The sequence below is a fragment of the Capricornis sumatraensis genome, chromosome 6 (assembly GCF_032405125.1).
Source record: "Capricornis sumatraensis isolate serow.1 chromosome 6, serow.2, whole genome shotgun sequence".
Classification (NCBI taxonomy): Eukaryota; Metazoa; Chordata; class Mammalia; order Artiodactyla; family Bovidae; genus Capricornis; species Capricornis sumatraensis.
Genome location: NC_091074.1, coordinates 70,540,103 through 70,661,998, shown reverse-complemented (window position 1 = coordinate 70,661,998; position 121,896 = coordinate 70,540,103). Strand labels below are relative to the sequence as shown.

The window sequence follows — 121,896 nt, the reverse complement described above, 5'->3', positions numbered from 1 at the left end:
TTGGTAGTTCTTTTAATTTTTTTGAGGAACCTCTACCATTTTCCATAGTAGTTGCATCAATTTACATTGCTACTAACACTGTACTCGGCTTCCCTTTTCTCCACATCCTCAACAACTTATTTCTTGTCTTTTTGAAAATAACCATTCTGACATGTGTAACAGCTCATTGAGGTTTTGATTTGTATTTCGCTGATTAGTAATGTTGAACATCTTTTTATATGCTTATTGGTCATCTATGTCTTCTTTGGAAAAACACTTATTCAGACTTTCTGCCCATTTTTAAAACTGGATTAAAAAATTGTTCATTGTATGAGTTCTTTGTATATTTTGGGTTTAGTTCAGTTCAGTCGCTCAGTCGTGTCTGACTCTTTGTGACCCCATGAACCGCAGAACACCAGGCCTCCATCACCAACTCCCAGAGTTTATCCAAACTCATGTCCATTGAGTCAGTGATGCCATCTAACCATCTCATCCTCTGTCATCCCCTTCTCCTCCTGCCTTCAATCTTTCTCAACATCAGGGTCTTTTCAAATGAGTCAGCTCTTCGCATCAGATGGCCAAAACATTGGAGTTTCCGCTTCAACGTCAGTCCTTCCAATGAACACCCAGGACTGATTTCCTTTAGGAAGGACTGGTTGGATCTCCTTGCAGTCCAAGGGACTCTCAAAAGTCTTCTCCAACACCACAGTTCAAAAGCATCAATTCTTCAGCACTCAGCTTTCTTTATAGTCCAACTCTCACCTCCATACATGACTACTGGAAAAACCATAGCCTTGACTAGATGGACCTTTGTTGGCAAAGTAATGTCTCTGCTTTTGAATATGCTGTCTAGGTTGGTCATAACTTTCCTTCCAAGGAGTAAACATCTTTTAATTTCATGGCTGCAGTCACCATCTGCAGTGATTTTGGAGCCCCAAAATAAAGTCAGCCACTGTTTCCCCATCTATTTGCCGTGAAGTGATGGGACCAGATGCCATGATCTTCGTTTTCTGAATGCTGAGCTTTAAGCCAACTTTTTTCACTCTCCTCTTTCACTTTCATCAAGAGGCTTTTTAGTTCCTCTTCGCTTTCTGCCATAAAGGTGGAGTCATCTGCATATCTGAGGTTATTGATATTTCTCCCGGCAAACTTGATTCCAGCTTGTGCTTCCTCCAGCCCATCATTTCTCATGATGTGCTCTGCATATAAGTTAAATAAGCAGGGTGACAATATACAGCCTTGATGTACTCCTTTTCCTATTTGGAACCAGTCTGTTGTTCCATGTCCAGTTCTAACTGTTGCTTCCTGACCTGCATATAGCTTTCTCAAGAGGCAGGTCAGGTGGGCTGGTATTCCCATCTGTTTCAGAATTTTCCACAGTTTATTGTGATCCACACAGTCAAAGGCTTTGGCATAGTCAATGAAGCAGAAATAGATGTTTTTCTGGAACTCTCTTGCTTTTTTGATGATCCATCGGATGTTGGCAATTTGATCTCCGGTTCCTCTGCCTTTTTTAAAACCAGCTTGAACATCTGGAAGTTCATACTTCACGTATTGCTGAAGCCTGGCTTGGAGAATTTTGAGCATTACTTTACTAGTGTGTGAGATGAGTGCAACTGTGCAGTAGTTTGAGCATTCTTTGGCATTGCCTTTCTTTGGGATTGGAATGAAAACTGACCTTTTCCAGTCCTGTGGCTACTGCTGAGTTTTCCAAATTTGCTGGCATGTTGAGTGCAGCACTTTCACAGCATCATCCTTTAGGATTTGAAATAGCTGAACTGGAATTCCATCACCTCCACTTTGTTCGTAGTGATGCTTCCTAAGGCCCACTTGACTTCACATTCCAGGATGTCTGGCTCTAGGTGTGTGATCACACCATCTTGATTATCTGGGTCGTGATCTTTTTTGTACAGTTCTTCTGTGTATTCTTGCCACCTCGTCTTAATATCTTCTGCTTCTGTTAGGTCCATACCATTTGTGTCCTTTATAGAGCCCATCTTTGCATGAAATGTTCCTTTGGTATCTCTTTCTTAAAGAGATCTCTAGTCTTTCCTATTCTATTGCTTTCCTCTATTTCTTTGCACTGATTGCTGAGGAAGGCTTTCTTATCTCTCCTTGCTATTCTTTGGAACTGTGCATTCAAATGGGTATATCTTTCCTTTCCTCTTTGCTTTTCGCTTCTCTTTTTTTCACAGCTATTTGTAAGGCCTCCTCAACCCATAATTGCATATATCATTTGCAAATATTTTCTCCCATTCAGTAAGTGGCCTTTTGTTTTGTTGATGAATTTCCTTTACTGGGAAAAAACTTTTTAGTTTGATGCTGGAATCAAGATTGCCGGAAGAAATATCAATAACCTCAGATATGCAGATGACACCACCCTTATGGCAGAAAGTGAAGAGGAACTAAAAAGCCTCTTGATGAGAGTGAAAAAGTTGGCTTAAAGCTCAACATTCAAAAAATGAAGACTGTGACATCTGGTCCCGTCACTTCATGGGAAATAGATGGGGAAACAGTTTGAGCTCCAAAGTCACTGCTGATGGTGACTGCAGCCATGAAATTAAAACACACTTACTCCTTGGAAGAAAAGTCATGACCAACCTAGATAGCATGTTGAAAAGCAGAGACATTACTTTGCCAACAAAGGTCCGTCTAGTCAAGGCTATGGTTTTTCCAGTGCTCATGTATGGATGTGAGAGTTGGGACTGTGAAGAAGGCTGAGCGCTGAAGAATTGACGCTTTTGAACTGTGGTGTTGGAGAAGACTCTTGAGAGTCCCTTGCACTGCAAGATCAGACCTGGGATTTCTTTGGAAGGAATGGTGCTAAAGCTGAAACTCCAGTACTTTGGCCACCTCATGCGAAGAGTTGACTCATTGGAAAAGACCCTGATGCTGGGAGGAATTGGGGGCAGGAGGAGAAGGGGACGACAGAGGATGAGATGGCTGGATGGCATCACTGACTTGATGGACGTGAGTCTGAGTGAACTCTGGGAGTTTGTGATGGACAGGGAGGCCTGGTGTGCTGCGATTCATGGGGTTGCAAGGAGTCGGACACGACTGAGCAACTGAACTGAGTCCCATTTGTTTGTTTTTACTTTTGTGTTCAAAAGGCTTACCTTCTTAAAAGCCAAATGTGTTTTCCAGAACAAACCATTTAACAAGAAACTTAAAGTGTTTTAATTTTAAACATGGCTCATAAAAAGGAGTTTGTGTAGATGGAATTATCTTTGGATTATCATAGCAAAGTTTCTGGTGGGGTAGAGCCTGTTAATATAAACTTTTTAATATTGGTGTACAGATCACTAATGAGAAACACTTTTGAACACTCTTGCTTCCACGAAATGTATTCCTACATTGCAAAACCCTCAAGGCTATAAGAAAATACTCTTGTCAAGGGGCACATACCCTATATTTTCAAATAATGCAATGCTTTAATATTTCAGATTTAAAATTTTAAATCCTTTTGTTGTGGAATCAAACATTTGAGAAAAGGGCATACAATGTAAGTGTGCTGGTTCAAATTTTTATTTTTCTTGGCTGCACTGGGTCTTTGTTGCTTCACGCAGGCTTTCTCTAGTTGCAGTGGGCAGGGGCAACTCTAGTTGGGGTGTGTGGGCTTCTCCTTGCATGGTTTCTCTTGTTGTGGTGCACAGGCCCTACAGTGGGCAGGCTTCAGTAGTTGCAGCACACGGGTTTAGTTGCCCCATGGCATGTGGGATCTTTCCATACCAGGGATCACACCCATTTCCCCTGCACTGGCAGGTGGATTCTTAACCACAGACCACAAAGAAAGTCCAAAATTTTTATCATTCAAACACCTGTTGCAGGCAACACTGCCAGCAAAAGTCAACCTGTGCTTTTCTGGGTCACAACACCCTCCTAAAGTTCCCACTTTTCTCTACTCGTGTGGTAATCACTCCCTTACTTGCCTCTTTCCCCCCCAGTTTATATTCATTTGCTCAACTCTGTATTTTAACATTAATCCGTGTTGGTTCACATGACTGTAGTTTGTTTACTCTCATTGCTGCAGAGGTTTCCATTGGATGAATATATCAGTTTTTAAAAAGATCCATTTTACTATTAATGGACATGTAGGTTATTTCTGGGTTTTAGATATTACAGATGTTTAGCTGTGAACTTTCTTTACCAGCATCTTCCTGCACAAGTGCACACATCTTCAACACACTTGGAATTAACAGAAATAGAAACATTTTCCCCATTCTGGCACTTGAGCAGTGGTATCTCATTGAGGTTTGAATTTGCATTTCCCTGTGTCCTATGGGTTGAGCATCTTTCAAGTTTACGGCCCAGCTGGAGTTCCTCTTCTGTGAAGTGTTTGTTCAGATGTATTGCCCATTTTGCTTCTGGATAATTTACTGAATATATGTCATCTATTTTTCTTGTGTGTATGTGTATGTATATATCCTCCAATCTGTGCTTTGCTTTTTCACCTTCATAATAATGTGTTCAATGCACAGATGTTCTTCATTTTAACGTTGTCTAGTACAGCTGACCCTTGAACAACACAGGTTTGACCGTGCAAGCCCATATACAGATGGACTTTCTTCAACAGAAAATACTATAGTACTACTGCACCATCTCTGGACAGTTGACCCTGAAGATGTGGAACCACAGACATGGAGGAACCACATATATGAGGACGTCCAACTGTGAAGCTACACAGGAATTTCCCAGAGCAGGGAGGGTTGGCACCAGTAAACGCCCTCCCCTCAGCATGTTCAAGGGTCAACCTTTTCCTTTATTGTTAGCACTTTGTGCATCCAGTTTAAGGTATCCCTTCTGCTCCTGGATTATAAAGGTAGCTTCCTGTGTTATCTTCCTACAGTAGCCTTTCACTTTCAGGCTTTCAGTCTACCTGGAATTGACTTCTGAATATGGTATGAGGTAGGGGGCAAGTCTCATTTGTCTGTCAAACTGTTTCAGCACTAGATTAACTTTTCACTTATATCAACAATTAATTGTTTTATTTTTAAAAGTAACAGAAACATTCCTGAAGTTAGTAAAGTAGTAGAAACCACCTATTTCTTACCTGTAGACAATTTGAAGATACTTGTGGGTTTTTCTTTGGTTGTTGTTAGGGAAAGAAACCATTATTTTAAAAAAAGTTTATACTACTTTATTTTACTTAAATATTTATGTATTTGAATGTTTTTATTTTATCATAGTGATTATTTAAATCACTGGGATAATCATTCCTGAATTTTGAATCACTTTAATTATAAATGCTAAATGTAAATTTTAAAAAGCTAGAAAGGTAATTTCAACACATTTTACATGAAAAATTTAAAACATCTGGTACTTTCTTTCTGTTCTTACCTCCTCAATGTTCACAAATAAAAATAAGCAAAAGAATTTAAGAATTTTTATCTCTGGCCCTGAAATCCACTCTATATTTCTAATTATTTATGCATATCTTCACACAGAGGTCAACTAGCCTAAACTCAGTATATGTTCAAAATCAAAATTTTAAGCTTCCCAGTCAAACTGAGCTCACCATCCTAGAATTCACAAGAGCCACTTGGGTGCATCTTTTCCTAACTCACATTGTTACCTGGAACTCAACAACTGTAGGAATATTTATAACACGGGGGTCATCAGATACTACAAATCAAGGCTCACTGGCCCCATCCCCCACACATACCCACTAGAACCAGTTGTCAAATATTTACCAGGATATGACTGGACAGATGACTAAGATACCTCCTTCCCTCCCTCCCTCCCTCAAGGTGCTCACAATCTATTTGGAGTGATTGGTGCAGACAACTATTGATATGGAAGCCAGGGAGGTCTGGGCACTATGAGAGGCAGAGCTGGAAGTACAATGCAGTAGGAGGGGAATCGGGAGTGGAACCAGATAAGCCTGGGAAGTCAGGGAGGATACCGACAGACAAGAATGGTGGAGACAAAATGAGTTGCAGGCTGAGGGAAGACAGCAGCAGTGGTCTGGAGGGGAGGAAGACTTATTTTAGAACATCAGCAGTTCTGGATGAGCATGCTTGGGGTTTGGGAACCAGATGAAGGTTCAGTGTGACTGGTGCAGGGAGAAGCAGTGGATAGTGAGGTTGGGCAGGGAGATGGTAGAAGGCCTGGGTTCTTGGTCCACACTCTCTGGGCAATGAGAAGTTACTCGAGATTTGGGGTGGTCTGGGGTGAGGGATGTGCTGGTTTGCCTGGGCTGTTCTTCCAGCAGCACCACTAGTAGTAATGCTGATGTGCTGAAGACTTGGGAGAGACTTCACATGGTGTGGTGACCACCGGCTTTGGGACCCACCACCAGACTAGGGCAGGGTTAAACCATGAAATTCTCAAGCTAACTGGAGAAGAACTGAGCACAACAAGGAAGAAAACATGAACAGGAAAAGAAAAGGGGCCTTTAAGATCAGAAAGCTGAGAAATTATAAGATAATCAGTTTTTGTATTGATAAACATTTTAATTCTAATATTATAGTAGTAATTCAAGTGCAATTCTCTTTGAAAGTCAACTCCATTAAGACAAAACTTGTTAAATATCTTTCATCAAACGTAAGCTTAAAATAAAAAATAAGCATATTCTTTTCAACTTCCCACAGCAGTCAAAGCCATATAGCAGAGGTAATTTTTTTTTAAAAGCCTACTACATTTTTGTTATTGCTAAAAAATCTGAATTAGTTGTCAAGGTCTCAGAATCAGTGATTAATTGACCTTTGAAAGCTCTACCAGATACTCTGACATAAAATCATGAATCCAGATATCGGTGTCCGGCAACGATGTGTCCACTAAATAGACCACTACTTTCCGGTCCCAAGGGTTAGTGTTTTCTATAACTGTCTGCACCAGTGCCACCAGAGGTTTCTTCTCCACATGATTTCGAAACACCATCGAAGCCTCCTCAGACCACTGGTTACACTTCACTCCTAAGAGAAAGACAAGGATTCGAAGATCAATGAAGGGTCAAACGAGTCTTTCTTTGATCTGTTATAATGGAAAACTATTTAGTCAGTTGCAAAGTAGCTTTAGCATACCAGGTTAGACTTGCCTAACTGAAAACAGAGATGCCAAGCAATCTCAAAATAGTCTTGCTTACAGTTTTTCTATTCCGAATGGGGTTACTCCTGTAAACCTTCAATTACAGACACAAATTTCATTTGAATGCTATAAAATGAAGTTATAATAAAGACTGCCCATTTTCCTTAAGTATATGTAGATAACAGATTGATGATGAGAAAAATATATCAATGACATTTCTCTTAGTCACATATTTTTTTCTGATGAACCAGATAGAGTTAAAAAAAAAAAAGAAGAAGAATCAATACACTTCCAGTGTTTAAAGTCACATACATCATCATGGTAAAAGCACTGGAATGAAAGTCTAGAGATTCAGTTACTATTCCTAGCCCTTCCTCTATGCAATGATATGATCTTAGGGAAACCAGCTAATCCTTCAGGCCTCAGTTTACTTCTCACAAAATAAAGTGGTTGGACCAGATGAATTTAAAATCTCATGCATATCTATTAATAAATCCTCATGACTTTTAAACTTGAGAGCTCAAGTTAGAGAATTCTGAATTAGGTTTTAAAACAAAACTGAGACTAGAATTATGTATTTTTCAAGAAATACTATTAAGCCAATAAAAATTAAGTTCACTTATGCTAGATTAGATAAACTATAAATTATGCCCCATAGTGATGAAGGTATGGGAGTTTCATACATAATTTTAAAGACCTATCAGTGAGTGGGCTAATCTCTTGGATTATATTATTAAGAACTTCTGATGAGGGAAGCCTAGAATAGTCTGTAAATCATTGCTTCAGTGATGGTAACAGAGCCTAAACCTCCCAGCATGGTTCGAATTCAGTGACAAGAAGTGGCTGTAGAGTCCCCTGCACAAGCAGCACCAGTGACTGTGACCACAAAGCTGGGGGTGGGGATGACGGTGCCATGCACCCCTCACTCACAGAGACACGCTCACTGGAAGGTTTGACTGTCATGTTTAACAACAGGTGTTGACAGCAAAACCTGAACATTAGAAAGCAAAAATGAAAAATGCAACCATTAGTTATTTAGAACTTTGAGTTCAGAGCAGATCAATGGTAGCCATGCCATGCATAAGATGCCAGTTTTGGTTCGCATCTGCCCACCATGAGAGTTTTGTTTGAAGTCTAGGAGGAGACAAAGAAACTGGCAAATAAGACCATCTCTGTCTATCTATCCCTATCTCTTTTATAAAAGCTGTCAATAAGAATTTATATACACAATTGCTCTCATTTCTGAGATCAAGTTAGTTCTGCCACTACTAAGCATATGGGGTGAGTCGGGGGCAAAGAGTGAGGGTGGCACATGTGGTCATCACTCCCCCCCACTCCCAGCGCAGCAGGACACACAGCCCAGATGCTTGGAGATGTTGGCACCCCTCAGCTCTCTTGACCTCTAGACCCTCTGCTAATGCTGCCAGCTGTCTGGGTACAGCTTCAGCTAGGCACCCATGTTAACTGCTAGTAGAGGGCACATGGAGGGGCCACCGACACTTGCACTGCTTTCATAGAAGATAAAACGAATCTCATCAGACACTATCATAAAGAAGTACCACTCTATGCCTATTAGTTTAGCTCCTCAGATTTTATGAGAGTCAATGGGCTGGTGTGAATGTGCTAAAATCACACACTTCTGTGCTGTTAGCTGCAATGCAAATATTGGCCATGAAAATGGTCATATTCTACAAGCCAGGAATGTTTCATAATTCTGAAAGTCCATTTTGTAAATGCATTATAATTTATGTAATAAATTATGAAATATTAATCATGCAATGTTCTCCTCCTGTTGGTTGTTTCATTGTTTCCATTTGTTTACTTTGGCTAGTATATGTAGCTGTGGGCTTTTTCTTAACTCTACAGTAAAAGCATAAACAACCCAAATGTTCAACAATCCACTGGAAAACAATGATGTTCAGACTCCCCAGAACTTACCTGCTAATTGAGCAGTGACTGCTTGGAACGGCAGCTTGCGGAACATGTCCGCCAGGGGCTGCACTTTTCTCATGTTGACTAACTCATGTTTGCCGTAGTCCAGCTCGTACACGGACACCAGTCCATTGGTCAGGATTCCTTTTAAAAGCACCCTGTGCCACCTAGATGTGCATTGGATTAAAAGAGAAGAAAAACAAAGTCAACACTTGCTTTAAGGGCAACATTTTTTTTTTTATAAAAAGAAAAATTAATATAAATGTTGTTCATCAAAATATAAAACTGTATTGTTATAGAAGTTTTTAGGAGACTGCTTCTTCTTTTTCCAGAGGTTACCATTCTCTGTTTTGCCACTGGCTCATTTGATGGAATTTGTTCACTCAATACCCTTTTACAAGCCTCATGGAGCTGATAAAGGAGAACCACCTCTAAGCAGGAGGAAAACAGTGGCATGGGGGACAACCAGGACAAGGATAATGGATCCCTTCACTCCGATGGGGAGACAGGAGATGGCCACACATTTGGAACAAGGTCCATGTGTGGTGGGCTTTCCAGGTGGCTCAGTGGTAGAGAACCCACCTGCCAGTACAGGAGACACTGGAGACGCGGGTTCAATCCCTGGATGGGGAAGATCCCCTGGAGGAGGAAATGGCAACCCACTCCAGTATTCTTGCTTGAAACATCCCACGCACAGACGAGTCTGGTGGGCTACAGTTCATAGGTTGCAAAGAGTTGGACGCAACTTAGTGATGCCATGTGTGAAAGATAGAAAGAGGAAAGCAAGAAAGAGGAAAGCAGGCCAGGGCTGGCTGAGGACACGAGGAGGAAAAAAACAAAAACATAGAAGACTGTGCAGAGCAGGGTGGAGCAGTGAGGTGGCTACTGTGCAGCTGGGAAGTGGAGTGTGGAGGAATGGAAGAGACAGTCAGACTGGGAAGCCAGGCTGGGAAAAGAGGACAAGAAGTTTTGAACACTGATTGATCATTTTAATTTCGCCAAGTAAGGACTTACAAACCCGAGATAACACGAAACACAAAATTTAATCCCCCTAAAATAAAGAATCTATAAAGGATAGGAAAGCACAGAGTGTGTGGGGGCAGGGGGAGGGAGGAAGAAGAGTATGATTTCAGACCTCAAGTTCAAGATGTGAGAAAGAAATTCACATGAATATACGTTCCTCCTCTGGACCTACATCATCTCAATCAAAATGAGAAAAACCTAGACTTCAAAGTTTAGGTATGAAGGATCATTTTAAAGTCCTATGTCTTGATTACATGATTAAAGAATATTATTATACTAAGAAAAGGATGATTGTCGATAATGTCTAAAACGTAAGTGTCTCTGCTCCTGAAAGGTGTGGGTCAGGCTCTGCCTTGGGCAGCAGACCCAGCCACTCCCAAAACAAGATCATCAGCCACAAGCCCAGTGGAACAGCAGCCTCATCACTGCAACACACGCTGGGCGGGGGCTGGCTGGAGCAGCCGATTCTCCAGCCAGAGCACACTGGGCGAAAACAGGTACAGGAACCCACACACAGATGCTGTAGCATGAACGCCAGAAGAAAGCTACACAGACTGACTTCAAACATTCTATGTGATTGAGTTTCTGGGATGAACTCCAGAAGCCTTCAGATAAGCCCAAAGTGCAGCAAGCAATAATCCATGAACCACAGAGACAATAGGGACACAAAAAGGTATCATAAAAAGTACATGAGCTTTGGGGGCCAAACAGACCTGAGCTGGTGTCCCATCTGGGCCATTTTCCCATCATGTCACTCTAGGCTTTTCATTTAACCTCTCTGTGCCTCAGTCACCTCATGCGTAATGTTTAGTTTTAATTTACTTGAAGAAATAATACATTTTAAGTACCTAACACATTCATTTGGCATATAACAGGCACTTGGCAAATGGTAGCCATTATCATAAGTATTATTCAAATGAAGATAAGCTGTGCAAATAAGACTTAGATTAATCTGAAGAGAAATTTCCATTTGTGGAAATGCCAGTTTGGTGCAGGCTGCTGATTTGTGTAAGTATAAAAGGAGACAAAAACATTTGGCTTCCACCAATATCACTGTCTTTAAGCTGTACCAGGCAAATGACTGACAGTGGTCTGTGCTTTCAGTCTATAAAAAGAGGTACAGAGCAGTGAGGAGAGAACCATCAGAAAAACCTACATATTGCATTTCTATTTAGCTTTCAACTTTCAAAACTAACAGCTTAAATAAGGCTTCAGTTTTGACTACATTACCAATTTTAATACAAGGCTGCATGTGGATCACCTGGAGAGTTTACTTAAAACAGATTCTGGGGTTCCACTGTCAAGAGATTCTGACTCAGCAGTCCAGGGGCGAGGAAGGGGAGCCTGCATTTTTAATAAGTTGTCTAGGTTATTCCTATATTGTGGTAACTGTGGAAACCACTGTAATCGAAAGTATACGTGAAATTCCTAAGTCTTAACTTGCCAGAACTGAGAGCAAAATTTAATAAATAGTCCTGGGTTGTAAGCAAGATAGAAGCTCTAAGCACTTTAAATGGATTCAGTTTGTAAAGTTTCAAAAAATATTAGACAATCTCTTCGTACAGATAAGGCATCCCTTGGTTATCTAAGACAAGTTAACTGATCTAACCCTAGAGTCCTGACTCAGCAGAGCTGTCAGACCCAAGGAGGTGTCGGGGTGGAGTCTGAAGTCCTGAATACAGTCTCCAGTGTTTGGGTTTTCTTCACAGGACCCTTCGCTCCAGTGGGACCTACTCACCACCAGTCACCATTAATCTGCTCCTCAGATAAGAGTTAGCATCAGTTTAGCTTTAACTGTGACTAAACTATCCAACAGCAATTCTGAAGGGTAAATTTATACTATGTTCCTGTATTGAAACCCATTTATGCTTATGACTGTAAATAACATGACATAGTAAAAATATTTTTTTAAAGATGAAAAGCTGTGACATATAACTTGAACGCTCTTCAGAATGAGACTATTATACTTTTCAATTTTGAGTTAAAAATTTTTTTCCTCCCACAAAAATAACAAAATTCTATAAATGCCTATGGTTAAGGTATTTATTGTAAGAATGAATGAAAGTACTTTCTAGAAAAAATAAGCAGTTGATCTTTTTTAAACTGAGTTTAGGGGTATGTGCCTGTGTGTATGCTGGGTCAGGAAGGGTAGGGGGAGAGACAGTTCTTTGTGTGGATCCAAATGTGCAAACATGAGAAAACAGACTGAAAGTATTAAACAAAGCCTCACTGTCCAATGGCTAAGAAAGAAAGTGAAGTTGCTCAGTCATGTCCAACTCTATGTGACCCCATGGACTGTAGCCTACCAGGGTCCTCCATCCATGGGATTTTCCAAGCAAGGATACTGGGATGGGTTCCCATTTCCTTCTCCAGGGGATCTTTCCGACCCAGGGACTGAACCTGGGTCTCCCACTTTGTAGGTAGACCCTTTACCATCTGAGCCACCAGGGAAATACAACGGCTAAAGAGCAGTGAAATATGCATTGCTGTCTGTACCTTATAAAGGTGGCAAAAGCTCTCTAGGAAGCAACCAACTGCCTATATCAAAAATCCTGTAATCTTTAAACAAGGGATTTCTCTTCTAGGAATCTATCCCATAAATAATCAGAGAGTTGAACAAAGATTTCAGTTCAACATTATTTACAACAGTGAAAAGTCTGGGAGGAAAAAAAACCTATAAAAAAGAAAATGGTAAGTAAATTGTGATTTCTCTTTATGATAGAATATTTAGCCATTAAAAATGTTTATGAAGAAATGGTATCACATGAAAAACGGTTCACAGAATTATATTAAAATGAAAAAAGTAGGTATGAAATTACATATAGTAATATACTGATTGTAGAAATACGTACATGAAAAAAACCTAGAAGAAATACATAAGTAGTTTAATAGGGGTTATGCTGGTTGGCTGATCTTGTTTTCTTATACTTTTTTGGATTTTCTAAATTTTCTCCAGTAAATATCTTATTTTTAAAATTTAAAAGTCATCCATAAAAAACACTATTTCCTAAAGAGTAAATATAAATACTAAATATTTTTTCTCACAGGAAAGTAGAAAAAATGTTTAAACCTTCACTTCTGATATAATTAGGTTTTAACAGGAACATGATCATTCAATTTTCAGCTAAACAACATCATTTTAAATATTAGAAAATCACATAATTCACTGATCTTGTTTCACATTCAGAATACCCATTTGTGTAGTTCCAAATGGCACTCCAGTATGCTTGCCTGGAAAATCCCATGGAGTGAGGAGCTGGGTGGGCTGCAGTCCACGGGATCCCAAAGAGTCGGGCATGAATGGGGAACTAATACAAGTCCCCCTGCAGGGATTAAGGACTCTTGGTATCATTCTACAGATTTTTCTTAGGAGGAGAATAGAAGGCTCTGTCTAAGGACCTACTTATTTTCCACTTTGGCAGCATACACTTGGTCTTTCTCCACTGCCACGTGGCGCTCCTCAGACACACTGTAATAGAGAATCATCTCTTCCATCAGAACTTCCAGCTTGTGTATCTCCTGCCATGGCTGGATGACAAAGTAGCCGGGGTGACAGGCCACAGGCACATACACATCCATGTGTTCTCCTGGCTTGGATAAGTGGACAGGAGGTGGCAGTTCCTTTGTAAAGAAAGAGCTGGGGTGGTTGACCACAGACTTCTTGAGGATATCCGTCAGGCTCTTTCTGAAATTCTCTCCAGTGTTGCCCAAAATGGGGGTGTTTGCACTTTTGGTGTTGGGGGAGCTGGCTCCACTGGATATGGCACTCAGAAACACATCCTTCTGATGTTTCCATAAGTCTGCGTTTGTAATCTGGCGATTGATACTGCGGTGAGGATCGGGGAAGTTCTTGGGGGTGAATAAATAAATATGTGCTATACCTCTGGTTTCATCCACTTTTGTAACCTTTGGAAAACACAAAACACCAATTTAAGAAATCCAAGTTCATGCTGGATTCCTAGAGGTCATTATGTTAACTTTAAATATTAAAAAACAGCACTCTGCAAAAAACCCAACTTGCTAAAAATCAGTTTATTTAAGGTCAGATGAGTTGTCTATCACAGCTGGAGCAAAGAATAAGCTTGTAGGTCCAAGCAGTCTAGAAACCAGCAGCACCTTGTAGAAACGGAAAATTTACTAACCTCTAAAAACTGAAAATACCTAAGACTTACTAAAGGTCTGAGTCCAATTACCATGACTAATTTTTTAAAATTAGTGATATGTTAAAACACTCCAGGTAGAAAGAATATCATGGTGAATCCCCATGTGTTCATCATCCAACTTCAACAATAAAAACAACACAAATAGCAAAACATCCTATAAGCATTCTGCTTAGTGCTGGTGCACCCTCAGACAGGGAGGGGAAGGAAAAAGCTTTGCCTTTCACCATATCTTTTGGGACCCTGGGTCCAAATTCCTTATTTGGTCCTAATATCTGTTCTCACCCCTCTTCCTCTTCCCTAGTTACATAAGAGGAGAGGGGCCTTGGGAGAAAAAAGAGGAAGAAAGCTCCATTGAATAGGCCAAAATTAGTCGCCATTTTGCACCTTTTGCCCAGGAGACCTCCGACGACCTGTCTACATTCTTCTGTTGGCAGTGGGAGAGTCTGTACAGAAGCCCCACACGCTGGTAACTGGGACTAGGCTGCTGTGTGCCCCCGAGAGCTGGGTGTCTGTTAATTCTTCTCACCAGCTCCTCTGGTTTATCTTAGGAACAACAAAAATGAGATACTTCTATCTTTTATCAAACTGGGCTAAGAAATGAAAGGCAGGAACACAGACATGAAGACAAGGAAACACCAACATGGCAATCCTTCTAAAGTCATTTACTTTAAAAGTTTTCCTTGTAGCAAGAGGAGTCAATTTAAATTCATCTTTTGGAGGGTTAATGAAGTACTGTTAATTCATTTTGATATTAATGGTACAGAAACACTATTTCAACCATCAACCTCTAAAAACATTTTTATTGACCAATACCCTGGCTTTAGGAACTGAAAATGTAGCTGAGAAAACAATATTCATGTGGCAACTGAAGAATACAAAATGGTGCATAACTGTGTGACTGTCTATGATAAGCCCTAGAGGAGAATGAAGACAGGAAAATCAGTGTGGGCTAGAATAACTGAAATCTCATGAAGAGATTTCTCAAGGACATTTCACTGTTAACTCTTACATGCTTGTATAAAATTGTAACACTATTTACATTAGTTAAAATAGAGAAATACTATCTTACATTTCTTTTTTTTAATGTTATATTTCTATTCTTGGAAATATGAACAGTGTTTTTGATATAAAGATTGAAGAGTATGAAAAAGAAACACATTAGTGAAAGAAAGAAAGCAGTTTATATAAGTTTAATGGCACCCCACTCCAGTACTCTTGCCTGGAAAATCCCATGGATAGAGGAGCCTGGTAGGCTGCAGTCCATGGGGTCACTAAGAGTCGGACACGACTGAGCGACTTGACTTTCACTTTTCACTTTCATGCATTGGAGAAGGAAATGGCAACCCACTCCAATATTCTTGCCTAGAGAATCCCAGGGATGGGGGAGCCTGGTGGGCTGCCGTCTATGGGGTTGCACAGTCAGACACAACTGAAGCGACTTAGCAGCAGCAGCAGGAAAGAGACAAAAAACCAAGATTATAAGCAAAATTTGTTTATAATTCATTTTACTTTAGGAAAAAAAAGACACACAGGACTTACTTAAACGGCCTTTAAAGAAACATTTATCAAGAAATATATGGTCCAGGGCTTCTCTAGTGGTCCCGTGATTAAGAATCCACCTTGTAATGCAAGGGACATCAGTTCAATCCCTGGTCTGGGAAGATCCCATCTGCTGTAGAGCAACTATGTTCATGTGCCTCAACTGCTGAACCAGTGCACTAGAGTCCTCGCTCCGCAACAAGAAAGTAGCCCCTGCTCTCCACAACTACAGAAAAGCTCATGTAGCATGAAGACCCAACACAGCCAAAAAAATAAACATAAGTAAATAAATCTTAACGAAAAAAGAGAGAGATTGTGGTCCTTTGTTGGGTACTTAATTCCTTATCATGGAGCAAATTTAAGAGCTGAAAACTATCTGCTACTTTATTAATAATCAAAAAATTATATAAAAGGTTTAAACATAATACTGCAGATACAGGATAAATTCTTAAATAAAAATTAAACCATGAAATGTCTCATAGCTACACATGTAATCAATCTCCTAACTACAAAAGTGTGTCAGATGTGAAAGCATCAATTTACAGAAAGATAAAATTCTTTCACAAAAACCAAATGAGTCCTTTTGGCTGACAAGCTCCCGTTTATCAAGACTACTAAGATAACTAACCTTAATGCTACAGTCTGAGCAATTCAAAACAGAATCTCTTAGCCAAAGCACAGCATCAGGGGTCCACATGCCAATAGACTGTGGAAGATCTGCTAGACAGCACTTGATAGCCTGAAAATAAAACACAATGGAAAAGAGGGCACACCATCTTAAAATAGGTACTTGAGAGTAATGTCAATATTATTTTCATACAAGTCAAATGTTACCAAGATAGAAAGCAAGCAACAGCTAATAGTGACAATCACAGCTCTTGGGCTGGAGCGTCTATGTTCCTATTTATATTACTACCATTATCTTTATTCCTATGAGCCAGGGTTATAAAGGCATGGTACGGACTTCTCACCTTACAATACAATACTATAATACTGGCCGGCTAGTGTTGCCATCTGATTTCACAGATGGTGAAACAGACTCAGACATACTAACCTGTGTAAGTAAGGTCACAAGGTCATGAAAACAAGATTAGGACTTATATTGAAATCCTTCCTCTAAGTCCAACTTAAAAAAAAAAAAATGAAGTGTCATTTGGAGGAAATCTGACTCACTGTTGAACTCTTTGTGGAGATTTACTGCTGAATAAAGCATTTCTAGAGTACCCCAGGCACTCGTGCTCACTTTTTTGAAGGAGGGCTTCCCTTGTGGCTCAGCTGGTAGAGAATCCACCTGCAATGTGGGAGACCTAGGTTCTATCCCTGGGTTGGGAAGATTCCCCTGGAGAAGGGAAAGGCTACCCACTCCAGTATTCCGGCCTGGAGAATTCCATGGCCTATAGCCCACAGGGTCGCAAAGAGTCAGTCGGACAAGACTGAGCCACTTTCACTTTTGAACGAGGTTGTTACGAGAATTAAGAAGGCTAAGAAAAACTGAAACCTGTCGATACCTAAAAGCCTCATTTTCCCTGATGCTTTCTAGCTCCTACCATCACTGCACAAGCTTCTGGAGAATGTCTACCTCAGGTAGGAAAAGATAACCCCAGGGACTCCCTCCAGTCTCATGGGAGCCTTTGAATTGATGGAGGCAATTTTGTGAAGGAGATCAAATTTACTTCCAGGATTCTTACATTCCTCTTTTCCTTTCTGAGCCCCACGCTCACTGTCACACCTTTCTTCACCCTTGAGGGCCCCCAGTCTCCCACTGTGCCCCTTGGATGAGGCTCCTTTTTGTGTGGGGTGGTCACTGAGAGCAGACGCTACCTAGTAGGCATGAGGGAGTGAGGCAGGCTGTCTGGGGCCTGGGCACTGGAGAGCTTGCACCCTCCCCTACAGAGAACAGCACTCCCAAGCTCCCTTAGAGTGCTGTCCTATAAAAGGGACTGCTCAGTAGAGTCACATTTTCTAGTTTCAGAAGATAGAAGCAAACGACTAACTCACATTTTAAAACACCATACAAGCCAACAGCTCAGATTCAATATTCATGGATCAGCCTTGGCCAAAGGCCATCTGTTTGCTACTCTCAACCTCTTCGGGAGATGCTGTTAGCCAGAGGCTTGGCCTAGCTGGTTATAAAGGTTCTCCCAACTTCACAATTATCAAACAACAAATCCAGTAAGGTTAATAGAAAAACTTATAGTGGCTTTTACCAAGAAGGTACACTTTGCATAACCTTCAGACACTCAGAAGCAGTAGGACAGATCCCCCTTGCCCTCCAGCCCTGGGAACCTTTTCTAGGTAAGGCTGGCCCTGGATGGGTGTTCTAACAAGGGGTACAGAGGTCAGAGGTGTTCAAACTTCTTCTCATCTGGATTTCTATCAAGAGAGGAATGATAGACTATAGTTAATCTTCTCACTGAAATCTATGGAAGTGAAGTGAAGGTCGCTCGGTAATGTCCGACCCTTTGCGACCCTGTGGACTATACGGTCAGTGGAATTCTCCAGGCCAGAATACTTCTCCAGGGAATCTTCCCAACCCAGGGATAAAACCCAGGTCTTCTGCATTGCAGGTGGATTCTTTACCAGCAGAGCCACAAGGGAAGCCCAAGAATACTGGCGTGAGTAGCCTATCCCTTCTCCAGTGGATCTTCCCAACCCAGGAATCGAACCAGGGTCTCCCGCATTGCAGGTGGAATCTTTATCAACTGAGCTATCAGGCAAGCCCCCGAAATCTATGCGGAAAAGGTTAAATATAAACATATCCAAGACAGGTTACTTAATTAAGAACTCTGGAAGTAAATATTGACATATAATATCCTGAAACTGTGTAGAAGGCCAGCACAGTCATCTAATTATTAAAACAGAATCTCTAACTGGACAATATAGCCTGATGACTCAACATGCTTGAAAAAACATTTATCAAACAACATTTTCTAAGTCTGACTGGCGGCCTTGTCTAAGCAAAATTTTACATCTGAAATCCAGCTGGCCACTCCAAATTTGGATTATTTCCAGTTTTGCTGTAAGCTCAATCATTATCAAAACCTGAGAGAGCATCTCACAATGTGATTATGAATGCGTTCAAATTCCCTCCAGTTAGTCTCCCAGGCTGTACATACAGTACCTGAGGTGGCACTGAGATCATTTCTTGGAGAAACCGAGGGGGGATTTCCCTGAGCTCGGACACTTTCACAGACGTCACAGTGCCAGCGTCCAGGAACTGAACATCAAGGGCCCGGCTGCTGTGCACATTTGTGATCTGTGGAGAGACAAGTGTTGGCTGATTTATTAGCATATCCAACAGGCCAAAATGGTTCTGTTCAATTTCATTCCATACAACTCTAAAATGCATTATAAAAAACAACAAAGACTATATGCTGGTTAAATTTTCTCTTATTTTAAAATGTACTTGTTTCCCAAACAGATATTCTTTTACAGTAGAATTGACATCTTGCTGTTAATTCATAAATATAGTAATAATTACTATGTTTGCAACTCTAGGACACCAATGATTATAAAACAATTTGGTATATCATTATATGATGTTGAGTATAAGATGCAGTTCTCCAAAATATTAGCACATGAGGGACAGAAAAACTACTGTGTCTCAGTAATTAGGAAATTAATAGAATTCAGAGACAGAATTTCACTTGTAGTAGGTAAATACTATATATTTTTAAAACATATTTTGCTATTTTGTAGCCTAGTCAGAAAGCCCAATGATAATTTGTATCATTTGGCATAACTAAAAATTGGAACCAAGAAAGTCAGGTCTCCCACATTGCAGGTGGATTCTTTACTATCTAGCCACTAGGGAAGTCCCAGAATACTGCAGTGAGTAGCCTATCCTTTCTCCAGGGGATCTTCCCCATCCAGGAACTGAACCAAGGTCTCCTACATTGCAGATGGGTTCTTTACCAGCTGAGCTACCAGGGAAGCCCAAGAATACTAGAGTGGGTTGCCATGTCCTCCTCCAGGGGATCTTCCCAACCCAGGGATCAAACCCAGGTCTCTCTCATTGCAGGCAGATTCTTTACCATCTGAGCCAACAGGGAAGCCCAAGAATACTGAATAATTACCAACCTGTGGTCAAATGGCAACATCACAATATGAGATTCTGGATGTATCTTTAAATGCCCAGTTTCCCCTAAAGTGAAGTTGCTCAGTTGTGTCTGACTCTTTGTGACCCCATTGACTGTAGCCTACCAGGCTTGTCCATCCACGGGATTTTCCAGGCAAGAATGCTGGAGTGGGGTTGCCATTTCCTTCTCCAGGAGATCTTCCCGGTCCAGGGATTGAACTTGGGTCTCCCGTGTTGTAGGCAGACACTTTACTGTCTGAGCCACCAGGGAAGCCCAGTTTCCCCTAAGACGCCCCTAAAATACCACTGTGGTATTTGCCATTGTTAAATATTTGTGTGTGTTTGTGCTTAGTTGCTCAGCTGTCCAACTCTTTACGATTCTTGGGACTGGAGCCTGCCAGGCTCCTCAGTCCATGGGATTCTCTAGGCAAGAATACTGGAGTAGGTTGTCATGCCCATCTCCAGGGGATCTTCCTGAACCAGGGATTGAAACTGTGTCTGCTGTGTCTCTTGCGTTGCAGGTGGATTCTTTACCTGCTGAAAGACTTTCTCTTCACCATCAGAAAAGCCTGGTAAATATTTACATTGGCCAAATACAACCCCACTGGGGTGGTTATCTGGGCTAAGATTTCACATCTACAACCGCACTAACTGCTACCCAAGCGTGGTGGTGGTGCTTTCAATACGATGACTGTCAAGTACTGGGTCACTCTCAGCTTGAAGTCAGATTCACCAAAAGTGAAGCCTTTTTCTACTGCCCCAGGTAATGCCTGATTAATAGCATAAATTTCTAAACCTCTTAAGATATGATAAACACAAACAGTCCCATGGAACAGTATTTTTAAATCTATTCATTTATTCATGCTCACATACCAAATATATAGATTGGTATGGATGCTTCCCATATCCAGGCATAACTGGGCTACAGAGATATACCACCCCTTCTCAAAAAGCTCCTAGTGCTGTGAGAGAGGAGACAAATACATGCCATACTATACTGCACTAAGGGTGATAATGAAGATATGCATGGGGTATTATGAGAACACACAGGGTGGTTAACTGACCCAGCAGGAGATAGGTATTAGATCTAGCTTTCAGGAGGAAGGAAAGCCTAGAATTGGTACTTTTTTCACCAAAATTTACTTTTCTTATTTTAGTAAAATGCCTACACTACAGAACATTTAGATACTTAAAAAGAATGATATAAAAATCACTCTTCATCTACTATAGGTTACAGTTATCTGTCTAGTCTTTTATCTGTGATTCACAATAATTAGATTTACAAAAATTACAACATGTTTGTACATACTATTTCATAGTTGACAGCCTTCCACACAATGTCTCATAAAAATATTTCATGTCATTTGTCTTCTATGTAATTTTACCTAAGTCTATCCATTGTGACTTATCTAACAAATCACTTTGGATAATTTAAGTTGTGTAAATTTTTGTCACTTTAAGAAATAATCACATTTATTAGTCATGTGTATTTCCTTTTTCACAAACTGAAGTTTTGTAAATTTCACAAATTTATGTCCTTTCAGAGCTGGACCTTAAATGATGAATGGGAGTAAACTAGATTGATTGGTAGGAGTCTAGTTAGAGGCTAATTGTGACATTTCAAATAGAGGGGAGAGGATGGGCAAAGGCACACACATATTTCTCACATGTAGTGACTACAAACATTGTGGTTACATTAGCGCATCAAGTGAGAGGCCAGCCAAGGCAAGAGGTGAGGCTGGGAGACAGGCAAACGGAAGATCAGCAGAGCCAGACATGTCTTCAAGAACTGAGACTTTACCCTGCAGACTAGAAGCCAATGTCACGCCTTAAGTAGAAGAATGACGTGGTCAACTTTATAAAATTGCTAATGAGGGCTTTGGGATCTGATAGATTTGGTTTTGGGCTTCCCTGGTGGCTCAGACAGTTACATGTCAATCACCCTGCTTATTAGCTGAGTTACTTTCCTCATCAGTACAAACAGGAATAATAGGGTTTTGCAAACATTAAATGAGATCAGTCATGTTTAACAAACAACAAGTAGTCCTGTGGAAACAATAAATCTCATCATAAACTGGATGTGTTACTATTTGCATTTTGGGTTGCTCAATCTTAGTGGTACAGAGCTTGACTTGAGGAAGACAACGGTGAAGGCAGAGGAAAACAGTTGGCGTGGTACTGCAGTGATCTGGGCAAGAATTGACAAAGATGTAAAATCAGCAGCATTTGGTGATAAGTTACACTGCGGGGCTGAGGAAGATGTAGGATTCAAAGATAGCTCTTAAGACACAGCCTGAATGGCTGCACAAAGGGAGGTACCACTAAAACAGAGACATGGGAAAAAGGTAACGATGGGGAGAAAGTATTTTGGTTTCAGACACAGAGAACTTAAAGTCTGTGAAATGAACAATTAGGCTGGCTTTTTGCTTAAATCTACAGTTCACCAGGGGCTGGAAAATGAATTTGGAAGTCATTAGGGCTGAAATGGTACCTGAAACTACGAGACAGGATTACCCAGAAGGATAAAGAGGCCAAGAAGACTGATAAGCCAAGACAGGACTTGGGGGCACTGACAGTGACATTTCAGAAGTGGGGATGGAGGGAGGTTTTGGGTGAAAAATAAGAGAAAGAATCATTAGACTATCACAAGGAAGATTAGCATTTGATAATATGGTACTTTAGTGAGAAGAGAATTTCAAGTTTCACCACTATTTGATACAAGGAGGTTTGGAAAGATAAGACCTGGAAGATACTAATTTGACTGCATAATAAAGATGCTTTTACAAGAACAGGCTCTCTGATGGAGTGTGGGCAGAAGTCAAGCGTCAGTGACTGAAGATTGACTGGAAGATGGTGCAGAGTGAAGGCTGATCACTTCTACAGGGAAATGGGGAGTAATGGCCTCTGCATTGAATAAAGTTGGCTGGATGTATGGAATAAGTTCAGAATATGTATGTGCTAAAGTTAGACAAGTTGAAATGTCAAGAGCAAATACATCACTTAAACACAGGATCTGCTTTTCATTAATCATCTTTCTTTCCCTAACTTTCTATGCATCATTAAGAGAATGAATACCTCTGCTACCTGAAAGGTAGATAATCACAATTTGATAGCAATAAAAATAATACTAGATATTTATCTAAAGTATTTGAGCATGCAATGAGAAAGTATTTGAGCATGCAATGAGAAAGTATTTGTCAAAAAGGTATAACCTGATTATCAGTTCAGTTGCTCAGTTGTGTCCAACTCTTTGAGACCCCATGGATCAGCACGCCAGGCCTCCCTGTCCATCACCAACTCCCGGAGTTCACCCAAACTCATGTCCATCAAGTCGGTGATGCCATCCAGCCATCTCATCCTCTGTCGTCCCCTTCTCCTCCTGCCCTCAATGCCTTCCAGAATCAGGGTCTTTACCAATGAGTCAACTCTTCGCATGAGGTGGCCAAAGTACTGGAGTTTCAGCTTTAGCATCATTCCTTCCAAAGAACACCCAGGACTGATCTCCTTTAGAATGGACTGGTTGGATCTCCTTGCAGTCCAAGGGACTCTCAAGGGTCTTCTCCAACACCACAGTTCAAAAGCATCAATTCTTAAGTGCTCAGCTTTCCTCACAGTCGAACTCTCACATCCATACATGACCACTGGAAAAACCATAGCCTTGACTAGAGGGACCTTTGTTGGCAAAGTAATGCCTCTGCTTTTCAATACGCTATCTAGGTTGGTCATAACTTTCCTTCCAAGGAGTAAATGTCTTTTAATTTCATGGCTGCAATCACCGTCTGCAGTGATTTTGGAGCCCCCAGAAATAAAGTCTGACACTCTTTCCACTGTTTCCCCATCTATTTCCCATGAAGTGATGGGACCAGATGCCATGATCTTAGTTTTCTGAACGTTGAGCTTTAAGCCAACTTTTTCACTCTCCTCTTTCACTTTCATCGTGAGGCTTTTTAGTTCCTCTTCACTTTCTGCCATAAGGGTGGTGTCACATGCATATCTGAGGTTATTGATATTTCTCCTGGCAATCTTGATTCCAGCTTGTGCTTCTTCCAGCCCAGCGTTTCTCATGATGTACTCTGCATATAAGTTAAATAAGCAGGGTGACAATATACAGCCTTGACGTACTCCTTTTCCTATGTGGAACCAGTCTGTTGTTCCATGTCCAGTTCTAACTGACATGGAGAAACTAAAGTTGAGAGATACTTTACAAAATATTGCTATTCTTCAAAAGGCCACAAACAACAATGACTGAGCAACTGTCAGGTTAGAGGAAACTAAGATAGGACAACTAAATACAACTTGGAGGACCAGAAAAAGGACATTTGGAGGACAATGTGGGAACGTCAGTATGTTCTGCAGATTAGTTAATAATATTGTCTCAGTGTTAATTTCCTGGTTTTGATAATGGTTATACAAGATGTTATCAATTGGCGATGGTGGGTAAAAGGTAAAGGTATATGGGAACTCTGAAATATTTTTGCAACTTTTTAAGTCTGAAATTATTTCAAAATAAAAGGCTTAAAAATTAAGCATTTATATATTATACACTAGACAGCACAGAGCCTTAAAATTCAAATAATGTTGTGTTCTTTTTAACAAGTCATGCTTTGAAGTTTATACTAAGCACATAACTTTTAGTCATATACCCAGATCTCGACTTTCTAAGACACATTCACATTAATGACAATAATTATTTCAAAACTGATGCTTTTATTGAAGTGGTCATGATTAAGATTTACTAAAAGGGAAAATCAGTACAATTAAGTTATCAAAATGTTGCTATGTTGTATTAAAACTCGATAAAGCAATGATTCTTACCTTCTTAGGGTTGGTTTCTTTCAGAATCTTACGAAAATTACGAATACTTTCCCTCCAAAATATATCATGCACATATATACACACACACACACCCAATATGGATATGATTATGGTAGATGGATTCAGGCACTCCCTGTAAGTAGAGGTCTTTGCACCTAGGTTAAGAACCACTATAACAAAGGAAAGGCAGGAAAAATGAAATTTAGCCCAGATTTGCAAATTAGTAACTGGGAAAACTAGGTATCAAAAAAAAAAAAAAAAAAAAAAAAAGCAGCAGCAGCTGAAAAGAAAGAAACAGCAACCACAAAAATCCAAAACCTGCCTCTGAAAAACAAAGAAATATATGATAAAATATAACAAATCCCTTAAAATTTTTGATGAAGTAGCCTGCATTTTCATATTCTGCTCACTATCCAGTGTATTGTTAACTCTTAGTAATTTTGAAAATGAGAGGGTTTTACCTGCACTTCATATTGAACCTTGAAGTGCTTAAAAGTACTTGAAGCAAAAAAAATTAAGGTGGCAGTTTTTTGGGATCTTGTTTAGACAAAGCTATAAATGAAAAATTGAAGCTACCAAATTGTGCCTTCCTAAATAGCATTGTAAAAGCATTTTAACATCAGTTTACAGATACAAACTATATTGAAGCCAGAATCTGATTCTTTTGCAATTTTTTTTCCGTTTAAAATTTGGTTTTGATTTCGTTTCAAACAAACATATTGACAGACTTTGACAGTTAGCTGAGAAAACAAAAAGCTGAGAAACAGAAAGTGTAATATGACGTCCTCATGCCCATGAGAAAAACATACAAGTCCTGTATTATTAATAACACTACAGCTAGCTATATTGAACTCTGGTCACAAAAATTCTATATACTTGTTAAACATCCACATCCTGATTCTTCAGAATTGGTGTTTGCTGACTAGACAATGATCACACGGGCTTTTCAGAATATTAGAATATTTAGTAGTATTTTGAAGTGCCACATACTCTGGTCAAACCTCTAGCCTACAGCCACGTTCATACAGTTAGTCCAAAGTTATGCTGCCACTGTAGTGTCCCACTCTGACCCCCATGGACGGTAGCCCACCAGGCTCCGCTGTCCATGGAATTTTCCAGGCACAAACACTGGATTGGATTGCCATTTCCTTTTCCAGGGTGTTTTCCTGGCCCAGGGATTAAACCTGCATCTCCTTCATTGGCAGGTGGATTCTTTACCACTGTGCCACCTGGGAAGCCCAAAGTTAGGGAACACTAAGAAAACTGTGGCTCAGACAGTAAAGTGTCTGCCTACAATGCGGGAGACCCGGTTTCAATCCCTGGGTGGGGAAGATCCCCTGGAGAAGGAAATGGTACCCCACTCCAGTACTCTTGCCTGGAAAATCCCATGGACGGAGAAGCCTGGTAGGCTACAGTCCATGGGGTCGCAAAGAGTCGGACACGACAGAGCGACTTCACTTTCACTTTCACTTAAAATTCATAACTGAGCTTGCAAGAAAAATAAAACAATTATTAGGCACTGGAACAGTATGTGAAAACTGAAACCCAAGCAATCTTAGGCAAGGGGGAGGGAGGGCATGAGACTCCCCCAAGAAGTCAGAACTTTCAAAGGGCTACAACATTAAGGGAGGGTGACTCTGGAGAGTAACTCCCTACACCCAGAAATCCAACTCCTATATATGCACCCTGTGAGATGTGCATGGGAAGTTTCAGGGTAGCACTGTTTATAATAAAAAATTTGATACAAGCTAAATATCACTGTCAGGTGAAGGGAGTGATAATGTTGGCATATTCATACACTGTTATATCATATAGCAGGGAAAACAGATTACATCACAAACATAAGGAATGAAAAAGCATGTTTCCGAAGAATCAATACATTTTCAGTTCAGTTCAGTTGCTCAGTAATGTCCAACTCTTTGCAACCCCATGAACCGCAGCACACCAGGCCTCCCTGTCCATCACCAACTCCCAGAGTTCACCCAAACTCATGTCCATCGAGTCAATGATGCCATCCAACCATCTCATCCTCTGTTGTCCCCTTCTCCTCCTGCCCTCAATCTTTTCCAGCATCAGGGTCTTTTCAAATGAGTCAGCTCTTCACATGAGGCAGCCAAAGTATTGGAATTTCAGCTTCAATATCAGACCTTTCAATGAACACCCAGGACTGATCTCCTTTAAGATGGATGGGTTGGATCTCCTTGCAGTCCAAGGGACTCTCAAGGGTCTTCTCCAACACCATAGTTCAAAAGCATCAATTCTTTGGTGCTCAGCTTTCTTCACAGTCCAACTCTCACATCCATACATGTCCACTGCAAAAACCACAGCCTTGACTAGACGGACCTTTCTTGGCACAGTAATGTCTCTGCTTTTTAATATACTGTCTACGTTGCTCATAACTTTCCTTCCAAGGAGTAAGCGTCTTTTATTTCATGGCTGCAATCACCATCTGCAGTGATTTCGGAGCCCCCCAAAAAAAGGTCTCACACTGTTTCCACTGTTTCCCCATCTATTTCCCATGAAGTGATGGGACCAGATGCCATGATCTTTGTTTTCTGAATGTTGAGCTTTAAGCCAACTTTTTCACTCTCCTCTTTCACTTTCATCAAGAGGCTTTTCAGTTCCTCTTCACTTTCTGCCATAAGGGTGGTATCATATGCATATCTGAGGTTATTGATATCCTGGCAATCTTGATTCCAGCTTGTGCTTCTTCCAGCCCAGCATTTCTCATGATGTACTCTGCATATAAGTTAAATCAGCAGGGTGACAATATACAGCCTTGAGGTACTCCTTTTCCTATTTGGAACCAGTCTGTTGTTCCATGTCCAGTTCTAACTGTTGCTTCCTGACCTGCGTACAGGTTTCCCAAGAGGCAGGTCAGGTGGTCTGGTATGCCCATCTCTTTCAGAATTTTCCACAGTTTATTGTGATCCACACAGTCAAAGGCTTTGACACAGTCAATAAAACAGCAATAGATGTTTTTCTGGAACTCTCTTGCTTTTTTGATGATCCATCGGATGTTGGCAATTTGATCTCTGGTTCCTCTGCCTTTTCTAAAACCAGCTTGAACATCTGGAAGTTCATGTTTCACGGACTGCTGAAGCTTGGCTTGGAGAATTTTGAGCATTACTTTACTAGCGTGTGAGATGAGTGCAACTGTGTGGTAGTTTGAGCATTCTTTGGCATTGCCTTTCTTTGGGACTGGAATGAAAACTGACCTTTTCCAGTCCGGTGGCTGCTGCTGCGTTTTCTATATTTGCTGGCATGTTGAGTGCAGCACGTTCACAGAATCATCTTTCAGGATTTGAAATAGCTCAACTGGAATTCCATTGCTTCCACTCGCTTTGTTCGTAGTGACGCTTCCTAAAGCCCACTTGACTTCACATTCCAGGATGTCTGGCTCTAGGTGTGTGATCACACCATTGTGATTATCTGGGTCATGAAGCTCCTTTTTTTGTACAGTTCTTCTGTGTATTTTTGCCACCTCTTCTTAATATATTCTGCTTCTGTTAGGTCCCCACCATTTCTGTCCTTTATCGAGCCCATCATTGCATGAAATGTTTCCTTGGTACATCTAATTTTCTTGAAGAGATCTCTAGTCTTTCCCATTCTATTGTTTTCCTCTATTTCTTTGCACTGATCACCGAGGAAGGCTTTCTTACCTCTCCTTGCTATTCTTTGGAACTCTGCATTCAAATGGCTATGTCTTTCCTTTTTCTCCTTTGCTTTTCACTTCTCTTCTTTTCACAGCTATTTGTAAGGCCTCCTCAGACAGCCATTGTGCTTTTTTGCATTTCTTTTGTTTTTCGTAAAATACATTTTACGATTTATATAAATTTTTAAAACATTCATTCAGTTATACTTTATTCACGTTTTTACTATAAGTATTACTTTAAGTATTTATGTTTTTACTTTAAGTATTACTGTAAGTATGAGGGCGTCAGAGGAGGAGATGGCTGGATGGCGTCACCGATGTAATAGACATGAACTTGGGCAAACTTTGGGAGATACTGAGGGACAGGGAGGCTGGCATGCTGCAGTCCATGGGTTTGCAAGGAGTCAGATATGACTGGGCAACTGAACGACTTTATACATACTATTCATTTCTGTATTTTGATTATTTCTATTTTTAAATATACAGATAGTAAAAGTGTGTTTGTATAGACACAAATATAGTAAAAGTATAAAGCAGTGAAGAGGAATGAGAAATACCAAATTCAGCTGGTATCCCCAGAGGAGGAAGTAAAAAACAAGGGCTGCCGACAGGCAGGGTCAACTGTAATAGTCATGTTTCATTTGTTAAACTGGTGATTTTTTTTTAAACAAACAAACAAAAATGTTGTTTGTGCATGTGAAATATTTCATCTTAAATTTAAAAAATAGTCAATTGACTAATTTTACCTCTACTCGTAGCCATTTTCCTTTGCAGTGGAAGAGGCAGACTTTCCCACAGAAGGGTAATGAAACGAAGTACTCAGAAGTCATGTGCTGCAAAACACAAACACATGACACACTCATTACTCACAGCAAAGAGCACGTTGCCACATGCCTGCTGTGGTGCAGGTCGACTGCTTCCCTGTCCATGATCAGACTTCCAGTGAGGCCTGCACTGCAGCGGACACAGCATGCGTACTGGGCTTGTAGGGCTTCGGTCTTTTTTCTCCTGTGCTTGTTGGTGGCAGCCGTCTACTCTTTCCTTTAGAGTGAATGTTTCTATTCTCCTTCCTTGCACATGGATCATAAATCAGCCCTGTTAACATGTCTAAAAATGATAGCATAGAGGTCAGGATGATTCATCAAGGCTCTGGCACCATTAGTGAAATACAGAGGAGGAGGATGAATCTGATAAAAAGAACAGCCTGGATGAGAGGGAGGTGGTTAGGTTAACTGTCCATTAGGCCTCCTCTTCTCTTCTGTTAACATTCAGATTCAAAGAAAAGATTTAATTCCAAAACAAAAGAAATGTTATCAATACAAATGTGGATATCAGTGCCAGTTCAGTATCTTCATCCTCCTCCTCTCTGTAGCTTGAAGCTGGGGACCTGCCATTGCTTCTTTCCTTCAGGGTAAATGTTTCTACTCTCCCCAAAGGCAATATCTCCCTCCACTTGAGTTCCCAGGGCACTAAGAACTATCAAGGGTGCTTTTCATCACTATAGATAATAAGCACATACATGTAAATGAATAACTATAGTCCACCCTCTGGGTGTCTCAGATTTCTCTAGGATAGATTAGCAAATCAAACTTAAGTAATGCTCCTGAGATACCTCCAAGATATCTGCAATGGAGAAAGAGGTAAAGTTACAGATCTAACGTCTTGATTCTAGGCTGTAGTCTGAACACCAGTTTATTCCGATTCAGCAAATATTTTGGAATACTGATTTTATGTAAGACACTAGATAACATACTACAGTACCTAAATGAATTAGGTACTTACCAGAACCTGGGGAGGCTCAGTCTCTGCCCTCAGGAAGCCTACACTCTAGTAAAGCAAACAAACGTCCAAACAGCTGAAACAATCCTGCGTACAAGTGCTGTGAGGCCCTTGAGGTGCTCTGTAGGTTAGAGAGAAGCGTTCACTTCTAGGGTAAGGGGGTCATAGTTGAAGGGGCACAGGAGTTTAGTCATTTGGAAACCACAGCATATTGTGGATTACGACCACAATGTCCTAATGGAGGTAAGGAAATTCCTTTAGGAACTTAAAAGAAAACCTCCACAGATCTTGATTCAGAGAAAATGATACTAGAATTAAAGGGTAAACTAAGAGTGAAAGTGAAAGTAGCTCAGTCATGTACGACTCTTTGCGACCCCATGGACTATACAGTCCATGGAATTCTCTAGGCCAGAATACTGGAGCAGGTAGCCTTTCCCTTCTCCAGGGGATCTTCCCAACCCAGGGATCGAACCCAGGTCTCCTGCATTATAGGCGGTAAGAGATTATTAATAAGTATAACTGTAGAACCACATTTACCAGGGTACAGGTTTTCTCAGGGACCATGAAGAGCTTGGGGAATGATGCCTTGTAAGTTTTATTCTCCCTGTAAATTCCATGGTTCTGTCTTTGTCCAGGCAGAGGAGCCAGCTGCACAAGACGACAGTCACAGGCAGCTGCACTGTAGGCTCCTCAACTGCACCTTGACCCATCATTGAGCACTTTCTATAAGCCAGGCCCTGTGGATACTCACTATTATTATCCTCATTCTACCCTGCAGAAAGCATGGAGGGGTTCTGTTTCAAATTCTGAAGTCTGGGGATCTTACATTTTTAGAGATTCTATCTTAAACTGTTCAAAACTTAGTGCAAGAATACAATTTAGTGACGCCTCTTGTTTGCAATGCTAGGACTCATCTTGGAAATAGATGCTGCTCAGACATACCTTACAGTGGAAGTATTCCTCTATCTTATGCAGAAGGTCGTTGAGCTTGTTCAGACCCTTACAAGGCACTTGGCAGTAGAGTGTGCCATCGGAGCAAATGTTAGTCACTCTGACATTAGTGTACATGGCATCAACCTGGAACAAAGGACACACCAAGGATGCTTGAGGAGAGTGCAGCTCTTATCTACCTAAGGGGATAGACCTAGTTCACTGAAAGTCTCTGCATTTTACAATTTTCGAAGCAAGCCGGAAGACAGATAGGATAGAATGAAATTCATAATGCAAATGTGAAAAACTAGTTTGCCTATCTCTCTTTCAAAAGGAGTATCTGCTCTCAGTTGTATCAGGCACAGAGTAGATATTCTGCATATATTATATTATTACCACTTTCCCCTAATAGGCTAAGAATATCTTTAACTCTGGTTTATCTTCTTCCCATTAATTTTGTTGTTGTTCATCTGCTAAGTCATATCTGACTCTTTGTGACCCCACGCACTGCAGCATGCTAAGCTTCCCTGTACTTCACATCTCCTGGAGTTTGGTCAAACTCATGTCCACTGAGTTAATGATGCCATCCAACTATCTCATCCCCTGTAATCCCTTTCTCCTCCTGCCCACAATCTTTCCTAGCATCAGGGTCTTTTCCAATGAGTCAGCTCTTTGCAGCAGGTGGCCAAAGTATTGGAGTTTCAGCATCAGTCCTTCCAGTGAATATTCAGAGTTGATTTCCTTTATGATTGATTGGTCTGAACTCCTTACTGTCCAAGGGACTCTTAAGAGTCTTCTCTGGCACCACAATTCAAAAGCATCAGTTCTTTGGCACTCAGCCTTATTTGGGCCTCCCTTGTGGCTCAGCTGGTAAAGAATCTGCCTGCAATGTGGAAGACCTGGGTTTGATCCCTAAGTTGGGAAGACCCCCTGGAGAAGGGAAAGGTTACCCACTCCAGTATTCTGGCCCAGAGACTTCCATGGACTGTATAGTCCATGGGGTTGCAAAGAGTCAGACACGACTGAACGATTTTCACTTTCAGTTTCAGCTTTCTTTATGGTCCAACTCTCACATCTGTACGTGATTACTGGAAAATACCACAGCTTTGACTATACGGAGCTTTGTCAGCAAAGCGATGTCTGTTTTTCAACACACTGTCTAAGGTTTGAGACTACCCTTGTGGCTCAGACGGTAAAGTATCTGCCTGCAATGAGGGAGACCCAGGTTCAATCTCTAGGTCAGGAAGATCCCTGGAGAAAGGAATGGCAACCCACTCCAGTATTCTTGCCTGGAGAACCGCGTGGACAGAGGAGCCTGGCAGGCTACAGTCCTTGAGGTCGCACAGAGTCAGACATGACTGAGCAACTAACACTAGGTTTGTCATGGCTTTTCTTCCATGGAGCAAGCGTCTTTTAGTTTTGTGGCTGCAGTCGCCATTTGCAGTGATTTTGGAGCTCAGGAAAATAATGTCTGTCACTGTTTTCACTTTTTCCCCATCTATTTGCCATGGAAGGGACCGGATGCCAAGATCTTAGTCCCATTAATTTAGAAAAAGAATTATTATATAAATATTTTTGCAATATTAACAGAAGTGAAAACAAACAACTCTCAAAAGATCAATCCCATTATTAGTCTACTTTCTAATCCTTGCCAATGGCCCACGTGAATTTTAGTAACTTTAAAAAAACAGAAAAGGTTTAATTTTAGCCACTTTTAGTCAAATCATAATATGAAGTATGAAGGCAATTCACTGTTGTTCTATTGATAATTATTAAAACAATATTTTTCCAATGTTGTTATGAAGTTTCTAAAATAATCATTTTTAACACCTAATCCTATTCTTTACAGTGGCTGCTCCACAATTTATTTAAAGGTGTCCTTTCCTGCAGACATCTATGTTCTTCACATTTTAAAAATGTTAAAGCTAGCAATTCAATGAACATCTTCACTGATCTAATTTTCCCTTCTTTTGAATTATCTTCCCTTATATTTGCAAAATAATTTCATATAAAATTAATATATGCTCTTTGTAGGAACTCAGAAATAAAAAATCCAATTCTTAATGCTCTTTGTAGGAACTTGAAAATAAAATAAAAATCCAATTTTTTTTTTTTTAAATCCAATTCTTAACAATTACTATTTATGTTTTGGCATTTCCCCCCACTTTTAACTCCCCTCTATCTTTTTTCTCAATACATACGTATTCTGTCTCTATCTAACGTTAGCCTAAAATGTACCGCATTCTATTCTGGTGAATTTATTTCCTGTGCTATGTGTGAACAGACAACAGGGGTCATGGTGGTACCTGAAGGTGAACTTCTAGTGACTTGTCACATATGGCCTTTAAGCAGGTGGCATTGATGTTGATGTCATCTTCTCCTGAGGTATCATACAGAACAACCAGTGGAATGTCAGTTTTTTCAAGTATTTCCACTGCAAAGATCTTCCCACAAGTTAAAGATTCCACCACTTTCACTAAGTCAGGATCATCACTTAGAACTTCCAACCCTGAAAAATATTGAATATTTAAATTTCTATTTAATTAGAAGAAACATTTTAAGAAACATTGATTGTATTCATTCTGGCTACTTACTACAATCATGAATCTACTACAAAATTCTTAAATTTTATAGGGAAGCTTTGTTTTACAAACTTCTTTGTAGTATCTAGCCTTAGGTTTAAAAATATTCATTATAATGTGAAAGTCTTTTTGAATGATTACACTGCTGCTGCTGCTAAGCTGCTTCAGTCATGTCTGACTCTGTGTGACCCCACAGACGGCAGCCCACTAGGCTCCTCTGTCCCTGGGATTCTCCAGGCAAAAACACTGGAGTGGGTTGCCATTTCCTTCTCCAATGCATGAAAGTGAAAAGTGAAAGTGAAGTCGCTCAGTCGTGCCCGATTCTCAGCGACTCCATGGACTGCAGCCTACCAGGCTCCTCCGTCTAGCTGCAGGCAATCTTACAACAAGAAGAGAAGTTGATGATCAATCTGAGTTTCTACCTTAGGAGAAACAGCCTTCACTTTATATACAAGCACATATTTAAAACAAAGAGACTAATGCATATAAAAAATTAGCAACCAATTATGTCTTATAGTCATGGATTTGTAACATTCTTCCTAAAAGTATAACCTTGGTGGTTTTTTTTTTTTTCAGTTTCTAAGTAAGTATACACAATTATTTCTTTCACAAACATGCATTTATTGAAAATTTAGATAGCCTCCCCCCGCCCTTTCTTTTCAAGTACACCGTGATGGCACTGAGAATACCGAAGAATTTTCTGATTTATGAAAGAAAGATTAAATACTGCTTAATGTAATATGGGTACTAGGTGAATTTTATCATAGTCTAATTATTCTTTATTCTTAGAAAACTGTAATACTGGAGTGAGTTGCTATTTCCTTCTGCAGGAGATCTTCCCAACCCAGGAATTGAACCTGGGTCTTCTGCATTGCAGGCAGATTCTTCACCAACTGAGCTATGAGGGAAGCCCATATGTTATGTATAATGTAACAAAAATATATAAAAACATTATAACACTTTTATAATGATCATATCCTATACAGAGAACATTAAACATGAATTTACTTATGCCTTTCAAGAAATAACACATTTAACACCTGGAAATACTTAGTACGCTTTAGGATTTAACTACCCCAAAATACAAAGATGATACACACCAAAGTGGAGAGCTCTTATAAAAGTTTCTTTTTACCTGCGAGCTTACACTTTGTAGCTTGGAATGAGAGTGAACAGAACTTCGGGTTCAATCTGTATGCTTTGCTCTTTTCAACATTTTCACTAAAACCATAGTCAACATAGCATACCTAATGATAACAGAAACAACGTTTAGGTTCAAATAAAATTCTTTATACTTACTTCTTAAAAAAATAAAAACAAAAACTCACAATGCATTTAATTGGCTTCAGTTTACTCCTTTGCCAACAGGGAGCAGAGGGAAGACTGCTGAGCTCCGGTGCCTTCTGTTATCAGCTTGTCAGCAGCACACATATCTGATCTGCCATCCCTGGCTGCTCCACTCTTGCCCTACTATCATAATGCCCGTATCACCTCCTTCTTTTCTGATTTACACCCCTCCATTATTTGTTTCTAGAGGAGGCACACACTGGGGCATTTGTCAGATTCTATACTCCCAAAGCAGCACTTATGATGGCCTGGTCTCAGCGGTTATGTTTCCAGGGACTGAGATGCTGTCTATGACAGCAATGATGTTGCAGCTGGATAACATGAAATCCTACACTGTAAAAGTAGATAATTCTGTTTTTTTCTCAGTGCTGGGAAGCTGGGTTAGGCTTTCATCCAGCTCAGGAAAAGGTCCCAAGTCTGCCGGACAGAGTTCTGTGTTTACAGAAACCTGCATGATGCTTTCTCATCACCAACACAGATCACTGAGAGCCTGGACAGTATGTTTAGTGTATTAATAAAACTTTATTTGAAAAGGACTATATAACCAAAGCCTTTTTCCTTTTGGAGAAAAATTAAATCTAGAGACCTTAAGCTTTGATTTAGAATGACACCTAGGAATAGGAGGTAAAGTGCTAAAATTTAGCATGCTTCTCTAATTAAAGCAGATGATAGTTGTTACAAAAACAAGACAAAACAAGGCAGGGCAAAGGCGTGGCAAAGAAATACCAAAGAGTTTTACTTTCTGCAGTAAAATAAAGTCCACAGCTTCTGAGTACTGAGATTCTGGTATTAAGTATACAAGACAAAAACTCTCCCCCATCAGAGAATCTAAGGAAGAAAAGCACAGAGAGACAACTAAAGTCTTTCCCTGGCCACCTGCTCACTGGGGCTATGGGGCTTACGTATTCCAGGTTGAAAAGGATCATCTGTTTGAGCTCACATCTTGACTCAGTGCTCCCTGAGGCCTCAATCCCTGGCAGGGTCCCCACACTACAGCCAGCAATTTCTCCAACCCCAAATTAGCACCTGCATTTCCTTCCCCAAAACCTCAGGATCCACACAGCTTTTGTTTCCTTTAATAGTAATCACCACCCACAACTTGGATTCTGCTCTTCCTAGGCCTAAAATGGAGACAGCGTGTTCTGAGAATAGAACATAATATGTGAAATCATGATTCCTGGGCAATTCAGAATGTAATCCCAGCAGCAAGAGACAAAAGAATACTGTTCTAAATTCTTCAAAGGGTTTCTATAGCTCTGAAGCTTTTCTTTTCTTTATTCTTTGGAATCATGATATCATGTATTTGCATGTCAGCTGTAGTTCATAAAACATTTGCCCGTGGACGTCCGGCTAGACTCTCACAGCCCTCTGCCCTTCAGTCCCGGGATTAGCACAAGCAGCTTCCCTATCCTCGCATTGGGCCCCAGTCCATTCCTGGCTCTCTGGCTCCCTCAAGTGGTCACAGTTCTCACAGTGCCTTCTGAGTAATAACCAGCAGACACCTCTGGGATGTGGGTCTGGACCAGGTAAAACTGGCACCAACCTGAGGGGTGACCGCCAGTTCCTGTTTCTCATGTTCACCAAAATCTGTGGAAATCAAGGAGGGAATGGATACTTGCTGTCAGGCACAGCAAAATTCAAGAGAAACAAGACTTGTTGAGTAGCTAGTGTTTCTCCTAGTAAGGGGTAAAAGTCATCTCTGTCTGGTTCACGGGATATGGGAACAAGATCAGGCCAGGATTGCCACAACTACTGCTGTCTTAAAGAGCTTACTATCTATAACAAACCAAGATACCCCTTTTATTCCTAACACCAGCCCACAGCTCTCAGAAGCAATGACATAGCCGGTCGCTTCCTGTTCTGTCTTCCATGGGGCACTTCCCTGTTCTGGTTCCCATGACATGGTCCTCTTGGTTTTCCTCATTCTTTGGCCATTCTCACAGTCTCCTTTGCTCCTCTCATGCCCTCCATCTAAGTGCCGAAGTGTTTCAGAGCCTGGTTCTGGGTGATTCTTCCTCTAGGTGACCTGACCTAGCCCCAGGGCTTCAAGGGGCACTTACATGCCGATGCCCCCAACCCTGGTCCTGACTTCTCCCTGAGCTCCAGGCTCATCCAGGTGAAATCAGACAGCTATTCTCAAACCTATTAGGTCCTACAAAATTTTTGATTTTCTTATATATTGATTCTTCTCCCTGACTTCCCAGTTTCAATAAACGGCATGACCATCCACCCAACTGCTCAAGTCCTGAACTCATCAGCCATCCTGAACCTTCTCCTTTCTTCTCTTCCACATCCAGTGAATTAGTGTCCTGTCAGTTCTACCTCCAAACACATCTTGCGTCTGTCTTGTTATCTCTGTCTCCACTGTTTCTGCCCTAATTCCGGTTGCAACTGCTGGTTACTACAACAGCCAACTAACTGGTCTTACTTTTGATCTTTGCCCTACACTACAACCTTTGCCCCACATAGGCAATGCAACAACCTTTGAAGCAAATAAACCAGATAACATCTCCCTGCTTATCCCTTCCTTCACAGTTATTTTCTATTGCAGCACCCTGGTTATTTCCTTCACTGCTTTTCACTGTCTTTTCATTTATTGTATACTTGTTTATTATCTGTCTTCTTTTACTAGCATAAAAGCTTCTCGAGGACAAGCCTTGTCAGTCTTGTCTCTTTCCCTAAGACAATGGAAAAAAAGAATGAAAAGTGTAACAGGCAGATACTAGCATGATGATAGTGTCTGATTTTACAGGTAAGGAATCATAGAAGTCCCAAGGTCACATAGCTAGAAGTGGCAGAATTGGGACTCAAACTCAGGTCTAAATGACTCCATAGTTTAAATTCCCAAAGCAGAGGTAAGGAAGGAAGGGAGGCCCAAGTGATTTTTGCCCTGTAGATCTCAGACTGGGGGATGATCTTGTGGAGGGTTCGCAGTGTTTATTATAAACCCTGACACACTCTTAACATATCATCAGGGTTTGTACAGTTCTTCTCTTCATGAGCAATCACTGTGCCTTCAAGCAGCTAAGTTTTGAATTTCCTAAGGGCAGGGAAACAGTCAGGAAGTGGACTGAAGCTGAGCTAACATCTAGGACAGTCATTCCCCATCATCCAGAGGTCACTCAGGTTTCTCACTAAACACACATTAGTGACAGGGCCACATACTGACTAGGGTCCTAATCATCTGGACTGCCCACCCCCTGCAGTGTTAAGTGTTCTGAGATGTGCTAACCCTGATTTTCAAAGTTTAGACAAAACTGTGTCTTGATGAGCAAGTTCTCATTCTGGGTCTCTAAGGTGAAGGAAGGAAAAGGCAGCAGGGCAGGGGCTGGTCACCATGAACGTGGCCAAGTCTGGAAGTACTGGAGCCTCTGATGGAATAGACTAGTGAAAGAGCCCTCTGACCTTTCCGAGATGACCACAAGGGCAAGACTTGGGGCATGGTCAAGTCTTACTTGGGGTTCCCCTCAGCTGGCTGTGCAAGAAAGGAGAGAATGTCATCTCTTCCAATCTGTATGATTTCCTTCATTTCCAAGTACTGACCCTGATAAGAAGCCCATAGAGCTCTGATCAGTATTCATTAGGTAACCCTGAGGAATAGGAATGCAGGTTTGCTTGTTTTCCTGATTAATTATATCACGGGTTATGGTATTCCAATGGAAAAGAATTTTTTTCTTTGTTTTAACTAAAACTCTAAGATAATATAACTATCACTGACTTAAAAGCTGACAGGGATAATTATTATTATTTCTTTTTCCATATATTATCTTTCCAACTTCTGGAGAAAACTAAATACTGTTAGAGGATACCATATTAGAAGCAATATTTTCATTTGAAGAATAATGTGTTTGTCTTCATAATGCTTGCCTTTATCTTGCCCTCTTCCATTGAAATGACCTGTGCTCGTAACCAAGCATCCTCTTCGGCATTTACAGCCAGCAGCTGGCCAACCTGCACAGTCTGGACTGGGGTGACCTTAGGATTCTTACTGTAGTACTCCTTCATCTCATCTTCCATTAATTCTTGAGCAGCAGAGTAGTCTTTGCCCACGTACCTGAATTAAAGGAAAAGAACACAGATGAAGCAAGCTGGAAGAAGGAAAGCTACAGGAATTCACTAATATTACTCTGTTTTTCTACTGTCATCTTTGGTGCCACGCTCAGATTTGCTTACATCAACAGGGAGGAGAATGTGGATTTAGTAAACATTTATATCTTGAAAGAGGAGAATGCAATACTGTGGAATCATAAAACAAGACCAAAGTCCAACACACCACAAAGCAGAGCAAATGTTCAATAGCAACGCAGTGACCTTGCGAATGTAACAGTAAACAGTCAAGGAGTTTTTAGAGGAGGACTAGGCTGAGAGAAGACTCAAGGGAAGGGAAGAGAGAAAGCGGAAAGGAAGACACCAGAGGAGGCCAGATGAGCAGGAATCAACCTGAGATTCTGACTCAGGCTGCTGGAGATCTGTGTGGATTACTTAGAAGAGAATCTAGTTAATAGTTCTGCCTTAACTAAGGTGCATATGGACAAGTCTCAAGCTCTGAAAAAACAATGAAACTTAACTTCTCCAAGAGAAAAACAAACCCTAGAAAATAAACAAAATCATGTGACAACCCCTCCCTCCAACTTACCAAACAAATCACAACAAAATGCTGAGTTCTGATACCCTTAAAGAGATGGCATGTTTTAGATAAATGCCTCTTTAAACTGTATGCTTCCTAAAGAAAAATTTTTTTTCAGGATACTCTTCTACCTCCTTCTACAATTTTCTGCTCTTGACAACTGCAATCACCTTGTTCTAGTTCACTAGTTTCCCTTCTGCCATAAATAGGCTGTTGTTTCCTTGGCTTTAAGTCCTCAGAGACAATTCCAACAAAGGCCTCCTTCCAGAATGGAAAACCTGGCAAATCAAGTGTGGCTCCTGTTACAGGAGCTATCTCAGCCATGGGATGAAGCCTTTTGAGTTTTAAGGCTATGCTATATCAGCACTAGAGTCACCTGGCCAGGGAGATGGGGGATATGCCACAAGAACAGGGCTTTCTGAACTGTTCCAGCTTCTACTTGGGGCCCAAATAGTCCTATTAGAACTTTAACAAACTATTCCTTTAGGAGTGTCTTCCTATCTTCTTGGTAACTACTAGCAGGGCAGAAAACACTAGAGTCAACCTATTTGTCACTAGCAGAAAAGAAGCTTTTAAAAGCCCCACACAGAATGGAAATAATGCCTCTTTTGGAGGCAAAGGCTGTTTTAAACCCACATATGACATGCATATTATTTACTCCATACTCTATCATTTGTTTATTGAGCTCTACAAATATCAAGGTACTGGCTGCACTCTTGGCTCTGGGGTCTCCTAGGACATCTTCACCTCTGCCTGAGTGCCCAATTCCTGTGACCTAGAGTCTCATGGGGACTCCTGGTAGCAATGCAGTCCTGGATGCTCCACTGGCAGAGGCCTAGGCTCCAGCAGTAGTTTGGTGGTTTGCCTAGCATGGGATCCTTCCAGGAAGGAGGAAGGTGGTGAGAAGCAGCATGAGCTCCACAGGCAGCTTTTGCTCTCTGTAGCCACCAGCAGAGAACGACGCTAGCTACATGCTTTGGGTGGGGTAGAGAGATAATGTCACAGCTGGTTTAATAGTGGGTGGTGCCAAGAATGAAGTCATTACCCCCCAATTATGTAGGCCAACTTAGGTGAGCCACAAATAAAGGTTATACAAAATTAATTTCTGAGATTGGTGACAACAGATTCCCATACTTGGCCTAAGGGTCCCACCACAGCACCTCCGTGTAACTTTGTAAGTTATAAGCCTACCAGGTTCCAGAGTCTATTGCCTGCCTGGGTAAAGCTATGGGTACTGCTGGATCTGCTAAGTTTTCAGGGTAGCTGGGGGATACCAATAACCGAGGGCAGATATCACCTACCATGCTTGCTGGTTGCCTGCCACCCTACTTCACACAGAACGCTGACACTGGGATTCTAAGTTATACTGATAAAGCATATTCAGGTAACCAGAGGACCCTAGACCTAATCATCCTGGAATAGATTGGAACCCTCCTACTGAAGTCTTGGAACTGATCCAGATTCCTGCCAACCCTTGGGAAGAATGTAAGAAATAACATGATTGATCAAGTCCAGTTCTGGGTGACTGGTCTCTGAAAGTGGCCCCCAGTGACTATTGGTAACACAAACCCAAGGATCCTGCCAAGGAAGCAGATTTAGATTTTTTCCTTTATAATGTCAAATGGTAAATGTTAGCAAGGTGCTCCTCAACATCCTTCCTTTACCTCAATTTATTAGTGACCCACAGTGGGAAGCCAAACCCTCAGCAAGCTCTTTCTATCCTCAGGCCACACTTCACCTTTCAAATAAAAGCTCCATACATTTACCACCCCTATATAAAACAGACCTCAACAAAGCTTCAGCATGTTTGAGTTTTAACATTCAAAGATACTTGATTCTCACTTCTTTATCAGACAGTTTGTTCAGATAGAAGAGCTTTAATAGTTTTGCTGCAATATTTTATTAAAGAACTTGGCCACAATTCTTTGTGGCCTTTCTTTGGGTCTTCCCAGCTCAGGTATGACCCTGAGGAGGAGTAAGAGCCCATACCATAAGGGACATTTTGGTTGAAGGAGCCTGGACTCTGTTCTGCTTCAGCCTTTGCCCAGTCTGTCTATCCACAGCCATACCTTGGGCTGCTCCTTCTGGAGATCCAGCTCTACTGGTTCCTATTGTTTATCCCAAGTCAGAAAGGGCAAATTACTGTCTTTCATTTCCTATATCGTCTACATTTTCTCCAAAAGTCCACATCAAGTGCCTGGAGCTGGACTGTTTTTTTTTTTTTTATAATTTCAGTAATCATTAGCCACTTAGGCAATAATTCCTTCTCCAAGGCAATGATATCAAAAGGCTCAAGGAACATACAGAATGATCTCTGTTCATTTCCAAGGTAAACCATTCAATATCACAGTATTCCAAGTCTATGCCCCAATCAGTAATACTGAAGAAGTTGAACAGTTTTATGAAGACCTACAAGACTTGCTAGAACTAACACCAAAAAAAGATGTCATTTTCATCATAGGGGACTAGAATGAAAAAGTAGGAAGTCAAGAGTTACCTGGAGTAACAAGCAAACCTGGCCTTGGAGAACAAAATGAAGCAGGGCAAAGGGTAACAGCATTTTTCTAAGAAAACGCACTGGTCATAGCACACAACCTCTTCCAACAACACAAGAGACAATTCTACACATGGACATCACCAGATGTTCAATACCGAAATCAGACTGATTATATTCTTTGCAGCTGGATTGAGAAGCTCTATACAGTCATAAAAATAAGACCAGAAGCTGACTGTGGCTCAGATCACAAACTCCTTATTGCAAAATTCAGACTTGAATTGAAGAAAGTAGGGAAAACCACTAGACCATTCAGGTATGGCCTAAATCAAATCTCTTATGATTATACAGTGGAAGTGACAAATAGATTCAAGGGATTAGATCTAACAGATATAGTGCCTAAAGAGGCAGGGACCAAGGTTCATAACATTACACAGGAGGCAGTGACCAAAAACATCCCCAAGAAGAAGAAATGCAAAAAGGCAAAATGGTTGCCTGAGAAGGCCTTACAAATAGCAGAGAAAAGAGAAGAAAAAGGCAAAGGAGAAGAGATATATCCATCTGAATGCAGAGTTCCAAAGAACAGAAACGAAAGATAAGAAAGTCTCCCTAGGTGATCAATGCAAAGAAATAGAGGAAAACAATAGAATGGTAAAGCCTAGAGATCTTTCATGAAAATTAGAGATACCAAGGGAACATTTCAATCAAAGATGGGCACAATAAAGGACAGAAATGGTATGCACTTAAAATAAGCAGAAGATATTACAAAGAGGTGGCAAGAATACCCAGAAGGACTATACAAAAAAGATCTTCATGACCCAGATAACCATGATGGTGTGATCACTCACCTAGAGCCAGACATCCTTGAGTGCGAAATCAAGTGGGCCTTAGGAAGCATCACTACGAACAAAGTTAGTGGAAGTGATGGAATTCCAGCTGAGCTATTTCAAATCCTAAAAGAGGACACTGTGAAAGTGCTGCACTCAGTATGCCAGCAAATTTGGAAAGCTCAACAGTGGCCATAGGACTGGAAAAGGTCAGTGTTCATTCCAATCCCAAAGAAAGGCAATGCCAAAGAACATTCAAACTACTGCACAATTGCACTCATCTCAAACACAAGCAAAGTAATGCTCAAAATTCTCCAAGCTAGGTTTCTTTTTTATTTTTCCCAAGCTAGGTTTCAACAGTACATGAACTGTGAACTTCCAGATGTTCAAGCTGGATTTAGAAAAGGTAAAGGAACCAGAGATCAAATTGCCAACATCCATTGGATCACAGGAAAAGCAGGAGAGTTCCAGAAGAACATCTACTTCTGCTTCACTGACTACGCTAAAGCCTTTGACTGTGTAGATCACAACAAACTGTGGAAAATTCATAAAGAGATTGGAATAGCAACCACCTCACCTGCCTCCTGAGAAAATTGTATGCAGGTCAAGAAGCAACAGTTAGTCGAATCGGACATGGAACAATGGACTGTTCCAAATTGGGAAAGGAGTACATCAAAGCTGTATGCTGTCACCTTGCTTATTTAACTTATATGCAGAGTACATCATGTGAAATGCTGGGCTGGATAAAAAAGTGAAAGTCGCTGAGTCGTGTCTGACTCTTTGCAATCCCATGGACTATACAGTCTATGGAATTCTCCAGGCCAGAACACTCAAGTGGGTAGCCTTTCCCTTTTCCAGCAGATCTTCCCAACCCAGAGATCGAATCAGGGTCTCTCCTGCATTGCAGGCAGATTCTTTACCAACTGAGCTATGAACATAAGCTGAAATCAAGATTGCCGGGATAAATATCAATAACCTCAGATATGCAGATGACACTATCCTTATGGCAGAAAACGAAGAGGAACTAAAGAGCCTCTTGATGAAAGTGAAAGGAGAGAGTGAAAAAGCTGGCTTAAAACTCAACGTTCAAAAAAGATCATGACATCCAGACCCATCACTTCATGGCAAATAGATGGGGAAACAGTGGAAACAATGGCTGACTTTATTTTCTTGGACTCCAAAATTACTGCAGATGGTGACTGAAGCCATGAAATCAAAAGACGCTTGGCTCCTTGGAAGAAAAGTTATGACCAACCTAGACAGCATATTAAAAAGTGGAAACATTACTTTGCCAACAAAGGTCCGTCTAGTCAAAGCTATGGTTTTTCCAGTAGTCATGTATGGATTTGAGAGTTGGACTATAAAGAAAGCTGAGTGCCAAAGAATTGATGCTTTTGAACTGTGGTGTTGGAGAAGACTCTTGAGAGTCCCTTGGACAGCAAGGAGATCCAATCAGTCCATCCTAAAGGAAATCAGTCCTGAATACTCATTGGAAGGACTGATGCTGAAGCTGAAACTCTAATACTTTGGCCACCTGATACGAAGAACTGACTCATTGGAAAAGATCCTGATGCTGGGAAAGACTGAAGGTGGGAGGAGAAGGGGGACAACAAAGGATGAGACGGTTGGATTATATTTTTCACTGACTCAATGGATATGAGTTTGAGCAAGCTCCGGGAGTTTGTGATGGACAGGGAATCCTGGTGTGCTGCATTCCATGGGGCTGCAAAGAGTTGGACACAACTCAGCAACTGAACTGAACTGAGTCTACATTTTCTCCAAAGTCCACATCAAGTACCTGGAGCTGGACTGTTTGTTTACAATTTCAATAATCATTAGCCACTTAGGCAATAATTCCTTCTCCCAGGCAATACAAAAGGCTCAAGAAAGCAGAGGGCTAATCTGATATTACACTAGGAAGGTGGTGATTGGCTATTCTGACTTTTCATAAATGCTACATAATTCCAGATTAAACAGTATTTCCTACATAGTGGATGGTTGCTTTTACTACGGATTAGGTATTGCTTCTGACATATTAATATATAGTTACTATTAAGCTTTTGACATAGATATTTTTTTTCAGTTCAGACCATATCATCATTCCAATTTTTAAAACTGTTAGAAATCTTTTCTTCTGAAATAGTTACTTTGAACATTTAACATTTATTAAGAATCGTTATTGGAGAAGCCAATGGCACCCCACTCCAGTACTCTTGCCTGGAAAATCCCATGGATGGAGGAGCCTGGTAGGCTGCAGTCCATGGGGTCACGAAGAGTCAGACACGACTGAGCGACTTCACTTTCACTTTTCACTTTCATGCATTGGAGGAAATGGCAACCTACTCCATTGTTCTTGCCTGGAGAATCTCAGGGACAGGGGAGCCTGGTGGGCTGCTGTCTCTGGGGTCGCACAGAGTAGGACACGACTGAAGCAACTTAGCAGCAGTGGCAGCAGCAAGAATCATTATAACTATATTTATAACTAAAAATATATTATTCTTCCTCAACCAGCACCCATGTGAAGAAAAGCCAAGTAGCAACAGTAGTGACAGTGAAAGTGTTAGCTGCTCAGTCGTGTCTGACTCTTTGCAACCCCATGAACTGTAGCCTGCCAGGCTCCTCTGTCCATGGAATTCTCCAAGCAAGAATACTGGAGTGGGTTGCCATTTCCTTCTCCTGGAGATCTTTACCAGAATTCTAAAGAATTAGAAAATAAACTTGCCTGATAACCACTTCATTTGTGTTGCTCAGTTCAACCACCAAGACTGATGGTGATGTCTCAGTTGGAATGATTAATGGAGGAATTGTCACAGTCTCCATAAAGGTGTCTGTACTTTCAGCAATGTTTTCTTCTATCTGCAAATATTCTTGTTCAACCATAGACTTGATATCATAATTTCCACATGCTTGCTCTGCATCCTTTAGGATTTTGTCAGCGGGCGATGGAAGTTTAGCATACAGAATGGCCTTCTGGGGATTTCCAGAAATGTAGTCTATGGTGCACACGTCAGAAAGCAAGTCAAGATTTTTTAAGGCATCCTCGGGTAATTTCACTTTGTACATGTCCTCAAATGTTTTTGGGAGTGCACTGGCCCAAAGACCACTTGAGTATTTCACCAACAGCTCTGCAACTTTCTCTTTAAAGTCTCCTGGCATAACTGCAGGACACCCTTTGAGTGGTGGTATTTGTTTTGGAGCAGGTAGTGGGGATGGAGGCACTTTTTCAGCGTTCAGTTCACTTCTCAAAAGCTGCTTTCTCTTAGCTGGATAAAGAAGTAAATCCTGACCACCACTGCAAGGTTTTTCCACCTGAAATTTTTAAATAGAGCAAATTACAGATATTTTAATGGCTATATACAATGTGAAAACACATGAATGCATTTTAACTTTGAGAAAAACACTTTTCAAATTAATGAAGAGAACACAAAAGTATACATTTTACTCTTCTCAGTCACTGCCTTTACTTGTGAACATGATTGTGCACCGCATTTCAGAAAGAGGCAGGGAAATTAAATAATATGGATCTCTCTGTGAAACATCTGACTTCCAACAACCCTAGGAAACCACAGGTGCTTCTGCCTTGTACACCACATCTCACCTCATTCTCTCTGACAAATCCAAAGCAACCGCTTAGAAAATTGACAGAATATGAGGAGGCATGAAATCATGGAAAGGTATCAGGACTGTCAGGAATAAACCACTGGGAAGAAAGCTGGAAATATTCGGGCAAAAATGAAGTGCTAGCTCTCTTCTTCCTGCAATATCCTGAGAAAACCCTCAGCTTCTCATTTTGTAGAAAAAGGTCACTCTAGAGGTAAGGAACACTTTTTCCAACCACCACACTAGAAAGAACTAAAAGTGCTGCCCCTCTAATGAACAAGAATTAAAAATGCCCAGCATTTGTACATAATCCAATTTTCTTTTCACAACATTCCAGAGAGGCATGGCATGATGGCATCTCCTAATGTAAGAGGAGGAGGAGAAGAAAAACATGCATGGTACCATTTCCCCAAGTTCTAAGCCTGTCTACTTCTAGACCAGGGGTCACACGCTATAGGCTATTATAGCCCAGTGCAGCCAGCTACTTGTTCTTGCCTAGTCTGTGACCTAAGAATGACTTTTATACTTTTCTAAAGGTGTTTCTTTCATTTATTTCTTTATTTTGGCCTCACTGTATAGCATGCAGGATCTTAGTTCCCCAACCAGGGATTGAACCCACACCCTCTGCAGTGGAAGCACAGAGTCTTACCCTCGGGATTGCTAGGGAAGTCCCTCCCTCTATTTTTAAATTGTTGGAAAAAATGAGAAGAATTACTTTGTGACATGAAAATGAAATTCAGTGTACATCAACAAAGTCTTACTGGCACCCAGCCAGGCTCTTTGTAGTGCACATGGCTGCTTTTGCACTCCAATGGCAGAGTCAAGTAGTTGTGCCAGACTGTGGGTGACAGTCACATAGCTCATGGCCTGCAAAACCTAAAATACTTATTACTTGGTCCTTAACAGAAAAAGTTTCTCAACTTCTGATTAGATAGAAATTAGTATGCATAGCCCTCTGAAAATTTTCTATTTTGTCATATCCTATTCACCTATTCCTTAGCTGAAATTTAAGCCCTTAGGAGACTACCCAGACCACTAAGGTGATAATGCAAGCTTATGAGAAATACCCTCTTCTCCCAAAAGAACAGACTATTAAGGTATGCTGGGTAGGTAGCTTGTCAGTAAATAACATTGACTTCATTTACTAATTTTCTATATAATACTTAGGGAGAGAGACCATAAATACAGTTTGCCCCTGAATAACACAGGTTTGAACTTCACAGGTCCACTTACTTACATGCAGATTTCTTTCACTAAATATGCATTAGAATACTACACAATCCATAGCAATGAAGATCTAGCACAGCCAAAGATAAATAAATAAAATAAATTTAAATGCATTCGATGGTGTGTGAATTGCATCTCAATTGTGAAAATTCAGGGGAAAATGCTGCCTAACACATGTGGCAAGTGTGGATATGGGGGGCGGTAAGGCTATACAAGGGTTTTCAACTGTACATAAGGTTGGTGCCCCTAACCTCCATGTTGTTCAAGGGTCAATTGTATGTATACATAAAGAAGGTATCCTCTTATTACCAGAGAAGAGCTTTAATAAGTCAAAAGATGTAAGTCAATTTAATATTAGATTCCTTTTAATCTTGCTATATTCTGGATGACACCTAAGAGGAGATCTTAAGAATGCTAATATACATGTAAAACATTAGATTTTCCTCCTCATTCTTCTGCCCATGCATGCTTAAGATTTGGGAAAGGTACATGCCTGACAAACTTGAAGCATCAATGAAAGCAGAAGTAATACAGTGTGTGTTCAGCATCTGCAGGTATTCTGTCATCACTGGTGGACTCCTGCTGACACTATGAGACACTCTAGATGGCACTCTAGACACTCTAGAAGTGTCCTTAATGTTAAGGCCAGAAACACAAATATCTGGACACTCCTCGTCTTGCTCTCAATGGTTAGCCCACCTCTCTAGAGACTCATGTTCTAACATATGGTATCTTAAAATGCCAATCTTCACTGTGCTTTAAGACACTTAAGATACATGAACACAGATCGGGTATCCAGAGCAAGTTTGAAAAACATACTTTTTGAGAAAAATGCAAAAAATAAACAAGAATTCTATTTTTATGTGAGTTATTCACTTATCATGCAGAATCCAAGTTTGTATAATTTTAGATTTAGACATGGCAATCTCCATTATCCAAAGTCACTTGAGCCTTCTGGGTCCATCTTAAAACCCTTCTTCAGTCTTCACCTAGCAGCATCTTCTCAACTCTCTGCGACACCTTTGCTAAAGTGGATCAGTTCAGTTCAGCTGCTTAGTCGTGTCTGACTCTTTGGGACCCCATGAAATGCAGCATGCCAGGCCTCCCTGTCCATCACCAACTCCCAGAGTTTACTCAAACTCGTGTCCATTGAGTTGGTGATGCCATCCAACCACCTCATCCTCTGTCATCCCCTTCTCCTCTTGCCTTCAATCTTTCCCAGCATCAGGGTCTTTTCAAATGAGTCAGTTCTTCACATCAGGTGGCCAAAGTATTGGAGTTTCAGCTTCCACATGAGTCTTTCCAATGAGTATTCAGGACTCATCTCCTTTAGGATGGACTGGTTGGATCTCCTTGCAGTGACAGACTTTATTTTCTTGGACTCCAAAATCACTGCAGATGGTGACTGAAGCCATGAAATCAAAAGACACTTGCTCCTTGGAAGAAAAGTTATGACCAACCTGGACAGCTTATTAAAAATAGAAGCATTGTCAACAAAGTTCCATCTAGTCAAGGCTATGGTTTTTCCAGTGGTCATGTATGGATGTGAGAGTTGGACTGTGAAGAAAGCTGAGCGCCAAAGAATTGATGCTTTTGAACTGTGGTATTGGAGAATACTCTTGAGAGTCCCTTGGACTTCAAAGAGATCCAACCAGTCTGTCCTAAAGGAGATCAGTCCTGGGTGTTCAATGGAAGGACTGATGCTAAAGCTGAAACTCCAAAACTTTGGCCACCTCATGCGAAGAGTTGACTCACTGGAAAAGACTCTGATGCTGGGAGGGATTGGGGGCAGGAAGAGAAGGGAACGACAGAGGATGAGATGGCTGGATGGCATCACTGGCTCGATGGACATGAGTCTGAGTAAACTCTGGGAGTTGGTGATGGACAGGGAGGCCTGGCGTGTTGCGATTCATGGGGTCACAAAGAGTCAGACATGACTGAGCGACTGAACTGAACAGATGGGACTGGATGCCATGATCTTCATTTTTTTGAATGTTGAGTTTTAAGCCAGCTTTTTCACTCTCCTCTTTCACTTTCATCAAGAGGCTCTATAGTTCCTCTTTGCTTTCTGTCATAAGGGTGGTATCATCTGCATATCTGAGGTTACTGATATTTCTCCCAGCAATCTTAATTCCAGCTTGTGCTTCATCCAGCCCAGTGTTTCTCATGATGTACTCTGAATTTAAGTTAAATAAGCAGGGTGACAAATACAGCCTTGACATACTCCTTTCCCAATTTGGAACCAATCTGTTGTTCCATGTCCAGTTTTAACTGTTGCTTCTTGATCTGCATACAGACTTCCCAGGAGGCAGGGCGGGTGGTCTGGTATTCTCATCTCTTGAAGAATTTTCCACAGTTTGTTGTGATCCACACAGTCAAAGGCTTTGGCGTAGTCAATAAAGCAGAAGTAGATATTTTTCTGGAACTCTCTCGCTAGATGGAGAAGCTCGTTTCAGTGGAATATAGCCCACCTTACATATCTAAAATAACTCTCACTAGTCCTATGACCAACTGTTGATATAGCTTCTTCTGATCCAAATGAGGATAAGAGTTCTTTAGCTTTATTATCCTTTTCTTTCCAACGAGTTAACTGGGAATATGAGATACTTCAATGTTTGTTTATTAGCCTTCCCCACTCTTAGCCCCAAAGATCCCGTTCCCATCTGTGCTCCAGATGTAATCAGAACCTATTACATAACAATGTACGTTGTCAAAGGTCTAAGCATGACCTCTAAACATGACCAATACCCTGAGTTCTTCCAACTAGGGCTTACTGTCTTAACAGAAGTTATGAATATTTGGTCCACTTGATGTGAATGTGTTCAGGGCAAGAGAAGTCACATTTTTATAGCCTTTATTCCAGACTAATGTTTAAAAATCACCTTTACGTAGGAAGCTTCCAGGGCTCCATCTGGAGCATTTATATTAAGCTTTGCCAGTCAGCCCATCAAAGAGATTTTTGACCAATAAGCCTGAGTTTATCCAAAATACAAACAATAGCCAAAGAATCATCTAATCTAGAAAGTATACTTGTTTCCTCAGCAGTTTTATTTTCATTGTTTAAGGTAGATACCTGATCCTACCACTGCCAATCCCCAAAATGACTAGTTCCTTGAATTGCAGGCACTTTCCAGTTCTTACTGACTTCTTTTTGATCTCTAGAAGGTTGGTTATATGCCAAAATCCACTTTGTTGGCTAGTGATTTGGCCTCCCTAAATTTAAATTAGCATTTACTAAGGTTAAACATAGGCCTGACTTTAGGAACTGAACCTGACACTTAACTGGAGTTGATTCAGACGTCCTTCAACATGTTAGACAAATATTCATGGATAATTTAGTGACATGGAAAATATTCCCTGTCCGCATACTTCATTAGCCAATCTTTGGGGAATGGCTGAAAGGTCACTCAAAGGAAAAAAATCATGAAACTCATTATTTTTTAAAGTATATGTAATTTAAGACAAATATAATTTTTCCAACTTAAAGTCTTAAATTTTTTATACAAGTGAAAATTCATTTTTCTTAGGAATTCCAATGTAATCACCATGTGTCCTCCAAAGCATGTGTCTTTTTTTAATTTGCTGGTCAACTGCCTTAGAAAATATACCTATTACAATACTGTCCCCAGCCTATGAGAATCTCTCCAAAGGCAAGAAACTGCTGGAATGTGGTTACAGTATGGTGTCCACTCTTCACTGTGCTTGGGTACATCTTATCAGATTTACATGTTCTATTGTCTCATTCCCCAAAACAGAACAGCTGTCTTCTGGCCTTCACAAATGACCAAGGTAAGTCAACTGCTACTTGAAACATGGCTGTTATTATTTCCTTAGTGTGATAGCCAGCTGCTAAACATTCCCACTGGATCTCTCAAGAGGGTGCTTTTACAACTTCTAGTTCCCTTAGTCTACTTGATTCAGATACATACCTGAGGAGGGGCTCAAAATGCCTCCTGTTCTATAGAAGACTCAGGATCATAATCCTGCCATTCTCCTCTTCATTTTCTTTGTTTTGGGCCCTACATTCTTTCTTTGGTTTTGGATATCCACCCCAAATATCATGAGTCCCATGATTGGGAACTGACATGATCTCCTCTGGTGATCATCAGAATATTCTAGAATCTAACATGTCTTAAACATTCTATTTCCACAAGTTCATTGTATTTATTTGATTTCTGTCTCATTTGGAATCATGACTTGAATGAGATACTTCTCTCACATCTCTCTGAGCTTCTGTAAGTTTGGAGTTGACAGATTAGGTTTGGTAGATATGAGACCCAAGGATTTAAAACATCAACTTCTTCAGGAGCTCTGCACATTCAAAAAATAAAAGCTTTCATCCTATATACCTAGAAATTATCTCTTAATACTAAGAAGTCTTCACTTCTTCCTAACTTACCTGTGCTGTAAAGTTCTTGAAGCCAAACTCCTTTGAGTCTATGAAGATTCACCTGCTAACTCTGCAGCATGGGTTGCTAAAGTAAACCTACTGTTTCAAACAAAATTAGAATTTTCTTTGGGATTCTGTAACAGAATTGGTACTGTTCAATTAAATCAAAGTTTTCAAAGCAGTTGTATGGGTCTTATTCAACCACAGCTTTCTTTCCATTGGGTAGTGGTTTCTTTGTGTTGAAGATTTTAAATTATGTTCTAAATTTTACTTTATATGGGCACCACTCAATAGAAACCTGAGACAGTATGATAAATCACTATCCAATAAATAGGAAAAAGGAGCTATTTCAAATCCTAAAAGATGATGCTGTTAAAGTGCTGCACTCAATATGTCAGCAAATTTGGAAAACTCAACGGTGGCCACAGGACTGGAAAAGGTCAGTTTTCATTCTAATCCCAAAGAAAGGCAATGCCAAAGAATATTCTAACTACCACACAATTGCACTCATCTCACACGCTAGCAAAGTAATGCTCAAAATTCTCCAAGCCAGGCTTCAACAGTCTGTAAACTGAGAACTTCCAGATGTTCAAGGTGGGTTTAGAAAAGGCAGGGGAACCAGAGATCAAATTGCCAACATCCTTTGGATCACAGAAAAAGCAAAGGAGTTCCAGAAAAACATCTACTTCTGCTTTATTGACTACGCCAAAGCCTTTGACTGTGTGGATCACAACAAACTGTGGAAAATTCTTAAAGAGACAGGAATACCAGACCAACTTACCTGCCTCCTGAGAAATCTGTATGCAGGTCAGGAAGCAACAGTTAGAACTGGACTTGGAACAACAGGTTGGTTCCAAATAGGGAAAGGAGTACATCAAGGCTGGATATTGTCACCCTGCTTATTATATGCAGAGAACATCATGTGAAATGCCAGGCTGGATGAAGCACAAGCTGGAATCAAGATTGCCGGGAGAAATATCAATAACCTCAGATATGCAGATGACACTACTCTTATGGCAGAAAGCAAAGAGGAATTAAAGAGCCTCTTGATGAAAGTGAAAGAGGAGAGTGAAAAAGTTGGCTTAAAGCTCAACATTCAGAAAACTAAGATCATGGCATCAAGTCCCACCACTTCATGGCAAATAGATGGAGAAAAAATGGAAACAGTGACACACTTTTTTTGCGGTGGGGGCGGCGGGGCTCCAAAATCACTGCAGATGGTGACTGAAGCCATGAAATCAAAGGCACTTACTTGCTCCTTGGAAGAAAAGCTGTGACCAAACCAGACAGCACACTAAAAAGCAGGGACATTACTTTGCCAACAAAGGTCTGTCTAGTCAAAGCTATGGTTTTTCCAGTAGTCACGTATGGATGTGAGAGTTGGACTATAAACAAAGCTGAGTGCCGAAGAATTGATGCTTTTGAACTGTGGTGTTGGAGAAGACTCTTGAGAGTCCCTTGGAGGAGATCAAACCAGTCAATTCTAAAGGAAATCAGTCCTGAATACTCATTGGAAGGACTGATGCTAAAGCTGAAACTCCAATGTTTTGGCCATCTGATGCAAAGAACTGACTCATTGGAAAAGACCATGATGCTGGGAAAGATTGAAGGCAGGAGAAGAAGGGGATGACAGAGGATGAGATGGTTGGATGGTATCACCGACTCAATGGATATGAGTTTGAGCAAGCTCCGGGAGTTGGTGATGGAAAGGGAACCCTGGTGTGCTGCATTCCATGGGGTCGCAAAGAGTCAGACGTGACTGAGCGACTGAACTCAACTGATGATAAATCACATTCACCTGGAGACCTGCCTTCCAGCATCCCAAGTATTAGCAATAGATTGTAATTCAAAAGCAAACCAATTAAAAAATTCAATTTCAGCAGGGAGTAAAGACCCCTGGGTACCTAGCAATAACTAAAACATCAAAGAGTCCTTGACCAGAAGCCTGCACCTACGATTAGTTAGTTCACAGAAAGAAAGACTGGTTGATGACCTCCTACAGAGCTCAGGCTTTTTGTGTTAAAGCTGAGAAGTTCTGGAAGGGTTGGTCAATTGAGAAAGAGATGAGGAAATGGTCCCCAGTGAAGAAAAAACTGATAGGTTAAGATCTAAGCCTCTAAGGGCAGTGGGTGGGGCTTATACTTCACACAGTATAATACACGGAGATGAGTTAATACCCAATTTACCATTCCAGACCACCTACATCTGCCACCCTCCCCTGCAGAGGCTCCCACTCTGCCCAGGATAGTTCAGAAAATGATAATTTTTCATCACTTCTGTTTAAGAAAGTACAGGTGTTTGTGGTATATTCCACAGAGAGTTAATCAAAGGGAAAGGTAAAAGGTTCCTTGCAGACTACCCCATCTGTTCACAGACCATCTACCTAGAGAAACTCTTTTTTCACCACCTAGGGTGAGTAGTTTTATAGACATTATATATTTCAAGGTCAATACTCTTTCACTCTCACCCCTTTCCTACTAAGGACTTCACACTGATGCTGACTACAATCATTTGTATTTGGATCAATTTCAAGCCGTTTTCCTTTAGCATGGCCCGAGGTTCAGCACTTGTTCACAGGTCTCCCCAGGAAAACTTTATCCTGGTTAAATGTGTGCAGATCTTTGGGGGATAATCTTGGGTGGCAGCTCTGGCTTTCACTGTGTATTCTAAGCCAAGCAGGTACTAGATATGCTTTTCATTAACTCTAGGGGAGAAATTCACTTCATCTAAGAGTGTCATTTTCTTTGTCCACTGCTCTTTATTTTTCAGTTTAAGCTTTGTTCTGTCCTCTTTCGTGTTACCTCTGTTTTCATTGACAGAAGCACCTTTGTAGCATTTTCTGGTAATGCCTCTGCTTTACCAGTGGGTTTTAACCTGCTTTCATTTAAGCTGGGCTGCCCCTGGAAAAAGAACAGCTGTCCTTTCCTATTCCTGCTATGTTTCTATACTGTACTGGCAGCTGCTCTTTTATAATAAAGTTTGTGTCACTTAATTCTAACAACTCTAAGAGATGGAAGAACAGTCATACTTTAGAGCAGACTGAGGCCCTGATCTGTACGCTGAAAGTAATACCATTAAGTAATGGTCAAGGCAAAAACCAACTCCAAAGACCAAACTCTATTGTACTATTGGGCCTATGGGTAGTTTTCTGTTTCAACTTCTGGAACAGCAACATCACATTACTCCCCAAGTGTCCTATTCTGATTTCACTGCAGTGCAATTTTATCTTTCTCCTACTCAGATGGTCACTGAATTTAAATTTTAAAACTGTTCCAATGTCTTCATTGTATGTTTCTTTTCACTGATGAAAAGTCAGAAAAGATACTGGATTCCAATTCACTATTATGGCTGTACTTTTAAGTCCTGGCTTTACTTCTCAGTGCTGCTTCTGCTGGAATGGCCGTATAGATTGTATCAATACTGTTAAAGCTGAGGATACATCACTGCTGTTTCATTTATGTTCACTTCCTTAGAATTCAAGGTGTTTTTACAGACATATCCAGGCTTTTAAAAAAGAGGCAATTCATGGGCTGACAGGTGCTTTATTTTACATAATTAATTATCATAATTAAAGTTAAGACAAATTCCTGAACATACAAAAGTATATAAGTGGCACAACTGCTATTGCCGCCTTTGATATTATAGAAATTGCAATCCAGAACTTCAGGAATTTTTAAGTCTGCGGTATTAGGAGGACTAAATGACTTAAAGCTCAGTGATTTCTAACAAACAAAAAAATGACATATAAAATATAGACTAACAGTAAAACCTTTTTGTAAAAGCATGAATAATTAGCATCATTAGGTATTTTCCTCATTTATATCATTTTATGTTATTATTCACTAATGTTATGTTCCGTAATTAAGGCTTGATGTGCTTCTAGCTGAACTCAGAATGTTTCCCACTATGTTGAAGCTACCCCCAGTGCTGCTCTGCTAGGCCTTTGAGGAACCAGCAGAGAGTCTTCTCAGCTAAGTGCATCTGTTCCTGTCTGGTTCTAAAGCAGTCCCCACCCACCCCCTAGCTCTCCACATAGCTTCAGGCAAGGCACTGAAGACAGATACTCCATGTCATGCAGGAATGGAGAGGTTTCTCTCGCCACCCATGTTTCAGAAAGTGGAGGATTTTAACAAAATCTCTGGTATTCAACAATCATTGTCACAAGATTTGAAATTCTTGTGTAACAGCTACCTTCTCTGGGAAGCTTTTTTTGACTTGGCTGACTATGCTGCACCCTCCTGTTTACATGTTTCCTTAACACCCTACATTTCTCCTTCATAATAATTTACCCTTACTTGTTCAATGCTTATTTTCCCTGTTGGGCAGGGAAAAGTTCCTTAAGTTCCAGAAGGGCAAAGCTCAGGTCTGTCTTGTTTATTGTTATTCTTAGCACCCAGGTCAGTGAGTGGCTCACAGAAGCATTTTATATATATAATACCAGCCAAATACAATAATTAAAGAAAACATTATTAATAAGGCCACCCCTTCAGAACAGCCAGGAGGTGCTGCTATCTTTCTCCTAGGATCCAAAAGCAATTCTTAGATGCTTGGTATCCTTGGCCAGTGGTCTGCCATCTTGGGCTCTGAGCCTTTCCAAGACAGCTTCTGCACAAGTTCTTTAGGAACACTATGGAACTGGGTCATCATTGTTAATATGGCTTTATATTCTCTTTAGCTTTTAAAACTGTCAGTACACATTTTGCTGCTAGAGAGATCCAAAAGGTTAAAAACAACAGATTCAAAGCATACTTCTGCCTGTATCAAGATGCCATCTAAAAAACTTGTAAAGTGACTTGTAGCACAGAGCTGATCAAACCTCCATCAAGGTAAAATTTCAGAGCTGTTATTTGGTCCCTTGAGCTGATGCGACCCATTCTACACTCAAATGGAACTCCTGAAAGTGATTATCTGGGTGCTAGGATGATGGATGATTTTTATTTTTTATAACTTTATTTTTCAGTACTTTTATATGGAATATTTTATATGACTGGGAGAGAAAGCACTTTAAAAAAAAGAAAGAAATACAGTGCACTCAGATTTCTTCTTCAGTTACACAACAAGCCACATGGAGATACATATCACTAAGTCTTTTTCACCCTAAAATTTCTGCAGTGCAGTGTGTTCTAACCTGTCTGACCTATCTGCAGTAGAATCAGCCCTGGGCATTCTATCAGTGTTCCTGCTTTCCAGCAAGGTGAAAAGCAAGAAGTCAGAAGAAAGGGAAAATAATCATGGTGTAGCTATTTAAAACTGTCTAAAATTGACCATGGTGTAACATTTTGAAACTGTTTACCAGCAGTCTGTTAAAAAAATCAGGCTACTAAAAAGATCATTTTGAAAAATACTGATAGATCTCATTAAAACTGGCAGTTTTGTCATTCTAGACACAATTCACTAATCAATTTCTCACACCTGACAACTGACAGTGATTACATCTAAACAGTCCTATTAAAATTGAGAAAAACAGCATGGAGATAAGAAAGATAACATTTTATTTCTGCTTCACGTTCTACCCGCATTGCCCAGACAGAATAATCATGCAACAAAGATGCATTTGAGCAACCAAAAAATTAAAAATTATTTTAGCACCTGAAATTTAGTAGGAAACCACCCATTTTAGGTAAAGTTTTAACATCAAAGAGACAGGTATTCTGTCACCTGCAATCTTGGCAAAAGAAATTTTGAGGGTCTGTAGACATATGAAGTAGTAAGGATGAGAATTTCTCTCCCAAAGCCATAAATTTAGCTACACAAATACTAGTTATTATCACGCAGTTTAAAACAAACTAATCAGAAGGTGAAGAAAGTGTTAGTCGCTCAACAGTGTACTACTCCTTGCAACCCCCATGGACTGTAGCCCACCAGGTTCCTCTGTCCATGGGATTTCCCAGACAAAAACACTGGAGTGGGTTGCGATCCCCTTCTCCAGAGGATCTTCCCAACCCCGGGATCAAATCCCAGGTGTTCTGCATTGCAGGCAGACTCTTTGCTGTCTGAGCCACTAGGGAACCATCAACCAGAAATATACTACATTAAGAATCTGTGAAGTTAATTTAAAGTTCTTTTACTCCAAAGATAACTTCTTTTTGGAAACTTACTAGTGAGTTACACGTGTATCTCCACAATAAGAGGACTTAAAGTTCATTGAAAACATAAGTTCATGAATATCTATGGATTTAAAAAATAAAAGAACCATATGCATTTCAAGAAGAAGCTCCAAGCCCTGAACCTTCAGATCGAGCAGCCTGGTGAAACCTCAAAAGTCTTCTTTAGATTATGGAAACCTGAGAGGTTCCTCAATGCTGCTCAGCCTGCATTCAGTAAGAATATTCTTCCCAGGAAAGAAAAAAAATGGAATAAATCAAACAGCAACCTTAGAAATTCCTACTACAAGAACAAACCCCATATTCAACATAAATCAGGGATAACATTCTTATGATCATTCTTGACTTTATAGGGAGGGAAACAGTCATATTTCCAGTTTGGTATTTCTTGTTTTCTCACTTCACACCGTGTATTCATCAGCGTATTACATTGCCCTAAGGTGGTCTCAGAACCTAAGGCACTGCTTGGTACCTGCAGGTGTAGAGTTAATGATGTAAGAACAAGCAAGATAGATGGATGGATACATAACCCTTGTCTGGAAAGCACACGGGACCGGAGCAGATGTTAGTGCCCTGGAGGAAGCAGTGGTTATAAAAATACATGCTGTCTTTAGGCCAGATGCCTATAAGAGGGAGTGGCCCATACTGCGCCCAGCGTTGGGGACCAAAATACATATTAAGTTGAAGAAATGAAAGCCCTGTGTCAAATAATAATTGTCATGCATATTTAATTCTATAAGCTTAGAAGCACCAAGTAAAGCTAATGCTACTATTTAGAAGTTATTTTGTTGAATATAGTCTATGTAAATAGCATTAAGAAATATCGAGGGACTTCTTTGGTGGTCCAGTGTTTGGGAATTTGCCTGTCAATACAGGGGAAAATGGGTTTGATCCCTGCCCTGGGAAGATTCCACTGCTGTGGGGTAAGCACATGTACCACAACTACAGAGCCCAGGCGCCTAGAGCCCGTGCTCCCAACAAGAGAAGCCATAGCAATGAGAAGCCTGTGCACTGCAACTAGAGAGTAGACCCCAATCGCCACAGCTAGAGAAAAGCCTGCAGACAGCATCGAAGACCCAGTGCAGCCAAAAGTAACTAATTATATTAAAAAAGAAATATCTAAAGATTAGTTATTTACCTTTAGGAAGCTAGTTTTCTCTCTCTGGCTGAACTAAGATTTCTGATAAACTACTCTGATCCATCATTTTATTATAACAGACTCTAAAGTAGGAACAGGCATGAAAATTGATGTTAGCTCACTTTTCAAATTTTTTCTTCAATGGAGTTTTTAAAAATTTTAAATCTGAATTCTGTATTAATTTTTTAAAGGTATTCTATAAATAATTAGCCAAAATAACTAAAATCTGTTCAGCTGAATGTCTTTAAAAATGCTCAGGAACAAGCATATAAAATTTGAGGCCAACAAAAAATGTTCTATAACCAGTTAAGTTCAAATTATTAAAACGACAAAGCCATCAGTATCTACTGGTAACAGTTCAATACTAAATGGTGTATATATATATATATATGATCATATATTAAATACACAGCAATTACAACACACACAGCTCTCAGCCTAGACGTATTTCTCCTATAAATAAGAACTCATATGTGTTAATCTTAGTGATAAAAGATAAATGAAGCAATATTATGTAAAGTGCTTCGTGCTCCCCAAATAAAAGATGATACGACTAGTAACTCAAAATCTGAAAGTGGGGCAGGGAGGAGGCATCAAGAGGGAAGAATAAGAAGAAACGTACCGTGCAAATATGAGGCCAGTGTTCAAATTGTTGTAAAATTCCTTGATTTAGTTCTTCTTTATATAATTCTTTGTAAAAATGTGGAAGCTTAGATATCCAAATGCCATTGCTATGCTTGTTTAGTATTTCCTTTATGCGGTTTTGAACCTCATCCATTTTATAAGTGTAAGAGGCAGGAGGCGTGACATTTGGTTTTTCAACAGCCTGATTTAAATTATCTTTAAATTAAAAAAATGATAGAATTAACCAGAATGCTTAACATTTCAGATTATCCCTATTATCTAGTATTTGTGTCTTTAGGCTTTGTTGTACTTCAGGCTTGTGGGGGTTAAGCGACTTCAAAGGGAACAGGATTAGGAGAGCAGGACCATAACAACTTCATTCTAAGTTTTAATCCTGAAATAATAAGGAAGGTCAACGGCCACTCAGAGAGGGAACCTAGCCCCTTTATGTTGCAAGGATATGTCACAGTTTAATTTAAACATCAGGATGATGTTTGCTTCATAAAGAATAATGAAACTATTTAACCAATTATTTTCTAATTGCAACCAATAAAGGTTAAATTTTAGACAATAATAGTATATATGTAATGCTAAATTTAAAGCTGTATTTTACAAAGCATAAGGATAATGCCTTAATAGTAAGATCAAAGAAACACTTTATAAAAAATAAACAACTCTCCAGGTTTTAAGACATGATCAATTTGCCCTTTGTTAGTAAGAAAAAATAATTTAGCACTAAGCAAAAGTTCAAAGTTTAAGAACATAAATAAAAGATCTGGTGTCCACAGATAACTATTAATGATTTGTTTTTATTTCCCCAAAATAAGTCATTTATTTTTCATAAGTGAATATTACAGAGCTTTGGCTAGCTCTCTTACATTTATTTTTTATTTAAAACTTAGAATACCTGAGTTAATATCTTAATTTAAGTGTCCACAATAGCTGACATTTCTGGAAGAACTATGAAATTCATTCCAAACCTTTTTAAAATTTTACTGGGATACAGACCAGAGTATATAAAAAATTACCATCTATAAACAAAATATGTTCATATTTTAATCATACAGTATTTCTGCTGGGATTCAACAATTTTTACTTTATCTTATTTTAAAAATTGGCTTGTAGAGACACTTAGGCTGGTTTGGGGATGCTGGCCTCTCAGGATGCTAGGAAACAGAAGGGAGAGCCATCCCTTGAGGATGGCTGGATGCTGACTCGGCCTTACCCACCAGAGGGCATGAGAACTGCCCTTTGCTGAGACTTAGCTTGGCTCAGCCAATAGGAGGGGCCAGGGTTTCCACATCTGTTTCCTATTAAAGGCACAGTTAATTTATAAAGTTCTTCCCAAATAATGTATATAAAAGAACCAGGAAGAAGGAAAAGATGAGTTTCTTGGAACTGGCTAGTCCCTCCCTTAAAGAGAGAATCATCAGTTGGCATGTAGTTGGAGTCTGAAAATGCACCTGCTCCATGGGGCTACTGGAGTTATTTAAGTTTCTGTGCCTTTTGTTCAACAAATCAAGGAAGTAATCTAGGCTGCCAGCAATTAGAAGAGGTTATGTGTAAGAGGTTATTCACCAAGCCCCTGGGTGAATCGTAATCCTTCTGAAACAAGTCCTCTTGGTTCTGCAGAAAAAGCTTATTCTATTTAAAGGATTTACAACCTCTAAAGGGTATGTGGCTTTACCGAGTGGTCATTTTTCAGAAAACGCATATGTAAATATAATTGATAGAGACAAAAATCAACTGTTCCATCAATTTTCATGAGAAATACTCGAGATATATTCCTATGGAAAAAATGATTTCAACTCAGTAAGAATCACATGTAAAGCAGCAAATCATTTAAAACTACATAAATTTCATGCAGTATAAGTACTAATTCTGAAAACCATGTATTCCTCCAGTGGGTCTAACAGCAAGGGATTTATACTTCGGTTGGAGAAGACAAGTGTATGCACTTCTGATCTTCAGATTCTTCAACTTTATTATGTCTTCTATTGTCCTTTTGGATTGTATATATTTATATTCATATTTAGATGCTTACAGTCATTGCACACAGTTTAGGAGCCCAGTTTTCACATAGTGTTAAGTATGTGAAAGTATTTTATGAGTATCTGAAACTATTTTTTGAGTTGACGTCCCCTATTTATGTGCTTTACATCGTACTCTCTAATGAGTGAAAATGACAAGGGACGCAAGGATCTCTGTAGGTAACAAGCGGAAGTGACAGAACAGGCCTGGTATGAGGAAAGTCTCAAGTCAGAATAACAATGACACCCTTAGAGGTATTACTTTGTCTTTAGATCACTACAATTCGTAACTTAAAGAAATCAGAAAAGAGAGGAGGAGAGACATATTACAAGTGGGAGAAGGTGAGAACAAATGTCAAAAGCCACCACTAGACACTCTTCTTAGGGTTCTGAGGCTCCAGAAGCCATAATGTATCACAAAAATAATGTTTAGAAAACATACCACTCATTTCCTTAGTACAGGTTCTTGAGAGATGCATCTGAAAACGTGGTGGAAGGGATGCCTTTGGGCTAAACCTAAGGTATAAAACAAAGGTAAATTAAAATTCAATTGGCAAAGTCAGTACCAAGTTTCAAACACTATACTTTTCATTTAAAGTTTCTGTGGCATTGAGCAGCAAAATAAGTCACTAAAGTATTTCAAAAGGCGAAAATTAAAATGATACCTTGTATCAGCTTTCATATTCACTGAAGGAAAGTATATTAAAGGCTGAATTTAAACTAGTAATTTAAAAGGACTTGGAAGTCACATTTCCCCAATGGCTCAGTGGGTAAAGAATCCACCTGCAATGCAGGAGATGCAGGAGACACGGGTTCAATCCCTGGGTCCAGAAGATAACCTGGAGAAGGAAATGACAACCTACTGCTGTATTCTTGCCTGGAAAATTGCATAGACAGAGGAGCCTGGTGGGCTACAGTTCATGGGGTTACAAGGAGTCAGACACAACTGAGCACACAAATGCATTAAGAAACTAGCAATACAAAATAAAGAAAACTATGCAAAGGATAAACAGTTGAACATAAAGAATATTTTTGAATGTAACTAAAAAATCAAAGACTTGCATTACCAGATACTGAAATGTGTTATACAGGTACAACATAGTTGGACAAGATAAGTAAGATAGTAGAGAGCTTATAAATACTCAACTTACATTATATTAATATCTCAGCACAAGATAAAAGTGGCATTTCAAACCAGAGGGGGGATGCTCAATTCACGACTTAGGAAAGAAAGGTAGATTTCCCACCTCATACCCTCACCAAAATAATTTTTGTGTGAATTGTATTGGAAATAAGTAGAAAATTTTGCTAAATGTAAGGACGAAGAAATACCACCCCCTACCCACAAACAGAAATAATTTGTGTTCATGTCTGCCTGTCTCACTGGATTCCAAATGTCTATTACTTGTGTTTCTAGTGCCTAGGGCACTAATTATTTGTGTTTCTAGGTTCTAATTACTTGTGTTTCTAGTGCCTAAGGCAGTGCTTGGTACATGCAAGAAGGAGTGAATGCTGTAAGAAGGAACAGGATGATTGAATGAATAAAAGACTTCCCAGCAGTGGGTATGGGGCTAGAGGTGATTGTGACACAGTATACCTATTTTTCAACAGTATGGAATATTCTAAAAATTAGATCAATTCTCTGAAATGAAGCACATCGGAGGCGGTCCCAAGATGGTGGAGGAACAGGACGGGGAGACCACTTTCTCCCCCACAAATTCATCAAAAGATCATCTGAATGTTGAGCAACTTCCACAAAACAACTTCTGAACACTGGCAGAGGACACCAGGCACCCAAAAATGCAGCCCAATCTCTTTAAAGCAGGTAGGACAAAATATGGAGAAGGCAATGGCACCCCACTCCAGTACTCTTGCCTGGAAAATCCCATGGACAGAGGAGCCTGGTGGGCTGCAGTCCATGGGGTCGCTAAGAGTCGGACACGACTGAGCGCCTTCACTTTCACTTTTCACTTTCATGCACTGGAGAAGGGAATGGCAACTTATGCAGAACTGGCAGGGAGACAGCAATCCTTTCCCTTGATTCAGAACCCTAAGAAATGTAAACTGGAATCTTTGCCTGCTTTGAGTCAGCTGTGAGGACTTGAGCAGGAAGCAGGGGGTTATGAGCGAAGAATGAAAGAAAGCACAGCAAGGATATGGTAGGGGCTGCTTTGGTTCAAGCCTTGGTGGGTCTAATGCACAGGAAAGAAAACAGTTAACACAGCAAAGAAAAATAGTCAAGGAAAACCACAGGGGCACATGAAAAACAAACACAATAAGATAACAGAGGTCCAACCAGTTTTATAACAGTAAGTATAAAAGACTTATTACTTTGTTTCTTAAAAGACAAATATTTAGGCTGTCCCCTCCCTAAAACGGAGAAGGCAATGGCACCCCACTCCAGTACTCTTGCCTGGAAAATCCTGTGGGTGGAGGAGCCTGGCAGGCTGCAGTCCATGGGGTCGCTGAGAGTCGGACATGACTGAGCGACTTCACTTTCATGCATTGAAGAAGGAAATGGCAACCCACTCCAGTGTTCTTGCCTGGAGAATCCCAGGGACAGAGGAGCCTGGTGGGCTTCCATCTATGGGGTCGCACAGAGTCGGACACGACTGATGTGACTTAGCAGCAGCAGCAGCAGCTCCCCAAAAAAGCCACATTTAAACATACGCCATTTATTAAAGACACACTATTATCCCACTAATATTTAAGGACCTAGTATTACGTGCCAGGCACTGTGTCAGAGTGTAATGATCAACGATGCACAAGAGAAAGATAACATTAGTCTCATGGACTACACATATAGTTGAGAAAACTGACTATGGCAAGCAGCTAGTAAATGGCCTCCCAATGCTTCCTGCCTCTGGTACCACAGCCTTGTGTACTGCCCTCCTTTTGAGTAACTTGCTTCTAATCAATAGGATACTTTAAGGTTGAGGGGATTATACATAATTAGATTACGAAGATTCTAATTTCCACTTTGCTAGCATAATCTCTATTTGCTGGCTCTGATGAAGCGAATGGCCACATTAGGGAGGCCTACAAAGCACGAAATTGAAGTTGGTCTTTGGCCAGCCAGATGAAACTAAGGCAAAACTCAAAAGGAATAGACTGTACCAACAACCATGTAAGTGAGCCTGGAACGGGATTTGTCTCAGCTGACCCCTGACAGTGTGATTGCAGTTGCGCGAGAAACTCTGAACAGGAAACCTAGCTGAGTAGTTCTTAGATTCCTAGTCCACAGAAGCTATGGGATAATAAGCATGTGCTGTAAACTGCTAAATTTGTGGTCATCTGTTACATAATAGATAATTAATGCACTGACTGAATATATATATATAAGAACAAAGTCTACTAAGTGCTGTAATAGGGGCAGCAGGTGTAATAAAAGCACATGACAAAAGCAACAAGCCAAATTAGGAGGTACAGAGAGGAGCAGGTAAAAAGTAAAGGTGATGAACATTTATTATAAATTTATAATAACCTGAGTAGTCTGGCACTGTGAAAGAAGAGATAGGTATAGTCAATGACTCTGAATGGAAAGCCCAGAAATTGAATCATATACTTATAACAATTTAGTATTGATACAGACAGAATTTCAAACCATCAGGAAAAGAAAGTATTATGTTATAATTGATATTAGGACATCATAACAAGAAAGATTCCTACTCTCACACAATTTCAATGTACAGGCTCAGGTGTGTCTAGTTCTTTGTAACTCCATGACTGTAGCCCCCTAGGCTCCTCTGTCCATGGGATTTTCCAGGCAAGAATACTGGAATAAGTGGCCATTTCCTCTTCCAGGGGATTGTCTCAACCCAGGGATTGAACCAGCGTCTCCTGCATTACAGGTGGATTCTTGACCCACTGAGTCATCTCTCACACTATACAACAAAATAAATTCTAGGTGAATTAAAGGTTTAAATGCAAAAAATAAAACCATCAAAATTCTAAAAGTAAACAGAAGACATACTACATAAATTGGGGGTAGAAATGCTTTTCTAAGCATAACACCTAAAGGCAAAAGTCATAAAGGAAGAGATTAATAGATGTAACCAGAAAAATTCAAAGTTTTTGTATACCCAAAATATATAATTAAATAAATAAGGGAGGGGCTTTCCTGATGGCTCTCAGTAGTAAAGAGTTCACCTGCCAGTGCAGAAGACAGGTTCAATCCCTGATCCGGGAAGATCCCACACGCTGTGGAGCAAATAAGTTCGTGTGCCACAACTACTGAGCCTGTGTTCTAGAGCCTGGGAGCTGCAACCACTGAGCCTACAGGCCGTAATTACTGAACTCACACGCCACAACTACTGAGGCTTGAGTGCCCTAGAGCCTGTGTTCCTCAGCAAGAGAAGCCACTGCAATGAGAAACCTGTGCACTGCAACGAGAGCAGCTCCACTCGTGAAACTAGAAAGAAGCCTGCACAGCAATGCAGACCCAGCACAGCCTTAATAAATAAATAGATAAAATTAAAGAAATAAACTGAGGAAACATTGTCAACATATTACAGGAGGAGAAGGTCAACATCGTAACTTATAAATCACTTTTACAAATTAGAAAGAAAAAACAACAAATGACAAAACATGTAAGTTATAAAAGATCCCTAAATGGGCTAATAAACATATAAAAACATAACTTCCTTAAGAATCAAAATCAAAACCATAGAAATTAAAACATAGGTACATTTTTTTTTCACCTTTTAGAACACCAAATAAAAAACTGATGCCCAGTGTTGGCAAGTGCACAAGTAAACTATCATTCCCATCTGTTTCTGGAAAACTCTATCTGGTATTATTGTTTAGAGTACAAATTAATACAGCATTAGTGTGTATACCCTCTTACCCAGAGAGTCTATTTCTACTAATTTATTCTAAATAACTAGTTGTAAATACAGGCATGGATTATTCCACATATATGTTCATTGTAGAATTGCTTGCAATACTGAAAATCATTTATATTTAACAATAAAGGACTAGACTATGGACTAGCCTGACACTAAAAATGATACTGTAGATCTGTATTTAAGAACAGAAAATGTAAATATACTGTCTTTTAAAACAGGTTAAAAAACAGTTAATATACATCTTGACCCAATTTGTATTTTTAAAACTTATATAAATAATATAGAAAGATATTTTTAATGTTTACATTTATGTTTAGAGGTGATTTTTTCTCTTTTACTTGCTTATACTTTGCAAAATTTCCATACGATACACATTAATACTTCTGTAGTCACAACAAAACAATAAATGTATTTTAGAAAATGTTTCCTATAATTATTTAGTATATGACTTTTAAAACCTACAAGATCTGAGAAACATACATTCATTTACTTTAGCTTAATACTTGCAAAATACCTTTTCAAAATACCTTCCCTCTTGCATTGCCACATCCTTCCCCTTTCTCCAACCCTTGATCTTGGCAATCACTTCTCTGTTCTTTATCTCTAAAACTTTGTCATTTCAAGGATGTTATATAGAGTCATACAGTATGTAACTTTTTGAGATTGCTTTCAACTCAGCACAATTCCCTTGAGATCCACTGATGTTGCGTATGTCCATAGTTCATCCCTTTATAATGTTGAGAGGTATATTCTGTAGTGCGGATGTATTCAGTTTGTTGAATCTTTCAACTTCTCAAGGACACCTGGGTTGTTTCCAGTTTGGGTCTGTTGTTAATAAAGTTACTATGGACACCTGTGTACAGGTTTTTGTGTAAACCGAAGTTTTCATATCTCTGGGATAAATGTCTAGGAGTGAAATTTCTGTTTAGCTTTCTTTTTTTTTTTTTAAGGAAACTATCTTCCAACTTATCCTCTATCTAACTTCTAACTTATCCTCAACTATCCTCTAACACGTCTGTCTGTACAATTTAATATTCCCCAAAACAATGCTATGAGTGATCCATTTTCTCTGTATGCTTGCCAGATTCAGTGTTATATTTTTAAATTGAAGTATATTTGATTTGTAACTGTTTACTTTCAGGTATACAGAATGGTGATTTGATATTTTTGCAGATAATACTCCATTGTAAGTTATTACAAGATAATGGCTAATAAGATAATTCCCTGTGCTATACAATGTTTTTCTAGGACTTTTATAGTTTCAGGTCTTACATTTAGGTATTTAAACCATTTTTTAGTTTACTTTTGTATACAGTGTGAGAGAATGCTCTAATATCTTATTTTACATGTAGTCATCCAGTTTTCCCAGCAACAACTTGTTAAAGAGACAATCTTTTCTCCATTGTATACAGTTGCCTCCTTTGTCATAGGTTAATTGATCATAGGTGTCTGGGTTTATTTCTGGCCTCTTTGTTCTGTAACATTGATCTGTGTCTGTTTTTGTGTCAGTAGCATGCTGCTTTCATTACTGTAGCTTTGTAGTATTGTCTGAAGTCTAGGAGGGTTATACTCCAGCTTTGTTCTTTTTTTTCTCAAGATTGCTTCTGCAATTCAAAGTCTTTTATGGTTCAATATGAATTTTAAGATTATTTGTTCTAGTTCTGTGAAAAATGTTCTGGGTATTTTGATAAGGATTGCTTTAAATCTGTAGATTGGTTTGGGCAGTACAGCTAGTTTAACAATATTAATTCTTCAAATCTAAGAGCACTTTGTCCATCGTTGTATCATCTTTGACTTTCATCATCAATGTTTTACAGCTTTCAGAGTATATGTATTTCACCTCCTTAGCTAGGTTTATTCCTATTTGATTTTTTGATGTCATTATAAATGCTATTGCTTTCTTATTCTCTGAAATTCCATTATTAGCATATAGAAATACAACAGATTTCTGTCTATTAATTTTGTACCCTGCAACCTTGCTGAATTTTCATTTATTATTTCTAATAGTTTTGGGGTGGAGACTTTTGGTTTTTTTCTATAAAGTATCATGTTATCTGCAAGAAGTGACAGTTTTACTTCTTCCCTTCCAATTTGGATACCTTCTACTTCTTTTTCTTTTCTGCGGTGGCTAGGACTTCCAATATTATGTTAAACAGAAGTGGAAAGAGCGGGCATTCTTCTCTTGTTCTTGAATTTACTGGGAAGGGTAATCATACCACTGAGTATGATTTTGGCTGTGGATTTGTCATAAACAGTCTTTATTATGCTGAGATAAGTTCCCTCTACACCCACTTTGATGACAGCTTTTAATCCTGAGTAGATACGGAATTTTATCAAATGTTTTTTCTGTGTCTATTGTGATGATCATGTGATTCTGAGCCTTCCATTTGTTAATGTGGTGTATCACATTGATTGATCTGCAAATGTTGAACCATCTCTATGACTCTGGAATAAATCCAACTTGATCATGGTATAAGACCCTTTTTATATATAGTCAGATTTGGTTTGCTAATATTTTGTTGTAGATTTTTGCATTTATATTCATCAAAGATATTGGTCTGTGATTTTCTTTCTTTCTGGCATCTCTGTCTGGTTTGGTTATTGAGATAATGGTAGCCCATGGAATGAATGTGGGAATGTCAATTTTTTGGAATAGCTTGAGAAGAACAGATATTAGTTCTTATTCATATGTTTGGTAGGACTCCCCTGTAAAGCCATCTGGTCCTGGACTTTACTTCCAGCTTTTCTATTACAAATTCAATTTCACTTCTAGCAACCAGCCTCTTCAAACTGTCTTTTCTGTTTGTTTGTTTCAGTCTTGGCTGTTTGTATGTTTCTAGAAATTTGTCCATCTCTTCTGGTTTAGTTGCTAAGTGGCATCCAACTTTTGCGACCCCAGGGACTGTAGCCTGCCAGGCTCCTCTGTCCATGGGATTCTCCAGGCAAGAATACCGGAGTGGGTTGCCATTTCCTTCTCCAGGGGATCTTCCTAACCCAGGAATTGAACCCAGGTCTCCTGCATTGCAGGCAGATTCTTTACTACTGAGCTATGAGGGAAGTCCATCTCTTCTAGATTGTCCAAGTCATGGGCACATAACTGTTTATAATATTCTCTATGATTACTTTCTATCTCTGCAGTATCAGTTGTTATTTCTCCTCTTCAATACTTACTTGGGTCCTCTTTTCTTCTTGGTGAGCCTGGCTAAAAGTTTATCAATTTTTAAATCTTTTTAAAAGACCAGCTCTTGGTCTCATTGATTTTTCTATTGTTTTTATGATCTCTATTTTATTTCTTCTCTGATCTTTATTATTTCATTTTTCTGCTGACTTTGGACTTTGTTTGCTCTTCTAATTCTTTTAGGCAATAGGTTAGGTTTTTAAGGTTTTCTTTTATTGTTTCTTGTGAGAAGTCTTAGTTCAGTTCAGTCACTCAGTCAGGTCCAACTCTTTATGAACCCGTGAACTGCAGCATGCCAGGCTTCCCTGTCCATCGCCAACTCCCAGAGTTTACTCAAACTCATGTCCATTGAGTTGGTGATATATCGATATAGACATCAAGTCTCTATCACTATAAACTTCCCTCTCAGAACAGTTTTTGATGCATCCCCACTTTGGAAAGTTATATTTCCATTTTCATTTGTCTCGAGATATTTTCTGATTTCCTCTGATTTTGCTATTGACCATTTTTTTTTTAGTAGCATGATGTTTACTTGCCACATGTTTGTTCTTTTCCCATTTTTCTTTCTGTAGTTGATTTCTAGTTTCACACCACTGTGCTCAGAAAAAATGCTTGATATAATTTCTTCCTCTTAAATTTGTTGAAGTTTGTTTTGTCACCAAGTATATGATCTATCCTGGAGAATGTCCTATGTGCACTTGAAAAGAATGTGTATTCTGCTGCTTTCGGATTTAATGTCCTATACATATCTATTAAATGAAAAGATGTTTGCCCTTTGGAAGGAAAACTATGACAAACCTAGATGGCATATTAAAAAGGAGAGACATCACTTTGCCAACAAAGGTCCACATAGTCAAAGCTATGGTTTTTCCAGTTGTTAGGTATGTGAGATTGGACCATAAAGAAGGCTAAGCACTGAAGAATCGATGGTTTCAAATTGTGCTGCGGGAGAAAACTCTTGAGAGTCCCTTGGAGAGCAAGGAGATCAAACCAAATCTCTATCCTAAAGAAAATCAACCCTGAATATTCATTGGCAGGCCTGTTGTTGAAGTTGTAGATTCAATACTTTGGCCACCTGATGTGAACAGCTGACTCACTGGAAAAGACCCCAATGCTGGAAAAGACTGAAGGCAAAAGGAGAAAAGGGCAGCAGAGGATGAGATGGTTAGATAGAATCACTAACTCAATAGACATGAATCTGAGCAAACTCAGGGAGACAGTGGAGGAGACAGAAGCCTGGCATGCTACAGTCCATGGGATTGCACAAAGGTGGACACAATTTAGCAACTGAACAACAAGGTTCATTTGGTCTGCTATGTTAAGACCTCTGTTACCTTACTGATTTTGTCTGGATGACCTGTCCATTGATGTCAGTGGGTATTAAGGTCCCCTATTATTCCTGTATCACTATTTTTTATTTCAGCCATTCTGATAGGTGTGTCTCAATATAGGTTTTTTTTGACACATTATCTTATTACTCTCTTATGTCATCTGAAATTAATAGCCTGTTCACACAAAATCCAAGAACACTCAAATAATAAAGCAAATATAATCATATATTAAAGATTGGTCTTCAAACATCATAGCCAATGATGTCACAGTTGCCTACAATCTCACCAACATAAAACCACATTCACATCTCAGTGGTCACCACACCATTCAGTAGAGTTTCCTTAACTGGGAGCGGTTTGAAGCTACTTGTTTGAGCACTATTGATATTTTTTCCCCAGCTCTGAATAGCTGTAAGGAATTCAGCAGAGTTGGAGGAACCTGATCAATGTTGGCATAGTGCCAAAATGTGGCCAATCGAGGCTTTGAGTAAGCAACAGCAGTGCTGGGACCTTCTCTGTGAGATTATGGACAAACTGGGTCATGGTTCTAGGATGGAAAACTCATGACCCCAGCTGGCCAGCTGAATCTCAATGTAGCTTTAATTTATACTTCCTTAATAGCAAATGAAGCTGAACATCTTTTCATGTATTTTTATATTTAAAGTAATTACTGTTATTTTAGGGCTTATGCCTGTACTTTCTGAAGTTCCAAACCATTTTAGATTATTTCTGTTCTGTTGAGACAACTTCCTTTAGACCCTCTTTAGGAGGAAGTCAGCTAATGACAAATTCTTCTAGTTTTCTTTCATCTGAGAATATCTTCTTCATTTCCGTTTCATTTCTGGAGGATATATAATTTTGATTGACAAGTTTTTTCCTTCACCACTAAAAATGTGCCATTTCTTTCCTTTATGATTTCTCCATAACTGTGAATGAAGAACCACCGTCATTAAAACTGGTATTCACCTATGAGTGATGTATCATTTCTCTCTGGCTAGTTATAAGATTTTTTCTTTGTCTTTAGTTTTCATAAGTTTCACTATTGGTGTGGGATTCTTTGAATTCATCCTACCTGGGATTTCCTAAGCAAAGGAGAAAAGGAAAGATATAAGCATCTCAATACAGAGTTCCAAAGAAGAGCAAGGAGAGATAAGAAAGCCTTCCTCAACGATCAATGCAAAGAAAGAGAGGAAAACAACAGAATGGGAAAGACTAGAGATCTCTTCAAGAAAATTAGAGATATCAAGGGAATGTTTCATGCAAAGATGGGCACGATAAAGGACAGAAATGGTATGGGACCTAACAGAAGCAGAAGATATTAAGAAGAGGTGGCAAGAATACACAGAACTATACAAAAAAGATCTTCACGACCCAGATAATCAGGATGGTGTGATCACTCACCTAGAGCCAGACATCCTGGAATGTGAAGTCAAGTGGGCCTTCGAAAGCATCACTACGAGCAAAGCTAGTGGAGGTGATGGAATTCCAGATGAGCTATTTCAATTCCTGAAAGATGATGCTGTGAAAGTGCTGCACTCAATATGCCAGCATATTTGGAAAACTCAACAGTGGCCACAGGACTGGTAAAGGTCAGTTTTCATTCCAATCCCAAAGAAAGGCAAAGCCAAAGAATGCTCAAACTACCATACAACTGCACTCATCTTACATGCCAGTAAAGTAATGCTCAAATTCTCCAAGCCAGGCTTCAGCAGTATGTGAACCGTGAACTTCCTGATGTTCAAGCTGGTTTTAGAAAAGGCAGAGGAACCAGAAATCAAATTGCAAACATCTGCTGGATCATCGAAAAAGTAAGAGAGTTCCAGAAAAAACATCTGCTTTATTGACTATGCCAAAGCCTTTGACTGTGTGGATCATAATAAAACTGCGGAAAATTCTGAAAGATATGGGAATACCAGCCCACATGACCTGCCTCTTGAGAAATCTGTATGCAGGTCAGGAAGCAACAGTTAGAACTGAACATGGAACAACAGACTGGTTCCAAATAGGAAAAGGAGTACGTCAAGGCTGCGTATTTTCACCCAGCTTATTTAACTTATATGCAGAGTACACCATGAGATATGCTGGGTTGGAAGAAGCACAAGCTGGAATCAAGATTGCCAGGAGAAATATCAATAACCTCAAATATGCAGATGACACCACCCTTATGGCAGAAAGTGAAGAGGAACTGAAAAGCCTCTTGATGAAAGTCAAAGTGGAGAGTGAAAAAGTTGGCTTAAAGCTCAACATTCAGAAAACGAATATCATGGCATCTGGTCCCATCACTTCACGGAAAATAGATGGGGAAACAGTGGAAACAGTGTCAGACTTTATTTTTTTGGGCTCCAAAATCGCTGCAGATGGTGACTGCAACCATGAAATTAAAAGATGCTTACTCTTTGGAAGGAAAGTTATGACCAAACTAGATAGCATATTGAAAAGCAGAGACATTACTTTGCCAAGAAAGGTCCATCTAGTCAAGGCTATGGTTTTTCCAGTGGTCACGTATGGATGTGTGAGAGTTGGACTGTGAAGAAAGCTGAGCACTGAAGAATTGATGCTTTTGAACTGTGGTGTTGGAGAAGAGTCTTGAGAGTCCCTTGGACTGCAAGGAGACCCAACCAGTCCATTCTAAAGGAGATCAGCACTGGGTGTTCTTTGGAAGGAATGATGCTAAAGCTGAAACTCCAGTACTTTGGCCACCTCATGCGAAGAGCTGACTCATTGGAAAAGACCCTGATGCTGGGAGGCGTTGGGGGCAGGAGGAGAAGGGGACGACTGAGAATGAGATGGCTGGATGGCATCACTGACTCAATGGACGTGAGTTTGAGTGAACTCCAGGAGTTGGTGATGGACAGGGAGGCCTGGCGTGCTGCAATTCATGGGGTCGCAGAGTCGGACACGACTGAGTGACTGGACTGAACCGAAGCATCCTGAACCTGCAGATTAATGTCCTTAGCCAATTTGAGACGTTTCAGCCATTATGCCTTCAAATATACCTTCCATCTAACTCTTTGTTTTGAGGATCTGATAATACAAATATTAGATCTTTTCTTATTCTCCCTACAGGTCCCTAAGACGCTGCTAGATTTCCTCCTCCCCTGCCCTCCGAGAGAACTCTCAGTCTCAACTAGTTATTTTGTTTTCTTTTGTTTAAGTCTATTTACTCTGTTGTCCAGATTGGGTAATTTCTACTGTTCAAGTTCTTTGATTCTGTTCTTCAAGTTCTTTGATTCTGTTCTCTGTCATATTCATTCTGCTATTGAGCTCATACACTGCATTTTTATTTTGGTCATTTTATTCATTCTTTTTTTTCCTCTTTTTTATTTTTTAAATTATGAAAGTATGATAACACATTTACAGGAGACTTGGAAAATACAGAACAAAGTTATATATAATTCCACTATATATTACAATTATTTTTAAGTAGATGAATTAAGATTTTTAGTTGGAGTTTTAATATCAAACTCTCAAAAATTAATAGAAGGAATATACAGAAAAGTAGGGGCTTCCCTTGTGGCTCAGTGGTAAAAGAATCTGCCTGCCAAAGCAAAAGACACAGGTTTCCTTCCCTGGTCTGGGAAGATTTCATATGCCGTGGAACAACTAAGCCCGTGTGCCACAACTACTGAATCTGTGCTCTAGAGCCCATGAGCAGCAACTACTGAGTCCATATACTGCAACTAACGAAGCCTATAAGCCCTAGAGCCCATGCTCCACAACAAGAGAAGTTTCTACAATGAAAAGCCTGCAAACCACAACTATAGAGTAGCCCCTGTTCTCTGAAACTAGAGAAAAAGCCTGCACAGCAATGAAGACCCTGCACAACCAAAATTAAATAAAATTATTAGATATTATATATTAGATGTATTTAATATTTACTTAATTATTAAAAAAATTATTAAATTATTTTTTAAATATACAGAAAAGTAGGATATAGTAGACTTGAAAAGCACCACGAACATTTGGTTCTGTTTTGTATGTTCTCTTTCTTTGGTGAATTTTCTATTTTTTTTCCAAACAGATTTGCAATTGCAAATTAAAGCATTTTTACAACAGCTGCTTTAAAATCATTGTCAGATAATTCCATCATCTGATTCAAGATAATGTTGGTGTCTGTTGATTGTTTTTTCTCATTTAAGTTGTCATTTCCCTGGTTTTTTGTATAATTACTGACTTTTTTCATTGTAACCTGCATATCTGAATACATATTAGGAGACTCTGGATCCTATTTAAATATCTAATTTTAGCAGGCAGTTATTCCAATTACAAAGAAAGGCAATGCCAAAGAATGCTCAGACTACCACACAATTGCACTCATCTCACAAGCTAGTAAAGCAATGCTCAAAATTCTCCAAGCCAGGCTTCAGCAATACGTGAACCGTGAACTTCCTGATGTTCAAGCTGGTTTTAGAAAAGGCAGAGGAACCAGACATCAAATTGCCAACAACTGCTGGATCATCAAAAAAGTAAGAGAGTTCCAGAAAAACATCTATTGCTGCTTTATTGACTATGCCAAAGCCTTTGACTGTGTGGATCACAATAAATTGTGGAAAATTCTGAAAGAGATGGGACTACCAGACCGCCTGACCTGCCTCTTGAGAAACCTATATGCAGGTCAGGAAGCAACAGTTAGAACTGGACATGGAACAACAGACTGGTTCCAAATAGGAAAAGGAGTACGTCAAGGCTGGATATATTCACCCAGCTTATTTAACTTATATGTAGAGTACATCATGAGAAACGCTGGGCTGGAAGAAGCACAAGCTGGAATCAAGATTGCCAGGAGAAATATCAATAACCTCAAATATGCAGATAACACCACCCTTATGGCAGAAAGTGAAGAGGAACTGAAAAGCCTCTTGATGAAAGTCAAAGTGGAGAGTGAAAAAGTTGGCTTAAAGCTCAACATTCAGAAAACGAGTATCATGGCATCTGGTCCCATCACTTCATGCGAAATAGATGGGGAAACAGTGTCAGACTTTATTTTGGGGGGCTCCAAAATCACTGCAGATGGTGACTGCAGCCATGAAATTAAAAGATGCTTACTCTTTGGAAGGAAAGTTATGACCAACCTAGACAGCATATTCAAAAGCAGAGATATTACTTTGCCAACAAAGGTCTGTCTAGTCAAGGCTATGGTTTTTCCAGTGGTCACATATGGATGTGAGAGTTGGACTGTGAAGAAGGCTGAGCACTGAAGAATTGATGCTTTTGAACTGTGGTGTTGGAGAAGAGTCTTGAGAGTCCCTTGGACTGCAAGGAGATCCAACCAGTCCATTCTAAAGGAGATCAGCACTGGGTGTTCTTTGGAAGGAATGATGCTAAAGCTGAAACTCCAGTACTTTGGCCACCTCATGCAGAGTTGACTCATTGGAAAAGAATCTGATGCTGGGAGGGGTTGGGGGCAGGAGGAGAAGGGGACAACAGAGGATGAGATGGCTGAATGGCATCACCGACTTGATGGACGTGAGTTTGAGTGAAGCCCGGGTTTGGTGATGGACAGGGAGGCCTGGCGTGCTGCAATTCATGGGGTTGCAAAGAGTCGGACATGACTGAGCAACTGAACTGAACTGAATTCTGTTTAAGTTTATCATACACCTCCTGGCCCACTTTTGTAGGCTGCGGTTCCTATAATAATTTAGTTTTCAGAGCCCTTATTGCACTATTCTGGTCTGGTACACTCACCTATTGCTGATGGAGCTCCTGTTTACTGCTGGAGTTTTCGTTTGATTTCTGTAGGTGCTGCCCATGAAAGCGGAATACACTTCCCTAGGCCTAGTGCTGGTAGGTGGGAGGGTGGGAAAATGATATGCAGCAGGTCAGACAGCACTACCTCGGGCCCTCTCTAAGGGCTTTTTGGTACGGCAAGGTCCTCTACTCAATCACTGCTGGTGCTACCTGCAGGAATGGAAGGCTCTTATCTAGGCCATACAGTGCCACTAGATGAGAAGCAGGATACCAGACCATGGAGTGGAGAGTAGTGCTCCTCTGAGCCCACAATCCAGGATGCCTGGTTTTGCTGTCATCTTATAAATTCAATTCAAAATCTTGAAATTTAGGACTAGAACCAGCAGAGACAATGGTACCTTAGTCACCAAAGTCACCAACTGTGCTTTGGGTTAAGATTCAAATTTTAATTATATATTTTCTAGACTTCATAAAAAAATTTATAACTAATCATAAACACCATTAAATACATACCATTATGAAAAATATTTAAAGGTTGCTTTATTAAAAAATACTAAAATATAAAAAACTAGTATCCTTTTGCCTACTTAAAAATATTCTTTCTTTCTAAATATTCTAGTGTGGGGGGAGCACTTAGGGGGAGGGAAACTATCTTTTATACAAAATGGAATCTTTGAGCACTGATTTAAAGGAAAATGATACAAAAAAATTTGTTTTGTATAGGTACAAATACAATGGAAGAATGTGACACTGACTCATCTATACCAGGAAATGGCAAGCTTTTGATGTGACGGGTCTAACAGTATATATTTTAGGCTTTGCAGGCCATACTGTCTATGCACAACTACTGAACTCTGCAGTTGTGTAAAAGCAACCATAGAGAATATATAAACAAAGGAATGTAGCTGTGTTCCAATATAACTATTTATAAAAACAGTCAGTGGGCCAGATTTGGTCCATATATTGTAGTTTGCTCACCTGAATTATCTCATGAAACCATAAAATTCAGAGCCAGAAAGGAAGTTTGAGATCACTGAGTTAACATTTTTATTGGGCAAATGAGGATACCACAGCCCCAGTAGACAAAATAATTTCAGTTATTTCACCTGGCCAATGAATGGCAGCATCCAAACAAAAACTTTAAGGATGTGGTATTACTTCCAGTTCAGTATTCTGATGCATGGATGTGTAATGCTACTGTATTATGGATATGATTATTGGAACACAGTAGAGCATACAAATCAATGAGATTTTATTTAAAACTTACAAAATTAACTGGAAGAAAGATCTTCAGCCAAACTAAATTATGCGGAAGTAGAATCTCAGAACAATTTGTGAGATCTTCTAAAATGAACATTACAAGCAGAGGCTACTAACAATGCACAACAAATACAAAATGGAGATATTCAGAAAATGATGTTTAGGCAGCCAGGAAAAGTGGAGTAACTAGTAATGATGCATTTCTCTACTCATACGTGTACATTACACAAAACAAAGTATTTCCTTCTTCATCTGGACACACATGTTTAAGACTTATTATCCTAGGTTCACCACACTTCTCCTTTTAGCCAGAAAAAGCCCAAATACCTGTTGTTGGCAGACATGGTCACATGACTCTGCACTGGAACATCTTTGAATACTTCATTTCCAATAGTTGTTTGTAATGTGTAAGGCAGCATTTCAGCATCAGATTTAAGTCCAAGAGGGTTTCCTTTGTTTCTTAATAGTGTTGAATTAGGTTTTTTGCTGACAGAAAAATCTGAAGAAAATCCTGGTTGTCTGAGGGTTGCTTTTGGTTTTCCTATGAAGTCAGGCATACATAATGGAATCAATTAGCTTTCCAAAACCCTGGTTTCATAATGTCACTCCCTTGCCCAGATGTTTTCTGTTGGTCTCTGTGCTCACAACAGTTTGTAAGAATATGAGGAGGTGGCCATTAGAGGGTTGGTCAGCAGGGGAATAGCAGATTGGCGTGTACTTAGCAGATGAGCTTCTTCAAAATGTGGCTTCATCTGCTAGGCAAGCCTGTTACTTTTCCTCCACTCACCAACTAACTTGGTGGCAGTCACCTCACATTCTTACAAATGCAGCACACTCAGCAGTATCTTAGTCCTCCCATTGCTTCTCCACCAATCTGGATTCTTCCAACCGTTAGGGGTCTGGTTTCAAGTCTCCTCCTTGCCATGAAGCTCTGCACTGCCATTCTCACAAGGATTGGTCTCTTGCCTAAAACGCTCATTGTGGTATTCGGCATCTACTCTTTTATACTATCATTAAACTATGTCTTGAGAATTTAATTTTAGAAATGATTATTTTATAAGTTCCTTGAGAAAAATGATCAGTAAATACAGCCTGAGCCGCCTATATCTTTATGACTATATAATTCATGCTTTTCTAAAAATAGAGGATTTATAGTAAAAGATATAATTTCCTAAATAAGACATGAACTCAGTTGGTTCATTCAACATTCTATATGAGGCTTTCCCCTCAAATAAAGAGCAAAACCACACTTTGCCATTGTAAGTTATGCTGAGTTACTTCACTTAATAAGTCATGCTTATGTTCACTTAAATTCAAATGGAAGTACTAGCTTCAGGATTTCTCCCTTGACAAATGAATGTTAACAAACATACGTGTTTATCATAAATACAAGCAATATTTTCATATGACAATGTATTCATAAACAGGCTTTACAATTTTAGCATGTGAAAAGATCTTACCTTCTAGAAAAAATGGCATGGTTTTCTTTACTCTCATCTGACAATTAACTTGCCGACCAGTTTTCCTTTTAGAACTCCTCTGTCGAGCCACAAGCTGAGCAATTCTTGCAGTTTCTGTGCAGGCCATGGCATAGCAAGTTATCTGATTATGAGAGGTAAGGGAAAGGAGAAACATTTCTCAGATTCACTCATAACCAGAGGCTGACTTTTCAAAGTGTATCTTTGTGAGTTTACATGTTCCAAATCAAGCTGTATGCAAATATTCATGTCTCTTTCTTTCATAATGTTAGAGCTAAATTATATTTTCTGCAAGAGAAACCAAGCATAGTCCAGCACACTGAATAATCATTTTTCCTTAAACTGAAAAATTCACTTATTTCTTAAACATGTTTTTATTAAGCATCTAAAATGTGCTAGGTATATAGGCTTAACAAATGAACCCAAAGAAACCTGTGATTTGTATACATTATCTCATATACTCTGTGAGATTTATTTTATTTCCATTTTATACATGGGAAAACAGAGGATCAGGAAAGTTAAGCAAACTTCTCAAAGTTAAGCAAACTTCCCATGCAGTGAGGCTATCTCTCTGAATCCAAAGTACATACTTGTAACTGCTATTTGTACTATCTCCAAGAGACCACTAAATTCTAGTCTTGCCAATGAAATGGATTACCTGAGTAACTTGGGGCAAATCAGTTTACTTCAAAAACCCCAGTACTATCAGCTACAAAACAGGGAATAGCTTAGATCTGAGGTTTTTAAACTATTCAGTGGAGTCATAGGATTCCATGAAGATGCCTCATGGGTGTGAGGGCAAGACAGGGCAAGCAAAGGCCCTGGAGCCTCTGGCATCTACTTAAAATACAGCAGCTCAGCTTTTTATATTAAAAAAAAAAAGATAGGATATACAGGATATTTGAAAAAGGATTTAAAAACAGAATGTAGACTGCTGAGGTTAGACGGTCTCTAGAGCCCCATCTAGTGGGGCTTTAATTTTAATTTTAAATTGAAATCAAGACAGGAAAGCAATGAGGTTTTACACCACAGCCAAAACATGCTCATAATCTTTGGTCCAGTATTTCTATTCCTGAAAATATAAGAATACAATTCAAAAGAAGAAAAATTACATACCCAAATATGTACATTAGGGGTTATTTTAATAGTCAACATTAAAAATGTCCCAGAAAGAAGAAGAGTTGAGTAATTTATAGCACAGTAACTATATGAAGCACTACTAAATTACTAACTCATTCAGACATTTGATCATTTATACATTCAACAAATATTTATTAAGCACCAAAAGTCAGGGGCAAAAAAAAACAAAACAAAAACCAATCCCTTATCCATTAGAAACTGGTGAAGGAAAGAGAGGCAAAGAGACTAAACAGTAAACGTTATGTCAAGTGTTATACTGAATGTATTATAAGAGGCCAAGCAGACAGAAAGGGGGGCTTAAATCTTTCTGGGAGAACCAGGGACATTGAAGAAAGTTTTACTATTAATATAATATTTGATTAATTTATACTTTCTCCTTATATAAACTGTATTACAGATAAGGCGAACCTTTGCTGTGTTCTGTGCTGTGTTTGGTCGCTTCAGTCATGTTCAACTCTTTGTGACCCCATGGACTGTAGCCTCCCAAGCTCCTCTGTCCATGGGATTCTCCAGGCAACAACACTAGAGTGGGTTGCCATGCCTTCCTCCAGGGGATCTTCCCAACCCAGGGATCAAATCCAGGTGTCCTGCATTGCAGATGAATTGTTTACTGTCTGAGCCACCAAGAAAGGCCACTCTCCTAACCCTGGGCCCCTTTTCTCCTCTACCCAATGCCTCTCTGACTCACCCCCACACCAGAGGAACAACTATTCTAATTTTTTGTGAGAAATACCCCAGACCTGCGCTACATATTTACATATGAAACATACCTCCAAAATATACTGATTTGGGCGGGGTAGACACCTTTCTGTCTTGGGTGGTAGTTTGTCCAATCTTTCATACTGTATATTGGACAGACAATAAGAAGCAAAACTACTGAGTCATAGGGGATATGTAATAAAAAAATTTACTTGCTACCACTCAATTGCCCATATTACATATAAAACATGATTCCAGAGGAACTAGAAGATTGAAAATTGTAGGATAATCACTATTACTAAAGTAAAGGTGAGAACAGGCTAGGGACAGAAGGGCCTAAAGACAGGGAGAACAGTAGGGAAGGCCCTGTAATAACCAAAAGTGCTGAATGATCAAGTAGAGGCTTGACTAGGATCAAGACAGTAGGAACAGATAGGGGTCAGGTCAGATTATCAGAATTTTAAAGTATCTATTGGCTTCAGTAATCAGGAGGTCACTAGTGACCTAGGCCAAACAGCTGTGGCAGGCCTATAATGAGTGGTATGATATTTAGGCAGTTAAGGTCTCTAATACAGTTATTTTGTGTGGACACTGAGACTGAGTAAACTTGTAATTTTTTAACTTAATATGGTTAAAATCCTATTTTTATAACAAAGAATTTGAGGGTAAAACAAAAGACATGAGAATCTAGGCTGTGCTTTGGATGCAATTCTCTATCACTACTAACTTTGGCTTCCCTGATAGCTCAGTTGGTAAAGAATTTGCCTGCAATGCAGGAGATCCCGGTTCAATTCCTGGGTTGGGAAGATCTGCTGGAGAAGGGACAGGCAACCTACTCCAGTATTCTGGCCTGGCTATGGACTGTATAGTCCATGGGGGTCGCAAAGAGTTGGACACGAGTCTTTCACTTCATTTCACTTCTTCACTAATCTTGGCTAGTGCTTTTCACTTTGACTTCTATCCTAATTATGAGACTGGAAGTACCAGACAGGCAATTAAGAATTGGCTTGCCTCTTTTGAAACACGGTTACCTTCTTACCTCTCCAGACCTACTAGTCTCTATCCTGACAACTGCTGGCACACTTCTCAGATAGGCTTCTAGCGTAGGATAGCCCAATTGCTTGAAAGGGATCCAGTCTCCAGTTAGGGATCTGTACTCTCCTTGGAGCCGGGGTAATGCTATTCCATTCTTATGAGACTGCAGAACAGCCCGTAGCATTTTTGAAACCAGATCTGCTTCCAGCATCTTCACCTACGAGAACATGGTAAAAGGTTACTATAATGATGCATTAGGCTGTGAATTCAAATATATTTTGAGTTTTCACTTGTTTGTATATTTCATAAATTGCTACTGAATACTTTATGTGCTATTACAATACAGGGAAATAACTGTTATGGTAGAGAAAAGCATGGAATACTATGAAAAAACAAGGGAAGTCAGAAAGGCATAAAGACTAGCCTGGGGAAAGGAAGATATCAGGGAATGTTTCCCAGATGAGAGGAGGTCTGATGGAGTTCTAAAGGACAAGGTGCAATCAGTCAGGCAAGGAAGAAAAGGATGTGTGGAGGCTGGGGTCAGGGATGGGGAAAGGTATCAGCCCCAAGTAGAGGGAAGAGAAAATTCAAAAGGCACACAGGTGAGAGAGAAGCACATGGTTGGTTCTGAGAACTCTAGGCAGTTGAGCGGTGGGACATGAATGACTAAAGACTCTAAGCTAAGGATTAAAAAAAGATGGAAATGCAAGAAGTGAGAAGAGGCAGACCCAGAAGAGACTACTTACTATATTATGCTAGTATGTTTGCATTTTTGCCAGAATTAACGTGAGACCCTTGGAGGGATTTTAAATAGCAGAATAAAATAATCAACTCTGCATTTTAAGATCACTCTTTAGTATCAAGGAAAATAAACTAGAAGGAAAAAGATAAATGAGTTGTAAGAACTGAAGATACGGAAATCTGAAAATAGGGCCTTGGAATGCTGATACAAAAAATCAGTATCAGAGCTAATCAGGAAGTAGGATTAACAGGAATTGATTAACTGTTTGAATTACAAGGGACACCTCCAAATTTCTAGCTTAGAAGCATGGTGGATAGTAATGGGAAGAGACAAGTTTTCAGGAGAGGAAGGGAGTGAAATAATTTTGGACATATGGAAGTTGGGATGCCTTTAGGGCAGCCATGTAGTTATATTTACTAGGAACTCAGGTTACAAGTCTGAGCTGCTTATAGACTTGTTGGTCTTCAGCATATATGTGGTATTTGGTGTTCAAGGGGTCAAAAATAAGGTTAAGGTTAGACTCCTGTGGAAGGCTGCCACTTAAGAGACGGGCAGAGAAGGAAGTATCCATAAAAGGCCTTGAGAGGTGGCAGTCCTAAGATGGCAGAGGAACAGGATGGGGAGACCACTTTCTCACCCACAAATTCATCAAAAGATCACTTGAATGCTGAGCAACTTCCACAAAACAACTTCTGGATGCTGGTGGAGGACACCAGGCACCCAGAAAGGCAGCCCATTCTCTTTGAAAGGAGGTAGGACAAAATATAAAAGATAAAGAGACAAAAGATTCAGGGACCGAGACCTGTCCTGGGGAGAGAGTCATAAACAAGGAGGAGTTTCCATACAGCACCAGCGGGTCTGTGGGGAGTTTTGGAATCTCAGAGGGCAACATAACTGGGAGGGGAAGAAAAACCCCACAGAATACACGCCTAACCACAACTCCCAGTGGAGAAGTAGCCCAGATGCTCACGTCTGTGCTGGACAGGGAGGCACTGGCTGCATGCTTAGGGTAAGGACAGGGCCTGAATGCCCTGAGGACCATCTGAGGGAGCTAACCTGAGATAGCAACCCAAACTGTGGGATAACCAGAGAGAAAAAAAGAGTGAACTTTCCCACGAAAGGCTCTAACCTACTTCGCAACTTGGCCCGCTCACAGAACAAAAGATTGAGCCATCACCAAAGGAGAGCTAGCCGGCTGCGTACAGGCCCCTCCCCACAACCAGAAGCAGAGAGGCAGGTGTGTGACAGCCAGAGCCGGAAGGGGACAATCTCAGCCCCAGAGACCAGCATCCTCCAACGAACTGTGAGCAGGCTCCCAGTTGCTAACCACATCTTCCTGGGACCCTAGATGGTTGACATCTGCCAGGAGGGTCGCTCTGAGATTAGCTCCCCAGAGGAGACACATGGCACACCCGGGAAACCAAGCGCCCAGGACCAGGGTAGTGATTAAGACACATGGCCCACCTGGGACAGTGCACTCGCCAAGCACCTGGACACCTGAGCTGCTTGGACCCGGAAAGGGCACAAAACGCACGCCCAACCAAGTCTGTGCCCTTGCAGAGTACCCAAGAACCTGAACCTGAGCAGCTTACACCTGGGAAGTGCACGAAATGCAGGGCCCACTTTGGACAGCACGCCTGCAGAGCAACCTGGAGCCTGAGCAGTGTAGACCCAGAAAGCACATGCCACCCCAAGCTGGGGCGGTGTGGTCCATACTGCGAGCACTCTCCACACATGCCACTGATATCTGTTTGCAATGTTCCTCCCTCCCCACAACACAACTGAACAAGTGAGCCTAAATAAGTGGACCACCTTCACCCCCTTGTGTCAGGGTGGGAATTAAGACATTGAAGAGACCTGCAAGCAGAGGAAGCCTAAAGAAGAGGGACAAGCTCTGGGAGTGACAGGTGCAACAGATTGAAACCCTGTAGTTAACATTGACTAAGCACTGCAAGAGGCCTATAGATCTTGAGGAGAAGTACAAGCTGGAACAAGAAACTATCTGAAACTGAACTGACCCCACAAAGCCCACAACAGCTCCAGAGAAATTCCTAGATCTATTTTTACTATTATCATTTTTTAATATTTTAAAGTTCTTTATTACTTCTTTTATTTTCATTTTTATAACCTACTATTACCTTGCCAAAAAAGACCCTATTTTTAAAGAAAATTTCATATATATTTTTTATAATTTTTGTGATTTTGTTTTGTATTTCTAATATTGTATTTTTGAGAGTCTAACCTCTACTCTAGATTTTTAAACTTTGCTTTTTTATATTTGTTATCAATTTTGTACCTTTAAGAATCTAATTTTCAGTATCTATTTTCACTTAGGGGTGTGATTATTGGCTTGATTGCTCTCTGCCCTTTTGACTTTCTGTTTTCTCCCCCAGTCACCTCTGTCTCCTCCTTCCTCTCTGGGTGTTCCAGGATGTGAAGAACACTTAGGGAACTGATGACTGGCTAGATTGCTCTCTCCCCTTTTGATTCTCCCTCTTCTCCTCCTGGTTACTCTATCTCCCTCCTCCCTCTTCTCTTCTCCATGTAACTCTGTGAACCTCTCTGGGTGTCCCTCACTGTGGAGAATTTTTTCACCGTTAACCTAGGTTCCTGTAAGAATAAGACCGAAAGCCAGAGGCAGGAGGCTTAAATCCAAAACTTGAGAACACCAGAGAATGCCTCATTCCAGAGAACATTAATAGACGAGAGCTCGTCCAAAAGCCTTCCTACCTACAATGAAACCAAGCTCCACCCAGGAGCCAAAAAGTTCCAGAGCAAGACATACCACGCTAATTCTCCAGCAATGCAGGAACACAAGCCTGAGTATTAAAATACAGGGTGCCCAAAGCCATATCAAACCCACAGACACTCAAAAACTCATTATTGGACATTTCATTGCAATTCAGAGACAACAGATTCTGCTCCACCCACCAGAAGAGAGATGCAAACTCCCCTAACCAGGAAACCTTGACAAGCCACTAGTCCAACCCCACCCACAGGGAGCAAGCTCCATAATAAAAGAGGAACCACAAACTTCCAGCCTACAGATATGCCACCCCAAACACAGCAATCTAAACAAAATGAAAAGGCAGAGAAATGCTCAGCAGGTAAGGGAACATGATAAATGCCCACCAAACCAAACAAAGGAGGAAGAGAGACAAAGAATTCACAATAATGATAGTAAAGATGATCCAAAATCTTCTGAAGAAAATGGAGTTACAGATAAACAGACTAGAGACAAAGATTGAGAAGATGCAAGAAATGTTTAACAAGGACCTAGAAGAAATTATTGCCAAATTCAGACTTAAACTGAACAAAGTAGGGAAAGCCATGAGACCATTCAGGTATGACCTAAATCAAATCCCTTATGATTATACAGTGGAAGTGAGAAATAGATTTAAGGGACTAAATCTGATAGACAGAGTGCCTGATGAACTATGGATGGAGGTTCATGACATTGTACAACAGACAGGGATCAAGACCATCCCCATGGAAAAGAAACACAGAAAAGCAAAATGGCTGTCTGAGGAGGCCTTACAAATAGCTATGAAAAGAAGAGAAACGAAAAGCAAAGGAGAAAAGGAAAGATATAAGCATTGGAATACAGAGTTCCAAAGACTAGCAAGGAGAGATAAGAAAGACTTCCTCAGCGATCAATGCAAATTAAACAGAGGAAAACAACAGAATGGGAAAGACTAGTGATCTCTTCAAGAAAATTAGAGATACCAAGGGAACATTTCATGCAAAGATGGGCTCGATAAAGGACAGAAATGGTATGGACCTAACAGAAGCAGAAGATATTAAGAAGAGGTGGCAAGAATACACAGAAGAACTGTACAAAAAAGATTTTCACGACCCAGATAATCAGGATGGTGTGATCACTCACCTAGAGCCAGAAATCCTGGAATGTGAAGTCAAGTGGGCCTTAGAAAGCATCACTATGAACAAAGCTCGTGGAGGTGATGGAATTCCAGTTCAGCTATTTCAAATCCTGAAAGATGATGCTATGAAAGTGCTGCACTCAATATGTCAGCAAATTTGGAAAACTCAGCAGTGACCACAGGACTGGAAAAGGTCAGTTTTCATTCTAATCCCAAAGAAAGACAATGCCAAAGAATGCTCAAACTACCACACAATTGCACTCATCTCACACACTAGTAAAGTAATGCTCAAAATTCTCCAAGCCAGGCTTCAGCAATACGTGAACTGTGAACTTCCTGATGTTCAAGCTGGTTTTAGAAAAGGCAGAGGAACCAGAGATCAAATTGCCAACATCTGCTGGATCATAGAAAAAGCAAGAGAGTTCCAGAAAAACATCTATTTCTGCTTTATTGACTATGTCAAAGCCTTTGACTGTGTGGATCACAATAAACTGTGGAAAATTCTGAAAGAGATGGGAATACCAGCCCACCTGACCTGCCTCTTGAGAAACCTATATGCAGGTAAGGAAGCAACAGTTAGAACTGGACATGGAACAACAGACTGGTTCCAAATAGGAAAAGGAGTACATCAAGGCTGGATATTTTCACCCAGCTTATTTAACTTATATGCAGAGTACATAATGAGAAACACTGGGCGGGATGAGGCACAAGCTGGAATCAAGATTATCAAGATAAATATCAAGAAATATCAAGAGAAATATCTGAGAAATAACCTCAGATATGCAGAGGAACTAAAAAGCCTCTTGATGAAAATGGAAGTAGAGAGTGAAAAAGTTGGCTTAAAGCTCAACATTCAGAAAACGAAGATCATGGCATCTGGTCCCATCACTTCATGGGAAATAGATGGGGCAACAGTGGAAACAGTGTCAGACTTTATTTTGGGGGGCTCCAAAATCACTGCAGATGGTGACTGCAGCCATGAAATTAAAGGACACTTGTTCCTTGTAAGAAAAGCTATGACAAACCGAGTCAGCATATTCAAAAGCAGAGACATTACTTTGCCAAGAAAGGTCCGTCTAGTCAAGGCTATGGTTTTCCCAGTGGTCATGTATGGATGGGAGAGTTGGACTGTGAAGAAAGCTGAGCACCGAAGAATTGATGCTTTTGAACTGTGGTGTTGGAGAAGACTCTTGAGAGTCCCTTGGACTCCAAGGAGATACAACCAGTCCATTCTGAAGGAGATCAGTCCTGGGTGTTCATTGGAAGGACTGACGCTAAAGCTGAAACTCCAATACTTGGCCACCTCATGAGAAGAGTTGACTCATTGGAAAAGACTCTGATGCTGGGAGGGGTTGGGGGCAGGAGGAGAAGGGGACGACAGAGGATGAGATGGCTGGATGGCATCACTGACTCGATGGATGTGAGTCTGAGTGAACGTTGGGAGTTGGTGATGGACAGGGAGGCCTGGCAAGCTGCGATTCATGGGGTTGCAAAGAGTCCGACACAACTGAGCAACTGAACTGAACTGAGAAGAAATAAAAAAGTCAATCAATAATGAACAACACAATAACTGAGATCAAGAGTACTCTGAAGGGAACCAACAGGTGAATAACTGAGGCAGAAGATAGGATAAGTGAGGTGGAAGACAGAATGGTGGAAATGAATGAAGCAGAGAGGAAAAAAGAATTAAAAGAAATGAGGACAACCTCAGAGAGCTCTGGGACAATGTTAAATGCCCTAACATTCAAATCATAGGAGTCCCAGAAGAAGAAGACAAAAAGAAAAGGCATGAGAAAAAACTTGAGATAATAGTTGAAAACTTCCCTAAAATGGGGAAGGAAATAGTCCAAGAAACCCAGAGTCCCAAATAGGATAAACCCAAGGCAAAATACCCCAAGACACATTAATCAAATTAATGAAGATCAAACACAAAAAGCAAATATTAAAAACCAGCAAGAGAAAAGCAACAAATAACACACAAGGGGATCTCCATAAGGATAACAGCTAATCTTTCAATAAAAACTCTTCAGGCCAGAAGGGAATGGCAGGACATACTTAAAGTGATGAAAGAGGGAAACCTACAACCCACATTACTGTACCCAGCAAGGATCTCATTCAAATATGAAGGAGAAATCAAAAGTTTTACAGACAAGCAAAAGCTGAGAGAATTCAGCACCACCAAACCAGCTCTTCAACAAATGCTAAAGGATCTTCTCTAGACAGGAAACACACAAAAGGTTTATAAACTTGAACCCAAAACAACGAAGTAAGTGGCAACAGGATAATACTTATCAATAATTACCTTAAATGTAAATGGGTTGAATGCCACAACCAGAGGACAAAGGCTGTCTGAATGGATAAAAAACAAGACCCCTATATAAGAGACCCACCTCAAACCAAGGGACACATAGAGACTGAAAGTGAAGTGCTAGAAAAAGATATTTCATGCAAATAGGGACCAAAAGAAAGCAGGAGTAGCAATACTCATATCAGATAAAATAGACTTTGAAATAAAGGCCGTGAAAAGAGACAAAGAAGGACACTACATAATGATCAAAGGATCAATCCACGAAGAAGATATAACAATTATAAACATACATGCACCCAACATAGGAGCAGCACAACATGTAAGGCAAATGCTGACAAGTATGAAAGAGGAAATTAACAGTAACACAATAATAGTGGGAGACTTTAATACCCCACTCACACCTATGGAGAGATCAACCAAACAGAAAATTAGCAAGGAACACACACTTTAAATGATACAATGGACCAGTTAGACCTAATTGATATCTACAGGACATTTGACCCCAAAACAATGAATTTCACCTTTTTCTCAAGTGCACATGGAACATTCTCCAGGATAGATCACATCCTGGGCCATAACTCTAGCCTTGGTAAATTCAAAAAAAGTTAAAATCATTTCAAGCATCTTTTCTGATCACAATGTGGTAAGATTAGATATCAACTACAGGAAAAACAGCTATTAAAAATACAAACATATGGGGGCTAAACAACACATTTCTGAATACAACAAATCACAGAATAAAAAAGAAATCCAGTATCATGCATTGAACCTGGACTGGTGATTCATTTCATATATGATATTATACATGTTTCAATACAATACTGTAAAGTAATTAACCTCCCATTAAAATAAATAAATTTATATTAAAAAATAAAGCAAAAAATAAATAAATAAATTACCCTAAAAAAAAGAAATCAAAATATGCATAAAAACAAGTGAAAATGAAAACACAACAATACAAAACCTATGGGATTCAGTAAAAGCAGTGCTAAGAAGAAGGTTCACAGCAATATAATCTTACCTCAAGAACAAGAGAAAAATCAAATAAATAACCTAACTTTATACATAAAGCAACTAGAAAAAGAAGAAATGAAGAACCCCAGGGTTAGTAGAAGGAAAGAAATCAAAAAAATTAGCACAGAAATAAATGAAAAAGAAACAAAGGAGACTATAGCTAAAATCAACAAAATTAAAAGCTGGTTCTTTGAGAAGATAAATAAAATAGACAAATTACTAGCCAGACTCATCAAGAAACAAAGGGAGAAAAATCAAATCAACAAAATTTGAAATGAAAATGGAGAAATCACAACAGACAACACAGAAATACAAAGGATCATGACACTACTATCAGCAACTATATGACAATAAAATGGACAACTTGGAAGAAACAGACAAATAGTTAGAAAAGTATAATCTTCCAAAACTGAGCCAGGAAGAAATAGAAAATCTTAACAGACCTATCACAAGCACAGAAATCAAAACTATAATAAAAAATATTCCAACAAACAAAAGCCCAGGATCAGATGGCTTCACAGGTGAATTCCACCAAAAATTTAGAGAAGAGCTAACACATATCCTACTCAAACTCTTCCAGAAAATTGCAGAGGAAGGTAAACCGCCAAACTCATTCTATGAGGCCATCATCACCTTAATACCAAAACCAGACAAAGATGCCACAAAAAAAGAAAATGACAGGCCAATATCACTGATGAATACAGATGCAAAAATCCTCAACAAAATTCTAGCAAACAGAATCCAACAACATTTTAAAAAGATCATACATCATGACCAAGTGGGCTTTATACCAGGAATTCAAGGATTCTTCAATACTCATAAAACAATCAATGTGATATACCACGTTAACAAATTGAAAGATAAAAACATATGATTATCTAAATAGATGCAGAGAAAGCCTTGAACAAAATTCAATATCCATTTATGATAAAAAAAAAACCCTCCAGAAAGCAGGCATAGAAGGAACACACATCAACATAATAAAAGCCATATATGATAAACCCACAGCAAACATTATCCTCAATGGTGAAAAATTGAAAGCATTTCCACTGAAGTCAGGAACAAGACAAGGATGCCCACTCTCACCACTACTATTCAACACAGTTTGAATAGTAGTTTGGAAGCTCTGGCCACAGCAATCAGAGCAGAAAAAGAAATAAAAGAAATCCAGATTGGAAAAGAAGAAGCAAAACTCACTGTTTGCAGATGACATAATACTCTACATAGAAAACCCTAAAGACTCCACCAGAAAATTACTAGAGCTAATCAATGAATATAGTAAAGTTGCAGGATATAAAATTAACATACAGAAATCCCTTGCATTCCTATACACTAACCATAAGAAAACAGAAAGAGAAATTAAGGAAACAATACCATTCAACACTGTGATGAAAAGAATAAAATACTTAGGTTTAAATCTACCTAAAGTAACAAAAGATCTATGTATAGAAAACTAAAAAACACAGATGAAAGAAATAAAAAATGACACAAATAGATGGAGAAATATACTATGTTCATGGATCAGAATAATCAATATAGTGAAAATGAGTATACTACCCAAAGCAATCTATAGATTCAATGCAATCCCTATCAAGCTACCAACGGTGTTTTTCAGAGAACTAGAACAACTAAATTCAAAATTTGTATGGAAATACAAAAAACCTCAAATAGCCAAAGCAATCTTGAGAAAGAAGAATGGAACTGGAGGAATCAACCTGCCTGATTTCAGACTATACTACAAAGCTACAGTCATCAAGACAGTATGATACTGGCACAAAGACAGAAATATAGATCAATGGAACAAAACAGAAAGCCCACAGATAAATCCACGCATCTATGGAACCTTATCTTTGACAAAGGAGCCAAGAATATACAATGGAGAAAAGGCAATCTCTTTAACAAGTGGTGCTGGGAAAACTGGTCAACCACCTGTAAAAGAATGAAACTAAAACACTAACACTGTACACAAAAATAAACTCAAAATGGATTAAAGATCTAAATGTAAGATCAGAAACTACAACCAGAGGAAAACATAGGCAAAACACTCTCTGACATAAATCACAGTAGGATCCTCTATGACCCACCTCCCAGAGTAACGGAAATAAAAGCAAAAATAAACAAATGGGACCTAATTAAACTTAAAAGCTTCTGTGCAACAAAGGAAACTCTAAGCAAGGTGAAAAGACAGCTTTCAGAATTGGAGAAAATAATAGCAAACGAAGCAACTGACAAAAGAATTCATCTCAAAAATATACAAGCAGCTCATGCAGAGAAGGCAATGGCACCCCACTCCAGTACTCTTGCCTGGAAAGTCCCATGGATGGAGAAGCCTGGTAGGCTGCAGTCCATGGGGTCGCTAAGAGTCAGCACGACTGAGCCACTTCACTTTCGCTTTTCACTTTCATGCATTGGAGAAGGCAATGGCACCCCACTCCAGTATTCTTGCCTGGAGAATCCCAGAGACAGAGGAGCCTAATGGGCTTCCGTCTATGGGGTCGCACAGAGTCGGACACGACTGAAGCGACTTAGCATAGCATGCAGCTCAATACCAAAACAACAAGTGACCCAATCAAAAAATGGACCAAAGAACTAAACAGACATTTCTCCACAGAAAATATACAGATGGCTAACAAACACATGAAAAGATGCTCAACATTATTCATTATTAGAGAAATTCAAATCAAAACCACAATGAGGTACCATCTCATGCTGGTCAGGATGGCTGCTATCAAAAAGTCTACAAACAATACATGCTGGAGAGGATGCGGAGAAAAGGGAACCCTCTTGCACCGTTGGTGGGAATGCAAACTAGTACAGCCACTATGGAGAACAGTGTGCAAATTCCTTGAAAAACTGTAAACAGAACTGCCATACGACCCAGCAATCCCACTGCTGGGCATACACACCAAGGAAACCAGAATTTAAAGAGTTACGTGTACTACAATGTTCATCACAGCACTGTTTACAATAGCTAGGACATGGAAGCAACCTACATGTCCATTAGCAGATGAATGGATAAGAAAGCTGTAGTACATATACACAATGGAATATTACTCAGCTATTTTTTTTTTTAATTAAATTTTAAAATCTTTAATTCTTACATGTGTTCCCAAACATGAAACACCAATACAGTATACTAACACATATATATGGAATTTAGAAAGACGGCAATGACGACCCTGTATGCAAGACAGGAAAAAAGTCACAGCTGTGTATAACGGACTTTTGGACTCAGAGAGAGAGGGAGAGGGCGGGATGATTTGGGAGAATGGCATTCTATTACTCAGCTATTAAACACATTTGAATCAGTTCTAATGAGGTGGATGAAACTGGAGCCTATTATACAGAGTGAAGTAAGTCAGAAAGAAAAACACCAATATAGTAAATTAACGCATATATATGGAATTTAGAAAGATGGTAATGATGACCCTATATGCAAGACAGCAAAAGAGACACAGATATAAAGAACAGACTTTTGGACTCTTGTGGGAGAAAGCGAGGGTGGGATGATTTGAGAGAACAGCATTGAAACATGTATTTTACCATATGTGAAACAGATCACCAGTCCCAAGTTCAATGCATCAAACAGGGCACTCAAAGCCAATGCACTGGGACAACCCTGAGGGATGGAATGGGATGGAGGTGGGAGGGGGGTCTGGGATGGGGGACACATGTACACCCATAGCTGATTCATGTCAATGTATGGCAAAAACCACTATAATACTGTAAAGTAATGAGCCTCCAATTAAAATAATTAATTTTAAAAATTACAAGGCCTTGAGAAAAAAGAGAACAAATTATACCAAAAGAAAGTAGACAGAAGGAATTAATAAAGATGAGAGCAAAATCAACACTGACACATCAGTAATGAAATAAGAAAAGAGAGTAAAGAAAAAAAATCATGAAGCCGAAATTGGTTTTTGAAAATATCAATAAAGCTGGTAAACTTCCAGGTAGATTAATCAAGGGGATAAAAAGAGAAGATACAAATTACAAATAATATGATCAAAGAGGGGGCCACGACCCAGAGGGATGGTATGGGGAGGGAGGAAGGAGGGGGGTTCAGGATGGGGAACATGTGTATACCTGTGGCAGATACATGTTGATGTATGGCAAAACCCATACAATACTGTTAAGTAATTAACCTCCAATTAAAATAAATAAATTTATATTAAAAAAAAAGAATGGCCTGGTTGGATCTCCCTGCAGTCCAAGGGACTCTCAACAGTCTTCTCCAACACCACAGTTCAAAGCATCAATTCTTTGGCACTCAGCTTTCTTCACAATCCAACGCTCACATCCATACATGACCACAGGAAAAACCATAGCCTCGACTAGACAGACCTTTGTTGGCAAAGTAATGTCTCTGCTTTTCAATATGCTATCTATGTTGGTCATAATTTTTCTTCCAAGGAGTAAGCGTCTTTTAATTTCATGGCTGCAGTCACCATCTGCAGTGATTTTGGAGCCCAAAAAAATAAAGTCTGACACTGTTTCCACTGTTTCCCCATCTATTTCCCATGAAGTGATGGGTCTGGATGCCATGATCTTTGTTTTCTGAATGTTGAGCTTTAAGCCAACTTTTTCACTCTCCACTTTCACTTTCATCAAGAGGCTTTTTAGTTCCTCTTCACTTTAGAATTTTAAATTTGTAGTTAGAAGCCTTCACACAAGGAAAACTCAAACCCAGATGGCTTTACTAGCAAATTCTAACAAACACTTCAGAAGGAATTAATACCACTTCTATACAAACTTCCAAAAATGGAACACTTCTGAATTCATTTTATAAGACCAACATTATAATGATACCAAAACCAAGGACATTACAAAAAAAGGCACAGACAGATCAATATCCCTCATGAAACAAAGTGTAAAAATCATAACAAAGTATTAATAAATTAAATACAAAAATATGTAAGAGAAATAAGACATGATTAACTATGGTTTTACTCTAGGAATGCAAGGTTGGTTCAACATTTATAAGTCAATCAATGTAACTGACTATATAAACAGACTAAAGGCAAAAGGAGAAGGTGCACCAGAGGAGGAGGTAGTTAGACGGAATCACCGACTCAAATGATGTGAATCTGAGAAAACTCCAGGAGACAGTGGAGGACAGAGGAGCCTGGCATGCTGCAGCCCATGAAGTCTCAAAGTCGGACACCAGTTAGTGACTGGACAACAACAACAAAGGAGAAAAATCACAATATAAATAGATGAAGAAAAGACTTTTGATAAAGTTCAAAATCATTTATGTAAATAACTCTCAGAAAATAAGAATAGATGGGAACCTCCCTAACCTGATAAAGAATATCTGTGAAAAACCTTCAGCTAACATCATATGTAATAGTGAAATGAATACTTTCTGCTTAAGAATGGGAACAAGGCAAGAATGTCCATTCTCTTCACTCCTATTCATTACCATACTAAGGTCCTAGCTGGTGCAGTCAGGCTGATTTCAACACTTATCATAAAAGCATATTAGTTGAAATAGTGTGATACTAACAAAAGAACAGTCACATCAATGGAACAGAATGGACTCACACATAGTCAACTGACTTTTGACAAAAGATAGCAAGGAAATTCAATGAAGGAAGTTCAATGAACAGTGCTAGAACACTATTCATCTACATACAAAAAAATAAACCTCATACACAAAATTCAATCAAAGTTAACACTATAAAATTTCTAGAGAAAACAGGAATAAGTCATTGTGACTGTGGGATAGGTAAAGAATTTTTAGAGCCATGAAGTAAAAAAACGGACAAATTGGATCTTATTAAAATTTTAAGTTTCTGCCCTTCTAAAGGCCATTAAGAAAATGAAAAGACAAGCCACAAACTAAGTGAAAAGATTTTCATAACACACCTGGTAAAGGTCTCTTAACTTGCACATTTAAACAATACACAAAAATTCAGTAATAAAAAAAGAATACAAAAATGTGCAAAACATCTGAACACATACTTCACAAGAGTACAGATATAGACAGCCAAAAACACATTAAAAGATGCTCAACAGCATTACTCATTAGGAAAATGCAAATTCAATCCATAATGAGGTATTACTATACTTCCATTACAAATTTTTAAAAAAACTAACAATATGAAGTGCTGATGAGAATTCAGAGCCATCTCATACATTTCTGGGGGGCGGGCATGCAAAACAGTACTTTAAAAAATAGTTTGGCAATTTCTTATGAAGTAAAGCATACAATTATCATATAATCAAGCAAATCCACTCTTCGGTCAAAATCTGTACTTCAATGTCATAGTAGCATTAGTCATAATTATCCCAAACTTTAAACAATCCAATTGTCTATCAACAGGTGAAGAGATAAGTAAATATACATCGAGACAATGGAATAATACCCAACAATAAAAAGAAGACTGTTGATACATAAAACCATATGAATGACTCTCACAAGCATGCTAAGTGAAAAAATCCAGATAAAAAGGCTATTCACTGTATCATTCTATTAATGTAACATTTTGGAAAGGAATAATCACAGGCACAGAAAAATTTCATCAATGGTTTCCAAGGGCTTGGGGTTGCTAGGGCACAAGGCAATTTTGGGGGTGATGGAGATATTCTGCATCTTGATTGTGGTAATAGTTATACCAAGATAATGCTCAAAATCCTTCAAGCTAGGCTTCAACAGTATGAGAAGCAAGAACTTCCAGATGAACAAGCTGGATTTAGAAAAAGCAGTGGAACAAGAGATCAAATTGCCAACATCCATCCATTGGATCATAGAAAAAAGCAAGAGAATTCCAGGAAAACATCTACTTCTGCTTCACTGACTACACTGAAGCCTTGTGAATTACAACAAAATGCGGAAAACTCTTAAAGAAATGGGACTACCAGACCACCCTACCTGCCTCCTGAGGAACCTGTATCTAGGTCAAGAAGCAACAGTTAGAACTGGACATGGAACAATGGACTAGTTCCAAATTGGGAAAGGAGTATGTCAAGGCTGTACACTGTCACCCTGCTTATTTAACTTTAATGCAGAGTACATCATTTGAAACGTCAGGCAGGATGAATTACAAGCTGGAATCAAGACTGCCAGGAAAAATATCAGTGAGCTCAGATATCCAGATGACACCACTCTTATGGCAGAAAGCAAAGAACTAAAGAGCCTCTTGATGAAAGTGAAAGAGGAGAGTGAAAAAGCTGGCTTAAAACTCAACATTCAAAAAACTAAAGATCATGGCATCTGGTCCCATCATTTCATGGCATATAGATGGGGAAACAGTGACAGACTTTATTTTCTTGGGCTCCAAAATCACTGCAGATGGTGACTGTAGCCATGAAATTAAAAGACACTTGTTTCTTGTAAGAAAAGCTATGACAAACCGAGTCAGCATATTAAAAAGCAGAGAAATTACTTTGCCAACAAAGGTCTGTCTAGTCAAAGCTATGGTTTTTCCAGTAGTCATGTATGGATGTGAGAGTTGGATCATAAAGAAGGCTGAGCACTGAAGAAATGATGCTTTCAAATTGTGGTGTTGGAGAAGATTCTTGAGAGTCCCTTGGACTGCAAGGAGATCAAACCAGTCAATCCTAAAGGAAATCAACCATGAATATTCATTGGAAGGACTGGTGTTGAAGCTGAAACTCCAATACTTTGGCCACCTGATACAAAGAGCTGACTCACTGGAAAAGATCCTGATGCTGGGAAAGACTGAGGGAAGGAGAAGGGGATGACAGAGGATGAGACGGTTGCACAGCATCACTGACTGAATGGACATGAGTTGAGCAAACTCCAGGAGATGGTGAAGGACAGGGAAGCCTGGCATGCTGCAGTCCACCAGATTACAAAGAGTCAGACATTGACTGAGCGACTGAACACCACCACCACCTACAGACCTATAAACTAAAAGTGGTGACTTTTACTTTACATAAAGTAGATCTCAATAAACCCAAAAAAAAAGTTCCTTCAAGCTGTGCCCTTCTGCAGTCAACTTTCTCCTCATCACCCATATATTGTCCTGGTTCCAATCTGTCCAGTGATCTGCTGTTAGTACAGGTTAGGACTGACTAGTGTTCTTGAGTATCATCCATGTTACTACAGTTAGCAGGAGTTTGTTGCTTTTTATTGATGAGTAGTATTCCACTGTATGGATATACCACAATTTGTTCATCCATTCAAATGTTGATAGACATGTGGGTCTTTTCCAGTTTTGGAGTATTAAAAGTTCAGCGGCTTGCACTGATTACAATAGGTAGGACATGGAAGCAACCTAGATGTCCATTGGCAGAGAATGGATAAGAAAGCTGTGGTACATAAACACAGTGGAATATTACTCAGCTATTAAAAAAAACACATCTGAATCAGTTCTAATGAGGTGGATGAAACTGGAGCCTATTATACAGAGTGAAGTAAGTCAGAAAGAAAAACACCAGAAAAACACCAATACAGTAAATTAACACATATATATGGAATTTAGAAAGATGGTAACGATGACTCTACATGCAAGACAGCAAAAGAGACACAGATATAAAGAACAGACTTTTGGACTCTGTGGGAAAAGCCAAGGGTGGGATGATTTGAGAGAACAGCATTGAAACATGTATATTACCATATGTGAAATAGATCACCGGTGCAAGTTTGATGCATGAAACAGGGCACTCAAAGCCAGTGCACTGGGACAACCCTGAGGGGTGGGGAGGGACGAAGGAGGGGGTTTCGGGATGGGGGACACATGTACACCCATAGCTGATTCATGTCAATGTATGGCAGAAACCACTATAATATTATAAAGTAATGAGCCTCCAATTAAAATAAATAAATAAATTTTTAAAAAAGGTCAGGTGCTTTCCACTATGCAAAACAGTAGAGTTTCTTCAGAAAACTAAAATAGAGTTATCATACAATTCAGCAATCCCATTCCTGGGCATATATTGTGACAACTATAATTCAAAAAGATACTTACACCCTACATTCATAGCAGCACTATTCACAATAGCCAAGACATGGAAATAACCTTAATATCCATAGACAGATGAACAGATAAAGAAGATGTGGTATGTATATACTATAGAATACTGCTTAGCCACAAAAACGAATGAAATAATGCCATTTGCAGCAATATGGATACAAGTAGAGATTATCATATAGGTGAAGTAAGTCAGAAAGAGAAAGACAAATATCATATGATATCATTTATATGTGGAATCTAAAATATAGCACAAATGAACATATCTATGAAACAGAAACAGACTCACAGACATACAGAACAGACTTACGGTTGCCAAGGGGGAGAAGGGGTGAGAGAGGAATGAACTGGGAGTTTGGGGTTAGCATTAATAGATGCAAACTATTATGTTTAGAATATATAAACAATAAGGTCCTGCTGTATAACACAGGGAGCTATATGCAATCTCCTGAGATAAACCATAATGAAAAAGAATATATAGAAAAGAGGAATGTATATATGTGTATAACTGAGTCACTTTGCTGTACAGCAGAAACAACATAGAACAACATTGTAAATCAACTACAGTTCAGTAAAAGAGTAAATAAAGCTGCTCTGCAAAGCTATTTTTCTTTCTCTTGTGTAAATTCAATTTTCTGAAAATTTAATATCCATAATAACTACCCAAGGAAAGCATTATCCTCATTCTGCAGATGAGAAAACCAAATTCAGAGATGTTAAATAATCAACATATTACAGGATATATGGAAGTCAGGATTTTGGTCCTGGTCTATTTGATTCCAAAGCTCAAATTCCTTCTATTATTTTACCCTGACTGGTGCTGAAAAACAGAACTTAGCTTGCCAAAGGGGAGAAAGGTGGGACTACACTAAAGTCTTTGGCTATGTGGATCATAACAAACCTGTCTCCTGAGAAATGGGTCAAGAAAGAATAGTTATAATCCTGTATGGGACAACTGACTGGTTCAGGATTGAGAAAGGAGTATGACAGGGCTGTTGATTGTCACCCTGTTTATTTAACTTATACGCAGAGCACATCACGTGAAATATTGGGCTGAATGAGTTACAAATTGGAATCAAATTGCAGAATAAATATCAACAACCTCAGATATTCAGATGATACCACTCTAATGGCAAAAAAGATCTTCATGACCCAAATAATCACAATGGTGTGATCACTCACCTAGAGCCAGACATCCTGGAATGTGAAGTCAAGTGGGCCTTCGAAAGCATCGCTACGAACAAAGCTAGTGGAGGTGATGGAATTCCAGCTGAGCTATTTCAAATTCTGAAAGATGATGCTGTGAAAGTGCTGCACTCAATATGTCAGCAAACTTGGAAAACTCAGCAGTGGCCACAGGACTGGAAAAGGTCAGTTTTCATTCCAATCTCAAAGAAAGGCAATGCCAAAGAATGCTCAAACTACTGCACAATTGCACTCATCTCACACACTAGTAAAGTAATGCTCAAAATTCTCCAAGCCAGGCATCAGCAGTATGTGAACCGTGAACTTCCAGATGTTCAAGCTGGATTTAGAAAAGGCAGAGGAACCAGACATCAAATTGCCAACATCTGCTGGATCACTGAAAAAAGCAAGAGAGTTCCAGAAAAACATCTACTTCTGCTTTACTGACTATGCCAAAACCTTTGACTGTGTGGATCACAATAAACTGTGGAAAATTCTGAAAGAGATGGGAATACCAGACCACCTGACCTGCCTCTTGAGAAACCGATATGCAGGTCAGGAAGCAACAGTTAGAACTGGACATGGAACAACAGACTGGTTCCAAATAGGAAAAGGAGTACGTTAAGACTGCTTATTTAACCTATATGCAGAGTACATCATGAGAAACACTGGACTGGAGGAAGCACAAGCTGGAATCAAGATTGCCGGGAAAAATATCAATAGCCTCAGATATGCAGATAATACCATCTTTATGGCAGAAAGTGAAGAAGAACTAAGGAGTCTCTTGATGAAAGTGAAAGAGGAGAGTGAAAAACTTGGCTTAAAGCTCAACATTCAGAAAACTAAGATCATGGCATCCTGTCCCATCACTTCATGGCAAATAGATGGGAAAATTGTAGAAACAGTGGCTGACTTTATGACTAGACTCTGTCTAGTCAAGGCTATGGTTTTTCCAGTGGTCATGTATGGATGTGAGAGTTGGACTATAAAGAAAGTTGAGTGCCAAAGAATTGAAGCTTTTGAACTGTGGTGTTGGAGAAGGCTCTTAAGAGTCTCTTGGACTGCAAGGAGATCCAACCAGCCCATCCTAGGAAATCAGTCCTGGGTGTTCACTGGAAGGACTGATAGTGAAGCTGCAACTCCAATATTATTGCCACCTAATGCGCCACCAGCTGACTCATTTGAAAAGACCCTGATTTTGGAAAGACTGAAGGCAGGAGGAGAAGGGGACAACAGAGGATGAGATGGTTGGATGGCATCACTGACTCGATGGACGTGAGTCTGAGTGAACTCCGGGAGTTGGTGATGGACAGGGAGGCCTGATGTGCTGCAGTTCATGGGGTCACAGAGTCAGACATGACTGAGCAACTGAACTGAATGGCAAAAAGTGAAGAGGAACTAAAAGACTCGATGAGGGTGAAGGAGGAGAGTGAAAAAGCCAGTCCCATCACTTCATACAAATAAAAAGGGAAAAGGTGGAATAAGTGGCAGATTTCCTCTTCTTGGGCTCTAAATCCACTACGGATGGTGACTGCAGCCATGAAATTTGAAGACGATTGCTTCTTGGCAGGAAAGTTATGACAAACCTAGACAGTGTGTTAAAAACCAAAGACATCACTTGGTGGACCAAGGTCCATATAGTCAAATGTATGGTCTTTCCAGTAGTCATGTATGGATATGAGAGCTGGACAATAAAGAAGGCAGTGTTAAGTGTTAGTCGCTCAGTCATGTCTGACTCTTTGCAACCCTGTGGACTGTAGCCTGTCAGGTTCCCCTGTCCACGGAATCTTCCAGGCGAGAATACTGGAGTGGGTTGCCATTTTCTTCTCCAAATAATTGATGGTTTTGAACTATGATGCTGGAATTAGACATTTGGAAAGCAAGGAGATCAAACCAGTCAATCTTAAATGAAATCAACACTGAATACTCTTTGGAAGGACTGATGCTGAAGCTGAAGCTCCAATACTCTGGCAATCTAATGTGAACAGCTGACTCACTGGAAAAGACCCTGATGCTGGGAAAGACTGAGGGAAGCAGGAGAAGGTGACAACAAAGGATGAGATGGTTGGATGACATCACAAATTCAATGGACATGAACTTGGGCAAACTCCAGGAGATGGTGAGGGACAGGGAAGCCTGGCATGCTGCAGTCCATGGAAGAGTTGGACATGATTTGGGGACTGAATAACAACTTCCTGACTTAAATGTAAGCTCATGGAAGCAGGGATTTGGATGGGTTTTGTTCACTGCTGAATCCCTAGTGCCTAGCCCACAACCAGAGCTCAGTAAATCCTGAGTGAATGAATGAAAAATTCTCCATCTAGCTAACACCACTCCTTTTCTCTCCTATTCACTAAATAACAGCATAGTGTACATGGGCAATTAAAGGAATAATCCTCAATTTAATTTAAAAAATTATTTTCAAATTTTAATGGCTGTTGTAAACTGATTGAGACAGTTAATCATGTCAAGCTGTGATTGAGATCCATCAGATAGATTATTTCTGGGCCTTTCCACTCTGAGTCCAAGCTCTCAATGAGCAGGCTCAGGTCTGGGCCGTAGAGTTACTGCAAGAAGTTCACACACGTCGAAGTGTAAGCAAGCACTGCTTGAACACTGGTAAATGTCTCATACTAACATACATTCGTATTCCTCAAACAATATGCAGATACAGTTGAGATTCAAAAACACAACTTTGTGAATGAATTGAAAATTCATTCGTTTCAATTCATTCAGTTCAAAAGCTATGAATTTTCAGTAGCTTTTGGTAGTTATATATTTTGTCAACCAATGGATATTAGAAGTACAACTACTTGTGTGTGAAGTTTCACAAAGTTTTTTTTAAAAATTAAAAAAAGCGCCTGACCCTTGAGGAGACTGGGAAGCAATACTTGACCACATGACTAAAATCGAAAGCATTTCTCTCCCTCTCCTTTTTTAGGCATGCTATTTTCATGGAATACTACAATTCTCTATTAGTAAACAAGTCTTTGGAGGGAAGGGCAGTCCCCTGGATTATAAGACTGAAGACTTCAAAGCTGGTGAGAAGTGGAAGGGTGAATGTGGTTGTGCATTTTGTCTGGATGAATGTCTTACTCTCAGGTCTGTGTTCTCATGTCTCATGTCTGTCCAGTTTGCAATTTCTCCTACATTAGCAAATATCAGTTCAGGCACTGAACAAAAACAATGTTACAACTAACGCTCAAAAAATGTAATGTTATTTCTAACCTACTATACTGCTGTAGAATGCTTTAACTTTTGTTAATTCCTTGGTTATCATGGCATTTTCTCAGCTTTCCTGAAGATGGCAAGTTATTCTCAAGAACTTTTATAAAAAGTATACACAGAAGAGTACTTTCCTCTAACTATAAAAATCAAGTTTATTATCTTGGATGTCATCCATTAGAACCGTAGAAGAAAGCTTACCCTGGGAATTTCAACTCAGTGCAGAGCCGCAACAGCAATCCCTACAAAGTGGTTCCCAGACTGCTTAAGCTGCCATTTCGTTCTTTCAATCTTCCTCCTTATTTCTACTCTCTAAAAGTGTTGTGATAAATATAATTTAGAGTTTAAGAGAATTCAATTTATTTTGAGAATGTTATGCAAGCCCTGATGATGGTAAGTTAGGCTAGGCTGGGAGAAATAAGGTTGGTCATCTTTTAAAATCCAGGTTAGAATTCTTAAGGGTTTCCCTGGATAATAAAGGGGCTGCTTGAGCTGAGTAAGAATCCCCTGCTTAAGCAGAGTAAAGTGGAGGTGAATCTGGGGAATTATTTAATCAGAATACTTTAATCTCAAAAACTGACCAAGGTCAGCTAGCAAAGATCTCAGTCAAGGAGGAAGAAACCAGCCACAATGATCACAACAGACTGCACTTGACTTTCATGGCCTTCTTCTCACCCTTTCTCCTCCTTTCCTTGCCTCTCTTTCTGAATGATAAGTGTCGAAAATAGAGTTATATGTGCTTAGCACAATACTTGGCATTCAGTGGTTATATTTTCCTAGAAGCCTGGTATGGATGGGAAATACCTATGAATATATGCATTACATGGCTAAGAGTGCAAAGATACAGGCATTGGTGTACTGGAGACATTTCTAGTACAGCATCAAATCTGAAACATTATAACCTTCCCAGTTTTTCTTACTTGCCTCATTAACATACTTGACCAGGCAAGCTTAGTAAAACCACCAGATCTCTAAGATTTCTCACCTAACTAGTACACAAAAGTCACTTGACTGCTATGTCAATACAATGTCCCTGAACCAATGTATGGCAGCACAGGGCAGTGGCCTGACCTCAGAGTGGGGAGCTGAGAGAAGCATGGAATGCTTGTGGGCACCTTCTCACCATCTCCAAACTGCTTAGTTTAAAAATGAGGAAACTGAGGTAGAAGGTGATTATTCCAGGACTCACATATTTTTATGGCCAGAACCACAACAAAAATCCAGGTCTGGCTCCCAAACCTAGGGCTTGCTTTCAGACAGCTGCTCCAAATGTACAGCATTGGCTTCTGAAAGTAAATTTGACTTGGAGAACATGGAGAGCAACCCTGAGGCGTATTTAGTGACTAGCTGTTAAAGTGGCATGAAATGAGGATCTGTCACATTCTGATTTAAGGGTGTGGCACTCAAATCCAAAATACTTTTCAACTGCTGTAAAAATTCAATCCTTTTACACTATTCCTTTTCTATTTTGCTACACAATTAATCATGAGTACCCCGAAATGCTAACAAGGTGCACCAAGTGGGGCAGGGAGTAGGCGAAAGTAATGACAACCTTTTGGAAAGCAAGGTTTAAACAATGTAAACAGCCTAAAATAACTTTCACTTTCAATATTATGTTTTGTAAATTCACAGTTTTTCTGATACACCTGAAAATGGTCTCTGGAGAGTCTTATTCTGAAGAAGCAGGTTTTGGTGTCCTCTGGATACCTGCCTTTACCATTAGCTGACGCTCCCTGGCTCAGTCTTTTCACATCTGATCTGCTTTCCGTAGCTTCAGTTTCCTTAGTCCTGCTGCCCAAAGACCTTTGGCCAAGCTGGTCATGCTCCCATCTATGCTTTCTCCTCTCAGTTTCTCTTTTCTCAACTATTTCCAACTATACGATTTGATTCATTTTCCTTGTTGCATTTTTTTGTGTCATAAATTTGAGTAGAAGAGTGGCACTCAACCCTTAAATAAATGTAAAGAATTATTAGGGTAAACTGAAATCACCAATCTCTCTTATCCTCTTTAGTCAGCTACTCAATTTTTAGTGTCTCCTTAGGGCACATCCTTCTGGTAAATGGCTGCCCTTCTCCATGAAGATACTACTTTAGCAATGAGTCAGGCCCCTAAAAGCCAAAATGTGTGTGCTGAAAAGACTTTTTAGGCATCACCTAGTCTATCCCAACCCCCTCATTATGCATCAATAAACTGAGCCTAAAAGAAGGAAGGTTTTTGTTTAAGACTCTTTGGAGGCAATTTCTCATCCGGCAACAGTTTACATGTTATCTTTTATTTCCAATTACAGTCTATTTGTTACTACCTGAGTTACTCCTTTACCAACTCTTTTTTTTTTGAAGATAGTAATTAATGCCCTCAGGTGGTGATATACTTCCTTCAGAGAGCAGTTTTCATTTTTATTACTGTAATTTCAACTTCCAAATTATACATGCATTACTAATTACATAGTATGAATAAGTAACAGCTCTCCATAAATCTACATACTGGAGAAAAAGCTCTGAGATCATAAGTGGCTTAGTTAGGAGTTTGGGCCTTAATCCCAGTGCTGCTTCTAATTAGCTATGACCCTTTGAGGAAGTCACTTCAGGTCGTTTTTTCCATATGGAACCTAAGGAAGATGGGCAAGATCTATGGTTCTCAACCTTCCCTGGAGTCCTTCAAGTGCTGAAATAGGGTCCAAAGATCTAATGAAAATGGGTTTGCTTCCTCTGGACAAAGCTGCAGAGCTAAAATACTGAGTTTGCTTTGGGGTCACACTGAGTATTTTGTGCCAATCAGAAGCTTTAACTGCCACATATCCTAACACACACCTTTAGCTAAAAATGATAATTAAATAGTTTACTTGAAAGACAAAATTTTTTTAAAAATTGGCCCAATGAAGAAAGAGTGAAAAGAACAAAGCTTTTCAAAGCACAAAGGTGGGAACAGAAGGAGAAAGTCGGTTTTACATAAAGAAAGAAAAATCAGTTCATATAAATATGAAATTAGATTGCACTCCAAGCACCAAGGAACTGTCCTTTCTGTATTTATGTGCTGACCCTGAAAGTGTCCAGAAGCAAAGTGCTCACTCTTCGTAAAATCTTAGACCTTACAACTAGCAACTGATCAAACACAGAGTAGGCACTTAAGAGTTAAAATACATATACACTGTTTTTTTCTTACATTCATATTAAGTCTCCAACTGGATTATACTGCACAGAGAATTTAAAGAGAGGTCCTTCAAGAAGTTTAAATCTCTTGGTACAAAATACAAAAGTTAATTCAGCCATGTTCAACCGATACACTTAAAAGGGTATTAGCAGGGATTACATTTCATTTCCAATCTACAGGGACTGAAATTCGAATGCACCACCAACTGCTGCTTCACAGTCTCACTGTGTTGAACTAGCAGAGAGGCTGTAGGCCGGCAAAGGGCCCTGCACAAAAGATATGGGTTCTAATCCAACTGGCCCCAGAGCAATTTCCGTCCCCGAGCTGGTACTGTGCATGTAACTGATGCTCTAAGAAGGTTAGTTGAGTGAAACTGCAAAAATCTCTACTATGGGCCATTTTATCTTATATAGAGATCTTAAAAATGTGTCCCTGCATGCAAGAAAACTGAAATCCAATTATGTAAAATATAGGAAGTTTGGTGGAAGGAAGAGTTAACACTTCTTGGCTGTTATTCTGAGCCAAATGAGTTGCAGTAATTAAATCTAAGAAAAGCCTTGCAGGGTAAGTTAAATATTTCCAAGATAAAGAAAAAATTGGGCTCAAAGCAGGCGTGTGATTTGTTCAAGAGCATACAATTAATGCCTGAAGAATCGCAGGGGCGGGGGAGCCCGGTGGGCTGCGGTCTATGGGGTCGCACAGAGTCGGACACTACTGAAGCGATTTAGCAGCAACTGCAGCAGCAGCAGCAGCATACAATTAGTACGTGGAGAAACCCAGTTTCCAACGTGAACCTGCAAAGTCCATGCTATTTGCAGTATGCAACACCTCCACATCAAAGCAGCCAAGAGTTGGTCTAAGTTTCACTTCTGTTGTTAAATTGTATATCACTTAGGCAGGGCACTTTTCTGCAGTCTTTCCACCTGCACGAAAGGGGTGGCGGGTAGGGAGGGAGGGATGACCCAGGTCAGTGGTGTCTTTGTTTCTGTTTTGTAGGGTGGCTTTCAAAATTCGGCCAAGGCTGTTTCGAATAAAGGTATTTCCCTTTCTGGTTCTTTGAAATTGTTTGGGAGGGAGTGGTCTCTTTGGTTATGTATGGCAATGTACCTATCCCCTCAAGGAAACGGGAGCAGAACAGTTGTGTGGGCTTCAAGCTCCCTCCCATTAAATGAAGACTGAGAACCTGATCCTGTTGGGGGATTTGGTGAAAGTTAAGAGATACTCACTATGGATTCATATTTCCCTCCTAATTTAAAGCTCTGTACCCACCCAGGGTTCAGGGCGCTCACGGTTTAAGAGAAACGGATAGTGTTTGTGTCCTGCATTGCTTAAGCGGCCTGCAGACGCTAGTCTGTAAAGAGGAACTTAAAGAGGACGGTGTAAAATACGCGAGCTCAGCCAGGGGGCTCGGATATCCCTTGCTCCGGGCGGGCCGCCGAGGCCGGTCGCGCCGGTGCCGGGAACCACTTCCTGGTCAGCACCATCCGCCCCTTGTCCACACCCACCGCGGGGTATTTCCCTCTCTGCACTGAGCTTCCCAAGCGTCAGAGGTCCGTCCGACTCCGGGGTGAACACCCAGACGGTCCCGTCAGAGATTTAAAACACAACGCTCTGGAACTCCAACTCCCCTGGCGCCCAGCCTGCTTTGCTGAAGTGGGGACCGGGGCATCCTCTGCGGCTACAGGGAAGAGGCCCCAGCCCGTTGGAGTCCCGTTCGGGCTACTGTCCCGCTAGGAACACAGGTGTGCCGCGCTCCCCGCAAACCTCGTCAGACCTCGCCTGGCACCTGTCGTTCCCGCAGCCAGCAGGACCTGCGCTCACCTCGTCCTGAGGGCTCGCGACCCGTCCCAGCGCCTCTGGGCCCGGCTCCCGCCGCCCTCTTCTTCACGGCCACAGCCGCGGCAGCCGCCCACTTTCGGTTTCCCCGCACAGCCTGAGGCGCCGCCGCGGCTTGGGAAATCACCTCAAGACCCCGCCCCGCCCCGCCCTGCTCGGCCCCGCCCCGCTCCGCTCCGCCCCGCCCCGAGTGCCGCCGACCTCGGCTCTGCGCACGCGCGCGCGCCCTGACCGCGTCAGCCCACGCCGGCGTCCGCGCGTGGGAAGGGAAACCGACGCCGTCTAGCGGTTTCTGCGCGTGCCCACGCACGGGCCGACGGAGAAAGGAGACGCGGGGGGCGGCGCTTCCTCGTGGACCGTGCAAGGACTGACTGGCTGGGAGGGCCTTGGACCCAGCCAATGTTAGCATTTATGCGCTCCAGCTATTGCGTTCACTCGTCTTAAGTTTCATTCAAGTCTTGCTCATTCTTTTCTTCAATTCTAGAGCAGTTACCTTTTATTCTCCTAGACACCCACCTGGCCCATTCATTTCTATTAGGTCTTTTCTTAGGCGTCACCCTGGGAGAAGGGTGGCCACACTCTCAAAAATGTCAATCTCCTTCTCTGACAGTCCCGGTGGCCCTTCTCAGCTTTTTCTCTCCTTGGCACTGTCTAGCACACTAATATGTGTTTTACTTGTCTGTTTACTCTCCTCCTCAAATTAAAGCTCTGTGAGCTCTGGGAATCTTCGTTTTGTTCCCTAATCCCTGGCAAACAATAGGCTGATTTAAACATTTGTCAAATTCATTCATTTATTATAAAATTTTTGAACACCTACTATTTATTCACTTGTTTCTTTTATATATTAATCATACCAACGATTATTGGGCATATTGGTTTGTGTCCCTTAAACCAACATTGCACATTTCTCTACATTCATTCTATATGCATTTACAGAGGGCCTGCTCTTTATTCAAACTATTTTTCACAGCTTTATTGAGGAATAACTGACATAAACTCTACTTGTTTAAAAATATATGTTTTGATATATGTATACAGCTGTGAAACTATCACTCCATAAAAATAATGAACTTATCCATGACTCCAGAAGAGTTTCCCATGTACTTTTATCATTGTCAACCTATGTGCCTTACTGTCCTTTGCCCTCCCAACTGCTGGTTTGCTTTCTGTTGCTATAGATTAGTTCGCTTTTTCTAGAATTTTATATGCATGGAATCATACAGTGTGTGTGTGGGGGGGGTGTCTTTTTCAGGGGGTGGAGTGGGGCAGTATCCAGCTTCTTTCACTCAGCATAAGCATGTTAAGATTCATCCATGTTGTGTGCACCAATAGTTCATGTCTTTTTATTGCTGAGTAGTATTCCCTTTTATGAATCTACTAAACAGAGTGTTAGTCGTTCAGCTGTGTCTGACTCTTTGTAATCCTGTGGACAGTAGCCCACCAGGCTCCTCTGTCCATGGAATTCTCCAGACAAGAATACTGGAGTGGGTTGCCATTCCCATCTCTAGGGGATCTTCCTTTCGACCCAGGGATCAAAACCAGGTCTCCTGCATTGCAGGCAGATTCTTTACCAACTGAGCCAGTATGACCCAGCAATTCCATTCCCAGGGTTTATCTGAGGAAAATGAAAGCATATGTCCACACAATGACTTGGACAAGAATATTCATAACATACATACGTAACATACAAACATATTCTTGTTTGTAATAGCCAAAAAAGAAAACAATACAAATGTCCATCAGTAGGTGAATGGACATTTGTACATATCTATAATACAACCAGTTTATACTGAACAACTGCTGTTAAGTGTTTATGGAGGACTACTTGTTGTGAGGCACAGGCCTGTGCTTGAGGAGCTTCTGCTTTAGTGAAAACGGGTAGTGGGCAATGAAGAGGGAGATAGGAAGTAGATTATGGAAGACCTGATGGCCCATGATCAGGAGTTTGGGCTTCTCCTCAAAGGCAACGAGAAACTGTTCAAAGTCCCCTCTGAACAATGCTTGCTCTCTTTGATACTCCTGCATCTAGTCCCTGACAAAGTCTGCTGAAATGCGTTTCCCTGGCACCTGTTTCTATCCCTGCTGCTGTATTTCAGTCTATTTCAGCTCTCTCTCTCTTCCTTCTCTCCCCTTCAGTCAGCTCCAAACACTGCAGTGGATTTAATAGATGTAATATACAACTAGACACAGCTTAGACTCTGCAGTGCTCATAACATCTTCTGGCTCTACCCTGAAGATGGGAAAGATGAAAACAGCAGCTCCCAATTGAAAGAGTGCCAGTTGGAGTAGGAAATTAGGACAAACTCCAGAGTCCAATATGTAAAATAAATCATAAAATGATGTGCATTGACCCCAAGTCTGAGATCCTTTATCCTTGCAAAAAAGAATTCCATGTTTGAACTGTCCTATATATAAAGTAAATGCTTAGCAGCTAGTTTTTTTTTTAAATCAGCCATGTTGATGAATAGTTTACATATAATAAATATTTTAAATTAGTTTGATGAATTTTGACAAATATATTTCATCATGTGTTTACCACCACAATCATTTATCAAACAAGTTCATCATTCCAAAAAAAATTCCTTGTGGCCCTTTACAGTTAATTTCTTTCTCCTACCTCCAGGCCCTGGCAGCCACTGATAATGATTTCTGTCACTACAGCTTTGCCTTTTCTAGAATGTCATATGAATGGAATCATACAATTTGTAGTCCCTTTGGCTTCTATCCCTTGGCTAATGCTTTTGAGAATCACCAGGTTGTAACATATCTCAGTAGTCTTTTCCTTTTTATGTCATCAAATGTATAGATGTGTCATAGTGTTTTTATCTATTTACATTTGACATACAATTGTGTTCTTTCCAATATGGAGCTGTTGTAAATAAAACTGCCATACCAATTACATGCAGGTCTTTGTGTGATCATGTGCTTTTCCTGCATGGAGACTTGGGAATAGAATTGCTAGCTGTAAGATAAGTGTATGTCTGACTTTTTAAGAACTGTCAAATTGTTTTCTAAGGTGACTATATCATTTTGGGCTCCCCTTCTTCTAACTTTGAATGAGAATTCCAGTTATTCCAAATCCTCTCTAATACTTGGAATTGTCAGTCTTTTTAATTTTAGCCATTTCAGTGGATGTATAAAGATATCACATTGAGATTTTAATTTGCATTTCCCCATAACTAATGATGGGGCTTCCCAGGTGGCGCTAGTGGTAAAAAATCCTCCCACCATTGCAGGAGACATTAGAGAGGCCAGCTCAATTCCTGGGTCAGTCAGGAAGATCCCCTGAAGAAAGGCAGGGCAACCCACTCCAGCATTCTTGCCTGGAGAAGCCCATGGACAGAGAAGCCTGACGGGCTACAGTCCATAGGGTCGCAGAGTTGGACATGACTGAAGCAACTTCGCACGTTCGTGTATCTAATGACACTGAGTGTCTTTTCATGTGCTTATTGCCCCTTTATATATGTTTTTGGGTGAAATGTCCATTCTACAGATTTTTGGCTGACACATATCAGGAGATTCTCAGAAGTCCTTGGATAGCTGGCATAGCAAGGGCAGACTAGGAAGTTGTGTGTGTGTGTGTGTGTGTGTGTGTGTGTTTTAATTTTCTTTGGGACTGGTCCAAGGTCCAGGGAATTTAAACATTAACCTCCATGCCCTGAATATAATTGGATTTCAGGGGAATTAAGGGACATCAGAGATAACACAAATTGATTACTCTTTAAACAATGTTTCTTACCATTTTGTGAGGGGTGGGGTCAGAATATGTGAAAGCAACACATAGATACAAAATATGACATATGATTTTAGAGGTTTCAGAGTTCTTGAAGTCCTACTATGAACTTGTGTTAAAAACTTCCTTAGATGAAAGCCTATGTTATGCAGCTGTGAAGCAGAATTTTCAGGATGGACAAGAGGCGTCCATTTTCTGCCTCTTGCAAAGGCATTCTCTCTCAGCAAAAGCTCAAGCTCAAGCTTGGAAGACAGGAGCTGGGGGCAGGAACACCTGGGTCACTCTTTCAGGAAAGGCAGACACAGTTCCCAAGGGCTGTCAAGAGGTCCTTAGTGATGTCAAGAGTGCTCAGGTGGCTTTCAGGGGTAGGCAAGATGGATAGTAGGGGGATCAAAAACAGCTGGCTAAGAAACTATAAAACTCCTAGAGGAGAACATAGGCAAAACACTCTCCGACATAAATCACAGTAGGATCCTCTATGACCCACCCACCTCCCAGAATATTGGAAATAAAAGCAAAAATAAACAAATGGGACCTAATTAAAATTAAAAGCTTCTTCACAACAAAGGAAACTATAAGCAAAGTGAAGAGACAGCTTTCAAAACTGGAGAAAATAATAGCAAATGAAGCAACTGACAAAGAATTAATCTCATACAAGCAACTCCTGCAGCTCAATTCCAGAAAAATAAATGACCCAATCAAAATATGGGCCAAAGAACTAAACAGACATTTCTCCAAAGAAGACATACAGAGGGCTAACAAACACACAAAAAAATGCTCAACATCAGTTATTATCAGAGAAATGCAAATCAAAACCACAGTGAGGTACCATTTCACGTCAATCAGAATGGCTGCTATCAAAAAGTCTACAAGCAATAAATGCTGGAGAGGGTGTGGAGAAAAGGGAACCCTCTTACACTGTTGGTGGGAATGCAAATTAGTATAGCCACTATGGAGAACAGTGTGGAGATTCCTTAAAAAACTGGAAATAGAACTGCTTTATGACCCAGCAATCCCACTGCTGGGCATACACACTGAGGAAACCAGAATTGAAAGAGACACGTGTACCCCAATGTTCATCGCAGCACTGTTTATAATAGCCAGGACATGGAAGCAACCTAGATGTCAATCAGCAGATGAATGGATAAGAAAGCTGTGGTACATATACACAATGGAGTATTACTCAGCCATTAAAAAGAATACATTTGAATCAGTTCTAATGAGGTGGATGAAACTGGACCTTATTATACAGAGTGAAGTAAGCCAGAAAGAAAAACACCAATAACAGTATACTAATGCATATATATGAAATTTAGAAAGATGGTAATGTTAACCCTGTATGTGAGACAGCAAAAGAAACACAGATGTATAGAACAGTCTTTTGGACTCTGTGGGAAAGGGCGAGGGTGGGATGATTTGGGAGAATGGCATTGAAACATGTATAAGATCATATGTGAAACGAATTGCCAGTCCAGGTTCGATGCATGATACAGGATGCTCGGGGCTGGTGAACTGGGATGATCCAGAGGGATGGTATGGGGAGGGAGGTGGGAGGGGGGTTCAGGATGGGGAACATGTGTACACCCGTGGCAGATTCATGTTGATCTATAGCAAAACCAATACAATATTGTAAACTAATTAGCCTCCAATTAAAATAAATAAATTTATATTAAAACAAACAAACAAACAAACAGCTGGCCTGTAGGCAGCAGCCTGACAGGCTCATCCAGATAGTTCTCAAGAGAAGTTATCATGGAAAAGGTATGCCCAGGTGAGAGGCCCAAGGATGAGGAAGGAAGATGGATTTGTTGCCAGTTTATCCAGACTGAGAAAGGTGGAAATATCTCAAGTGTGAAACCTTCATCTAAAGCCCTTCAAGCATTTTTATCTCTATCTGGGGAGCCTATTCGTTTGGAAAGAGCCACCACATTGAACACAAGCCCCAAAACACCTGTAAGAACCAGAGAGAACTAAAGCTGTCAGTGGAGTTGAATCTCTTCCTTTTCTCAGTTCAGCAAGCACCCTTTAGAATCAAGGGGAGATAGTGACAATGTTCCAAGAATACACAAATAGCTCACCTTCTTTTTATCTCACCTGATGGATGTTTTGGTGTTTGCAATACAGCCCAAAATTGAGAGCGGTGACTTCAGATACCCCTGGTTACCCTCATCTCACTTCTAACCTGAACTTACCTGTTTCTTTATACTGTCTCCAAAAAGAAGACCAAAACCAAAACTCTCATTTCTATCACTTTGTTGTTGAGTTGCCCAGTTGTGTTGTACTCTTTGCGACCCCATGAACTGCAGCACACCAGGCCTCTCTTCCTTCATCATCTCCCGGAGTTCGCCCAAGTTCATGTTCATTGCATCATTGATGCCATCCAGCCATCTCATCCTCTGAGGTCCTCTTCTCCTTCTGCCCTCAGTCTTTCCCAGAATCAGGGACTTTTCCAATCTGTTCGCATCAGATGACCAAAATACTGGAGCTTCAGCTTCAGCATCAGTCCTTCCAGTGAATATTCAGGGTTGATCTCCCTTAAGATTGACTGGTTTGATCTCCTTGCTGTCCAAGGGACTTTCAGGAGTCTTTTCCAGCACCACAGTTTGAAGATATCAATTCTTTGGTGTTCTGCCTTCTTTACGGTCCAGCTCTCACAACCATACATGACCACTGGGAAGACCATAGGCTTGACTAGACGGACCTTTTTCAGGAGAGTAATGTCTCTGCTTTTCAGCACACTGCCTAGGTTTGTCATCACTTTCCTGCCAGGAAGCAACTGTCTTCTGATTTCACGGCTGCAGTTACTGTCCACAGTGATTTTGGAGCCCAAGAAGAGGAAATCTGTCACTGCTTCCACCTTTCCCCCTTCTATTTGCCATGCAGTAAACTCCGGGAGTTGGTGATGGACAGGTAGGCCTGGTGTGCTGTGGTTCACTGGGTCCCAAAGAGTCGGACACGACTGCGCGACTGAACTGAAACTAACTAATGGGGCTGGATGCTGTGATATTAGGTTTTTTTTTAAATATTTAGTCTTAATCCACCTCTTTGACTCTCCTCCTTCACCCTCATCAAGAGGCTCTTTAGTTCCTCTTTGCTTTCTGCCATTAGAATGCTATCCACATATCTGAGGTTGTTGATGTTTCTCCCGCTTATCTTGCTTATAACTTATCCAGCCTGACCTTTCTCATGAAGTGCTCTGCGTATAGCTTAAACAAACAGGGTGATAACAGACAGCCCTGTCATACTCCTTTCTTGATCTTGAAGCAATCAGTTGTTCCATACAGGGTTCTAACTGTTGCTTCTTGACCCTCATACAGGTTTCTCAGGAGACAGGTAAGATGGTTTGGTATTCCCGTCTAAGAGCTTTCCACAGTTTGTCATGATCCCCACAGTCAAAAGCTTTAGCGTAGTTGATGAAACAGAGATAGATGTTTTTCTGAAATTTCCTTGCTATCTCTATAATCTGGTGAATGTTGGCAATTTGATCTCTAGTTCCTCTTCTTTTTCTAAACCCAGCTTGGACATCTGGAAGTTCTTGGTTCACATAATGCTGAAGCCTATGTATCTATCACTTTATGTACCGCAAAATGAGCCCTAGGGACTTGACTGTGACATTACTCAGTGTCTTATGTAATTATTCTCCCAGGAAATCTTCCTTGAGGCCCCAACCTGAAAATGATGCCTCCTGTGGCTGAGCTCTTGGAGCCCCTTATTTATCCCCCAAACTTGCTCATTGTGGAGAAGGATGTAGGAAGTGATTCCATGTTTCATCTCCCTGTAGACAACTTGAAAAGACTTTAGATTTAATTCATCTTTTCCCCCCTGAGTTATTTAACTGCAAATAATCTTTAGTAATAACAATTTTAACTCCTTCTTGAAACTAAACAACATGTTCAAAGGTATGTATATGGATGAAACCCAGCCTCCTTTTTGCTTTCATAAAAGGTCAGGAAAAATAGATCCATGACAAAAGGAATCTTTAGACAGATCTATTTTTGGTTAATCATTAACATTATGATCATTCCCTCTCCCATCAGGTATTGCTTCATGAACAAATGCAGAGAAATTTCTAGACAACGGCATTCATTTTAACTGAGTAAGGAGAAACAAAACAAAACAAAAAATAAAAGGACAGATTCCAGGAACCCTGCTAAAATCCCGGCTCTGGTAAAGCTAAGGATGTGCTGATCAAGCAAAACTCCCTAATCTGCCCACAAAGGCCTCCAAGGTGAGTCAGCTGAAAGAGGCTAATCCCTAGAAGAGACTGATAGCTAAAGCTGTAGAGGCCACACAGGCACCGAATACTGGAAAACAGGGGATAATGAAAGCTGTAAGCCATATTGTATAGAGAAAGGTCATAGACCGACAGGGGAGAGTCATGGCTCTCTAAGAGATTGCCTCTATCCCTTCTCAAGCTGTAGGTCATTTACACAGCTTGGCCTTGGACAAGGCCCATATGTAAGGATGATTCCAAGGATGAAACCTATATGAGGGTCAAGACGCAACAGTTAGAATCCTGTATGAGTTCGCAGCTGGTTAAGGGCCCAGTTTTGGGGTAGGGCATGAAGGTAGGGTAACAAATACTGTAAGCAAGGCAGTTAACTACAACATTACTGACTCTGTAACAGTCCATAAACCAGTTGGTACAAAGATTATACTGTATTAGGTGCTAGGGAGGAGGAAGAGAGGAAGCAGGGAGAAGAAACCACACAAGAGGTGCTCAAGTACAAGTTAGCTGATCCTGAAATCAAAGAAGCAGACAGTATTCACAAAGTGTGGCTTCAGATTAAAAGTATACTATTCAGTGAGGACCTTTGTCCCTGTGCTATATGACTTTGGATAAATCATCTGGGGCTTGATCTTTTGTTAAATCAGGAGCCCTTTGGTCTTGTTCTAGCCTCACCTTCTCTTAAGTGACCAAGTTAACCCAATAAATAGCAAAAGAGCTTCTCTTGGGGCTGTTTGGTCAATTCCCATTCATCAGTGGTTCTCTACGGGAGCAACTTCTCTCTTCAGGGGCACTTTGGATTTTCATAAGGTTATTTTTGGTTGTCACAATGATCAGGGGCATTTAACTGGCCAGCTGGATGCTAATTGTCCTGCTGTGTACAAAAGAGTCCCCCACATCAGAAAAGTTTTCTCTAGCCTTGTCTTTGTTCTAGTCAACATGTGAATGTCTTGCCAGTCACTCCGGTAGAGGAGAAAAGCTCTGCTTTCCATATAAACACAAGTAGCTTTTTTACAATTTCACTATACAACTGATTTTCTAGGTTATTTTATCTGTGAATTTCATTTCAGGAGAGTAGAAGAGGGCAATTACAAAATATTTGTTTTAAAAGAGTCATGTAGGGTTGGGTGCTGCTTTTAGAAACTCTCCAGCAACCAATCCCACCCAAAGAGAAGCTGAACAAGACATTCTTATTTACTCCACAGACACAGGGATGGACACATGTATTGCTTAGGATTCTGCATCTCTGTACTACAAAATCACCTGACATTCCCTACCACTCACCATCAGTTGAGGAAGTTGAAACCACTCTTAGAGGGGTCCTTCCTGGAGTTCACTTTGCACTTAGTCGTATCTCCCCACCTTAAGTAGAGGAGGTGGTCTGCTGCCCAACTGTCTTCTCATCCCCTCACACTTGACTTTTTTCATTTAAAACTGGGTTCCTCACTCTCAGCAGCAACTTCCTTAAAACAGGATGTTTTATATTTGCAATTAGAAGTTTATAGTCCTGGGGACCAGCTATTGGCTAAGAAAGGAGCTAGCAAACTGCTGGCTAGAGTAAACCCCCAAAGGAGATTTCCTCTAGGAAAGTGATACTTAAATCTGAGAGCAGTGCAATATATTAGCATTAACATGGCATTTCCCTCCCTTTGTGCAGTACATGTTGCTGAAAATGTGTTTGAAGGTTGATCTATAAGCCACTTGTAAATATCACTGTAATTATGGGAGGTCTATTTACAAAGCATATATATATATCCCTAGTCATAGTCACCACAGTGTTCCAATACTTGGCATGTATTGGCTTGTAACAAACATTTATTCAAATGTCAAGTCTATCCTCCTCCTACAATGCCATGCCACCTTTTTATATACCTGGTGAATTAAATAAGGGGTTTAAGAAACAAATGAAAGAAAACGTATAAAAAGCATAATGACAGAGTAAAATGCTTTTTCCCCTATCAAAACCTCTAAGAGGAGCCATAGATCTGTATAATATAGATTAGCAGATAGCTTGCACCAAATCCAGAAACCAATTTCTGGGCTGAAAATTGTTCAGAAAGAGCCTTGAGTTTTACTTTGTTACTCTTTATCCACAGAATATCTCTTTTCAGATAGAGTTCAGAAAGTTTCCAACTCATTTTGATTTTCTTCTCTGCACCTTTTCCTTCCTAGGAAAGTTAGATAGGCTCTTTGTTCACCTCCAGGCCTGGTGGGTCTTGGGTGGTACAATGGAGAACAGGCTGGAGAACTGAGACCTACTTTTTCTCCAGACTCCTGTTGACATTAACGTGTCAATCAACCGGGAGCCCTTCTTGGCTAGTTCCAATATGTCACACCTCTGTATGGACCACCTCTGTGTCAGTGGGGAACTTCCCCTTGTGTGTGAGCCCTGTCCTTATTGGGCAGGCAGTTCTGAAGGTTAAAATGCTATAGTGATCTCACAGACCCCTCTCTAGTGTGTCTACCCATGGGTCCTAATTCCACCTACTGGCTAAAGAGTAGAATCCCTAAGGAGTGGGGTTTGTCTGTTATTTGGGGAATGCTGTCACAATTCTTCTATGTCTTATCTTGGCTATGTGTCACATTTTCCTCTTCTAAGCAAGCTTTAATCAATCAAATGATGTCTTTCTTGAAAATAGCACCCAGACAAAATTCTAAATTCCAGTTGGTTATTTCCTTGCAAATAAACGAGACCCATTAAAAAGATATTTGTAACTTAGACAGTGGCTGGATGTTTTAAATAGCAGAATTAGCAACTACTTGGTCAAGATCTTTCCTTGGAGATATTTGGAGCCATAATGCTAAGGCTGAGAAAAGCATGGCTCTGGATGAGTTCAAGTCATCCTCTCTCAGTCCTGATCTTACAATGTGTCTGAGAAGGTCAACTGGTCGTTTTATTGTTCAAGGTGGAAAATAAGGCAAGTTGTAATGACTAACTCAAACAATGGCCTGCTAAGATCAAAATCAAGTTAGACCAACAATAAGTGAAAATGCAGACAGTTTACTTGTTTTGTCGGGGTTTTTGTTTGTTTGCTTAAACAAACTATTACCCATGTAGTTCAATTTTCTGGCTCAACCTCAGCTCTGTGAGGATCACTGTATCTACACACATCTAGTCAATCTCTGGTCCATTTTCCATGTTGTTTTTCATGAGCATATTATCATCTAAAGTTACCTGTTTGTTTCCTGATTCTCCCATTCCTCATCCCCCACCCCCAATACAAATCAGGAAAGGGTAGAAACCTTGTCTATTTCTTATACAACACTGAACCCCTGGGACACAGAACATGTCGTAAATAATAAGTACTTGTTGAATGAAGTAATAAATTTAGTTTTTAAACTTATTTTGCTTTTCAGGGTTGTATAAGGGACATAAGGACATGCTGTCTACACACATTTAAGTAGTAGGATAAATGTAATATGGGAGCTTGAAGCCATGCATGCATGCATGCTAAGTCGCTTCAGTTGTGTCCGACTCTATGTGACCCTAAGGACAGCAGCCCACCAGGCTCCCTGTCCACGGGATTCTCCAGGCAAGAATACTGGAGTGGGTTGCCATTTCCTTCTCCCACTTGAAGCCATGTGGGAAAATAAAGATCTCCAGTAAAGGTAATTACATAGTTTAATATAAAAGGAAGTATTTTTGTACTTTTGGTTTGTAAATCTTTTTTCTTACATAATTTAAAATACAAACAAGAAATAATTATAAATCTATGTTACTGGGCACATAAAAGGCAAAACTTGTGACAACAGCATGAAGGAGATGGGAGAGAGAAGGAGCTATATAAGGAGCAGAGTGTTGTATACTATTGAAGCCAAGTGAGTCTCAATTCAAACTAGATTGTTATAAATTGAGAATGCCTAGCACTGAGAGCATCTCCAGGCTCTACTGGCAACACCGACTTGCACATGATCGCCATGCCACACAGGCTTACCTCTGAGGCAGTCTGCAAAGAGAGGCAGATGCAGTCACTCAACGAAGTTCACAACTCAGCCCTGCATACCTCTTCCTGCAGTCCATCCTCTAGCCTCCTCACCCAAAGGCCATGAGTCCCATGTCTGAGAAGACTGGCTTATGTTTTTCCTTCTGCCTGGCAGGACTATCTTTATTCCTGTTGACCTCCTATTCACTGTGCCATGCCCAGTTCAAATATCAACTCCTCTGGCAAACTTTCATGCTCTGCCCTGGGTGTGGATAATCACTTCCTCCCCTAGGTTACTACTGCCATTGACATAGTAACTGTTGTCTCAGGACAGGTAATGATGACAACTTATTTAAGTGTGTATTTTTTTTCTTCCATGATGGAGGTTCCCCAAGGGTGGTGGTTAGAGATCATTCTGCCTCAACTTTACCTACTGATAGCTAGGATGCTGCAGGTGCCCAAGAAATGTGTGTTGAATTGAGTGGGTCAAGAAATAGCACTAACCACACAGTATATGCTATTAGCCAGCCAGAGTAGCTTGCTGTGGCCATCTGAGACTTAAAAAGAAAAAAGAGAGTTAAGAAATACATATAAGATAGTTTTGAGGAGAACTACAACTCATGAACTTCCAGATGTTCAAGCTGGATTTAGAAAAGGCAGAGAAACCAGAGATCAAATTGCCAACATCTGTTGGCTCATCGAAAAACAAGAGAGTTCCAGAAAGACATCTATTTCTGCTTTATTGACTATGCCAAAGCCTTTGACTGCATGAATCACAACAAACTGTGGAAAATTCTTAAAGAGATGGGAATACCAGCTCACCTGACCTGCCTCTTGAGAAGTCTGTATGCAAGGTCAGGAAGCAACAGTTAGAACTGGACATGGAACAACAGACTGGTTCCAAATTGGGAAAGGATTATGTCAAGGCTGTATATTGTCACCCTGCTTATTTGACTTATATGCAGAGTACATCATGAGAAACACTGGGCTGGATAAAGCACAAGCTGGAATCAAGATTTCTGGGAGAAATATCAATAACCTCAGATATGCAGATGATACCACCCTTATGGCAGAAAGTGAAGAGGAACTAAAAAGCCTCTTGATGAAAGTGAAAGAGGGGAGTGAAAAAGTTGGCTTAAAACTCAACATTCAGAAACTAAGATCAT

General features: G+C 40.1%; 1 protein-coding gene across 1 annotated transcript; it reads right to left on the bottom strand.

Annotated features, from left to right (window-relative positions):
* Positions 1-6,497: 6,497 nt before the first annotated feature.
* Positions 6,498-108,924, bottom strand: TDRD7 (tudor domain containing 7). The gene is made up of 17 exons (XM_068974239.1): positions 108,832-108,924; positions 82,570-82,782; positions 79,674-79,815; positions 78,541-78,754; positions 62,352-62,425; positions 59,878-60,095; positions 45,519-46,105; positions 38,716-38,902; positions 34,637-34,748; positions 33,226-33,428; positions 30,932-31,066; positions 28,957-29,043; positions 18,784-18,918; positions 16,291-16,401; positions 13,364-13,866; positions 8,944-9,104; positions 6,498-6,893 (listed from the first exon to the last, which is right to left on the bottom strand). The coding sequence occupies exons 2-17, from the start codon at positions 82,774-82,776 to the stop codon at positions 6,673-6,675; spliced, it is 3,297 nt and encodes a 1,098-aa protein (XP_068830340.1). The 5' UTR covers positions 82,777-82,782; positions 108,832-108,924; the 3' UTR covers positions 6,498-6,672.
* Positions 108,925-121,896: the final 12,972 nt, after the last annotated feature.

Excerpts from the sequence above, each read along its gene's own strand:
- TDRD7 (XM_068974239.1), bottom strand. The coding sequence starts at position 82,776 with ATGCTGGAAGCAGATCTGGTTTCAAAAATGCTACGGGCTGTTCTGCAG. Across the intron at positions 46,106-59,877 it reads ACTGGCCTCATATTTGCACG|GTGGAAAAACCTTGCAGTGG; the intron begins GTACGTTTCTTC and ends TAAAAATTTCAG. Across the intron at positions 6,894-8,943 it reads AGTCACTGCTCAATTAGCAG|GAGTGAAGTGTAACCAGTGG; the intron begins GTAAGTTCTGGG and ends TCTTTCTCTTAG.